The sequence below is a fragment of the Phyllobates terribilis genome, unplaced genomic scaffold, assembly GCF_046119375.1.
Source record: "Phyllobates terribilis strain yellow unplaced genomic scaffold, ASM4611937v1 Scaffold_8__6_contigs__length_399053987, whole genome shotgun sequence".
NCBI classification, from domain to species: Eukaryota; Metazoa; Chordata; class Amphibia; order Anura; family Dendrobatidae; genus Phyllobates; species Phyllobates terribilis.
In genome coordinates this window covers 364,167,870-364,312,048 of record NW_027362768.1, presented here as the reverse complement: position 1 = coordinate 364,312,048, position 144,179 = coordinate 364,167,870, and the positions used below count along the sequence as shown (strand labels likewise).

The 144,179-nt window shown below is 43.8% G+C and overlaps 4 protein-coding genes across 7 annotated transcripts; 2 read left to right on the top strand and 2 right to left on the bottom strand.

The window, feature by feature from the left end:
* The first annotated feature begins 3,733 nt into the window (after positions 1-3,733).
* Positions 3,734-55,167, top strand: PRRT3 (proline rich transmembrane protein 3). Of its 3 annotated transcripts, none has more exons than XM_073644824.1 (4): positions 3,734-4,001; positions 29,600-31,026; positions 33,911-34,057; positions 51,065-55,167. In XM_073644824.1, the coding sequence occupies exons 2-4, from the start codon at positions 29,682-29,684 to the stop codon at positions 53,089-53,091; spliced, it is 3,519 nt and encodes a 1,172-aa protein (XP_073500925.1). In that variant the 5' UTR covers positions 3,734-4,001; positions 29,600-29,681; the 3' UTR covers positions 53,092-55,167. The 3 variants fall into 3 exon arrangements, with proteins under 3 accessions (XP_073500925.1, XP_073500924.1, XP_073500926.1); XM_073644823.1 differs by lacking the exon at positions 3,734-4,001 and adding an exon at positions 20,988-21,168; XM_073644825.1 differs by lacking the exon at positions 3,734-4,001 and adding an exon at positions 20,992-21,087.
* Positions 55,168-61,993: 6,826 nt separating this feature from the next.
* On the top strand, positions 61,994-66,840 carry LOC141157481 (uncharacterized). The gene is made up of 7 exons (XM_073644826.1): positions 61,994-62,285; positions 63,049-63,088; positions 63,738-63,865; positions 64,732-64,859; positions 65,074-65,133; positions 65,453-65,642; positions 66,415-66,840. Exons 2-7 carry the CDS (start codon positions 63,079-63,081, stop codon positions 66,523-66,525), a joined length of 627 nt encoding a protein of 208 aa, XP_073500927.1. The 5' UTR covers positions 61,994-62,285; positions 63,049-63,078; the 3' UTR covers positions 66,526-66,840.
* Positions 66,841-67,969: 1,129 nt separating this feature from the next.
* CRELD1 (cysteine rich with EGF like domains 1) lies at positions 67,970-79,795 on the bottom strand. 2 transcript variants are annotated; one of them, XM_073644822.1, is made up of 11 exons: positions 79,637-79,795; positions 76,131-76,293; positions 75,321-75,391; positions 74,783-74,893; positions 71,588-71,679; positions 71,324-71,500; positions 70,879-70,974; positions 70,510-70,590; positions 69,739-69,834; positions 69,375-69,512; positions 67,970-68,887 (listed from the first exon to the last, which is right to left on the bottom strand). In XM_073644822.1, the coding sequence occupies exons 2-11, from the start codon at positions 76,260-76,262 to the stop codon at positions 68,667-68,669; spliced, it is 1,215 nt and encodes a 404-aa protein (XP_073500923.1). In that variant the 5' UTR covers positions 76,263-76,293; positions 79,637-79,795; the 3' UTR covers positions 67,970-68,666. The 2 variants fall into 2 exon arrangements, with proteins under 2 accessions (XP_073500923.1, XP_073500922.1); XM_073644821.1 differs by having other exon boundaries at positions 67,971-68,887; positions 75,309-75,391.
* Positions 79,796-88,089: 8,294 nt separating this feature from the next.
* IL17RC (interleukin 17 receptor C) lies at positions 88,090-141,658 on the bottom strand. The gene is made up of 19 exons (XM_073644820.1): positions 141,070-141,658; positions 113,656-113,677; positions 113,295-113,447; positions 113,084-113,209; positions 112,188-112,318; positions 111,963-112,074; positions 101,991-102,035; positions 101,701-101,834; positions 100,531-100,590; positions 100,226-100,283; positions 99,786-99,964; positions 97,779-97,829; positions 97,488-97,536; positions 96,078-96,190; positions 94,825-94,893; positions 94,270-94,321; positions 91,332-91,427; positions 91,131-91,166; positions 88,090-89,471 (listed from the first exon to the last, which is right to left on the bottom strand). Exons 1-19 carry the CDS (start codon positions 141,259-141,261, stop codon positions 88,837-88,839), a joined length of 2,313 nt encoding a protein of 770 aa, XP_073500921.1. The 5' UTR covers positions 141,262-141,658; the 3' UTR covers positions 88,090-88,836.
* Positions 141,659-144,179: the final 2,521 nt, after the last annotated feature.

Below are 144,179 nucleotides of genomic sequence, written 5' to 3'. Positions count from 1 at the left end.
GACATCACTGATTACATCTCCCTATACTGTGACATCACTATGTGCATGATTTATTAGCCTTAGCTATTACTCCTGTACTGTGACATCACTGAATACATTTCCCTATACTGTGACATCACTATGTGCATGATTTATGAGCCTTAGCAATTACTCCTGTACTGTGACATCACTGATTACATTTCCCTATACTGTGACATCACTATGTGCATGATTTATGAGCCTTAGCAATTACTCCTGTACTGTGACATCACTGAATACATTTCCCTATACTGTGACATCACTATGTGCATGATTTATTAGCCTTAGCTATTACTCCTGTACTGTGACATCACTGAATACATTTCCCTATACTGTGACATCACTTTGTACATGATTTATGAGCTTTAGCTATTACTCCTGTACTGTGACATCACTGAATACATTTCCCTATACTGTGACATCACTATGTGCATGATTTATGAGCCTTAGCAATTACTCCTGTACTGTGACATCACTGATTACATTTCCCTATACTGTGACATCACTATGTGCATGATTTATGAGCCTTAGCAATTACTCCTGTACTGTGACATCACTGATTACATTTCCCTATACTGTGACATCACTATGTGCATGATTTATGAGCCTTAGCAATTACTCCTGTACTGTGACATCACTGAATACATTTCCCTATACTGTGACATCACTATGTGCATGATTTATGAGCCTTAGCAATTACTCCTGTACTGTGACATCACTGAATACATTTCCCTATACTGTGACATCACTATGTGCATGATTTATGAGCCTTAGCAATTACTCCTGTACTGTGACATCACTGATTACATTTCCCTATACTGTGACATCACTATGTGCATGATTTATGAGCCTTAGCAATTACTCCTGTACTGTGACATCACTGAATACATTTCCCTATACTGTGACATCACTATGTGCATGATTTATTAGCCTTAGCTATTACTCCTGTACTGTGACATCACTGAATACATTTCCCTATACTGTGACATCACTTTGTACATGATTTATGAGCTTTAGCTATTACTCCTGTACTGTGACATCACTGAATACATTTCCCTATACTGTGACATCACTATGTGCATGATTTATGAGCCTTAGCAATTACTCCTGTACTGTGACATCACTGATTACATTTCCCTATACTGTGACATCACTATGTGCATGATTTATGAGCCTTAGCAATTACTCCTGTACTGTGACATCACTGATTACATTTCCCTATACTGTGACATCACTATGTGCATGATTTATGAGCCTTAGCAATTACTCCTGTACTGTGACATCACTGAATACATTTCCCTATACTGTGACATCACTATGTGCATGATTTATTAGCCTTAGCTATTACTCCTGTACTGTGACATCACTGATTACATTTCCTTGTACTGTGACATCACTATGTGCATGATTTGGGAGCTTTAGTTTTACTGAGCGAATTATCCCTGCACTGTGATGTCATTGTGTGCATTCTCCAAGCCCTGAAACATCGCTGTGTGCATGATTTGTGAGCTTTAGCTGCACTGGGTGCATTGATCCAGGACTGTGAAATCATTGTGTACATTTAGCTTTATTGAGTGAATATCCCCTGTACTATGACATCAGTGTTTGCATTCCCATTCTGTGACATCACTATGTGCATGATACTGTGATGTCATTTTGTGTTTTTTCACAGTACCATGATATTGTTATATGCTTTACGCTTATCCTATTATATCACAAATTGTCAAGCAATATAAAGTGGTCCTGGCAGAGCCTGATTTTCTCTTTTTGCTGCTGTAGTCGCAGCGGTTTCACATGACACGTGTTATCAGCTCGTGCGGCATTTATTGTAACAGGTTTTATGGAAAACCGCCGTGACCATTGGTTGATGAGTCAAAGCCCATGTAACAGCTGTAGCAGGAGGGTCACCCTGCTCCTCGCGTGACGTGTCCCACCCGTGTGGTTACTGAGAATGATGGATGGACGTATCGTCTTCTCTCCTGAATCGCTTACGTTAGATGAGACAGATGGATATTCTGCCTAAAATGGATGGAAAACGCATCTGTCCAGTTGTCATTGGAAGCAGCTGAGAACTCAGATAGGGGGCACTAAGAACTCCGATAGGGGGCACTTAGTATTTCCATCCCCAGATGACAACAATGTGTCCCCTGTCCATAGGAGAGGGAATAATTTACTGATCTCTGGTGGTCCTAAGACTGGGGGCTCTTGCTCCGGAGAACCGGGCTGGCTTAGCAGAATATTCCTCCTCTCCATTCATTGTCTATGGGACTGATGGCAATATTGCACACGATAGTCACATAGACAATGAATGAAGTGAAGGTCGAGCATGAGATCCTTGGGTCATTTTAGGTATCAAAAGCCCCATTCTTATGATCATTGGGGATCCCAACAGTTGGACCCTCTAGTGATCCTATTGATAGGACATGAAATGTTTTTTTGTTTTGCTTTTTTTTAGATTTCAGCTCTGAAGCCTGCAGAATTGTGAATGCTGCTCTGAAGTAAAATACAGTTATTCAAGGTTTTTCTATATTTTTGTTATTACTTGAGTAAAAATTGAAATGTGAAAAGTTATCTTTTTTGTTTCTTCTGATATTGATGAACCGATCAGGAGCTGATCTGCAGCACCCGGTAGTGGCTGCTACCCATTGAATGGAGCACAGATGCCACAGGAGCTAATAACAGCAGACCCCTGCCGATCTGATGACCTGAGGGATAATTTGTCAATATCATATGTGCGGACAACCCCTTTAAAGTAGTACTCTCCCCTCATAAAGTTGGGCCGTATTGCTGGGATAGGCCAATAGTTTATGATTGGTGGGGGTCCGACCTCTGGGGGACTGCATTGTGTTTTCCAGCACAGCGGCACCACCTGTTGGACAGGAGAACTGCTCCATTCAAGTGAATGGGGCTGACTGCACAACTAAGGGGCATCACTCTGCAGGAAAAAGCAGAGAAGGGGCCAGTCGGTGCTGCACCCCCTTTACTGTCAGGATGGGGGGGTTCTCCAAGAGGTCACATCCTCACTACTCATAAAGTGATGGCGTTTCCTAGCAATATACCTCTACTTTATAAGTCAGGAATGCCCCTTTAATCAAAAGTTTGACAACTTTCGATCCCAGTATGAGTTTTCTTTCTTGAACTTTTCATGATTCAGCAGGAATAGGAACCTTCCTGCTCGCACACAGAGGCTGAAATTAACCCCTACAAACCCAATATCTCACACAGCTGAGGATTTGTTACATTTGTATCCAGAGTAGGCATAAATCTGTTACAATGTATCACTGAGTATTGCTGTGAAAAGTATCAAGTAAGGTAGAAGGATAAAAGCCAGGCGGTTTCTATTCACTGACAGCACGCCGAGATCTTGTAAACCGCGAGGAATCGAAGCACAAAGTTTATTAGAAAACTGCAGAACTGGTGGGGGGGGGGGGGTTTCTACATTCTTTCCTTACGGTCACCTCCAAGTTTCCGTCTCTTTGTTAAATGACGTCTGAGCGGAAAGTCAGGGTAGTTGTCGTCCCTCTTTGATCTACGGATTTGGATTTTAGAACACAATAAATAAATCCGTAGAAGTCCCCGCGTCCGTCTCTCGCCCGCCACCATCTCTCGCCGCTCCCAGGCTTTTCCTTGTTCTTCCTGGCATGTAACTAAGAGAAGGTTAAAAAGTGGCTGAGCAGGAACGAGGCAGCTCTCCAGCTCCAGCAGAGGATTTTCTTCTTTCTTTTTTTTTTTTTTTTTTCCTGGCTCCGTCAGATTTGGAGGTGTAACCCTGAGCTTTATTATGCTCTGTGCAGATTATTGAAGCCACTTGGAGGGAGGAAGAGAAGCAGAGTCAGACTCAGGATCCGGGGACTGTACACCGGCAGCGCTCGGCCTCATTCATCCACCGTCATTTGGGATATTCAGCATTTTTTTCGCACACCAACATCTGGAATCCTATGTATTTCTCAGCGGCGGAGGGTTGCTTCGTGTCCTAGAAGAAGGTAAGACCCTAGGATGTAGCAGAGCTGAACATGTAAGGTGCATGATTTTCTCAATAATGTAACTGCAAGTGACAAACCCAGCTGATCTCTGGGATCATACAGGTGGCTCCGGGGATGGGATACGTCCATAGCCCTCCATCATCTGCACCGACAGGCAGCATATATACAAGTAATCCTCCTGCTCCGATATCTCCTGCTGCCGCCATAGACCCTGCGAACAGATTTTGGGGATCCAGAGTTAGCAGATGGATTTGTGATTCCCATATATTTCACATTTTTATGATATTTTTGGGACACTGTGAAATAATGATATAAAACCTGACAATTTGAGGTAGAAGGAAAAATGACGGTATAGGGTCCATGGTCGTAAGGGGCGACATTTTATCAGAAGCAGTATTTTGGGGTGGACGAAGATGTAAGGGGCCACCAACACCTCCAAAGCAGGTGGCATTGTGCATTATGAGGAGCTATTGGGCAGCAAAGGGCCCATATATTGTTCTTGCACAGGGGTCCTCTCCTGTCTGTGTCTGCCCCTGGTCCCACGTGAACGGCTCCTTGAAACTTCGGGCTCTAGAACGACGTCACATTGACAATCGTATTCATTGAAAATTGTTACAAAGAACAACACAAAGATATTCAGAGTTCTGGAAAAGAAGCACTTAGAAGTTTGAGTTTAGTAAAGAAGCATATAGGTGCGTGGGGTTCTAGAAAAACAGCACATTTGTGCTTTCTAGAAACTAAAAAAAAAGCACATTGACTTGTCGGGTTCTTTAAAAAAAAAAAAACACAAAAATTCTAATAATGATAAAAAAACTACATCACATAGAGAACTAGAAAAAGCAGCATGTTGATAACTGGGATTCTAGAAAACCAGCAGGCTGATCCTTGGGGTTCTAAAAAAAAACTGGGATTCTAGAAAACCAGCAGGCTGATCCTTGGGGTTCTAAAAAAAACTGGGATTCTAGAAAACCAGCAGGCTGATCCCTGGGGTTCTAAAAAAAACTGGGATTCTAGAAAACCAGCAGGCTGATCCTTGGGGTTCTTAAAAAAAAAAAAACATATAGTCATTTGGGTTCGAGAAAAGAAAACAGAACATTAAAATATTGTTTTCTTAAAAAAAAACCCACACCCGTCATGTCACAAGTAGAAGTGGAAAAGCAGCACGATGACCCTCAGGGTTCTAGAAAAACAACAGTTCCCCAGCACTTGGGGGCTCTAGAAAAACAGGACATTGACGTGAGGGACCCATTTGAGAATTAAGACCATTCAAGAAAGACATGGATATTTTTCTTTATTTTTGGAAAGAAAGCAACTTATTGCCAGATGTAGAACTAGAGCGATTACACCAGAATTCTAACATAATTGCTTTGGTGGATCAGGGTCCATGCTTCTAGAAAACCAACACACTGAAGATTGGCTTCTAGAAAACCAGCAGACTTACACTCGGGGTTCTAGAAAAAGGAGAACATTGGTAAAAGTTTCAAAGCAATAATATGTCAAGTTTAAAACTAGAAAAGCAGCAGACAGATGAGGTTCTTGAGAAAAGCAAAGCACCGACACGAGATGTTCTAGAGAATTGACACTTTTGGTTCTAGAACAGTTGAGCACTTTCCCAGAACGTCTAGAACGGCGACACTTTGTCACTTTCTCAAATTGTAAGGATCTGTGTCATCGACCCTGATGTTGAAAAAAAAGACTCCCCCCTCCCCAACACTAGATGATCTAGAACAGCAGCACTCCGAGGGGTTTTTCGCACGTGACATTTTTTTATGCAATTTTTGTAGCCAAAACTAGAAGTGGATTAAGCCAGAAAGAATCTTTTCTCTTTATTATTGACTCCTTCCTTTGACAAAGTCCTGAACAAACAGCTGGAGGTTCTAGAAATGCATAAAAGGATCTACTAAAACTACAAAAGCAGCACAGCGAATTAAAGTAACCCTTCGAGCCCTGGAATACTAGTTTGACAGCTCTCTCTGACACACGAGAGTCCAGAAAAGCACCTGGTAGCCCTCACATTGCCACTCAGGACACCCGGTTCTCACATGGCGGAGCACCACCGTCCTACCGTTTGCTGCCGGGGATTAGCTGGTTAGCAGGTATAAGCTATGACCTTTGATGTGCCGTCTCAGACACCACTCTCTCTCTCTCTCTTTCTGTGTCATTAGACCTGAAGATCAGGTATCTGGAGATAAGTAATGGCGCCCTGAAGAGGATGTGATGTGCCGTACATCCCGCTGGCTCATCTCTACAGGAGCCGAGATGGTTGCCCCATTTGACCATGTTTAATGTTGGCACTAAAAGCTTCTTATCTTCACAGCGCCGTGAACAGATCGTTGCTGTTCATGCGGGATGTACGGAGCACGAATACACCATCATCATACAACCTTTGACCAAGATTTTCATTTTACAACTGCTCCGTGCACCACAAACCCACGTTGCATGGCACTGACAAGAGCAAAAGTCATCATTCCTGTAGGTGTTGGGTGTCACAGACCCCTGGCATCACGCTCTATAAATTTCCCATGCAAAAGATGGAAATTTAAAGGGATTGTCTCATCACGATAACCCCAGCTAATCGGCACAGCATCCCTAGCACATAACAAACCATACATTGTAGTCAGAGGAATAGCTAATTGGGAGCAAATCACATCTAAGTGGGCCCCATGTATTCAGCTATGGACACTCCCTAATCAATAGAGGGCACCTCGCTAGAATAAAACGCTCCCCAAATACTAAGACCAATATTACCACCACATAGTGACCATACAGTGGCATCGTACCATCAAATACTGCACTAATTACCATAATCACCACCTCAAAAATGGGCTATTAAGAAAGCAAGAATTCCAGAAAAGCAGTGAGCGCCCCGAAAAAAAAAATATTAGTGCCCTATATTGTGCCCCAGACAGTAAAATAATAGAAAGCCCCACCTATGAAGTAATCATGCTGCAAGTGCCCCTTGTAAAGTAATGATACCCCCTAAAAATGTAATAATACACCTTGAATTTTCATATTGCCCATTTAATATTGTTCCCTAAGTGCACCCCGAAAAGTAATAATGCCCCTCAAGTCCTCCACAAATAATAATAATGCCCCGTGACTGCTCACCAAAAGGTTTTCATAACCCAAGTTCACCTAAAATATTGCATTACCCCGAGCGGCTGCTAAAAATAATTAAATGGGGTGTCGCATGCGCAGTAGCTCAGAAGGGCGTCTTACAGTTCAGGAGCGAGGACCATGTCGATGTGAGCAGGCACAAGATTTTTGACGAAGGCAGGCGCTTAGGATGTAAATGACCTGGGAGGCAGACTTTTGTTAGGTGCTGTGGGCGGGACAAAGCACGTAACACCTCATTTGCATATTGATAAAATTGTGGATTTCTTCGGAGTAACGCAATGGACGCCATTCAGATGCACGGCGCACTAACGCAACGGACACCAATCAGACGCACAGCGCACTAACTAACACAATGGACGCCAATCAGACGCACAGCGCACTTACGCAAAGGACACCAATCAGATGCACAGCGCACTAACGCAACGGACGCCAATCAGACGCACAGCACACTAACGTAACGGACGCCAATCAGATGCACAGCGCACTAACGCAACAGACGCCAATCAGATGCACAGCACACTGACGCAACGGCCGCCAATCAGATGCACAGCGCACTAACGCAACAGACGCCAATCAGATGCACAGCGCACTGACGCAACGGCCGCCAATCAGATGCACAGCGCACTGACGCAACAGACGCCAATCAGATGCACAGCGCACTAACGCAACGGCCGCCAATCAGATGCACAGCGCACTGACGCAACGGCCGCCAATCAGATGCACAGCGCACTGACGCAACGGCCGCCAATCAGATGCACAGCGCACTAACGCAACGGCCGCCAATCAGATGCACAGCGCACTAACGCAACGGACGCCAATCAGATGCACAGCGCACTAACGCAACAGACGCCAATCAGATGCACAGCACACTGACGCAACGGCCGCCAATCAGATGCACAGCGCACTGACGCAACGGCCGCCAATCAGATGCACAGCGCACTAACGCAACAGACGCCAATCAGATGCACAGCGCACTAACGCAACAGACGCCAATCAGATGCACAGCACACTGACGCAACGGCCGCCAATCAGATGCACAGCGCACTAACGCAACAGACGCCAATCAGATGCACAGCGCACTGACGCAACGGCCGCCAATCAGATGCACAGCGCACTGACGCAACAGACGCCAATCAGATGCACAGCGCACTAACGCAACGGACGCCAATCAGATGCACAGCGCACTGACGCAACGGCCGCCAATCAGATGCACAGCGCACTGACGCAACGGCCGCCAATCAGATGCACAGCGCACTGACGCAACGGCCGCCAATCAGATGCACAGCGCACTAACGCAACGGACGCCAATCAGATGCACAGCGCACTAATGCAACAGACGCCAATCAGATGCACAGCACACTGACGCAACGGCCGCCAATCAGATGCACAGCGCACTGACGCAACGGCCGCCAATCAGATGCACAGCGCACTGACGCAACGGCCGCCAATCAGATGCACAGCGCACTGACGCAACGGCCGCCAATCAGATGCACAGCGCACTGACGCAACGGCCGCCAATCAGATGCACAGCGCACTGACGCAACGGCCGCCAATCAGATGCACAGCGCACTGACGCAACAGACGCCAATCAGATGCACAGCGCACTGACGCAACAGACGCCAATCAGATGCACAGCGCACTAACTAACACAATGGACACCAATCAGATGCACAGCGCACTGACGCAACAGACGCCAATCAGATGCACAGCGCACTAACTAACACAATGGACACCAATCAGATGCACAGCGCACTATACCCTCCAAGTTGTAAATCATTTCAGATCTGTCAACAGAAGCTTGATGACCGTTTCCAGGTTGCAAATTTAAAATTTCTAAGAAAAGTAAAAAAAAAGAAAAAATGCACTTAAAAAAATGGGGAAAAAAAGCATAAATAGTAAAAAACGAGGTGTTGGATTACAGCGTGGACAGAGTTTAGCCTCTGCAGATCTGCTGGATCTCACCCCTCCTCTGATTAGAGGCAGATCCGCTGCGAGCCTCCGATCTGCTGTTTTTGGAGTAATGATATCACTCGTGGCTTTCGCCATCCAATCCAATTACTGTCATGTGTCGGGGGAAGAGGCTTTAGCTGAGCTCAGCAGGGTTGGCGGCAATGGTCGTGTGAGCAGAGTCGTGTCATCTCAGCCTCAGGAAAGGCGCAAAAAGCAGAAACGCGATCCCTTATCACCTGCAGCTCCTTCATTAGCTTCTTCATGAGCTCCTTCATGTCTTGACACCGGTTTCTTCATCTCTGTGACTGCGGAAAAAGAAAGCCCAAAACATGATTTGCAGTAAACTATAAATAGATTATAACTTCCCGGCAGGTTTCGCATTGTTGTCGTGTTGTAGGTGGATCATTTACTGCTCAGAATTGTGTTCTTCTCTTACATCTGCTCAGTATTGCACTTGACAAAGCTGCAGTTTGTTCTCCAGAGCTGCTCTTCCTAAGGAAGTTGCAAGTGTCGTCGGCCATTTTTGAATGCTAGGATCCTATCTCCTGGTCACCCGGTCACCTACCAGCTTATAAATACACTCTCAGACTTGTCTTCGTAGTCTTCTCTGCCTTAAAGGGATATTCCCATCTTCACAAGTCATCACCTATCTACAGCAGGGGGTGATGACTTTCGGGATCCACACTAAGTAGTGAAATGCCCCATTGGTATTCAGAGATGCCACCGTTAATAATCTGAGTCTGCTGGAGATTGGACGGCCTTGCATTAATACACATTACACCCATGTGCACTCAGGGAGGTAAGAATGCAAACTAATTCTCATATCAGATCTATTAAAGGGGTTTTCTGGGATTTCTAAGGATATTTGGAAGAGTAGGGAATGCTCTTCTCCTCTCCACCGCTTCTATAATTCATGTTGTTCCACAGTAATGACATCTCGTATGTCAGGGACGTTTGCATGTACAGCGAGTGACCGCCGAAGCCAGTGATTGATGGCAGTGGTCACGTGATAAATAGGATGTTGTCACCCTAGTTTGAGGGAAATCAATGCTTATTTCTTTATATTAGACAGGTCCCTATATTTCCACAATTTTTTTTTTTTTTTTTTAAATCTCATAAAACCCCTTTTTTTTTTTTTTTTTTAGTGGCGGTCATCTTTTTAATCAAAGAAATTAACAAACTATGCAATATTGCAATAGTCGGGAAATAAATATCTTAAAAGGGGTTTTTCCAAATTTGTAGAACTTTCTAAAAATTGCCTTAATCTCCAAGGTCCTATCCCAATATGTAATAGTAATAATATTAGAAAATACCTCCAATAAGAAATGTTCTTCTGATTAGCTATGTCGCTTACCCCATGTGCAGGGCATTACAATAGCTTAAGTATCCATGGTTTCGATCACTCATATAGTGACAGTTAGTTAGCTGCTAGTGGTCGTAACCTTGGATACCTAAGCTACTGTAATGCCCTGCACATGGGATAAGAGACCTCGCTAATCAGAAGAACCATACCACATTTCTTATTAGAGGTATTTGCTAATATTATTATTATTATTATTACAGCTGCTACATATGGGGATAGGAACTTGGAGATGGGAATTCCCCTTTAACCCTAAGTAATAAAAGCCTATTTTTAAAAACCCCGCCAACCCTGTACTGGTGCCACCATTCTCCGCCATGAACTGGGCGGTGACATCAGCTTGAATGGGATGTCAAATGTGAGTCCAGTGACTGGCCGCGTCGGTCACATGTCCAGGATGGGACGCGGTTGGGTGATGGCGCAGGGCAATGGAGCGGTTCTTATAATACCGCACTGCATTTCCGTCCTTTCTTACAGTATCGTAGGCGGAGGCAGAGGAATGTAAATTAGCGGTTTGTATCCTGAGTAAATGCACGGATCAGGTCTGATGACATCTCACAGCAAATACACACCAGCCCTATAATTACCAGCCACACTCCAGCAGGCAGGAAGTTCTAGAACAATTAAAGGGACTTACAGTTTAATTTCTATGTCCTGATGTTCCCTAAACTGCTTCCTGATGGCCCTACTAATAGTAAGCCATGATTGTGACCCCCTATAGTCATGGGGGGGCTGACTGACATGAACGCATGCTCATTCATTTGGATTGCTGCAATACCAGAAGCAGTCCACGGAGGGGCGCTGTTTCTAGAATTACCCACCTCTTCTGCACCAGGTTTAAGAATTCTTGTTCTCATTTCCAAACTATTTAGTGGCGCCCACTTCAAAGACACTTGAAGATCAAGCCCAGACAAGAATGGGCACCCGAGCGAATGGAATGTGTCACCGGGAGAGCGCGGTGCGGGGCCGGCTCAGACCCACATGCCGGCAGGTTCAGTAAACACCACAGCTATAATAACACCTCTCGTGTGTCAGGTGCAGGCACCAGGTGTTCTGAGAATAAAACTCCCATCATCCACAATTCACAGACATTAGGGTCTACTGCAGGAAGTAGTCCAGGGGCATAATTACGAGTCAGCCACCCCACCATCACCTCCAACCCAAAAAAACTCAGGCGCTTAGGAAAACGACGCTCAATGGGTCAATCTTCCTTAATCGGGGCGATCAGATGTCGCTGCTGCGTTTGGCTATACATTTTCCCTGCAGCGGCCACTACAGGTGAAACAGAGCATTACATGTTAGCTATTCAATCCTAGCGGAGCAGCGCTGCCCCAGGTTCCAGAATGGAGGATGTCCTCTATACAGGACCAGTGGCCACATTGGTAGTCCACACAACATTGCACTGCAAACTCCCTACTACCGATGATATCCCCAGATCTCTTCTGATTAGTAGACCACCATGACATTATTATTAATCCAAAATGGCGCCAGGGAGGTTGCAGATAGCAGGACTGTGGTCCAGCGGCCACAGACTACCAACATGACTGCTAGACCAGGGTCCTGCAAACCGTTTTGCTCAACTCTAACTCTAATATTGATATGGTGTAAAAAGGGCAAAACTAATAAATAAATGTTGTATACAGAATTGGAAAAACATGGACGCTCATGCTTGCCAACTTTCAGAAATGCTGTTTGAGGAGGAAATTCAGAGAGGAAGAGGACCAGAACTCTAGCGCCACCTATAGGAAGTAGCAATCCTAAAAGTCAATAGTGACCCTTTAACGAGCCTTGTCACATGACTTAGGACATAAGCCAGAACCAGAAACTCAATTTGCAGACACTGTGTTTCAGGGTACTGTCCCTCATCAGTGCAAAGTGTGAGTTCTGGTTTGGCTGGGTGAGAGGCGTGAGACCGGTACCCGAAACACAGTGTCTGCAAATTGAGTTTCTGGTTCTGGCTTATGTCCTAAGTCATGTGACAAGGCTTGTTAAAGGGTCACTATTGACTTTTAGGATTGCAACTTCCTATAGGTGGCACTAGAGTTCTGGTCCTCTTCCTCTCTGAAGAGACAATTTGCATATTTCCCAGAGGAGCATTGCGGCTTTAAAAGTCTCCTCACCGTGACATGCTTAACATGACGCTCTCCGCAAGGAGAAATGCTACCCCTTAGATAGGAGGAAATTTGTAATGGTACATAAAGTGCTGCCGAAAAAATGTTCCTCATGTTCACACCTCTTGTCAGAATCCGCAACCTTTCCATGCCCCTTGGATGTGTGTTTGGACACTAGGGCTTTGTTATCAGATGGAGCATTCTGGCATTGTGCACAATAAATCTTCTAGAAGTGCAGCTTCTGTTAGTTCTCAAGAGGTTTTGGTGGCACCTAGGGAATTTGGTACCTTTTTCAGGAACACCAGAGGTCTTCCCATTTTTCAAGCGTTTCCAAGATGTCTTTGAAGAGTATAAACTTGGCCTAACTTCCTATACCCTTGACTAAATTTTTATAAACTTGAGATATCTTTCTACAAACTTGAGCTAACTTCCTATAAACTTGGGCTAACTTCCTATAAACTTGGGCTAACTTCCTATAAACTTGAGCCAACGTCCTACAAACTTGGGCTAACTTCCTACAAACTTGGGCTAACTTCCTACAAACTTGGGCTAACTTCCTACAAACTTGGGCTAACTTGCTACAAACTTGGGCTAACTTGCTACAAACTTGGGCTAACTTGCTACAAACTTGGGCTAACTTGCTACAAACTTGGGCTAACTTGCTACAAACTTGGGCTAACTTGCTACAAACTTGGGCTAACTTGCTACAAACTTGGGCTAACTTGCTACAAACTTGGGCTAACTTGCTACAAACTTGGGCTAACTTGCTACAAACTTGGGCTAACTTGCTACAAACTTGGGCTAACTTGCTACAAACTTGGGTTAATTTCCCATAAATTTGGGCTAACTTGCTACAAACTTGGGCTAACTTCAATAAACTTGGACTAACTTCCTATAAACTATCCTCCTGTCTGCAGGTTCTCTCTGGTATTGCGGCTCATGTCTTAATAATCCGGTCGGATGATGAGATTTTCTCTATAGAAGTGATGAATGCACTCTAATCTCTTGTTGGTTGCTAAATATGAATCCATAGTGCGAGGTCTCGGCTCAGACAGCACGTGGTGCAGGCATTGACTAATGCTCACTTAGACAGGGTGGGGGCCCATTACACTCCCTATCTGGCCCGCACACCCATGGCATCTCCTTTTATCACGAGGTGTAATTGTTTTCGGCTGAGGTGTGAGCTTATTACTATTTATGTATTTGCAGTTGAAGCGTTTTCTTTTCGTGTTGTCGGAGGTCACATGGGATTACTGAATCTGCTGTGGATTTGGGGGCTCCTGATCCTGCAGTTATACCCTTGGTATGTTGTGATGTCAGGCGCCCTGTAGTTAGTGGTTCCCATGCACATGCATCGTAATCCCAGATTAACCACATAGCAGTCAGCTGGAACTTTCCAGGTTGCGGCACCAAGATGGCAGAAACTTTACCAACAGTTTTACCCAGAGGACTAATTTGATGCAAAACTGAACCCCGTACCCCCATGTCTTGTTTAGTACTGGTGTCTGAATATGGGGTAGAAGAAGGACCCTCGGCCTCCCCCTTTCCTCCACAGAAGAGGATGGATCTGAGATCTTGCTGAACAGAATTTTTGACACCAGATATAGAAGGACGACTCAAGGACTTTTTCAGACGCACATGACTGGGTGACTCCCGTGTATGGCGGCGGCGTTCCTTGTTTATTTTGTTCTGTCTGTAGAAAGGTAAAGTCCCAAGACAATGTGCTGCTGCCACATAGAAATCTACGTCTCGTGTTACACAGCGCGGTCTGACACGGGGAGGTGGACTAGAAGGTAAAACACCCTCTATAATATAAGCCACCGAGACGGGGCACTAACCCCAGCACGATACTCCAATTGCCGGGCAACAATGGTCGACCTGATCTGTAAATGTCCATAAATTATGGGGTGTAAAGATAGATATGAGATACAGTAGGGAAAATAAGTATTTGATACACTGCCGATTTTGCAAGTTTTCCAACCTACAAAGAATGGAGAGGTCTGTCATTTCTATCGTAGGTACACGTCACCTGTGAGAGACAGAATCTAAAAAGAAAAACCTGAAATCACATTGTATGATTTTTACATAATTAAATTGCATTTTATTGCATGAAATAAGTATTTGATCACCGACCAACCAGCAAGAATTCTGGTTCTCACAGACCTGTTAGTTTTTCTTTAAGAAGCCCTCCTACTTTGCACTCATTACCTGTATTAATTACACCTGTGTGAACTTGTTACCTGTATAAAAGACATCTGTCCACACACTCAATCACACTCCAACCTCTCCACTATGGCCAAGACCAAAGAGCTATAGACCTGCACAAGGCTGGGGTGGGTTACAGGACAATAGGCAAGCAGCTTGGTGAGAAGGCAACAACTGTTGGCACAATTATTAGAAAATAGAAGAAACACAAGATGACTGCCAATCTTCCTCGGTCTGGACCTGCATGCAAATGTGGCACCCCTGGGGTCCAGTTGCCACAGTGGCATTGCCTCCCTCCCAGGGGGTGATGCCATGCCTAGAAGCAAAGAGGGGTCCCCTGATCAGGTTTACCAGCATCCAACACTTTCCTGGCTCCAGACCAGAAAGGGGAGCTCCTCCCCTTCAAACTGGAATCTGGAGGCGGTGTTAGAAAAAGTGAGTTCAAGGAGTTGGAGACAGGAGAGCGACGAGGAAGGACCTGGGGAAGGGAGCTGTGAACAAGCTTGCCCCAGAGAGAAGCGCAAGGGAATCGGACACCGGAGTCCGTGGTTGTGGGGCACTGAAGGCCCAGCAGCTAAATCCGGAGGGCAGGAGACTGCAGGTCTCCTGGCCCCACCAGACGCCCGGCAGCTCGGCAGCATCCTAGGGCCCAGCGCCGCCACAAAGGAGCGACACTTGAAGAAGGCTCAAGCTGCCTGCCATACGGGTGAGGAATAGACGTTTTGCTCAGGAACGAGGGCCGGAGCATAGCTTTAAGCAGCAGGGCCAAAGAGAATAGCGCAGAGGGAAGGCCTACAACGCCACCTGGCAAGGTGGATTCCCAAACTGCTTCTAGGCCGCCCGGACCTCCACCACCAGCTAGTACCCGTGCCCTGGTCTGCTCTGACAAACCGCAAGTAAAGATAGAGGAAACCGCCATTAATTTGTTGTCTGGTCATTACCTGCGCCCTCAGCCCTGCATTACACCGCACCAACAACATCTACCTCCACAATTCATCATATATTGCCCTGGAGCTAAGCTCTGCCTGTGAAGAGCTGAACCAACTCTGCTGTGTCACCATCAGCTCCAGTGGATCTGCACCGCAGCTGCGGCCCCATATAGCCGTATACCACGGGTGGCATCACGAATATATTCCCCAAAACTGACTTTTACTTTTTCTTCATTTGACCACCCGGGGCCACGGACCGGGTCACTGCCGTCGTGTCTAACCCAGAAAAGGACCGGCCCGGCTACAGAGTACCCCACGGTCCCAGGGGGCGCGTCACAAGGTCTCGCCTTGTGGGGTAAGGATGATTCTCAGAAAGGTCAGGAATCAGCCAATAACTACACAGGAGGACCTGGTCAATGACCTGAAGAGAGCTGGGACCACAGTCTCAAACATTACCATTATAAAAACACTACACCATCATGGATTAAAATCCTGCAGGGCACGCAAGGTCCCCCTGCTCACACCAGCAGATGTCCAGACCCGTTTGAAGTTCACCAATGACCACCATCTGGATGATCCAGACGAGACATGGGAGAAGGTCATGTGGTCAGAAGAGACCAAAATAGAACTTTTTGGTATCAACTCCACTCGCCGTGTTTGGAGAAAGAAGGATGAGTACAACCCCAAGAACATCATCCCAACCGTAAACCATGGTGGGGTAAACTTCATACTTTGGGGGTGCTTTTCTGCAAAGGGGACAGGACGACTGCACCGTATTGAAGGGAGGTTGGATAGGGTCATGTATCACGAGATTTTGGCCAACAACCTCCTTCCCTCAGTAAGAGAATTGAAGATGAGTCTTCCAGCATGACAATGACCCAAAACACAGCCAGGGCAGCTAAGGAGTGGCTCCGTAAGAAGCATTTCAAGGTCCTGGAGTGGCCTAGCCAGTCTCCAGACCTGAACCCAATAGAAAATCTTGGGAGGGAGCTGAAACTCAATGTTGCCCAGCGACAGCCCCGAAACCTGAGAGATCTGGAGAAGATCTGTATGGAGGAGGGGGCCAAAATCCCTGCTGCAGTGTGTGCAAACCTGGTCAAGAACTACAGGAAACGTCTGACCTCTAACTGCAAACAAAGGTTTCTGGACCAAATATTAAGTTCTGATTTTCTATTGTATCAAATACTTATTTCATGCAATAAAATGCAAATTAATTATGTAAAAATCATACAATGTGATTTTCTGGATTTTTTTTAGGTTCTGTCTCTCACAGGTAAAGTGACCTACGATAGAAATGACAGACCTCTCCATTCTTTGTAGGGGGGAAAACTTGCAAAAATCGTCAGTGTATTAAATACTTATTTTCCCCATTGTAGATAGATAGATGAATAGAGAGAGAATCCATTTTTCATCATCAGAATAGATAGATAGATTTATGATAGACAGATATGGATGGATGATTATTATGAGTATCATACAGGACTGTTCAGTAGTATGAGATATTTTCGTGTTTCCTCGCAGTTTATTATACTCCTTATTGCCGTATAAACATTACCGGTGATTATTCGGCGCCGTCATTACTGCATTGTCCCAGTTCCTACATCTGTGTCATGAATCAGATGTGAGCAATCTCCGGCGTGTGAGGAGCCATTATGGGGCGACCGGGGATTAGGACGTATTCTCTGCAGGCAGCGATGTGTCCGGGGGACGAGGCCGCGCTCCTCCACGATTACATAATATTTTTTAGCAGTGACTGATCTGCCAAGTATTTTTTCCTGTTAACCTCGCCGAAACCTGTCTCTGTCATTAGTAATGAGTGAGGGTAATGCAGTTCTCTTCCCGGGCACGCAGCACCCTGGCAGAGCGCCCACAAATGGCACAAATTAATCCTGATGTGATTCAGCGCTCGTCCTTTCATTACCACGAAGCTGCAAATGTAAGAGGATAAGTGACCAGAAGCGACTAAGCGCTGAATGAGGCGAAATGAGCGTTAGGAGCGGCCTCGCCTCCGCTATTACTGGATTATTGTGCGGCATTACCATAGGATGTAATGTGAAGATTAATTCTTAAAGGGATCATAAATCAGCCTCATGTTGTCCACTGATTCGTGATCAACTGAAATCTGCAGGGTAAATCGTTAGAAAGTGTTCAATATCTCAGCAGCGCCACCCTAGGGGAGATAGGGTATTACACAATTATCATAGAAATCGATTATGCACGATCCTCCACACTAAAAGACACCACTTTGGCTCTTCACTCAATTTATAAACGGGCATCTGAAATTTTTTCAGAAGTGATCACCTCTTTTATCACATATGTATCTTAGGTAGCCCTTCTTATTTTTGGCCATATTAGTTAAGTCAGATGTGCAGGTGTAAATGAGTGGAAGTGCAATGGACACAGAAATATCCAATCACAGTTGTGGCACGGGGTACGGAACTTCTGTTTTGGAGATAGACCCCACCTCAAGGCCTTCTACAATTATTTACCCTTTTAAAAGATGCCTTAAAGAGGTCCTGTCATTTACCATAAATATGTATTATTTTTTTACCTGGTGTAAATGCCGCTGTTCTCCTGAATCCGGCGATGTTTTTCTTCTGCTCCTGTGCCTCTCCAATCCTGAGATATGGCTCCTTATTCCTTGTATATAAATCCAGTCTTGTTAGCTAAGAGGGCGTGGTCTTGAAGGCAACACCCACAGAGAAGAGTAGATGACCACGCCCACAGCACTAACAAGACTAGATTTACATACAAGGGAGAGGGGGCCATATTTCATGAATGGAGAGGCTCAGGAACATAAGAGAGACAGCACTAGATTCAGGAGAACAGCAGCATTTACACCAGTTAAAAAAAATTACATATTTATGTCAAGTGACACATCCCCTTTAAATGATTTGTCTTCTATTTTAAAACACTTTTTTTAATTTCCCACCAACCTTGGCCTAATTTATAATGTGTTATAAAGTAGTGGAAAACCCATTTAAAGAAACGTAGAGTGAGAAGAATAACGGGATGAAATGCATTTAAAAGTTCTAAGAGTCAAACAGAAGAACGTCGGCTCTATTTCTCCTACAAATCTGGGACGCTCATCTGTACTTAGACATTCGATATGAAATAATTCCTGGACAGAACAGCCCCCTGAATCCTCGTAATTCATTCCTTTAAATTTCTCCTAAATCCTACCGCGGAATAGTCGCTAAACCAAGCCCCGGTCCAAGTTGTTACCTAATATAGTATTATAAAAGATTTATAATAAAAAACAATATGACTTTTTTCCATCTGTGACATAATTTACTATGGTTTGTGGCAATTCCCTGTTAAAATTCCAGTCTTAAAGGAGAATTCCCCTATAATACTGCTTGTTAGAAGGTTCCTCCTAAAGTCTGAAGGGGGTGTGAAGATCCCTTACAGTGCCACCACAGGAGAGATGGTTGGTGTCCTTTAAAATCAATGAGGTTTTAAACAGTCCTGAATTTGTTGAGACTGTCCCAATTTTTCAGATATAGTCCTGGCAAATTTGGGACTGTCCTGAACTGAATCTCAATTCTGATGTGGCTTTTATCCTAAGTCATATTGCACGACTCATTAAAGGGTTGATTGTGACTTGTAGGATTGCTGCTTCCAATAGGTGGCGCTATAGAGTACAAGTCCTCTTTTTCTCTGAAGAGGCAATTTGCATCCTATTAACTCTAAATTCTAGCGCTGGTCGCAGTACCTAAAGTGGCCAGGGGGCGGTGATAATTTTTAAATTAAAATCAGAGGTGTCCCCACAATATCCAATCACATTGCACTTTTTATTTCCAGTGAACGTTTGCAGAAATAAAACTGATCTCTGATTGGTTGCTTTAAGTTACTCTCCCAAAGTGAAGGTGAGGGTACACACTTTAGAATAGGGGCCATAAAAGTCCTGAATGCATGAATGAAAAAATGCAAAGTAGACACTTTTTTTGGGGGGGGATCAATGTAAACACCGGCCACATGTTACTCCATTCATGTCAGTAAAATAAACAGCGCAGGGCGTGTATATTTTTCCTTCAAGTGAAAGTTATTCTTTGAGAGGACAGATATGTTTCCTTACCGGGATTTAGAGAAAAAGGGGAACCCGAATATTTAGGGTCAGGCCAATATCGTTAATCATCTCAGGACTGACACATCGTATAACTTTTTTTAAGTTGAGAGATGATTTAAGTCATTAATGCTTTGGCTTAAAGGGGACCAACAACCCAGGTTAGAAGTGGCCATTTTTCACTCTTATTTTATTCCCAGGCTCATCTGAGTATTCTGCTTTATTTTTTTTGAAATCCACCATAAGGCTGCAGAGTTATGGGCCTTTTTATTTAGTGCTGATTTTTATGGTCTTCACCAAGGGGGCGTGGCTGACATGGCTTTGTGGGTGTGTTTTTCAGCTGCTCTGTATAACCACGCCCCCATTAGCTGTAAATAAAAAGGCCCATATCTCTGGAACCGTATGGCGGATTTAAAAAAAACTAAAAGCGGAATACTCCGGGGAGCAAAGGGAATAAAGTGAGAGCAAAAACTGGACACTTTTGACCTGGTGATAGGTCCTCTTTAAATTAGGATCTGTTCGTAGTACCCTTGATGCATTAAAGGAGGACCCAGGATAGCGTCAGCTGGTATAACACGGGGGATCCTCAAGCAAAAAGTTTAGCGCCAGTGCAAAATTTTTAACTGTCCATAGCTGCCAACTAAACAAGGACGGAGTTCATGTAAACCCCACCCAAAAATAGTAATTCCAATTTGTGAGGGGGAGGAACACAGGTAGAGTGAAACTAAGCTGGTAACTATGTAATTCTGGTGCGGCAGAGGGACCTTTTGGGGTGTGATTACTACTTTTGCTACTACTGAGTGTCCATATAGTAGCAGATCTTTAGTAATCTAAGTTCAGTCAGACCGTAGGGGTGCAATATTTACGCACCAGGCCTCGACGCATCCTCATTCCTAGCGAGCAGACTCACATTTTAAGCACGCTACTCTGCACCGATTCCCATTTTGCAGCGTCTATTTTACCTGCACGTTTACAACAAGCTGTAAAGCGAGATGGCCTACTGTAGAGTGTCTCACACTGCAGTGACATCTAGTGTTGAAATGTAAAATTACATTTATTCTCTGTGAATGGATTTATTTTATTCATCATAATAATGCAAAAAAAAAAAATCTTTTAAGAGTGGGATTCTTAGTTAGTAATGAATTTTGACATGGATTCTCATTGCATCCCTGTATATTTTACGTAAAGTGCTCCATCCTATTAGGATGAGGAATAGGCACATCAGCTCCACATAGCGACTGCATCCGGATCCCTGCAGCTGGGCTCTGCTAGTTGGGTCTGAGCATCCAGTCAGCTGTCTGCAGGCAGAGGGAAGCTGTGCTGAATGAACTGCAGTGACACTGCCAAGGTGAGCCCCGCATCATCAGCATGGGGAAGGCCATGCAGCAGCGGACATGTGCAGCCCACCGCAGGGGATGACAGCAAACATGTGAGTGCACATATCATCATAAAGATATTCACCGGGCATCACATCCATGCAGAATGCAGGTCACTACAGTAGATGCAAATGTCAGATTGCTAGAACATTAACCCATGCAATGCCATTTTTTTCTGCAGTCGCCCAGCACAGGATCAAGTCTTCTGCGGCTAAGCAGGCAGAGTAATAGAGCATAATCTGACGGCACACATTGCAAGGGACGCAGCACGTGAAGGGACAGGAGATCATGCTGTCATTGCCGCAGATTCTGGGCTGGGTGATGTGCCATGTGTAAGGGGAGCTGACACTAAGCGCCCAGCTGCCAGTCTAATCCTATATGGCCCCGCTGGGAGCGCTGGCACGCTGCGTCGGATCAGGGTGTGAGGACACGGGGCTGCGGGAAATCTGTATCTCAGACATGTGCCTTGTCATCAGGACAGACACACGGCAGAGAAATGGGCATTTTCAGATACTTTTCTAATGAGGCAATTATCTTTTTTTTAGTTTTCGTTTATTTATAGGGGTACTCTGGAATTAGGAATAAGGGTCTTTTTTTATTTTTCAGAAACAGCACCAATCTTGACCAAAGTCAGTGACTTTTCAGCATTCACTTAATAAAATGGAGCCATGATAGCAGACACCTCCACCGGACCAGAGAGGCGCTGTTTCAGAAAATTAAAAAAACAATATTTTTTATAATCCCGGGCACACTTTTTATTAGTGTACAGTGCAAATTCTGGTACATTTCACATCTATATAAACTGTATTGTAGGGATCATAGAAGAGTCTCCATGAATACATCACAATTATCCCAGCCTGATCATCTTCCATGGAGATGCAAGTAAATACTAATCACATTCTCTACCCTAAAGATCAACTTAACAGAACTGAACTGACACAGGCAAAAGTCCCTGAGTTACATCCTGTATTATACTCCAGAGCTGCACTCACTATTCTGCTGGTGCAGTCACTGTGTACATACATTACATTACTGATCCTGTACTGATCCTGAGTTACATCCTGTATTATACTCCAGAGCTGCACTCACTATTCTGCTGGTGCAGTCACTGTGTACATACATTACATTACTGATCCTGAGGTACCTCCTGTATTATACTCCAGAGCTGCACTCACTATTCTGCTGGTGCAGTCACTGTGTACAGACATTGCATTACTGATCCTGTATTATCCTCCATGGTCCCATCTGCCAGTAATTTGCCCTCAGGTTGTCTATGTTATGCCCTTGTTTATTATTGTGCCAGTCCCTGTGATCACTATAGGCCTCTCAGCTTGTAATGCAGATATGTTTTGTACCCGCATGTCTGCAGTATTATATTCCAGGCTGATGACCTCTGGACTTTGCCCTTTTTGCTCAGAGACTCGACATGTATTGGAAAATGATTGCATTCATTCATAAGAAACATTACAAATGAGGTGTGCGGCGGGGATGTCGCGCTTCACACACGACACGTGTGAACGGCAGAGCGGCATTATCCTGTGCGTGCAGATCTCAGCAGAGAAGTAACAGGACTCTCTGGGGAGGGGGACGAGGCGATAAAACAAGAATGGCGGGAGCGATGTTGGTCATGATGATCAATATGCTGTAAATCTCCGCACACTCACCAGTAATTAGCTTCCCATAAATCCAACATGAAAGATTCATTTCAGAAATATTTAGTCCTTCAATTTATCAAAACTCCCCTAGAGTCCAGGATGTTGGAAGAATGGGGGGAGCGGGTAGTCCAAAAAGGCTACAATGTGACCGTAGAAAAGATGGAGTTAAGGGCGAGTGACAAAGAGTGTCTATGCCTCTGGAGGACCCGAGACATCCATAGTTACAATAGTAACTGTGTAATACTTCTTTTTTCCTGCAGAGGCGCTGCTGAAAAATTAAACAGTTGATTTTAGCATACCAAAGCCAACCTTTGATTGGTTGCCTTCTAGATCTTCTCCACTTTTTATGGTCCACTCTGTATCTTTGTATTTATTATTTTTGCTTTGCATACACCTTTCTGGTCATGTTTTTTGCACCTGACCTCCTACTCCATCATTATACAGCGCACACCACAAATAAACATCCCTCGCCTTAAAGGGCCCCTTACAGACATGGCGGGCAGATGGCTTCATATCTGCCATTAAATATTTCAATGTTGTTTTTTCCACAATTCCAGACCCGTCTGCAAAAACAACATATGGAGCTTACTACACAGCACGAAAACCAGCGCTGACTTACAGCTGCTGTGCCTGTACGTGCGGAGAGTATCAGAGGCGTAGTCTGAAGACCTGGGGTCCATACCTGGACCCAACACCTACTAGGCCGAAACTCAGCATTCCTCCATATTCATCCCACGGCTAAGCGTATACACCTCAGAGGTGCCGTGCCAGAGATCTGTACAGCATGATAGCCTACTCAGTAGGACAGGGGTTTGAAAAATGTTGACCCTTAAAGGTGCCCATTAGAGTTGAGTAGAAAGATTTGCATTGCCCTGGTGTGGCATCCATGACAGCTGGAGTAGGGAAGCCTTCACTTCTGCGTATGGCATCCTCGGCCTGGCATACTGAGCGTCTCTTGTGCTTACTAGGCCCCACAAAGTCATGATGTCCATGGAACCTAGTAAGTGGAAGAGATGCCCAGGTTGCTGGACTCAGAAGTGAAGACCACGCTACTCCGGCTACCAAGGAGGACCAGGCAGGACCCCGGACTACAACTATCTGGTGCCCATAGATCTTAGATAGCACTGGGCCCACCAGCTCTCTCGACTGTCAATTTGGAGATGGAGAATAAGCCACCACCAGGAACCTCTGGTGGTGGCTTCCATACTTGGCATCTTTCAAAAATTATCCGGAAACAGTCCCAGTAAATTTGAGGATGTCCCATGGCACAAAGATGCAGGGTTTACTCAAAACCCACCTATAAATGGGTGGTCCCAGCGAGATCAGCATGTTTCCTGGTGGGACCGAGTCCCTAGATTGTCACAGCTATTACACATCTACTGAGTAGGGGGTGTTTAGAACCAGAGCCCGGTTGGGCCCTCACTCCTTCTATCCCCAGGCCTGCGTATTGTGGGGTCCCGGCAGTGTATAGCAGCTTCTGTTCTCCATATTATATGATATTCCTATAACCTGCACCACTTTCTTGTTTCCATGGTTTCCAGATCCTCGGTGACAGACCCGAGCAGCCATATTTTTTGTTCAGTAGCAATTTACCTGCAGTGAATATAACTGGGAAATCCAAAAATTCTCATCTCATACAGGCAACAGCGGACATATTAATGAGGGGTGGGGACAAAACACAGACCCTTGAGAGCTGGATGGCCTTTCCAGAATAATATGGGGGGATCTTTGATCTTTTCGATTGTGTCTGGGGCCGATGAAGATTATTGTGGCTTCTGGGGTACTGCCGGACTATCCAAATTTTGGGACGGTCACAGACCAGAGTAAAGGCCCATTTGGACGGGCAGGTAATATGTGAACGAGTGCCCATAAGAACGATCATTACTGATCATCATCTTGGGTAATGTCGCCAATTATTACCCGATTAAGGAGCGAAATAATCAGTCAACGGATGAAGAGATCGTTCATAAAAGTCATAGTTTTTGACAGCACTTCGCCCTGTGTATACTCGTGGTGTGCTGTCGACAGGATTATTCTGTATGGGAATCTTATTAATCAGCATTCTTCCCCCTATAGTCTTTATCAGCGAGTGTGACTGGGCCAATTGATCAAATTTCACGTAGACAGCGTCCAGTCCAGGGTAGTTCAATAAAAAAGTGAAATTTATTCTGCCATTATCCAAAATCCAACGTTTCGACCTATAGTAGGTCTTTATAAACCCGTTATAGGACGAAACATTGTATTTTGGATAATGGAAGAATAAATTTCACTTTTTTATTGAACTACCCTGGACTGGACGCTGTCTACTTTAACTTTGACTGATGTTTTCCAAGTGGGTTCCTTGGAGCTTCTGGACGTTGAATGCTGTCAGCATTCTCTTTTTGGATTGGGCCAGATAATCGTCCATCATTGTTCGTTAATGGGACAAAATCTTTTTTGCCATATATATAAGTGACTACTGTATGTGCCATTAATTATATTCGTGCAGCAGAGATGCGAGTGATCATGTGCCAGTAGTAGACATGATTCATGAGTGTGACGGACCACACATGGGCACAATATGGCGGCATAAGGCAGAGGAGTCAGTACTGTTTGAGTCGCTGAGATGACTCGGTGCTCTGTAAAGACTTTATGACCCGGGATGGGGGTGACGAATGCACTTCCATAATGAGACGGTCTCGACTATAACCTGGTGCCAGCAGCGAACACGGCAGCCATTAACAAAAAGTTTTGCACAGTTTTCTCATGACTTAGCTGCTGTGATTGTGCAGCAAATCATCCCAAGCAGCCGACATATACCGTAATGACAGACTTCAATATGGCTTTTATCCTATGGCAATTCATAATAATATATCCACACTGAAAATGGATCCGTGACTGCTACCCCAAGATGGCAAAAGTTTCCCTGCAAATAGAGGTCAGCGTTGGGTGTCCTGTAAGATGGCGCTTATTGGTCAGCCACGTTAATTTCTGGCAGCGGACATAGATGCTGGAGCACAAACGTTGTGGGCACAGGTTTGTTTTTACAAATTATTGAGATTGGGTCAGACTCCCAGTGATTAGCAAGTTATCTCCTATTCAATAGATAAGGGATAACATGACTTTTTGGAATAACCCTTGTTATTCTCAAGTTCCTAAATGGTTAAAATTTAAAGGTACTTTCAAAAACAAAGAACTTTGCAATTCTGCGGTGGGATTTTAAATTCTGTAGTTTACTACGAGCTGTCTCTGCATTCAGAGCTGGTCTTCTAGGCAAGGAGCGCAGCGCTTCCAAGCTCTTTGCTATAGCATTTGTAAGCATCCCGGCTGGATTTCAGGATCCGGACAGCTCCAGTTCCTCTGCGCTCCTCCGATGCTGTGTAAGATGCCTGAACAAGGTAGTCGTGGACGAGCTGCTGCTTCTGTACGCTCTGGCACCTTACAGGAAAGTCGTGTCCCATTCCCGGTGTGCTGCTATGTGGGGGGTGCATCACACTTACTTGTGGGCCATAGACTTCCACTGGCTCCAGGCTTCCATCTTCTAGAACCGCAGCACACAATCCAGGGGACCCCAAATGCTTTATAACAGTCAAACGTTTACCGAGCAGTTTACGGTCATTATAGTAAAGCATGTAGGATAGGGCACAACAGGGTACAGTCTTTCCCTCTGGTACCGGACAGAACTTCAGCCTTAGAACTCGGTCTGGGTAGAACATCCTTTTTTCTGCTGTCTCCACTAGTACTGGGAATTCTGTTCCACCAAAGGCAGTGCAACCGGATTCCATTATCTTCCGCCTCAGAGAGACTGTGTCTGTCTTTCCCGCAGGCTTGACATGCCCAAAAGCTCTGATGCCCATCTTGAGGTTCCAGGACTGAGAGACGGGTCCACACGGAATGGTCATATGGCAATCCACTGCCCCGAGTAGTAGGCTCACGTTGGCCCTAGCAGCCCCCTGCACTTGACATCTGATATGACTTCACCACACTCTCCCTAACTGAACTTGAACTTCCTGTTCATGAGACTAACTCTCAGTTCCTCTCCCCAATCTGGGTCGGCTGTTACACTTAACCCTGTCTAGGCTAACCTGCAGCCCCATGAGTTTGCTTTCAGATAACATACATTACTATAAAATACATTTAACCACTTGGGGTATCAGAGAGTGGAACACCATCTTCACCACTCCCATCTTCACCACTTGTCCAAGCTGTCAATCAAACAGGAGCGCACCGCCCCCAGCAAGCAGGAAGCCAGGAGGCAGAGGAGAGGCACGCTCCTGTTCAACTACGATGAGACAAACCCTTTGAGGTCAAGGCTGGTTTAGTGGTTAATGCTTAATAATTTATATTTAACTCATACTTGGCAACTCTGGAAGGCTTCCAGGAAAAAGAAGAGATCTCCCAGGAGAGTTGGCAAATCTCTCGGGTTGGGGTGAGAGTCTTAAGACCCCCCTTTATGTTTGCCCTTGAATATAGAACCCATTGCAATCAGTGTCTTGAAATCTGTTCCAATAGAAGCTGATACATGATCCCGAGAGACGGCAGAATGCAGTAGTGTGTGGTGGCTCCATGTGGCGCTACTTGTCGTGCGCCCCTGTACTGTCAGCAGCTTTGCCGTGAGCCGTAGTAAGATATCACGTTCTGGGAAAGCCGAGTGATTGACAGCGGAGGATTATAATACGACTTGACTCCATTTTGGGTGGAGACGCTGTATTACTGACCTACAGCCGGTCGTCTGTTTATTCACCCGGCACTGAGAGGAGTGGGCGCACGAGAGGCCTACGGGTCGCCCCACTCGCTACTATTGGCTGTGGACTCGAATATCACACAATGAGACCTTTTATCTCCTCCGGCGTTTTCTCTCCAACAGCAGAAAAAAAAATCCAATGGTCGTGGTGTGAAGCTGCAGAGACACTTAACCGTAAGTTCAATAAAATCCATATTATTGCCGGCGGGTGGGGGTCATCTGCTGCGTCCGGCCACATATCGGAAGGGCTGACGGCCGCTCCACATCTCTAAAATGTGTAGAGTGCTGGGAACCTGCAGTGAAAAGAAGGACCATCCAAGGTCAAGGGTGTTCACCGGCTGCGATGAGGCCGGGCTGAGGCTGGGAAGTCGGTGTTGGCCTCTAGGGTCTACTATAAGGACTCGAGGACCTGCTATATCAGACTGCGGAGAGGCTGATAACAGGGAACAATTGCTCACATTAAGCCTCCCTGATGATGGAGACAAGATTTAGGTTCAGCGAGTCCCACTAAACTTGTGCAGGGTTTTCTTTCTCGGTTGAGGAATATCCTTTTCCTACAGATTATATGTTTGTCTAGAAGGACAATTCCCAGAAATGGGAAAGGACTTAACCAAAACATAGGATTAAAAGAGGAAATGTCAGAGAATTTCAAAGATGAACACGGGGTCCTGACTTTAGGGAGAAATTTAATCCTCTGAGAATTTCTCATCACAGGAAAAAAATCAGATTACAAAAATAGTTCAGAGGATGAATGTGAATAAGACGCCGAGCGTCAGTCATGCTGAAAGGATTCCCGGTATTGGAGAAAGGGGCTGCGCTCATTCAATAATATTTGTTTCTTAGAGAAGTCTTAGATAACATGTGTCCTGCTGCCCGGACCCCCGGAGATCAGCTGTGATCTGTGAAGGAACCTGGCCGTAAGTGTTCAGCTCCGCAGCAGTGCCTCCGAAGGAGAGGAGAGGCATTACATGGTATTTAATAATGCTAGAGAATCCTCAACCTTTATGCCCAGATATAGAATAATAATAGTAATAATAATTGTGGTTTTTTAATTGTTTAACTTTTTTATTGGGCTATATTCTCACATGTTTTTATTCAGGAGTTTTTTGACTGGAAACTCACCAAAAAATCCTCCTCAAAAACTGCTTCAAAATTTCTTAAGGCTATGTTCAAACTGTGTCTTTTAGCAGTGTTTTCAAGGCAGAAAGTGAACAGAATCTCCATGTTTTTGAGGAGGATTTGGAGAGTTTCCGCTTACTACTTATGCGCACAGGAATATTTCAAGGCGTTTTAAGAGCAGAAACTAAGAGGAAACTTCTAATCTTCTTCTTCAAAAAAGTAGGAGTTTCTGCTCCAAAATCTCCTTGAAAAATCCTGTGTGCACATACCCCAAAGCAGTCTTCTATTGCAAATCCACTTTGTTCATATGAGAAGTTTTTTTACATTTTTTGTTTTCCACCTGAAGAGGTTTTGAAAAGCTCCATGGTGGGGAAAAAAACTTGTTTAAAGCAGATCCCAAAGGTAATTGTTCCAAACTAGATACTGTCCAATCACAAGACTGCAAAAAACACCATGAAAAAAACTCTTCAAAAAAAGTTTCAAGAGACATTTCAGGAAACTAAAAACTCCTCAAAAAAACTTTCCAAAAAAAGGAGATTTCCTGAAACGATTTCTGGTTGAAAACTTGCGGCTCCAGTGTAAAAACTATACCAGGTCCCACCACCTAACTGTCCATAGATTGCCAGGGTATAAGGTGTCATGGGTCAATAGTATATAGGACCCATATACTGTATAATAGTGGTGAGAAAACCTGCAACATTTCACAGCAGACGTCGCAGTTTTCAAGGTAGAAAAACAAATGCAAAATGTGCATGTAACACATGCAGTCAAAAATCTGAACTGTTTTATCCAGTGCATGTGAACAGGGTTACAAAATTACCATCCACTCACATTGGTTGCCGAATGGAGTCCGCATTAAAATCCTCAATAAATCCTGAATGTGTGGAGCGTTTCCTCCTCACTTGCTTGCATGAACTTGACTCACTGTTCAGTGCCGGCATTAGCTTTGCTATAAATATTCACCTTTGCATTTCTTTTGTGTGACAGGTCTCCTGGGTGTATCAGTATACGTGGAGCCAGCCACAGTCAGATGGTAGACAAATGAGATAAAATCCACACCGAAAGGAACATGAAGATGGCTGCTTGTCTACAGCGTGCCGCGATTGTATTTCTGGCCACCTTGGCAGCCATCGAGTCTTCAACTTCCTTATTTAGTGTCGAAATCACTAATGAGCAACCCAAGTATGAACTGAAAAGGGACAATTCATTGAGGAACCACTCCGAGGAAACTTCAATGTGGAGTTTAGAATCACCGGAGGTTGAGATCTCAAATATTCCCTCTTGGACTCCAAAAAATAAGGAACATCTGGTCCTCACCAAACCTTCCGAGATGATATCTGAGCCAATGAGGTCAACAGAAAATGTAGAGATCTCAAATGAATTTCTGTATAATAATAATAAAAAAAACGAAGATTCGCAAACATACAATATAATGGGCCAGATGTCCCCATCGGGTTCTGTGGTGACCACTTCAGAAGAACTTGGACAGACACCATCCAAAATCTCAGAAGTTGAGAAGAAAAACAAGACTGGAAACAACGTTCCTAACAAGGGGGACATGAGACACCTGAGACCTTCTCAAATGGTCAGACATCTGGAGAACGATGTGGAAACAAATCATTTGCAAGAAAACGACATGGAAACGTTGACCACAATCCGCCCAACTGTTTCCACCATCATAACTCCAACTTCAAGAGTGGGAGATGATGGGCCTTTTACTCCAATACAAAAACTTCAAATAGAAAGCGGAGTTGAAGAGGTGGCTGAAGAGCTTCTGAAAAACATCACGAAACCTCACGATAACCCTACGACGCCTCAAGGCCTGAAGGTCATAATTGAGGACAACTTTCTTGATGACAATAAAATCCCGAAGGTCCATGGAGTGCAACCTACCGGGAGATACCAGGCGGCTTTCCGAACCACGGATGGATATTTCACTCTGCAAGACACCAGGCTGGAAAGCAATGAAGTCATGTCTGCTGACAATGAGTTTCCTCCTGAAGATGGTGTCCATTATCGGAAGGATGGTAACACGGTCTTTGAGGAGTCTATAACCCTTGGAAATGATTCAGACGACCAGTTTTTGTCTCCATTTGCACAATCCAAAGAAATGGTGGATGCGGTCATTCAAGTGGATGACATAGAACTTTCTACAGATTCTTCTAACGAGTCTGAACCTGCGACACCTCTGCCCACGTTACCTCCCTATATTATGGAGAGTGACCTTCTACAGGCGACTATGGATACGGGAGATCACGTAACAATGGAGGCAAAAGCAAGAACCGAAACCGAGAGGATATTAATCATTGGCGGAGGTTCAGTCTCTTCTCAGAAGAACCATCTACAAGACGCGATGATGACGTCTTCACAATCTAATGGAACACCGACGCCAGCAATGCAAGTGTTTGGAAAAAGTGAGTAGATATATGAACATTTATCATTGCGTTAATCAAAAGGGGGTGTCCAGAATTACAAAAACAGCGCCACACCTGTCTGCAGGTTGTGCGTAGTACTGCAACACCATTCACTTCCATGAGGCCAGGTTGCAATACCATGCGCAACATATGAACGGGTGTGGCGCTGTTTCTGGAATCATTGCCATTCTGGACAACTCCCTTTGATTACAAATGACCCATCTCAAGGAATGTGTCATCAGAAAATGACCTAGTGTTTAAATTAAATTTTTATGTTAAATATATATTTTTACAAATTTCTTATACTTTTGTTTTAATTTTTCATATTTCAGTTTCGTAAATTTAGCAATGTTCACACTGGCCACTACACCTAATATTAGACTCCGACTTCCTGCTGAACACATGGACATAAGCAGGGTGAGGAGGAGGTGAGCTGTGACATCGCTTATTGTGAATGGTGGATCCTATGTTATCTACTGTATATAGAGGTGTTATCAGTCATTGTACGGGAGGAGGTGGAGGTGAGCTGTGACATTGTCTATTGTTAATGGTGGATCCAGTGTTATCTACTGTATATAAAGGTGTTATCAGTCATTGTACAGGACGAAGAGGAGGTGAGCTGTGACATCACCCATTGTGAATGATGGCTCCTGTTATCTACTGTATATAGAGGTATTATCAGTCACTGTACAGGAGGAGGTGAGCTGTGACATCATCTATTGTGAATGATGGCTCCTGTTATCTACTGTATATAGAGGTGTTATCAGTCATTGTACAGGAGGAAGAGGTGAGCTGTGACATCATCTATTTTGAATGATGGCTCCTGTTATCTACTGTATATAGAGGTATTATCAGTCACTGTACAGGAGGAGGTGAGCTGTGACATCATCTATTGTGAATGATGGCTCCTGTTATCTACTGTATATAGAGGTGTTATCAGTCATTGTACAGGAGGAGGAGGTGAGCTGTGACATCACCCATTGTGCATGATGGATCCTGTTATCTACTGTATATAGAGGTGTTATCAGTCACTGTACAGGAGGAGGTGAGCTGTGACATCATCTATTGTGAATGATGGCTCCTGTTATCTACTGTATATAGAGGTATTATCAGTCATTGTACAGGAGGAGGAGGTGAGCTGTGACCTCACCTATTGTGAATGATGGCTCCTGTTATCTACTGTATATAGAGGTGTTATCAGTCACTGTACAGGAGGAGGTGAGCTGTGACATCATCTATTGTGAATGGTGGATCCTGTGTTATCTACTATATATAGAGGTATTATCAGTCACTGTACAGGAGGAGGAGGTGAGCTATGACATCTATTGTGAATGGTGGATCCTCTGTTATCTACTATATATAGAGGTATTATCAGTCATTGTACAGGAGGAGGTGAGCTGTGACATCTATTGTGAATGGTGGATCCTGCATTATCTACTGTATATAGAGGTGTTATCAGTCATTGAACAGGAGGGGGAGGGGGTGATCTGTGACATTACCTATTGTGAATGGTGGATCCTGTGTTATCTACTGTATATAGAGGTGTTATCAGTCATTGTGATTATGTCTGTGATGATCATGAAATTGCTGAAAAGTCTTCTGTATAGAACAGGATGCACAAGTCTAGTGGTCAGTATGAAAATTGCAAGCCTTGATTTAAAACAATAGCTGAATGATGACGCATTCCCTATTATACAGGATTTCATTGTCTGTTGAGCTTATAACAGATGTCAATATGATTTATGACAAGCTTTATCATTTCCTTATTTTATGTCTTATTTGCATGAATCTTTAAGAATGAGGTTATGTTTTCTCTCGTTTGTGCTGGAGGCACGACTCTCTCAGATTTGGAGCAGCAGAAGTCCTAGACGCCTCCAATCAGTGTTTTCATTCCAGTGGACAGGCAAAAGATGTGACCAAAAAATGTACCACTATATGTGGAGCGCACATCCAAAAGTAAAATTAAATTGCCAATAATACACCAGCAAACGTTAGTTTATTAAAAATCCCAAAGGTGTTTGGTGGCTCAGTCCCTTCATCAAACACGTAGAGATAATGACAAACAGGAATAGCAGCGCTGTTTAGAGAGGACTTGTCACACGGTTCAAAGCAGTCAGTTTCTGCTCTTATTTTATTCCCACTGCCCCCCTTTAGGCTCTACGTTGCACATTTAAAGGGAACCTGTCATCAGGTCAAAAGTGTTTAGTATTTTAGCTTATTTTATCCCCGTTGCTTCACTGAGTATTCTGGTTTTTATTTTTTGTAAATCCGCTATACGGTTCCAGAGATAAGGGTCTTTTTATTCAGGGCTAATTTTCAAGGTCTTTACTAAGGAGGTGTGGCTCACAGGATGGTTAGGGGGCGTGTATTTAGCCTGCTCTGCATAATTACCCTGTGAGCCACACCCCTTCCTATAAGGTAGCACTGAATAAAAAGCCCCATATTTCTGGAACCATATGTCCGATTTTTAAAAAACAAAGACCGGAATACTCAGGGGAGCAGGGGGAATAAAATAAGCTAAAAAAATTAAACACTTTTGACCTGATGACTGATCCCCTTTAAATGTGCAAAGTGGAGCCAAAACGTCAAATCTATAAAAATCTGAAATAATAAACCACAGCCAAGAGTGGGCAGCATGTCCTGGTCCAGGAGGTGGGCTTATTTGTTGGTAAGTACAGAGCCCCTGTTAGTTGTCTTATAGAGCATACATTGGAGGGTGCATTCGGGTGCTAATTTGAACTGTTGCTATGGGCAACTGCTCCATTCTCCCATTTTTTTAATTTATTTTCCAAATTGATAAGTCCATGATATTTTCCTTTTCTCTAAACTATCTCATTCCATCCATACATTAATAAATGATCGAAAACTTTCCGTCTACCCATAGATCCTGAAAAAGCTCAAGAAGCAGAAAAACCATCGACACAGCCTGGAAAAGCGACCCCACTAACTCAAAGAGACCCCATTATTGGCAGTGCGCCTCCTGGACTCGTCCTGTCCACAACATGGAGGACGCCGGTGACCAAGCAGCAAGGTAGGATGTTAACCCCTTGTGTAAAGCCGCACTCCGCCATCAGACCTGAGAGGCTGTAACATTCTGCTCCATTGTCTCCTTGGAAAACCTGCTTCCAATTAGGAATCCGTTGGTGAATAAATCAAAACGTAGAATAATCCAAAAATAAAGCGCGGCCCAAACAGGAAAATAAAGAACGAGCCAAATAATCTTCACTCCTCAACATTGAAATTGCAACACCAAGAAGGAAAAGTCATGGGATTCTGGAAATCACATGATGGAGACGTCACTGATCTGCAAATGACAGAGAAATGGGAACAACATTTTTAGAACATCTTGAATTATTCAGTCTTTAGTATAATAAATCCCGGCACTTACATCTGGCTGCTATCAGTGAGGTTATTAATGGTCGTCTGAGGAAGGTTCTGAATGCACTTGGTCAAATCATCAAGATCCGCTGCTGGCAGCTCCTGTGTAATGTCCCAGATGGGAGACAAGGCCAGAGACGCTGAAGCCATGGGAACACATATAGGCCACGCAGGCTACTAACAGTAGCACCCGCAACCATTAATAACCTCATTGATAGCAGCCGAGGTTGTACGTGGAGGGGTTTTTGCCTGTGGTACTCATTTTCTCATTATTTGCGGATTAACACGTCTCCATTCTGTGATTTCCAGAATTCCACAATTTTTCCTTCATATTGTTGCAATTTTAAAGCTGAGGAATATATACATATATATACATACATTGTAGGGATTCTCTCTCCGGTAGACATTAGGCTTTAGGTAGCGTTCGCACAGGCAATGCAGTTTTTGTCCAAACATGTGCAGTTTTTATTGCTTTCCACAGGTTGGACATCACCAAAACATACTCATAAAGCATAAATGCCGGCCTTGTCCAGGCACTAACTATACAGAACATACCCTGGCTACTCTCACACGGCTGAGCTAGTCGCAGCTCGGTCAAACAAAACAGCTATTGTCCGCAGCAATCAGTGATACTTGCTGTTCTCTGCACATGGCCTCTGCAGACTCTTCTCAGAGAGGGATGGTGGCCTGTCTCTCTCTATAGCTCCAAGACACATCCAGTCTGGTCAGCTTCCCCCAGCTGACTGACTAAGTGGAACAGCAAAACCAGTTATATGCAGAAGTTTGGACACACATTCTCATTTAAAGATTTTTCTGTATTTTCATGACTATGAAAATTGTACATTCACACTGAAGGCATCAAAACTATGAATTACCACATGTGGAATTATATACTTAACAAAAAAGTGTGAAACAACTGAAAATATGTCTTATATTCTAGCTTCTTCAAAGTAGCCACCTTTTGGTTTGATGACTGCTTTGCACACTCTTGGCATTCTCTTGATGAGCTTTAAGAGGTAGTCACCGGAAATGGTTTTCACTTCACAGGTGTGCCCTGTCAGGTTTAATAAGTGGGATTTCTTGCCTTATAAATGGGGTTGGGACCATCAGTTGTGTTGTGCAGAACTCTGTTGGATACATCTGATAGTCCTACTGAATAGACTGTTAGAATTTGTATTATGGCAAGAAAAAAGCAGCTAAGTAAAGAAAAACGAGTGGCCATCATTACTTTAAGAAATGAAGGTCAGTCAGTCCGAAAAATTGGGAAAACTTTGAAAGTGTCCCCAAGTGCAGTTGCAAAAACCATCAAGCGCTACAAAGAAACTGGCTCACATGAGGACCACCCCAGGAAAGGAAGACCAAGAGTCACCTCTGCTTCTGAGGATAAGTTTATCCGAGTCACCAGCCTCAGAAATAGCAGGTTAACAGCAGCTCAGATTTGAGACCAGGTCAATGCCACACAGAGTTCTAGCAGCAGACACATCTCTTCAACAACTGTTAAGAGGAGACTTTGTGCAGCAGGCCTTCATGGTAAAATAGCAGCTAGGAACCCACTGCTAAGGACAGGCAACAAGCAGAAGAGACTGGTTTGGGCTAAAGAACACAAGGAATGGACATTAGACCAGTGGAAATCTGTGCTTTGGTCTGATGAGTCCAAATTTGAGATCTTTGGTTCCAATCACCGTGTCTTATATACACCGTATATATACAGCGTATATATACAGTACAGACCAAAAGTTTGGACACACCTTCTCATTTATAGATTTTTCTGTATTTTCATGACTATGAAAATTGTACATTCACACTGAAAGCATCAAAACTATGAATTACCACATGTGGAATTATATACTTAACAAAAAAGTGTGAAACAACTGAAAATATGTCTTATAGTCTAGGTTCTTCAAAGTAGCCACCTTTTGCTTTGATGACTGCTTTGCACACTCTTGGCATTCTCTTGATGAGCTTCAAGAGGTAGTCACCGGAAATGGTCTTCCAACAATCTTGAAGGAGTTCCCAGAGATGCTTAGCACTTGTTGGCCCTTTTGCCTTCACTCTGCGGTCCAGCTCACCCCAAACCATCTCGATTGGGTTCAGGTCTGGTGACTGTGGAGGCCGGGTCATCTGGTGTAGCACCCCATCACTCTCCTTCTTGGTCAAATAGCCCTTACACAGTCTGGAGGTGTGTTTGGGGGGTCATTGTCCTGTTGAAAAATAAATGATGGTCCAACTAAACGCAAACCGGATGGAATAGCATGCCGCTGCAAGATGCTGTGGTAGCCATGCTGGTTCAGTATGCCTTCAATTTTGAATAAATCCCCAACAGTGTCACCAGCAAAGCAGCCCCACACCATCACACCTCCTCCTCCTCCATGCTTCACGGTGGGAACAAGGCATGTAGAGTCCATCCGTTCACCTTTTCTGCGTCGCACAAAGATCTCAAATTTGGACTCATTAGACCAAAGCACAGATTTCCACTGGTCTAATGTCCATTCCTTGTGTTCTTTAGCCCAAACAAGTCTCTTCTGCTTGTTGCCTGTCCTTAGCAGTGGTTTCCTAGCAGCTATTTTACCATGAAGGCCTGCTGCACAAAGTCTCCTCTTAACAGTTGTTGTAGAGATGTGTCTGCTGCTAGAACTCTGTGTAGCATTGACCTGGTCTCTAATCTGAGCTGCTGTTAACCTGCGATTTCTGAGGCTGGTGACTCGGATAAACTTATCCTCAGAAGCAGAGGTGACTCTTGGTCTTCCTTTCCTGGGGCAGTCCTCATGTGGGCCAGTTTCTTTGTAGCGCTTGATGGTTTTTGCAACTGCACTTGGGGACACTTTCAAAGTTTGTCCAATTTTTCAGACTGACTGACCTTCATTTCTTAAAGTACTGATGGCCACTCGTTTTTCTTTACTTAGCTGCTTTTTTCTTGCCATAATAAAAATGCTAACAGTCTATTCAGTAGGACTATCAGCTGTGTATCCACCTGACTTCTGCACAACACAACTGATGGTCCCAACCCCATTTATAAGGCAAGAAATCCCACTTATTAAACCTGACAGGGCACACCTGTGAAGTGAAAACCATTTCTGGTGACTACCTCTTAAAGCTCATCAAGAGAATGCCAAGAGTGTGCAAAGCAGTCATCAAACCAAAAGGTGGCTACTTTGAAGAACCTAGAATATAAGACATATTTTCAGTTGTTTCACACTTTTTTGTATATAATTCCACATGTGTTAATTCATAGTTTTGATGCCTTCAGTGTGAATGTACAATTTTCATAGTCATGAAAATACAGAAAAATCTTTAAATGAGAAGGTGTGTCCAAACTTTTGGTCTGTACTGTAATAAATATATATATATATGTATGTATGTATGTATAATATATGTATATGTGTGTATATATATATATATATATATATATATATATATATATATATATATATATATATGTGTGTATATATATATATATATATATATATATATATATATATATATATATATATATATATATATATATATATATATATATATATATATATATATGTATATGTGTGTGTGTGTATATATATGTATATATATGAAGTATAAAACATCTCTGCGGAGGAATACGCAGGCCAATCAGTGAGCTACACTACTTTTCGTTTTGCACAAAAGATTAACTTTGAGCTGTAATACCAGAAATAGCCTGTGGCCAAAGGTGGAGCTGTTTCTGGAAAAAAATGCAGAGTCTTTTTTATTCTAATTTTAGAGAACCCCTTTAAGCCTTTGTTCCTAAGTTCAGCATGTACGGTGGGGTAAACTGCTGTACATACCAAACGTATCTGCAGGGATCTAATTACTCGACCGAAGCCAGAAAGGGGGTTCTTTGGATTGTTTAAAGGGGATGGTATGGATAGATGGATCTATACATGCGGCCGGGTGTATATGGACCTGACATCCGCACCTCATGAATTCAGTCACTTATTGAGCGTGGACCTGACTGCCGCGGAGGCTCTGAGGACTGGTTTGCATTCTCTCCATGATGAGGGTTTTGTGAACACAAAGTGGACTGAAAGGAGTAACAAGAAGCAGATGGGAGGGGAGCGAGAATGGCGTTGTGGTGGGGGGCTGGGTTATCCCTTAATTTCTTCCTGCTGGGGGGATTGCCAGCTCTCCTTGTGTAGTACTAATACTCATACATGGTAAATAATTAGTAAGGAAAAGCCTAGATTGAAATATGGTACAGACATCACAGTGGGGGTCTTCATCTCCGGACCCCTCCTTGGCCCAGAGTGAAGAACAACGACTCTCACTATGGCAGACTCAGGTCATCCTTATACCACATTCAGTAGAATGACCACGTGTAATACTCCATTTCCCCTGTAGTGGCCGCTGCAGGGAAAGTAAGCAGCTAACTGCAGCTGGAGTTGGCGATCAGTTGATCACCCTTATAATAGAGGTTGTAGGCCATGAGACAACCCCTTTAATTCTTGTCTCCTTTTGGAGAGGGGTGTATAATGAGGTGAACTACAGCAAGGATCCTAATTTTGATATGGGGTGAGCCGCTCCGACAGCTGCCACATGAATCATTGAGGTCGACGACAATCGTAGCAATTCTGGGACGAGCAGATCCTTTAATAAGAATTACCCTCCACGTCCTGAGCTCCGGCCCAGATACGACGTCTCCAGGGTGGAAACCTGAAACAGACAATTGAAAGAACACAGAAGGTCTCAGTTACTGTAGAGCGGGCGCAGGTGTCAGACTGCTGTAATTCCAGAGTTTCTTCTATAGGAAATGAGTCAGAGTCTGGACGATGGATGGGGCAGGACCCCCGGGAGGGAGAACGGAGGCCCCAGCTGCAGCAAAAAAGGGGGTGAAGCAAAGCTTAGCTTCTCCAGACTTTCCACCATAAAGATTCATAGACTGAGTCCAAAACTTCATCAAGACCCCAGCACATGGCCGAGCCAGAATAGATAGTTCTGGGGTGCGACACCCGGCAGCGCCGCCGATCAGTTGTTCCCGTTGCCAACGGTTGAACGGCACATTTCGATCATCTGTATGGTTGCTGGTTGCCCACCTATCGGACACTTCTAAGGGTACGGCGGCTATGGACGCTCCGTGACTCTCTACACCTCGTGCCGGAGGGGGAGCGAGACGATCTACAGGGCACGGGAGGTGAATGAAGGATCTGAACCAGGAGAAGTGTCCATCCCATCTCCAGGCCTTGTTTTCAATAGGAAGTTGTGAGTTAGCGGCATTAATACATTGCACTGTTTGGCGGAGACCGCCTCGTATCTCGGCATGTGATCTGCGTTAACCTCTGCGGACAAATAAACCCACAACAAATATATGAATTCTGCGGGAGATTTCCTAAATCTGAACCAGATGTCGTAAGACGGCCGCAGGGCGCCCTTCATCAAATACATACGTGACTTCCTGACCTTCGTGTCATCGAAGAGCTGAGTGTAACTTATCGTACGGCAGGACGGATATTCCTTATTTCCGTACATCTGGAAAAAAAAAGGCATTTTCATAAAAAAAAAAAAAAAAAGACTTGTGCAAGGTCGGACTCCATCGCAACAAGGAGAGCACATAGGCTTACTGTCACCTAGAAGCGTACGCTCCTCTCCAGCACTGTGCTGGAGAGTCAGCCATAGAGTCACAGGGGTATTTCTATCTTCTGAAGTCACAGGATATCGCTTCATGATTAGTGCGGGGCCACAGCGCTGATTAGGACATGCACCCCCATTACTGGTTGTACTTGCTCGGCAGCACTTATGGCCACCTGCTGTACGAGACTGGCATTAAGACTGGCGTGAATCGTTCATTTTGAGAAGCTTGACTGCGATCTTTTGGGTTTGAGACCAAGGCTAGAGATCGGATGGTAAGCGGGGACGTAGCTACAGGGGGTGCAGGGATAGCAGCTGCGGCTCCGGGGGGCCACAAAAGCAACTCTGCCACGTAAAAAGATAACAGTGGTACATGATCATCGGAGGCCCAGGATCTCTGATAAATCGGGGAGGGGGGTGGAGGGTTAGTATAGACGTGATGCCCCCACTACTCCTACTGGAAAAATGGATCCAGCACCAGAGATAATTATTTCCTTTTGCCCCTCTACTACCCCAGGAAATTAAAGGGATTAGAAAAGATGTCTGCTGTCTTTCAGAAACAGCGCCACCCCTGTCCATAGGCTGGGTCAGGTATTGCAGGTTACCTACGAGTAATTGAAGCACAATCTGGACAATATATATATGTATATGGGCGTCTGTCACTGTTCTGCACAATGGTAAATCGGCCATATGCATGAACCGTTAGGTTGAGTCGATAGTAAAGCGCAGCGCAGAAAGGACTGAGCGGCCAAAGTGCACATAGTTTTCCATGAATTGCTGAGCTTTCATTTCAAGAGCAGATAAAAAATATAGAACCCGTACGAACAGCAGATCCGCGGCGAATCCAGGTAACCCGTGAGCGGTTCTGCTGTCCACCGCTCTGTACATTGCCTCCCCGTGCGTGGTTTTGCTGTCCGCTGCTCTGCACATCGCCGCCCCGTGCGCGGTTCTGCTATCCGCCGCTCTGGACATCGCCACCCCGTGCGCGGTTCTGCTATCCGCCGCTCTGGACATCGCCACCCCGTGCCCGGTACTGCTGTCTGCCGCTCTGTACATTGCCGCCCCGTGCGCGGTTCTGCTGTCCGCCGCTCTGTACTTCACCGCCCCGTGCTCGGTTCTGCTGTCCGCCGCTCTGTACATCGCCGCCCCTTGCGCGGTTCTGCTGTCCGCCGCTCTGTACATCACCGCCCCGTGCGTGGTTCTGCTGTCTGCTGCTCTGTACATCGCCGCCCTATGTGCGGTTCTGCTGTCCGCCGCTCTGTACATCGCCGCCCCGTGCGTGGTTCTGCTGTCTGCTGCTCTGTACATCGCCGCCCTATGTGTGGTTCTGCTGTCCGCCGCTCTGTACATCGCCGCCCCGTGCGCGGTTCTGCTGTCCGCCACTCTGTACATCGCCGCCCCGTGCGTGGTTCTGCTGTCTGCTGCTCTGTACATCGCCGCCCTATGTGTGGTTCTGCTGTCCGCCGCTCTGTACATCGCCGCCCCGTGCGCGGTTCTGCTGTCCGCCACTCTGTACATCGCCGCCCCTTGCGTGGTTCTGCTGTCCGCCGCTCTGTATATCGCCGCCCTATGTGCGGTTCTGCTGTCCGCCGCTCTGTACATCGCCGCCCAGTGCGCATTTCTGCTGTCCACTGCTCTGTACATCACCGCCCCGTGCGCGGTTCTGCTGTCCGCTGCTCTGTACATCGCCGCCCCTTGCGCGGTTCTGCTGTCCACCGCTCTGTACATCGCCGCCCCGTGCGCGGTTCTGCTGTCCCCCGCTCTGAACATCGCCGCCCCGTGCGCGGTTCTGCTGTCCGCCGCTCTGTACATCGCCGCCCCTTGCGCAGTTCTGCTGTCCACCGCTCTGTACATCGCCGCCCCGTGCGCTTTTCTAATGTCCGCCGCTCTGTACAACGCCGCCCCGTGCGCGGTTCTGCTGTCCGCTGCTATGTACATCGCCGCCCCGTGCGCGTCCGATATCACGTTCACTTCGACAAGCCGCAGATTTACCTCGAGTTTCCCGCTCTTGTAAACAACGTCTGCTTTCTTTATAAATGGCTCCCGGCGGCCGCCTCCGTCTCCTCATGTTTACAGGAATCATTTCTTGAGCAGTCGCCATCACTGGATCCTGATTATGTCACATCCAAATAGAAAACAGCTTCATGAGCCGGAATCACGCGGCGGCCACATTTGTGTAACGTATTATGGGACCCAGCAATCCCAATCACGTAGCGCCAGGCTCCGCTGGATGAATTACCGATATAAAGGGCCCGGTCCCTGCGTATTAGGACATTGATTACACAGCACCGCGCCGGACGGGTCAGCGCAGATGTCAGGAAATATAAACCGAAAACATATGGTGAGCGTGTAATCACATTATTCAACGGGCTCGAGGCCAGGAATTATAGTAATACCTGCAGACAATCAGCAATCATTGCTTTTAAAGGGATGGATCTCTCAGGACTCGTCTTTTAACTCTGTATTGTTTTTTCGGTAACTTTTATTGGAGATGGAGTTAAAATAAATGCCAATATTATGGCTGCCTGCAGTCACCACCAGGGGGAGCTGAGGAGCTTACTGTGTATTGTATTTGGTGGAGCTGAAGAAGACTATGATATGGATAAGATAGGTTTGTAAGATGAGATTGGTGGTGATCCGACACCTGGCCGGCACCTTCAGCGATCAGCTCTTTGTAGGTGCCATGGCCGCCAGAAGTGCACAGTGTAAGGAACCAGAATAGCACAGCGCCGTTCACAGCGGGGTGGCCGTTCTCTGGTACTGCAAATCAGCTCCCATACACTTTAATAGGGGCTGATCTGTAAAGGCCATGACATGGTGTACGGATCTGTGCTGTTCTGGCTCCTCACATTCCGTCACAGCTGATTGGAGGGGCTGTCTGACACTGGGTGCCCCCCAATCTGAAGTTGATGAGCTATCCTAAGGATAAAGGGGGTCTTTCCCAAGTGCTACAGCCAAACCTGCATCAGGTCTTTCTTCCATAAGAACTAGTCCTGCAACCAAGACCGGAGGGGAATCAGTGAAGGATGCTCCAGAGATGGCCGACAGGGGGCGCTCTGGAGCAGAGAGGGGGGCAACCTTTTGTTACCACTGTCTCTGCCAATAAACTCCTCTTATCCCGCAGCGTAGACTTTCATAGGCAGCGGGTGCTGTCTTGTGGGAGTTTTTTTCTGCACACAGGAAAATTGCCAACAATTCCTCGAGTCCTGGAGTTCTCCCCTTTTTCCAGTAGTCTCCATGATGACCAGAAGTGGATGATGATGATGAGAATGTACAGGGGTCCATGTGTTTGTAGGGTCCGTGGTTCAACCTTTACATCGTTGATCTTTTTTATTTTCGCCCCTTTCGATGGTGACATTACGCCGGTCTCTGCCTGCAGCCGAGTGTCTTCTAATTGATGGGACTTTTATTTCCAGTAAGTGCAATCATCTGTTTTCCCTGACGCTCTGCAGGTGTTCTCTGCGGAGAATTGCGCGGCAGCATTTAGCATCCAGCGATACCTGTGCTCAGGCCTCAATTCATTCATCTCTTGTTGTTGCATAGTGTTTGTTCCAACCTGCCCGAGGCCTCGGCTGCGTACACACTGTGCAGTCACAACAAGCAGGCATGAAGCCTGGAATGTAGCAGCCGTGGGCCGCCATGTGGGAAGGAAGCTGGAATATGGAAATGCATTGTCAACAGGCGACACCACACCGGCCCTACCCTGACTGCGCCGTCTGCAAACCAAAGAGATTATATACTGATAGCCATGAGCATATCCTGCCCCAACAGAGCAGCGGCATCTATATGAAAAAGAATAGGTTTCCCGTACTGTAGAGATAACTTATCACTAGTCTCATTATCATCACAGACAGGATTATAGTGATAGGAGTACCTCTGTGTAGATCACACAGGATCCATCATTCACAATAGGTGATGTCACAGCTCTCCTCCTCCTCCTCCTGTTCAATGACTGATAACACCTCTATATACAGTAGATAAAACTGGATCCACCATTCACAATATATAATGTCACAGCTCACCGCTTCCTCCTCCTGTACAATGACTGATAACACCTCTATATACAGCAGATAAGACTGGATCCATCATTCACAACAGGGGATGTCACAGCTCTCCTCCTCCTCCTGTACAATGACTGATAACACCTCTATATACAGTAGATAACACAGGATCCACCATTCACAATTGGTGATGTCACAGCTCTCCTCCTCCTCCTCCTGTACAATGACTGATAACACCTCTATATACAGTAGATAACACAGGATCCACCATTCACAATAGGTGATGCCACAGCTCACCTCCTCCTCCTGTACAATGACTGATAACACCTCTATATACAGTAGATTACACAGAATCCACCATTCACTATAGGGGATGTCGCAGCTCACCACCTCCTCCTGTACAATGACTGATAGCACCTCTATATACAGTAGATAGCACAGGATCCACCATTCACAATTTGTGATGGCACAGCTCACCTCCTCACGATGGCATAGGTCACAGAGCATGCTCGGTACACTCTATTGTAGAAGTCAATGAACCTCTCCCGGGTCATCTCGCAGCAGCTGGGCGTCTGCCGGCGTCAGATGGCTGCTGCAGAGCCTCGGTGATTTCAGTGTTTCTCTTCTAAGTCCTTTAATAACAACAGTTGCATAACTGCTGGCAGAGCCGGAGGGAACTTCCAGCCAAGCTCTTCTGTAGCCAGTCCAGCTCAGCCGAGGCTCTCAGCATGCCGATGAGAAAATCAGCAGCTGCAAATGTGTTCAACCCCCGCGGCTGCCTGGAATATTGATCAGTGTCACATTTTGTTATGATTTTCCTATTACAAAACAGACTGATTGGAAACAGCGGCCTCGGAAAGTCGAGATTCTAAGTCTGGATTTATAATTTTCCTGGTCAAAATATTTTTACGATGTAATCTGCCGTCATTCAGAGTTTCTTAATTCTAAGGATAGATAATTAGTTTTATCCAAAGTATTAAAATGTATCCTGTCCAGTTTGGAAAATATATTTTTAAATCCGTTCCTAAAGGGGGTCCTTAATAATTTCAGCGCAATGCTTTCTTTTCCCTGCGGAGGTGCTATAGGGAAACTGAACACTTACTGGTGGTTTCCCTCACAAATTGCACCTGATCACTTCGTGTTCTTACCTGTATTCAGACTAATTTTAGGGGGTGCAAAGAGTGGAAAATGCCTTTAAATGTAAAGTCTTACAATCATTTAAGATAATTTTGGATGCCTTATTCCCCTTTTAAACATGCCGCAGATTAGTGGCGAAACTTGTTCCACCAATTGCTTAAAAGACTGCTCTGAAGCGCGCAGCTCCGGATGCAGAAAGCTCACCTCCTTTATAAATGTATGCACAGAGTGGTGTACAGGCTTAAAGGGTTTGTGCCAAGTTTTGATGTTCTTTAAGATAGGGTATAACTTCCCAATTACTGGGACCCTCACCGATCCTGATAAGATAGGGTATAACTTCCCAATTACTGGGACTCTCACCGATCCCGATAAGATAGGGTATAACTTCCCAATTACTGGGACTCTCACCGATCCCGATAAGATAGGGTATAACTTCCCAATTACTGGGACCCTCACCGATCCCGATAAGATAGGGTATAACTTCCCAATTACTGGGACCCTCACCGATCCCGATAAGATAGGGTATAACTTCCCAATTACTGGGACCCTCACCGATCCCGATAAGATAGGGTATAACTTCCCAATTACTGGGACCCTCACCGATCCCGATAAGATAGGGTATAACTTCCCAATTACTGGGACCCTCACCGATCCCGATAAGATAGGGTATAACTTCCCAATTACTGGGACCCTCACCGATCCCGATAAGATAGGGTATAACTTCCCAATTACTGGGACCCTCACCGATCCCGATAAGATAGGGTATAACTTCCCAATTACTGGGACCCTCACCGATCCCGATAAGATAGGGTATAACTTCCCAATTACTGGGACCCTCACCGATCCCGATAAGATAGGGTATAACTTCCCAATTACTGGGACCCTCACCGATCCCGATAAGATAGGGTATAACTTCCCAATTACTGGGACCCTCACCGATCCCGATAAGATAGGGTATAACTTCCCAATTACTGGGACCCTCACCGATCCCGATAAGATAGGGTATAACTTCCCAATTACTGGGACCCTCACCGATCCCGATAAGATAGGGTATAACTTCCCAATTACTGGGACCCTCACCGATCCCGATAAGATAGGGTATAACTTCCCAATTACTGGGACCCTCACCGATCCCGATAAGATAGGGTATAACTTCCCAATTACTGGGACCCTCACCGATCCCGATAAGATAGGGTATAACTTCCCAATTACTGGGACCCTCACCGATCCCAATAAGATAGGGTATAACTTCCCAATTACTGGGACCCTCACCGATCCCAATAAGATAGGAGGAGATGGGAGGATAAGATGCAGGAGATGAACACTTAAGGGTGCTTACGTGAGCACTTGGAGCAGTCTTTCAGCAATCGACGGGGGTCTCAGGACCCAGACCTCCACCAACCTGCAGCACGTTAAAGGATTTCTGAACCTTCAAGTACCTAGAACATCCCTAAAATAATGTTATTTCAAAATGAGAGTTTCAGCATTTTTCTCATGGGGAGGGGGGCTAATTTTTGGAACTTCTTATGCCAGTCCAAAAATGCACATGCCTCTTAATAAATTTGCCACATTTTGTACTGTTCAAAACGTAAAGCTTTGGAGCTAAGAACCTTATTGTAATGCTTCCTTTTCTCTACGGAGGTGCTGTAGGGAAAGTGAACACTTGGTGGTTTCAGCCACCGATACCAGCGTGATCGCAATAGATGTAGAACCTGTGATGAAGCCAAATTTCCTAAGGACACCTATATCTAAAACACCATTAATTTGGAAGGATTTAAGATGCTTTATGATTATAATCATATAGATTGCCTCTAAAATAATGTTCCTAATGGGTTGGACTAGGATTTTTTTACATTTTCCTAGGTGGGGTGGAGAGGTATCATATTCTGTCCGATACATACTGTAGCCCACATTTATTAAGCAGCTCGTTACAATTTTGGGTGTAAACTGACCTTTTATGGTCTCTTGTTGGGAGCAAAAAACTCCGTCTTCTCCTGCCGTGTGCCATCCTATTAGAGATACCAGTGTTCTTCATTATGGATTAGATCTACAGTCTACACACATAGTAGATGTGTCCACCACGCTTTATGTTTGGATAAGACATCTTTCCACCTGTCACCGACAGCCTTCGATTTCTGTCCCACTTCTATATTTGCTTATCTTAGAAGAGGTGACAAGAGGATTGTTTTAAGGACATTAAAGACCCCGTGACGGCAGTAACGTTTTGGCACGTTCTCCACTTTCCTGACTTGACGTGCAGTTGGTGGAAGCCGGGGATCAAGGAGCATCGAGTGACTTGTCCCCGGACCGTGATCCGCAACATTCACTTATTCCATAACACAAAACTCATTAGCCTCTGGCTGGAATCGTCACACGTTGCCCCTGTAGAGACCCCCCGAGTCATTGTCAGCCCGAGCCGGGAATAGATCGACTGGAAGCATCTGCAAGAACGTTTCCATCACCTCATCAAGAACCTCCATTCCTCTGCAGCATAACTTTGGTCTTTCCTCGCTGCGCACTATGGAAAGGTTTAGTCTACTGGAGCCCACCCAAGTCAAAAAGGAGGTAGAGAACAATCAAAAGCTGCCGCAAGCCCTGATGTCAAGGGGCCCGAAGGAAATGTGTCGGATCAGAAGGAATTTTTATAATGTTACCGAACAGTTTATTTGAGCTGGGCAAACAGAAGACACAAGCCAAGAAGGCTGCAACCAAATACTAGAGATTAGAAACCTCATTGTGCTGACAGTCTTGTCCTCCAACCACCCAATAGACATGCACGCTCGTGTCATCCATGCATGCATGTTCCCAAGTAATTCTCTGCCAGACATCACTGGTAGCCACGTATCACCCCTGAGAACAAAAGGATCGGGCTTTGGAATTCAACCAGCTTGGTGCTTCTTTCCTCCAACATAATCTCTCAGAGGAGAGTCAAGAGACCTCCATTCATGGATGGTCGGTCAGTCCCACCAAATTCAGCGGCTTCGTACCACTATTCTCAATCGTACCAAAGGCAAAAGTGTCAAGGGTCTTATGCAAAATCCATAACATGGTCCCCACCTACTATGCACCAGTTATACTATCGGTGCGCTCTTATTTGTCATAGTGGCTTTTGGGCCATCAGAGCCTGGACATAGGAAGACTTTTGGTTGGTGGAGGACAATCAGAAGCGGTTTGGAGTCTCCAGACACAACTGGTACTATGTTCTCCCAAGTGCAGGGCTGAAGCTGTAAACACCTAATTTTTACACCTATTTCTTATCCGGCTTCAAAACTCACTAGTTACTCCATTTTTGATGCAATTTGTTTAGTGCAGACCATCAATATCAGATAAGCAGAGCCGACCAACCAGATCGCAGTGCTCCAAAACGCCGCACATTGTGTTATGGTCACGAATGGTACTGCCAGCTGTCTCAACAAGTCAATGAGATAACTTATGAATAAGCATAGGACTACGCTGCTTCAATCAGATGATCGGAGGGGGTGATCTGACATTGATGACCTATCAGTCAGTAATATTAAAGTTCTCGACAACACCCCCTTTAAGGGTCACCTCAATAGTTATTACAAATGTCCTCCAGAGATCTGTTAATATAAAGCGTCTTCAGATGCAGCAGAAATAGAAGCTGTCGCTGCACATTGAGCGCTCCGCAGTAACGTCACTGATCTTATTGTATATCCCCCCTCCCCCGGTCCGACCTAATCCCCATCAAATCCTGTTTTCTTTCACTGTGACCTGGAGATTGGATTTGACTGCCCCTGAATACACCGATGAGCTCATCCCTCTTATGTAACTTGCCGTGTGATTTCTATTGTAATGGCCGGCGCTGCCTGTGATCTGCCGTCACCACGCTGGGTCCAGGATAGACCATATCTGACATGACGTCCATTGATTGTGAAGGTGTATAGCTTTATACAGGGGGAGAGTAGCCAGACAGACGTTGCTTGGACAGGGAGGCAGTCATTTTTTTTTGGGATAAATCGAATGCTCCTTTACTTCTATATGGGGGCAGTTACTTTTTGGCCCCTTTGTTTCTTTCTTGGATGAAGCTCATTTAATGGGTTCTTGTCCCATACTTTTTTGGAATCGTATTGATTGCAGTACTTCTTTCACGATGCCTGAATGTACTTTTTTGGTACCACCGAACCCTCTCGAAAGTAGTTTCTGGGAGAATTTGAGAGAATTTGCACCCAGGAGATTTGCCAACTCTTCCCGGAGGTCCTTCTTCTACAGGGCCCCATTGCAAAATCTGTCGAAGACTCCCAACACCTTATGGCAGTTGCAAGAAATTGTCGTAAGAGCGCAAGAAACGGGGAATGGAGGAGTGTAATCTGTAAAAAAAAAAAAAGTGGCATGGCTATGGATGAAAATTTTCAAAGGTAGTATTTGCACCTGGGCCACCAGTATTATAAATGGCACATGGTAGGCGGAGGGGGTACGGCTACACAGTTTGCACTTGGGCCCAGGTGTCTGGTATGTCAGGTTCAGGTGTATGGAGGTGACATAATCATTACGATGAATCCCTCGGGCGATAGAAATGATCTCATTACTCACACGTCTCTGTCCATCAAGCTGTCAGGAGCCATTTCTGATACTTGCTTGTTTATACATTTTCGGATTAGCAAACCGTATGTTGTGAGCGGCCCCATGGTAACTGCCCGTCCGTAAAGCGGGACACAATTCCGGCCCGTGCAGGAATCAGCTCCATACCATGACATAGGGTAAAGTAACATCTCACGTAAGAGCCCAGGACTGATGCCATGAATGTGGCTCATTGTACTCAGCGCACGACTATGACTATAGGGCCGAGGAATGCAGACGTTGCACTCATACATTAGGACCGTCCCGTCTCAGCATTAAGGCCTTGATTGATTATAACTCGCAGGAATATACAACTTCTCTACATTTATCACAAACGTTTCTTCCAAGAGGAGTTCAACAAGGCGGTAAGTAATAAATCCGCACGATAATGCGCAAATAGAGGAACATACCGCATCTGTGTACCTAAGCCGAGCACACACTACATTCTTCATCTTGAAATTGACTCCAGGAGTCCTAAACCGGTGTATCTGAGCCTGCCGTATGATACCGCGATGCTGAGCTGGGCAGGGGCATAGTTATGGGGAAGATTGGGCAAGAGGGACATGTACCCAACTGCCGGGAGCCAATAATCCCTTCGGCAATGGCCGAGGTATTTAGATGCAGAATTAGGGAATAGCACTGAATCTTGTCGGAGAAGCACACAACTCTGCCGAAACATCCATGGCCTCTCATGATGGGGAGTGCAATTGGTATCTACCGAGAAATCACCATTAAAATACCATATACATTACACTAAAGTCAGGTGAACCCGCCAATATCAGCCCACAAACTGTGCATGGGGACCTCTCGAAAAGGTTCCAGCTTGCTGAATTTCAGAAGCATGTTCTCACCAGAAATAAGCCGCTGTCGAGTTGTCTACCAGCAACTCTCTCATACAGAATGCGGGAGCAGCTGGCCGAGCCGAGATTTAGAGCTCCCATACAGATTAGACTAATGTCGATCGGACCTGCTGATATCGACGGTCTAATGTGTATGGGGGCGCCGGGCGACTGGTGGTCTAGAGAAAAGTCAATCGCACATGTCCGATTTCAGACTGTCGATCATATTGTTCTCCTGGAGCTAAGCCGATGGCCAACATGTCGGTCGGGGGCTTTCTCATAGAGAACACGAGTAATCAGAGGCGCGAGCACTATGTGTATGGGAGAATCGGCTTAGATGGCTGTCAGCCAAATGATCAGCCGAAGCATCAACCTGTCGACAGTCATCTTATATGTATGGCCAGCTATACTGTACATGGTGTTGTCAGGAGAGATAGTTTGTCTAATGTGTATGAGGGCCCTTAGAACAAGTGGTTTCCTTTTCTTATCTGTGTTTTTAATTAACCTTCATGTCTTTTTTTTCTTCAGGCCCAGCGCCAGACACTTTAGAAGAAACTAAAGTGTCTCCAAATGGAACCAGGAAGAATGGACGCAGAGGAGAGATAAGAGTCACAACTCAGAGAGCCTTTCATCGTCCGAAGCTCATCGATGTCCCAACCAACTATCCTTCCAAGAAACCAACCATGGACTCTCAAATGTGCTCTAAGAACGGCGGCACATGTGAATTTGTGGGAACCAATTACACTCTACTAAAGTGGGATGACCTACAACGTACCCTCAGCTTTGCCTGGGATATGCACGTTTACGGGACAGGCGCCCTGTTCTTGTTGTTATCAGTTATTGCTCTCATCAACCTTATTGGATCTCCCATTCTTCGGGTGCCCTATCTTCCATACATCATTCTGGCAAATTCCCTCTTGTTTGTAATTGGGGTCCTACGAGGGGTCTTTTTTCTTCTTGATCCCTATGGGACAAGGATGAAGATTACGCAGCCAGTTGCCCTGGTACTGTACAATGTGACCTTTCCACTTATGCTAACGGCATTTGCCACTTTGCTGCTGTTGGTCCTGAAGATTGCCCGTCTTCAAGTGCTACCCCCAAAGTTCCAGAGCCTTGCCTTGCTTGCCGTCATAGCGGTCATTCATTTCATCGTTCTTCTAAGTGCCGATCTCTTAACCCATCTTCTAAATCCTTCTGTAAACATGGTCTTACAGATCCTCTCCATCTCGTGGGGTATTTTTTTAATGGTCAGCAATTTTGTGGCATATTACCAGCTAATGAAGAGTAGCAAAGAAATCGTAAATGAGACACAACGAGCATCGCCAACCGGTGAAGATATTGTGGTGGTTCAGACCCAAGAAAGGAGTATTAAATGCATGTTTACATCATCCAGAGTATTAATAGTGGGCAGTATTTTTGGACTTCTATGTTGTGCTTTACAGGTCTACGCCATATTGTGGCTGTACGGATTACTGGGCAAGAAGAATACATTTTCCTGGTCCTGGTGGTTCCTGCAGTTTTGGTTTCGAATATTCGAATTGGCTCTTTGCTTCTCCATGATCTTCGTAGCATCCCACAGCTTCTGCCTCCAGTGCAGCAGTAACGATCATACCTGCTGGTCCAAAATAATCAGCTACTTCTGCACCTACAAGAAAAGTGACGTTCCCGAATATCCAAACAACTGCTATGACTGGACAAACAACATCCAAGATAGGATGGTCAACAACAACATCAGCAAAAGCCTCATCCGCAACCAAGCCGAGAACGTTCCTCTTAGGATCATCAAAGAAAACAATGAGACTAAGAGTGGTGTCGCCATCGGGAACAATAGTCAGTCATCATCCCCCCTCTTCCGACCTAAACCCGATTCTGTATTTGGCCCCAAATCTCAAAATGTGACCATGGGACGTTCTTACACAAGTATTTGTTTCGAGAAAGAGTCAATGCTCTCGCTGACAGATCTGGAGTTTCGTCCGCCATCTCCTATCAATCTGAGTAGAAGCATCGACGAGGCATTGTTCCGGGAACATCTGGTAAGAGACAGCATATTCCTAGACTCCAGTCTTCAGTATCCTAGCTACTTGACCCGACAGGACTCTTGTTCCTCCTTGAAAGAATGTTCTGCTCTGAACCAGACTGTAGACCCACTCATTTCCTCTGACTTGAAAATGAGAAGATGCAGCAATCCCGACTACATGTACAGTACGGCCAAGTGTAACTCAACCACCGAGGCCGAATCTCCAAGCGAAAGCCTCCAACAAAGCAAAGAACTTCCTCGAGATCTTACCACCGATGCCGTCGTGTCGGTCAGCTCCATGGACAGCGTTTCGAAAGGGTCAATCAAAATCAGCTGGAATCCTTGGCGCCACGGACTATCTTCCGTTGAAAGCCTTCCTCTTGAAGACGCTCCAACCACCCAACTTCTAAAGCTAGGGTCCCAACCTAGCATCATGTCCAAGTGCAGTGAGCCCGAGAAAAGTTTCGGGAGGAGACTGATCGAAAGAAGTCAAACCACAGATTCGCACAGTATTGCCAGCGAGACCATCGAACTGTGAGTTGGTGCTTCCACCATGGACTTGTCATAAAAGAAAGGGAAAGATGCCTGGTTTTTTAACGAAAGAACATTTCTATAATATCATAGAGGAGACGCCCTGACCTCTAGTCGGATATTATGTCATAAGCACACTGTGCGTCTTGTGTTTTAGGAATCGCCATATATCTCCGTTTTGTTACAGAACTGTTTTCTATGTATTTATTTTGGGTTGCCACGTGTGACTTCCTCCACTGGACTCGTATTTTTTTTTTATTACAAGATGGACGCCTGTCTATTGTATTGTCTTATAAAAGCACTTAAAGGCAGAACTTGTGAATTTCTGTCGGACTTTAACCCTATAAAATAGTATTGTTTTAAAACAAGAGCCTAAAGGACTTGGTACGTTAACCCACAACGGTACGATGTGTCCATGACAAACATTTTGAGGCCTCTACTGTCATCCTGAAAGGCAGAAACCTTACCAAAAAAACAAGCAAAGTTTTTCATGACAATCAGATTAAAAGAAATCTAAAACTTAGAAAAAATGGGTAAAAAAAACACTATGAAAAACCGAATGTTGTCACTACTGTGTGTACACACAGACGTGGTAAGATGCCAGTAATTCCGGTACCTGCGTTGGCGAGAAATAATAAGTTCTCAACCCAACTGTGGAAAGTTCTGGTTACATAATACGTAGATCGGTGGTAAGGTTTTGCGACATTTTGAGAGGAGATTTTGAGGCCCCCAGACACCTTGTTGGCTGATTCTGCTGATATTGTTGACTTCAGCCAACTTTTGTCTAATGTGTATGGGGTTCATTAAATAGAAAACCCACCAAACCAACAACGTATATTCTACGACGTAGCTGTATACCCCATTATAGAGAGGAAATCCAAAACCAAAAGGGAAATCAGGTCGAATGATTAAAGATATATGTGGGGAGATGACATTGGTAATGTCTGAGATCCTTCAGCCACCACTGATTTCCAATTACAGCTCTCTGTCGAGAAATCAGACCCCCTTTAGCACTGCTAGGAGATTTCTTCAAGGGTCAATGAACACTATTTCTAAGCAATCATTGATTTCCAATAGGAGAAGTCTCTGCGCCATGCCAAAGCGTTCTGCCCTCTCCTTCTTCAGTTTGGATCTAGGATCCCAGATGTCAGTGAGGTCGCGTACGACCATTTGTTAATCAGATCATTTGGACCGTAATTCCCTTCACTGTGGGTGCTGTTCACAGGCACAAAGTGGCAGCATCTTATGTTACCAGTATGACGCCGACCGCCACATAGTATTAGACAAATTTAGCATGGAAATAAACTGCAATTTATTTACATCCAAGCAGTCTCTTCGTCCTCCAGGTCAGTTTCTTCCCTACAAGCATTCCACTACTTTCCTAAAAATTACATTGTGCCCACATTGGTGGCTGCTGCTTTAATCAACACAGGCCACACCCCCTGAGTCTAAACTCCACCCAGACACTCTCTAACGCCTCCCACCCTGGCAGGAAGAAAGCGGATCTAGCAAATGGCCTGTGACATTGGCACTGTACTGACAGCCGAGAAGGCAAAAAGCAGCAGCCACACCATCTTAGTCAGCATTATTAATGAGATTTTTCATAATATACACTTTGGTGGAACCCCCCTTTAACATTCAGAACACTTCCCACCACTGTGAGCGAGCGATGGACCCTGTTAACCGTTAGTAATGCCCCCTAGGCCTATACTGAATCCAGCACTTAGCGTAACCTTGTAGTGTGAGGCCGCCGTACCTGTATATAGGTCTGTATATACGTCCACTCCTCGTGGCTTCTGTCGCACCAGCAATCTCCAATGTCGTAGTCATTGCTGAATATATACGGCCTCCCCGAGTCGGAGAGGAATTTTCAAGGCAGCTGAGGCACAATCCCGGGACGTCGGGAACGTGACAATGGTGTAGACTGTGAAAGCTGTGACAATCCAAGCGAGAGCGCCACCTACGTACATGGGGGGCCGCGTCTCTCTGTACCGCTGCACAGGAGCCATATTTCTATATACCCTAGTGTCAAGGCTTGGTAGGCCAGCCATGCCGTGTGCCAAATTACACTTGTACATACAATAAAAAACGTCTTTAAAAACCGAAACGCATCCTTATTTATGTGCCGCTCACACAGCTTAAAGGAATTGTCCTGGTCTGAGATACTGATGACCTAAACTTGTCTGACACCCGTCCCCGTCAACTGCTACCAGGTCCTGCGCCCGGGGGAAGTTCAGTGTACGGCGCTCTCCTGCTGCGCCAGTGCTGCCATTTCTGTGATCCCCAACAGTCTCTGCTTACTTCCCATCACATGTTGTATATCATTCACATGACCTCTGCAGCCAATCACTGGCCTCCAGGGCATTGTCCGAATGTATGGCATGTGACCTCCAAAACCAACGATTGGCTGCAGTGGTCATATGAATGATTTTTTTTTTTTTGCATGTGATAGCTGTAGGAAGTAAGAAACTGCACTGGAGTGTCAGGTGAGTGAAGAGGTGTGTGTAGGTTTCCTTTTATTTAACCCATTCCCTGCTCTAAGCAGAAGTTTTACAAACTTTAGAAAACCCCTATGAAGATGAAATGCAAACTGCCATGACCTGCAGTGCCACCAAGTGGCTTAATAGTGTATAGCACTGATTTAACCTAATATCATCCCAAATAGGATTATTGCTGACGCATTTCACTGGGGCCATGGTATGCGGAGATTACTCCATGGGATGTCATATATTAGGCTGAGTTAACCCCTACTTCACTGCTTCTAAAGAATAACCTGGTCTGCAATACAGTACGCCTACTGTAAACTATGGAGGAAGCAATACAGTGTGAATGGGATATTAAAGGGGTATTCCATATATCATTCTGGATAGGTGATAACTTTTAGATAGGTGGGGCCCAGCTGCGACAGCTAGGACCTCCACTAGTCACCAGAACAGGAGTCCTGTGTCCCTCATTCTCCCAGTCATAACACTGCGGCCAATGGGAATTGAATGGAGATGATCACATGCATGCTGGGTAGTTTGGGGCACTGATGAATGGAAAGGCAGGCGCAACCAGGAGACTATTAAACCCCTCCTGGTAGCAGTATTGCGGCTGGGGATTACAGGGGAGATGGGGCCCCCATTTTGGTGAGCCAAAATGCCCCTTTAAATAGTCTGCTCTAAACCTCTAAGCTCCCCCTAGTGGTGGCTAAAGGCATCCAGAAGTGTAACACTGGATGTGTGATGGGAAGTGAAAGATTTGGAGGAACTCTGTGTCTATGTGAAATGTTGGATTTAGAAATAAAATGTTCAAATTGGGATTTCTTCCCAAAAAATCTGGAAGAGTGCGGGGATTGGCAGCCGCCGTAGTCCTTATCTCTTCTCAGTCCTGCGCTGGGACCTCACACGGCGACATCTCGTTCTGCTGAGTCTACAGACGTAAATCAAAGAGGCCCAAAAAACACCAAAAGCAGCGGATCTGTTTCATATTTCCTCTATTTATTTAGCTAGGGTGAAAGCGGTGCATGGAGGGTCCGGTGTCTGGGGTGGTCCTGGCAAGATATCAACAGCGTCTTATACAAACACCGCGCACTATTCATCAGGAGCACGGTGATGTCAGACAAACGCAGTGCTTTGCCGAGAAGCGAGCGACATATGAGAGCGGACCGCTGCCTCCGCTGGTCCTGCTACTATATAGATGCTCTTAGATAATCCTATTATCAGATTTGTGGGGGTCCGACCCCCACAGATCCGCTGCTACCACGTCCCGCGTCCACCGGATGGACATAGCTCCCTACACCATGTAGTGGCCATTCTCAGGTACTGCAGCTCAGCACCTATTGACATGAATGGGAGATGCCCAGTGAGTACCGCTAGCAGCTGTGAGACTTGGTAGAAGCTGATCTGGTGGTGTCAGACCCCCCTAATCTAACACTGATTACCTAATTCTACGTCATCAATATCTTAGCCCTTTAAAATGTTTCTCCATTCTGAGCCTATTATTTTATTATAATGGTCCCCCAATTATAAGCTTATATCCTGCTGCAAACTGAGGGGGAACCCTGGAGCAAGTGTTTCTAGTTTTCTGCAGCCCTACCACTGGGGAAACAATTAAGGGCTATTTTCACAGAATTTTTTTTTATTATTATTCGTTTGCTTCCTACATACAAAAACTTTTTAGTCTTTGTTACTGATTCTCTACAATTTTCTACTATTTTGTTGCTGCAGAGTGTCTATAAGTCCTTGTAGCTAAGTGCTCTGCAGAAATGGTACAAATATGTCAGAGGAGCTCCCGTTTGGTTTTTGGAGAGGGGAGAAAGCATGTACGGTCTCGGGAAGGGCAGAGAAAACCATCTATAGACAAGGAGGAAAGCATGTGAAGACTAAATAAGTGCAGGATAGAAGCTGTGCTAATATATGAGCTAATGAAGACAGCAGCACTCTGGATACACACTGAGCTCACATCCAGCCTATATTACTGGGAGAGACACTCTTACAAAACAAAAATCTGAAACTAGGATCAGATAGGGTGAGAATGAAGTCATGAAGACTGCAGACTAAAACTTTGTGCAATATTATAAACTAAAGGTAACCACTTAGATATGGAAAAGTTACTTTTTCCAGGTTAACGTGTCCATTCGGGGGTTCTTGCCCCTCATCAGCACAGAGCAAGGCACCAGCGGCTGGATGAGAAGCCAGGAACACAACTCTGGGGGGATAATGGTTCTCAGGGAAGAGATCCGGCGGGTGTATGGAGACTTATCTAGGCAGTACCACTGCTTGCTTAGTATTCAGCTAAGAAACTTGAAGATCATGTTCTCCAGACAGGAGGCGGCCGTCGCTCACACACGTGAGGTTGTGCTGTTAAAGGCGGCTTCTTGTTTACAGTGGCAATGAGTCAGATCCGTGAGGTCGCCCTAACATGAATGAGAAGTGAATAGAGCGGTACAGGAGGTAGAAGTAACCCATGACTCTGCAACTAACACAACTGCTTAAATACTCTGTGCTGCTGGAGAATAGGTTTCTTCTACTGTTTACTCCATTCCCCTCCGTTTGGCATGACACTGTCCCTGATGACGGCAGTCCTATCACACTAATATTCACTGGATGAGTGGACAGGTCACTGCCTCCTATGACTTTCCTGAATCACTCTGTGCTGCTGGTTACTGCATCCTACTATATCAGCAGAGTTGTCTCCTGGAATCCTCTGTGCTGCTGAGGATTAGAATGTCTTTGGAAACAGACTAAGATGCTTGGCAGATCTGTATTGGGGAAAGGATATGATACTAATGTAAAGTCCCTGGATACAGCTGCAGCGAGATCCCCCTTAGTGTGACCCCATGAACCAGTACAACGTGTTAGTCCAGTAAGTTCTGTATACTGGTTACAGGCGGGGTCTCTGGGCAATACCGACCTGTCACACCCCCATTACCAGAATCCTGCAGCCACATTGTGTCCAGATCTACAGTCACCGCTGATCACAAGTGTTACATATAGAAGGGTGGACCCGTCATTCATTACCAAGAGGGGAACACAGGTCCAAAAACTCAGAGGAGTATTAGAACGCTGCGACTTATGTTTTAGGAGGGAAGGAGAAAAGGAAGGAAAGAAGGGAGAGAGAGAGAGGAAGGATGAGAGAGAAAGGAGGGGAAAGAGAGGAAGGAAGGAAGGGAGAGAGAGAGGAAGGAAGGAAGGGGGAGAGAGAGAGGAGGAAAGAAGGGAGAGAGAGAGAGAGAGGAGGAAGGAAGGAGGATTTAGAGAGGAAGGAAAGAAGGGAGAGAGAGGAGGAAGGAAGGAAGGGGGAGAGAGAGGAAGGAAAGAAGAGAGAGAGAAAGGAAGGGAGAGAGAGAGGAAGGAAAGAAGGGAGAGAGAGGAAGGAAGAGAGAGGAGGGAAAAGAGAGGAAGGAAGGGAGAGAGAGGAAGTAAGGGAAGGAGAGAGAGAAAGGAAGGGAGGGACAGAGAAAGGAAGGGAGAGAGAGAGGAAGTAAGGGAAGGAGAGAGAGAAAGGAAGGGAAGGAGAGAAAGGAAGGGAGGGAGAGAGAGAGAAAGGGAGGGAGAGAGAGGAAGGGAGGGAGAGAGAAAGGAAGGGAGACAGAAAGGAAGGGAGACAGAAAGGAAGGGAGAGAGAAAGGAAGGTAGAGAGAGGAAGGAAGGGAGAGAGAGAGAGGAAAGGAGAGAGAGAGAATGGAAGGAAGGGAGAAAGAGAGGAAGGAAGGGAGAAAGAGAGGAAGGAAGGGAGAGAGGAAGGAAGGGAGAGAGGAAGGGAGAGAGAGAAAGGAAGGGAGAGAGGAAGGAAGGGAGAGAGAGAAAGGAAGGGAGAGAGAGAGGAAGGGAGAGAGAGAGGAGGAAGGAAGGAAGGGGGAGAGAGAGGAAGGAAAGAAGAGAGAGAGAAAGGAAGGGAGAGAGAGAGGAAGGAAAGAAGGGAGAGAGAGGAAGGAAGAGAGAGGAGGGAAGAGAGGGAGGGAGAGAGAAGAAGTAAGGGAAGGAGAGAAAGGAAAGGAGAGAGAGAGAAAGGAAAGGAGAGAGAGAGAAAGGAAGGGAGGGAGAGAGAAAGGAAGGAAGGGAGGGAGAGAGAAAGGAAGGGAGGGACAGAGAAAGGAAGGGAGAGAGAGAGGAAGGAAGGGAAGGAGAGAAAGGAAGGGAGGGAGGGAGAGAGAAAGGAAGGGAGGGAGGGAGAGAGGAAGGGAGGGAGGGAGAGGAAGGGAGGGAGGGAGAGAGAAAGGAAGGGAGGGAGAGAAAGGAAGGGAGGGAGAGAGAAAGGAATGGAGAGAGAAAGGAAGGTAGAGAGAGGAAGGAAGGGAGAGAGAGAGGAAAGGAGAGAGAGAGAAGGGAAGGAAGGGAGAAAGAGAGGAAGGAAGGGAGAAAGAGAGGAAGGAAGGGAGAGAGAGGAAGGGAGGGAGAGAGAGGAAGGAAGAAGGGAGAGGAAGGGAGAGAGAGTGAGGAAGGAAGCGAGAGAGGAGGAAGGAAGCGAGAGAGAGGAAGTAAGGGAGGGAGAGAGAGAGGAAGGAAGGGAGGGAGAGAGAAAAAAAGGGAGGGAGAGAGAAAGGCAGGGAGAGAGAGGAAGGAAGGGAGAGAAAGGAAGGGAGGGAGAGAGAAAGGAAGGAAGGGAGAGAGAGAACGGGAGGGAGAGAGAGCAAGGAAGAGAGAGAGGAGGAAGGAAGCGAGAGAGAGGAGGAAGGAAGGAAGTGAGAGAAAGGAAGGGAGGGAGAGAGACAGAGGAAGGAAGGAAGGGAGAGAGAGGAAGGAAGGGAGAGAGAGAGGAAGGGAGAGAGAGAGGAAGGAAGGGGAGAGAGAGAGGGAGGAAGGGAGAGAGGGAGGAAGGGAGAGAGGAAGGAAGGGAGAGAGGAAGGAAGGGAGAGAGATGAAGGGAGAGAGAGAGAGAAAGGAAGGGAGAGAGAGGGAGAGAGAGGGAGAGAGGAGGGAAGGGAGGGAGGGAGCGGGAGGAAGGAAGATGAAAAAGGATTGGATTATATAGAGAGATATAATAGATAAATGTTAATATTTACTGTAGATAGATGAGTGATATAAATATTTATTACATACTGCATATAAGATGGATAGACAGATAGATACCGATAGATAGATAACATTTCATATTGTGACAATGGTGGGTGTGGACTCACTGTGCCACGGGTCGGGCTTACCCTGGAGGATCATGACTAAGTGACTACCTGGTCTACACTAGAGCCTCTGATGGTGAGGATAGGCTTCGGCTGTTAGGGTAGCCATCAGGTGCCATTCCAGGGCAGTCCCCTGACCTGCAGCAGCTGACCGAAGGGTGAGAGACACAATAATGAAGCACAGAGGGCAAAGACAGAGACATAATCAGACAGTCCGAGGTCGGGGCAGGCAGTACAAGTTCAAAATACAAAGCCGGGTTCAGAAGCGGAGATTTCAGACAAAACGAGGAAACAAGCCAGGTCGGTAACAGAAGAGACAACACTATAATACACCTTGACTGGATTCTAGAGACGGTCTGCACTAGGAACCTAAGTTCAGGCAAGGTGTGGAGGGAGGAGCTGCCTAATATATCCCCTGGATAGGCCAGGGAAGCAAAACTCTGCAGGACAAAGCAGATTAAATCCCTGCAGAGTCTGGCTGGGCCTCCCTATAGCCTGGTGGAGACTCTCCAGCAACAGGGGAATGCAGCAGAGCTGGGAGTGCTGCAAGAGGCAGTTCAACGCGATGGCCTGATACTGGGAGCAGCAGAGCGGTGAACACAATGAGGACGACACTGAAGACGTGCGAATTACCGGCGTGATACATCTGCACATGTATATGATTTCTGGGAATTTTGGGGGTCCTTACCTACATGAAAACATTATCCCTGAGGTCTGACCTCGGCTTTTCTGACACCTTTGCCCCCTTTTGAGATAGAAAATAATTCTGTACAAAGTGTGAGATTATCGCTCTGTTACCATGGAAACGATGTATTGGGGGTGGCTCTCTGCAGTTTCCCGGGACTTCTACACCTCAGGGATTACAGAAATAGAACATACTATATAAACTTTCACTGTCCTGAACTACAAAAGATCGAGCATATTAAAATTCATCCTACCTGATCCTCATTTTTTTTACAATCTGCCACCTGGGACAGTTTGGAGACCTCCATACACATGAGATCCCACCATGGATGGGCAGCTTAATACCGTCCCTCTGCCCTCTCTTCATAATACCCAGCAGATGGGAAGAGAGTATGACATGACTGCAGGGTCAGACTACACAGAGATGTTTGTAGTCTGTTACCATGGCGTCCAAAAACATTTTAATAAATAAAATAAATTAAAATAGTTGCAAATGTATACACACCCTACTTCTAGAGCAAAGGTAATTCTCTACCTCCGGAGTGACTTTCACAGTGACGGGGACACTAAGTGGCTAATTTTGTTCCTCTTTTCGCTGCTAGCAGATTTAACCCTTCACTACAAGACTATATAAATCCGCTGAGGTTGCAGCAGTGCCCGGCCGACCGTACAGCCCCGGGGTCGGTCATCTGCATTCCTTGGCATTAGAGTCCCCTCTGTGGGAGTCCTCGGAGCGGCTCTCACGTTGGAGACTGTCACTTGGCGAGGCCCCATTGTCACTCGGTCGCCAGGAGAAGCAGATCACATGATGCAAACAGTCCGACAATGAGACACAAAGGAGCGAGCAGAGAAAGTAACACTATAATCCCAGGTATAAGGATCCGCCAGCAAAGGCTTATGAGCAATCAGCGTTACAGGTGAGCACTAGCTGGGTGGAAACTGTAATACGGGTCTGGAAATTCACCGTTTAAGAGGTTCTGCAGCAGCTGAGGACTGAAATATGTCCAGTTGGGGATGATTTATTAAGAGGGTCATAGCAGTGCAATACAGCAGGGGGTGTCACTAATATTGTGCAGGTCATTAATATAAATGGCGCATTTCATCCTTTTAACCTCTTTTAAAGGGACTTTTCAAAACTTTCTAAGGAGGTAAAAAAAAGGGTCTAAAACACAAAAAGGAGGAATTCATCATGACGGGACTTTTTAAAGACACTTTTACTTGTGGCTGCGATATCATTATTTGAGCCAAAATGTAAATTTTGCTCATCTTTACATGTAACACTTCTGTCTAGAGCTGTTACTCCAATTCTGCAAATTTTTTGGAACTTTTTTTTTTTTTTTTTTTTTTAAAAGGAACAGCTCAGTTCCATTAAAGTGAATCAGGCTGAGCTGTAATACCTCACACAACCTGTGGACAAGGAGTGGCGCCATTTTTTTGAAGAAAGCGGCTTCTTTTACCGATTCTGAACAATCCCTTTAATTTTAAGTGCTGAGATCTAATGTTCCCCCATTGAGTTCCAGCAATGACAGGGTTAAGTGGGTGCTTATACATTAGACCTAAATTTTAGTAAAGGACTTTATTAATGATTTTTCTTGCTTGCAGCCCCTTGTACCGATTTTCCAGGTCCCCTTACAAGTCCCTACTTGTCAGTAATATTTACTAAACTTGTGCATTGTACAGGAACCGAGACGTCCCCGGTCCGGCCGCACAATGAGCCTGAGTGAGTACAGGGTGAGAGGGGGTCATCCTGCAGACAATCAGATCCAGGGTATAACCCCCAGAGATCGTAGGAATTGTAACAGCAGCACAGAGTATTTCAGGAGAGGAGTGTGTTTGGAGGCAGTGGCCTGTTATGATGGCAGTGGCCTGTTATGATGGCAGTGGAGCATAGTTTTGCATGGCAGGGGCACTGACATAATGTAAGGAGAGAAATGCAAAGTCATAGACAGATGGGGCAGCGAGCACAGTCCTCAGCAGCACAGAGCATTTTAGGAATCAGTTGTTGGAGGCAGTGTCATATCATTAGTGAGGACCAGACTATAAGTTACAGTGTTAAGATATGTGAAAGGCAAGAGAGACAAGGGAAAGGTCAGTGTAGAGCACAATTCTGCAGCAGCACAGAGTATTTCAGGAAATGATTGTCATGATCTTGTGGGAACCAGTGACCTGTCCCACTCATGGCTTGATGTTAGTGGGACAGGAGCAATGCCATAATGTAAGGAGAGAAAGAAGAGGGGAGCAGAATCCCCAGGAGCACAGAGTATTTTAGGAATTGGGCAGTGTTATTAGTGAAAATCCTATGGATGGAGTTATAGCGCCACCTATGGGTGTAGTCATGGTAATTAGCACTTTTTTTTTTCTTTTTAAAGGAGGGGTGTCCTTGCCTAGTACTCCTGTGGTCACATTGGGCAACTTCAGTGCTCCAAAAAGAAGATGTCCGATCACCCCCCTGTGCCTTCCCGCCGTGCCCACCACAGTCGTGTCACAATCATGTACGGTATGTGTTCTTACAATCCTCTACTTGCAAAAATGTATTTATAGTCTGCTAATGGCGCCCCCAATTATCAGGGCTACAAAACTGTGACGTGTAAGCTCTCTAGTGAGTGGCATAAGGGCTCTTGTAGTGGGGGAAAACACGTACACTCGTGCCGGACCACCGTCACCTATAGCAGGTGGTCTGGGCCCACAGTGCCGGGAGGGTCAAGAATTCCATTGATGACATTTGCGGCACATGTATAGCGGATGTGTGTAGTATTGAAGAAGAGTATTGTAGGAATATGATCAAGCGGTCACAGGTTCAAGTCCCCAGGGAAGCTAATAAAAATATATTTTTTTTTATTAGTATTATTAAAAAGTTTTACAAGTTCAAAAACAAACATTTAGTATCACCATGTGCATAACATTAATAAATATTCTGATATTCTGAGAAAAAAAAAAAAAAAAGATCGAAATGGCAGAATCTGTTTTGTGATTTTAACAAAAAATAAAAAAAAATTAACAAAAAGGATCAAAACGTCACATGGACCGCAAAATGGATCAAAACAAGTAATAGTGAAAAAAAAATAAAAAAAAGTTATGGCTCTTGGAAGGTGAAGAGGAAAAATCGAAAGCAAAGAGGGGCCAACTGGGACTCTGCATAAACCTCAGCATGCCAGCTATCCCACTTGTGCCCACCTACTACCCTATATGGCTGATCCGATGTTGCAGTGCCCCCATAGCAGAATCAGCCACCAAGAGCAATGCTGCCCCCTGCTGGCTGTACACCAAACTGTGTAATGGCCGCTGGGATACTCTCTAAAACCCATATTGGGACCCCTATGGCATTGCACCTAATCCAGGACACTTTCTTTTTTTGCGTCGCAGTTCCCCCAACGTCTGAATCCCCTGCATCCCCCCGGAGTGAGGAGGAGAATGGTGAGTCTGGAGACCGTGGCCGCCCATCATCACAACCAGCAGAGGGTGATTAACATGCAACAAAAGGAATACAGCAGGTGAGAAGCGACTGCTAGATGGCGGCTAGGCAGCAAGTACCTCAGCGTCATCTGGCGCATGCTTATTATCCTAGACAGCACCATGTTAGGTCATCCAACCCGTGACTGATAACGTCAGCAGTCTATGGGGCCATTATAAAAGGTTCTTTGGAGCCGACATCGGGACACATAACAAAATGTAGTAACTTTATAATAACATCCTGTGTTTTACCAGATTTCACCAGGGCTGGAGGCGACCATTTTACGGCAACGCGATAGAAAAAGAGGAATACAGGTAACGGAAATGGTGAATCTATTGCTAGAAACTCAGCATCTCTGGCCGAGGAGGACCTGGCTTATAGTCCTCCATATTGGCCATTTCTTGTGTCAGAATATAAGGCTCAGCCTGACATATACACACAGCGGACGTACCTACAGATGTATTTAGAGATTGGGAAATCATACAAGGTTTCCATGACAACACCTGAGAAACTATAGGAGACATAGCGGAAACTCAGTAGTGCAGCCCGAGGCTTTGGGCCTACACAACACGAGGCAGGATACAGATTTGTCACTTACACGTTATGTAATAAATACTACCTAAAATATCTCAGGAGAGAAATTAGACAACTTCTCAAGAAGCAGATCACTGACAAGTGGAGCACGGCCAGAGAGACGCTGATCAGTCAGAGCAAAGAGCTGGAAGCCCTGAAAGAAGCCGACCGATCGGCCATACTGCAGGACCTGGAGCAAGAAAGAGCAAAAGCTTTATTCCTGAGGAGATACCGGGATGAGAACAAGCGGGTGAGTCCGGATCAACAAGGTCTGTAATATAGAAGAATACTTCATCAAGACTTGGCGTTATCCTGTATTACACTCCAGAGCTGCACTCACTATTCTGCTGGAGCAGTCACTGTGTACATACATTACATTACTGATCCTCAGTTACATCCTGTATTATACTCCAGAGCTGCACTCACTATTCTGCTGGAGCAGTCACTGTGTACATACATTACATTACTGATCCTCAGTTACATCCTGTATTATCCTCCAGAGCTGCACTCACCATTCTGCTGGTGCAGTCACTGTGTACATACATTACATTACTGATCCTCAGTTACATCCTGTATTATACTCCAGAGCTGCACTCACTATTCTGCTGGTGCAGTCACTGTGTACATACATTACATTACTGATCCTGAGTTACATCCTGTATTATACTCCAGAGCTGCACTCACTATTCTGCTGGTGCAGTCACTGTGTACATACATTACATTACTGATCCTGTACTGATCCTGAGTTACATCCTGTATTATACTCCAGAGCTGCACTCACTATTCTGCTGGTGCAGTCACTGTGTACATACATTACATTACTGATCCTGAGTTACATCCTGTATTATACTCCAGAGCTGCACTCACTATTCTGCTGGTGCAGTCACTGTGTACATACATTACATTACTGATCCTGTACTGATCCTGAGTTACATCCTGTATTATACTCCAGAGCTGCACTCACTATTCTGCAGTCACTGTGTACATACATTACATCTTATATAAAAATTTTATTTCTATAGTTGATGGAAAACAAATGGCAAGAAAACCGTCTGACCCGATCTATGGAGACGCTAAAGGAGCGAGAACTGCTACAGTATAACCCAATAAACTGGAGTGGAACGCTGAAATAAGGAAATCCTGAGGGGCAGGAGAGGGGGCGCGGTGCCAGCGAGACCACTGGCTGCCAGAATAACCCTCCAGCAGATGCATCATCAAACCCAGCGCCAGCCTGAATCGCCCAAGTTCTGGGAGCGCGGGGAATGTAGCACAATCCACTCTGCTGAATTTTGGGGAAAAAAGTAATTAAAAGGGTTTTTTCCAGGAACAGAATGATTGTTCTTCTATGTAAATGATCTGACAGGGCATGCTGGGAGATGTAGTTTTATAACTGCTAGAGAGGAATAGGCTGAAGACCACTGTCCTGGAAGCCATTAGATGAAACAGTGATGACCCCATGTACTGTAATGGTGCTTTGTTAAAAAAAAAAAAAAAAAAAAAAAAGCAGCAATTCTGCAATTTTCTTTTTTGCTTTAATGCGTTTACCTTTATGGGTTAATCAACACAGTTTTATGGAGATTTGTATTTGAAAGCAATGCATTGTTCCCAGTTATCAGCCATTTCAGGCTGAGGGGAGGATGAGCACACTACTGTTACTTATCTTCAGACCCGAGACATCCAGAATATAAAGAAGGGAAGACGGAAAGTTTAAATAAGTTTATTATCCTGAGATGAATAAATAAAGACAAACAAACAGCCGATCCAAACCGACATACAGGAAATAATAATAAAAAAAAATAATGCAACACAGGGGTCTCCAACCAGAGCTGGGCATGCTGGGAGTTGTAGTTCTGCAGCAGCAGGAAGGCCACAGGTTGGAGACCACTGACGTAACATGCAAATTCATCACTCCATGACAGCCAATATGTGTTCACGCCCTCCCTGGTATATTAACATTTCACAAATAACTAGTAAAAAAAAAAAAAAAAAAAAAAAAAAAAAATCCCAAAAAGAGTACTCATACCCCCTCCTATATTGTGTAAATTGATTGCCGACACACCTTTATGAGTGGAAGGGGGGGGGGGGCGGTTGAGGTCTCGTAATGGCCGCCGTTGTAAGACGTTCGTATATTTTATGGATCGATCCAATATTTAGAGGGTATGTACACTTTTTTGCAACTGCTTCTACACACCTAAATAGGCAATTGTGCAAATAAGACATGATTAAAATGCAGAGCCATGTGTCTCCATGGCGACAGACTACAAAGAAACCCTTGTAGTCAGGCTTTTAGTCTACTCCCATCTCTCTTTTTTTTTTTTCCTTTTAACTTTCTGTAGATTCGAGAAGACAAAAAGGAACGATTGCAGGAAAAGGCTACATAAGATTTGTTTTGCAGTCATGGAGACGCATTGGGGCTGTATACACAACACAATACATATACATACACACATATATATATATATATATATATATATATATATATATATATATATATATATATATATATATATATATATATATATATATATATATATATATATATATTTTTTTTTTTTTTTTTTTTTTTTTTTTTCTTCTTAAATTAAAACAGAGGATCTGATTTATTTTTAGAGGCACCGAAGCAATACAAAAAACATTTGCAAAAGTGTTCCTACCCTGCAAGGGCAGGTCGTGGTCACTCCTACAAGGTGCGGTGACCCCTGAGAAAAACAAAAAAAAGTCACAAAACCAGCCAGTCCGCGCAGAACCGCCAGTATTTAAAGGAGCAGCTCCCTTCTTAATAAATACACATTAACCCAGTCCGATTCCAGGAGTCTCTGTTCTTCCAAGAGGGTCCATACCCCCAAAAGCGCTGGCGTCACCTCTGATCTCCAATATGAATGCCGGGGAAAATGTGTAGCGGGCAAATAGGCGAAGTATTCAGCGAGAGTAAAAAGATTCTCGATATGTCCAAGATCGCCTCCTTCATGGTGAAAGAAAAGAAAATCTAAAGATTTGTGGATTCCTTTAAAAAAAAAAAAAAAACGTTTTGGAACCTTCTTCATAGACGATTCTATAACCTTATATAGGATATTTTCAGTGGTTTCTGTGCTTATGTGTCTTCTACAATATTAGGGGGTAAGGATAATTTCTTGGAGGATTTTTCCAGGGTCTCCAAGTCGCTATTGTCCATCTCTCCTCCCCGGCAGGGCTGTATCATCAGCTCTTTGGGGCCCCATGGGTGAAGCAGAAGAGGAGCCCCATAAACATTCTGGTCCGGCACCCCGTCAGGAAGCTATCTCCCCTTCATAAAGCCTTCAAGCACTCTGTCGCTTTTCTCCGAGAACCAGTATCCGGCCATGGCCGCCACGGCTCCAATGAAGATTGCGGTAAAGACCATGTCCCCTTTAGCCGCTAGAGTGGCCAGAGCGCAGATGACCACCCCGAAGAACATCTGCTGGAGGACCACCACCTCGTCGTCCGTGATGTCATCAAACAAGCCTTTCTCAGAGTCATCTGGCCACAAAAGAAAAAGTTAAATACAATGCAGAATATACAAGGAGCAACTCCTAAATAAGGCAGTAAAGCAAAACATCTCTTCCCAATAAGGTGGACATAGTGGCCAGACACGTCGCCAGCAACCTGCAAATTATTACCACTTGGTGGCTGAACTTTTCCTGATGTAATCGGAGAGATGTGTTATTTGTTCTGCGCCATTTAGAAGTCTCTTTCTCCCCTCTCGCAGCACAAAGGCTGACACTAAAGGGAGAAAAACTGCAGCTTCATCCCCCTCCTCTCCCCTCTTCCATCTCTAGGTGAATTCTTTAGGATAGAGACGGTTTTACAGAGAATCTATATGCAGGGGGAAGATGTTACTTTAAGGAAGGATTTTTTGCACTGAGAAATAAACTTTAAACTTTGTTTCGGAGCCACTTTATAACTCCAGCTTGTGGAATTGTATTTTAAGCAATTCTCCACACTTCAAACCGCCTCCACGACTCACCTTTATGATCCGCCTTACAGGACCCGGCCATCTTGGAATAACCCTTCTCGCACACGCAGCTGTAGCTTCCCTCCGTGTTCACACACTCCTCCCGTAAGCCTTTACACTTGGGGATCTCGCTGTCGCACTCGTCCACATCTGTGATACAGAAAGTGAGATTACAGCACGGCAGTAATGCTGCAAAACTGCAGTCGCTCGACGTGGCGTGCGCGGCAGTGACACCTTGTGGCGGCGACGAGTACAGAGCGCAAAAACAGCTTCCTATAAGGAGCGGTCCATACATATTTTAGCTGATAAAAGCCATCATTTATAATCCGGTCCCTGCAGTACTGCAGAAATTGCAGCATCCTTCAGCCATACTCACCCAGGCACTTGGCACCGTCCCGATAGAACCCGGCATTGCATTTCTTGCATCGTGCCGGCCCTGCGCCCATGCATCCAATACAGGATTTATCACAGTCTGGATATCAGAGGGACACAAAAAGGGAAAAAATGCAATGAGTATTTCTCATTAAATCAGAATAAAGTCTATTTCTGGTTCAGAAAACCCCAAATTTGCAAATGTAGCAGTGGAGCACGGACCCTCAGATTATCCAGAGATGCTAGAAAATGTTCTCGCTCGCTTTGGAAGTCCCAAGTAAATCCACCTGTCACACAAAGCCCATAGATTGTAATGGGAACACTGTAATGCTTCCTTTCCCTGCTGTGGGGCTGCAGGGTTTCCGCACATATTACATCTGGGGGTCCCAAGAGCGGGACCACCATTCGGTCAGCCTACTGTACGCCTTACAATTGTGGCCAAAAGTTTCTTAGGCAAAAATGTGAGTGCGCCCCCTCCATGGATGAGAAGCCCCCATATGTGAACGGTCTCCGGAAGCTTTACTGCTGCACAGGAATCATGGCAACGTCACCTTTTCTTCTCCGGACAATAATTCTACCAGATGGACCAAACAGTGTGTCGGGGGCTCCAGACTTAACCAAAGTTATATTCTCTAATAGAGCTGCCTTCAGATTGTCAAAAATTGGAGAGTTCAGATAACCTTTTTTTCCTAACTTGTATAGGGACCTGAAGAAGGAGGAAACACTCAAAGTGAACATCCCTTTTAAGCAATGACTGGCATGAGTGACGGCTCACCTCGGCATTCATAGGATCCCTCTGTATTCAGGCAGTACTGGTTGGATCTGCAGCGATCGATGGTGCCACATTCATCAATGTCTGCAGAGGAGGAAGAGAAATCCTGAATATGAAGTTGGGTGTCTCATCAGTGCCCACCTAGATCAGCAGGTGCTGTATACGGAGGCGGCAGCCATAGTGTCCAGGACCATTAGTCAGACGGACGTATTTCACGCTTCGTATTTGGCCTGGACTGACTGCGGATCTCCCTACCGGAACCTTACAGCGTCAGACACATTTGGGTCCGGCCCATGAAATACGCCGGTCAGACCCCGGTCTAATAGAAAAGAACGTCGGCCTCCATTGCAAAATCCCCTAGTGATCACTCACCGATACATTTCATGTCGTGCAGCATCCAGCCCTTCTTGCACAGCACGCACTGATCGTCCCCCGGTCCCAGGCACTTGCTGCAGGAGCGGTGACACTCTGAAAATAAAGAAAATGCACAAAAGTCATCAGTAAAACTGGAAAGGATATGTGCAAATCCCAAAATGACAATTGCCCCTCAGCGATCCCTGCGTGCTTTCTGTTTCTAGAAAACCTGCTCGGCAAAATATTATGATTCTTTGCTGCGTTGAGTTCCTCCGGAGCAGCAGTCTGCAAAACCGCGGATTACAAGCCGATGGAGACTACAGCTCTCAGCATTGTGGGAGTTGTAGTTTCACTAGAGCTGGTGACATGCTGGGTGTTGTAGGTTCACAGAATAATGCGCTAACATATCTATTTAAATATACAACTTCTGTATGGGAGCATGCACTATCGTCCCCTTACATACCAGAACATACCAGGTGGCTCTCATTTTTGGCTTCCTCATAATAACCGACTGCACAGTCCGTACACAAGGGGCCACCATAGCTGGGGTGACAGTCGCATGTCCCCGTGCCGGCTCGGGTGCCAGTTCCGTTGCATTCTCCCCTCCCGTTGCAGGGCTCGTCAGTGCCGCCCGGGCAGGCTGTAATACAGGTGGTGAGAACATCGTACTGCGACTTTAATTTTTTGGGTTAAATCAAGACTATATAATACGGGGCTGAAAACTCACGTGCACAATCCGGACCCCAGGTGCCTTCCGGGCAGCAGAGTTTCAAGGTGTCCATACACAGCCAGTCAGAGAGGTCGCTGGGCTCTTTGGGTCTAGGGAGCAAACAAAAAGCATTGGGATCAAGCAATATATCTTGGGAGTTCGCTTTCTATGGAATTTATGCATTTGCAAAAGAAAAACGCAATAAATGCAGATTAATCTCGATGCAAATCACTTATTGGAGGACCACTCCAATCTATGGGACAAAGCAGAGTACAGCGCTCATCTATCAATCCTACAGAGTATTAATGGAGCAGCAGCGCACTCAGCAGGAGACCACTGCTCCTCTATCATTGGGACCTCTGGCGATCAGATACTTACCACCTATCATCCTGGGAATGGGCTCATAACTCAACATTATCAGAGAAATCTACTTGTTTCTCCACTTATGAGCCACTTCTTTCCCATGCCTCTACCCCCAGAACTAGTCATTCACGCCGAAAAAAAATTCTAAAACGCATCTTGGTCAAAACAAGTCTATAAGGTTGGTAGGAGGAAGGAGAAGAAAGAGACACAGGACCTAGTATTCTAGTAAGTGTTTATTTCACATCAGAGCTGGATTCACAGCTACACTGCTCAGCACTGCTGTATAATGCCCTCCATGTGCTATCAAAAGTCAATGGAGTAGTAATCCTGTGTGTCTGTGTATGGGAGACATCATAGGAGCCCTTATACCCCCACTAGCTCAGAGACAATGAAAACTATACCTGCAGTCACATGACACTGGAAAATCCTGACAGTGTGCAGTGAACACAATGTCAATATTATTATTATAGCGCCATTTATTCCATGGCACTTTACATGTGAAAAAGGAGTATACATCGCAAAAACAATTACAATAATCTTGAACACAATGTGACGGCGACTGGTACAGGAGGAGCGAGGACCCTGCCCGCGAGGGCTCACAATCTACAAGGGGTGGGTGAGGATACAGTAGGTGAGGGTAGAGCTGGTCGTGCAGCATTATTTGTGGAGTGGTGGTTACTGCAGGTTGTAGGCTTGTGGGAAGAGGTGGGTCTTCAGGCTCCTTTTGAAGGTTTCCACGGTCGACGAGAGTCTGATGTGTTGGGTTAGAGAGTTCCAGAGTAGGGCGGAAGCACGGGAGAAATCTTGTATGCGATTGTGGGAGGAGGAGATAAGAGGGGAGTAGAGAAGGAGATCTTGTGAGGATCGGAGGTTGCGTGCAGGTAAGTACCGGGAGACTAGGTCACAGATGTATGGGGGAGACATGTTCTGAATAGCTTTGTATGTCATGGTTAGGGTTTTGAACTGGAGTCTCTGGGCAATGGGGAGCCAGTGAAGAGATTGACAGAGAGGAGAGGCCGGGGAATAGCAGGGGGACAGGTGGATTAGTCGGGCAGCAGAGTTTAGAATAGATTGGAGGGGTGCGAGAGTGTTGGAAGGGAGGCCACAGAGCAGGAGATGATGAGGGCATGCACTAGTGTTTTTGCAGATTCATGGTTTAGGAATGTGCGGATCCAGGAGATATATTTGAGTTGGAGTCGGCAGAAGGTGGAAAGGGCTTGGATATGTGGTTTGAGAGTTCAGAGTCCAGGGTTACCCCAAGGCAGCGAGCCTGAGGGACTGGGGAGATTGGGCAGCCATTGACTATGATAGATAGATCAGTTGGGGGGGTTGAATGAGATGGCGGAACGATGATGAATTCTGTTTTATCCATGTTAAGTTTTAGAAATCTAGCAGAGAAGAAGGATGAGATAGCGGACAGACATTGTGGGATTCTGGTTAGTAGGGAGGTGATATCGGGTCCAGAGAGGTAGATCTGTGTGTCATCAGCATAGAGGTGATAATGAAAGACATGAGACTATGAGCTGTCCCAGGCCTAAGGTATAGATGGAGAAGAGCAGGGGTCCTAGAACTGAACCTTGGGGGACACCGACAGATAGGGGGCGAGATGAGGAGGTGGTCTGTGAGTGGGAGACACTGAATGTCCTGTCTGTTAGGTATGAGGAGATCCAGGATAGGGCCAAGTCTGTGATGCCGAGAGATGAGAGAGTCTGTAGTAAGAGGGAATGGTCCACTGTGTCGAAGGCAGATGACAGGTCTAGGAGGAGGAGGACGGAGTAGTGTTGCTTAGATTTGGCGGTTAGTAGGTCGTTGGTGACTTTAGTCAGGGCAGTTTCAGTAGAATGGTGCGGTCGAAGAGGGAGCAGGAGTAGAGGTGGGAGGACAGCTCAGAATGGACGTGTTCCAGTAGTTTTGAGGCATAGGGGAGAAGTGATATCGGGCGATAGCTAGACAGAGGATGGGTCAAGGGAGGGCTTTTTGAGGATTGGTCTGATTGAGGCATGTTTGAAGCATGAGGGGAAGACACCAGTTGTTAGTGACAGGTTGAAGAGGTGGGCTAGGGCTGGGATGAAGATAGTGGTAAGGTTTGGGGTGAGGTGGGACGGGATTGGGTCGTGAGGTGTGATTTGGAGACTAAAGAGGAAAGTTGATCTTCCGTAATGGTGGAGAATGTGGTTTTGGAGGAGGAGGGTTGAGTAGGTGTGAGGAGGGGCTGTGGGGGCTTTAGGCAAAAGCTTTGTCTGATGGTGTCAATCTTCTGCTTGAAGAATGAGGCAAAGTCTTCGGCTGAAATAAGAGGAGAGGGAGGAGGCACTGGGGGACAGAGGAGAGAATTGAAGGTGTTGAATAGTTGTTTGGGGTTGTGAGACAGGGAGGATATGAGAGATGAGAAGCATGTTTGTTTTGCTGCAGTGAGTGTGGACTTGAAGGTAGTGAGGGACTGTTTGAATGCAATGAAATGCTCATTGGAGTGAGACCTTTTCCATCTACGCTCAGCAACCCTGGAGGCCCGTCACAGTTCTTTAGTCAGGCTGGTGTGCCAGGGTTGTCTGTTGGTTGTGCGAGCTTTGGTATGTGTGAGGGGGGCGACTGAATAGAGAGCTGCAGCTGTTGTAGTGTTGTATAAAGTGGCAGCAATATCTGCATCATGTAAGGAACTAATGTCTGTAAGAGGGAGAAGGGATTCAGAGAGTGAGTGTAGGTCAAGGTGTTTGAGATTTCTGCGAGGGTATGCAAGTTTATGGACTGCAGACTTGAACGCCAAGCCTGGGCAGCCCCTTTAAGAATAACTACAATTCCTGGATTTGCACTTTAACTCTTCACGCTTTGGCATTTATTAGTCGTCCTCACCTCTTAAACCACCAGGTTTCCAGATGTTCTTCGTTCTGCTCCAACATCTTATTACATTCATAGTCGGACTTGTCACAGGCATTTTCTATCACCTCCAGAAGACGCGTCTCACTGCGGAAACAGACAATTATAACAAAATGTCCTTCCCTTCAAATATGACATAACCTCTCACCTTAAAGGGGCTTTCCAGTATTTCGGAAAAAAAATTGTCTAGAGCATGAAAGAGGTAATCTAAACTCACCCCTTAATTCCTCATCAATTCCTTCGCTCCGGTCTCTGCTTACTTCCATGCCACTTCTACCATTCAGCAGTGATTGTCAGCAGCGTTGCTCAAGTGCTTGTGTCTGCATGAAGCAAGCAGAGACTGGTGCAGACCAAAGGGGTGAGGAAAGGTCACTTCTTCATTTTATACCATTTCTTATTTGGAAGCAATTTCCTTAAAATAGCGGAAACATTTTATTTTTTGTTTGTTTGTTTTTTGGGAGGAATCCAGAGACATCATAAAATTTGTGCACAACCCCGATACCTGCTCTCATACTTTGCCAGCTTCTCCTCTTCCCACGCCGTGTTGCCTCCACCAAAATTTTGCCCGGCCGTCTTCTCTATGCCCTAAAACAGAATGAAACATGACTCTTAAAAGGGGCCACTAAACCAAAAGTCTACGGCCAGTTGGGAAGGATGGGGAGGTGTAATGGCAGCTCACAATCATCCTGTAAGCAAGTGTAGTCGTAACAAGACACCTGGCCAGCTTCAGACAAAGGATTTACACCCCCACCAGCTAGCTAGTAAGCTCCTGCAGGAAGACCCCCTGTGGATCCAAACCATGTGGTCTCCTTTGTTCAGACAGCTATGATTTCATAAGCAGTTATGGATATACTATACGTCCTAGTGTATAGTTCCACGATCCCCAGGACATGGAGAATGTCCACCTGGGTCTCGACCCATTCTAGCACATAGGAATAGGGAGATAAAGAGAACAGCTAACAGGAAACAGATAGTACAGTTGTGTTTAGTCTCCACGTGTAGCAGAGGTCCGGCTGGATCGGATTACACAAGAACCGCCTCCCTAGGACCGTCCATTAAGGAGTTATGACCCATGTGAAGTTTTGGAATTATTATCTGCCAGGGGCACGGGGAGGGGACTCAGGTTTGAGGGGGGAGGGGAATTTAGGTTTGGCAGCTCTTTAGATCAGTATGGGAGCGCTCCGCCCGTACCCGACCTCTCTCACGGCTCCTCAGATACCTAGAGAGGTGATGGCGCACGTGGGTGCACAATTTTATGGTCCGGCTTGGCACGGTGCCCGCTCACTTTAAAGGGATCTGATTTTCCTTGATCTTGTAGTCTCACCTTGATGAAATTGTTGACCAGGCTGCGGCAGGTCAGGCACGGCTCTTGCTTGGCAGCACCAAGTCTGGAGAGGAGAAGAAAAAGGAGCAGAGTGCCCAGCAAGGAACCCATGAATCTGTGCCAGGCATCCATGATGGAGAACCCTGGAAAATCAGAGCCAACCCTAAAGAAAGAAGAAATAACATAAGTGATCACATCCCTGTGTTATATACTTGCACTCGGAGCCTAAGTGGAAGCTGTGCCGCCATCACCCAGCTCTCCCAGAACACAAGGAAAGCCGCATGACCACCCATGTGCCCATAATGATACCCATTGGGTTGTCACACGGCTCTCGCACCCCCCTGACTGCTCTGCAGGGATGGAGATGTGCTGCAGCCCGATAATAACCGGAGACAGAGCCAAGATATCCACAGATAGTCACCTTATTATTAACCCTGCGCATTACGCCTCCCGCTGTGTCGGTGATTATAGGGTGATGGAGGTATGAGGTCTCCGGAGAAAAGGGCTGCAATAAATAAGAACCAATTCTCTGCAAGAGATGAACAGATGCGTCCAATACTAGAACATGGTGGAGCGCGGACCGGACATAAGAAGCTTACGGGGCTACGGCGTGCAAAGCGCCCAATGCAATAACATCTGCAAAGATTTATATTACTCCAAGGCCTCAAAAATAAAAAGCCGCCCTACAAAATATCCAAACTAGTAATATTCTACCGTTATGTGTACACAGCTCCCGTATGTAATATTAGGGGCAGAACTGGGACAACCATCAACTCTTGTCTCATTAATCACTGACAGAAAGGAATAAAAGGATGAATGGACGAGTCAAGGATAAAGTAAGGGAGCACTGAGCGAGATATGGGGCGCAAGAGGGGTTAAAAAGCGTGCAAGAAGGAGAGAACACAGAGAGGAATAAAATATAGGGAGAAACAGAGATTTAGGGTAAGAGCACAAAAAGAGCCAGAGGAAGAGCACCCACAAGAGCGGGGCCTGAGAGAACGTGTAATAGTGAGTAAAGTGCAGGAAGAAAGTGCAAATAAAAAATAAAAAAAAAAGAGGGTGCAAAAGGGGGCGAGGGCCGCACGCAACAGGGGGCAGGAGAGAGAGGGTGAACTATAGATGGCGAAGGCGCAAAAGTGTGCAAGGAAGGGGGACACTCACTAGAGAGCGAGGGTGAGGAGCGTGCAATAGAGCAAGACAAAGAAAAGAGAACAAGGTAAAATGCACCACAGAGAGCGAGCTAGAAAGAAGGAGAGCGCACGTGAGAAGAAAAAAATTGGAGTTGTGACGTGTGCTTGCTGGGTGGAGTCTTTAGATTTCCTGCAATAAGCCATTTGCTGTCCAGGATTTTTAATAATTAATAATCGATAAATAATTAATACCTCCCCATCATCCACTAAATATTTCATCGTGTCATCTGAACGCTCTGATGCGACATTCACATTATGTGATGAGCAGACGTCTCGGGTAAGGACCAGGTGTTGGGGTCCGCTAGTGTGGTCCCAAAGACTGGCCCCCTCCCCACAACTCTATGACATCCATAAGAAGAATTCAGCATTTTATGGGGTCCATGCATGGTCCAGCAGAGGAGGTGACATCTTGTATGGGCCTCTCCACTCTACGGAGTCCCGATCAATGTACCTCCCCTTCCCATATTATGTCCATATGTTTTTAACAGAGCACATGGTGGGGGATCATCTTCACAATTCAGTCCTTGAGAGGAAAATGGATGCAATGGTGCCGCTCTTCCCATGTATGCGTGTAATGTGCAGAGTCGCCCATCTGCCCACATCTAGCACCAGGTGCAGTGATCCCTGCTGTGTGATTTATTGCCAGTCTATAGCACCAACAAATTGCAACCAGCTGAGAAGTACAACATCCATATTTCCCCCAGAGGTCATCATGCCACGCTATCGCTCACAGCCTGGCACACCACGCCTCCAGCTGGCATCACGTGTGCTGTATTAGTATTCTGCACTATGTGAACCTTATGGATGCCCAGCATTACATACCCCTGCATCCATGTACAAACCCTGGATATTCAGCTCTTAGATGGCATCTCTGAGTTATCAAAAAGCAAAACATACCGGGCTGGGACAAGGGCATAGAAGAAAAACAGGGTATGCATGAAGCCCAAGTTATGTATGCCCACTACATAGACCCTTATGCCCATGTCTGAGCCTGGTACATGCCAATCTTTATAGAAATTTCTGCATTAATCTCAGCAATATCTTGCACCATACACAGTGAACCATGACATATGGTGCAGAACAGAATATGTCAGGTTGGGGTATGCAGCACTGGGCATGTAAGAAGCACATATAGTATGGAATATAGATGCATAGAAGGCCATGCCAACATGGGGCAGAATACACCAGGCTCGGACATGGGCATAGGGGATGCATGAATCACACAAGAGTATGGTATATGCATGCCAAGTACTACATTCCCCAGCCCTGTCTGGTATATTTAGCCCCACGTATGTCCAGTGCTGTATGCTCACTATGCCAACGTCTAAAATACGCTGCTCTTGGTTGGCATTTCTGCATTAATCCAGTGCTCATGTCATATGGTGCAGAAGATACATGCATCAAAGGCAATGGCATCAAGCAGCTGAATATACCAGGCTGGGACATGGGCATGTAACACTGAGCATCCATGAAGCACGTCATGTATGCCCAGTGTTACATATATACTTACGTCCATATCTGAGCCTGGCATATGCTGCTTTTAGTTGGCATTTCTGCATTATCCTGCACCATGCCCAGGGAATATGGTGCAGAAGAAACCCATGAAAGGCCATGCCAGCAAGGGGCGAAGGATACCAAGCTGGGATATGGGACAAGCAGCCTGGTGTTTTCTGCCACACGCTGGCACGGCCGTTCATGCATCTTCAGCACCACATGTTCACGTATACCCAGTGCTATATACCCGATGGCACTGCTCATACATATACATTCTGCACCAGATGACATGGGCACTGAGCAAGAGATAAGAGCTGGGACATGGGTATCGGGGTATGCAGCACTTAGCATGCATGTGGTGCAGAAAATACATTAATCATGCCAACCAAGGGCAGAGTTTACCCCATAGTCCAAGCTGGTATATTCTGCCCCAGGTTGGCATGATTTCTGCAATATGTTCTGCATATATAGGGGGCATGCAATAAGCATAGGGGGGCACGCAATAAGCATTGGCTGGACTATGGGGTACGCAGCCTGGTAGCCTGTGCCCCAAGTTGGCATGATCCATGTATGTTGTGCACCCTGTGCCATATAATGCCCCTGTCCCAGCCATGGGAAAGGTCATGAACACTACCAGGCTGGCACCTGGGCATGCACAAAGCCCATCCTACGCCATGCCCCATCCCCAGGTTGGCCTGGCTCCCTGCATGTCCTGCACCATATGCCCCAGCCTGCCACACTGGTTACACAGCCCCTCTAGGTTATAAATGGCCGCCACTCCAGAGCTGTGGTCTCCCCTCCTTGCCCCGTGTCCATACCCACCTCCAGCACCCGTGCCCCTCACACTGGCGCCGCCGCAGCTCCCGGCATGCACCGCTCCTCCCGCACCGCAATCCTCAGCTGCGGCAGCCGGACACGTCTCTACCACTGGAGCGGCCTCTCAGCCAATCACAGCGAGCCATGTGCGCTGACGTCACTGATCGAACCCGAACCCGGGGGCCGGCGGCTGTCAGCGAGGGTTAACCCTGTGCGCGCTGCAGCACTCTGCGGAGAGGGAGGAGAGGAGGATAACGAGGCTGCCGGGGAGGCGGACACTGAGACAGGTGGCTATTAATAACCTGCCGAGTGCAGCAGCTGGGAAGAGGCGTTCTAGAAAGTTCTGGATGGAGCACATGTTCTGCACCAAGTGCATCACCCTACATTATAATGAGGGGGAGCAATCAGGGGCCACAACCAAATGGGGGCCACAGGCCAAGTGTATAATGACAAGTGATCCAGTGCTGGCCGAAATAGGGGGCTAATAGCCCAGTCATCTATGTGCCCCATATATGACACAGGCCGGTTGATGTAATGCTCCATGTCTCCTGTGGGGGCGCTGCAGGGAAACTTACTGCCAGGTTCCTCTGCAAATTCTGCAGCAGTGGTCAAATGAATTTTTTGAGGGGACATAGACACAGTTACACCTGCTGGAATTTTTATGGGAAAAAAAATCCGTTTTGGATGCAGATTTTTCGGGGTAAAATCTGGAGGAACAATCAACATGTAGTGGATTAATAGCTGCACCGTGCACCAATAAATGCGCGGATATTTCTTCGCAGCCAGCAAATCAGAGTTGAGAAAACTTCCGATAGCTGCTGTAATGCACGGCTGATTCTCTGTGCACAACTAAAGGGGATTTTCCCATCTTGTAAAGTAGCGCTGTAAGGCCACGGCCCCACTATCAGTATTTGGTCAGTATTTTTTCTCAGGAGTTGGAGCCAAAACCAGGTGACGAACAATCAGAGAAAAGGTATAATAGAAGCAAGTCACCAATTCTGCATTTATCACCCATTCTTGAGAAAAAATACTGACCGAATACTGATAGTGGGGCCGTGGTCTAAGGCTATGTGCCCACGATGCAGAAATGCTCCGGATTTTTCCTGAGCGTTTTTGCATCTCCCTGGCAGAAAAAACGCATGCGGATTGTACATGCGGATTGTACATGCGTTTTTCCTGACAGGGACATGTGGATGTGAAGCGTTCTTCACATGCAATTCCCCATGCGGGTTGTCAAGCGATTTCCAAGAATTTTTTTCATCACTTGGAAAGTGCTTGACAAACTTGGTCACTATATAAATCCATGCAAAAGTATTTTATATAGTGTGACCAAGTTAGTTAAAAAAAAGAATAAAAATGGTAAAAAATAAAAAAAAACATTATACTCACCTTCCGATGTCCCCCGGTCTCCTTCTCCAATGCGTCTGGTCTCCCCTGTGTCTCGCGGTTGTGTAAAAGGACCTTCCATGACGTCATTTAGTCACGTGACAGATCACGCGACCGCCGATGTCAGCAGTTGCGTGACCTGTCACATGACTAAATGACATCATGGAAGGTCCTTTTAGACAATCGCGAGCTGCCGGGGAGCCAGGACGCATCGCTATGGAGACCGGGGGCCATCGGAAGGTGAGTATAATGTATATTTTTATTTGAATTCTTTTTTTTTTTACAGGTACCATGGTACCCGGGTCTTCTCCAGACCCGGGTACCATCCGCACATTGAATCGCTTAATATCCGCATGTGCACATGTAGTGATGCGGATATTAAGAGATTCAATGCAAGTCAATGGCGGCGAAAACGCCGCGATTCCGCAAAATAATTTGTAGTGCTGCGGATTTTTCCGCAATGGTAATCCGCAGCGGAAATTTCCGCAGCATGTGCACAGCACATGCGGATTATCATTGGGGAACATGGCAGGCCTTCTACCAAGCGTTTTTTAAGCGTTTCTGCAGTGGAATTGCCACTGCGGAAACGCTTAAAGAACACATAGTGGGCACACAGCCTGATGCTAGGATTTGCACCAATCATTGGGATCCTCACTGATCCTGAGAAAGAGGGGGCTGCAGAGCCGGTTTAGGACTGCATCCCCCTTCTAATTCTATCTTGCACTGCACCTCTCCAGCCCCAGGTGCAACCAAAATTGCATCCCTTTCTTTTACAGGATCTGTCAAAGGACCCTCACCCATGATAATGGTGGCACAACCTAAAAACAGTGGCATATTTTGCTGCCTGTGGGCCCCAATGCAAAATCTCCAACAGGACCCCCAACTTTCATAGGTCTTTAATAATAATTGTCTTTTCCTATGGGGCAAATGGATCTATTCGGTCCCTCTAATCTCCAGGGCCCAGATGCAATTGCAAATCCTGCACCTGTTATAGTTATGTCCCTGCCTAGAAATAAGCAATTTTTTTGTCACCAAGGATGAAACCAGGCTGTAATTGAACCAACCCAACCCATGCCAACAGAGGTGAGCAGCTTCATGGTTTTGCTGGTAAGCGACCATTCACCTTTGCATGCAGACAAGCTTTGCTGTAGCTGCACTATCCAGCCTCACCCTAATGCCAATATTTATCACTTTACCTGCTATTCACATATTGGCCACCAGAGGCCGCCAGTAAGAAGGAGATGACCCTCAGACATTGCTGCAGCTTCAGTTATTGGCAAAGATTGAAAGCAACTTTTTACTAATGAAGGCTTTGTTCACATGTTGCGATTATTGCTGCTTTTTTTTATGCAAATTAAAAGCCCGAGAGAATCTGCGCCAGTTTGAACGAGACCTTATTGCGAAGATCAGGATCTATTTTACTTGTTTTCCAACTTTTTTTTCTTTCTTATTATTAGTCCGAATCAATGAGGGCCCAAAAACTCAATCCCCCCTGCCCCCAACTGCTCGAAAATAAAAATAACCTTTACACTTTCAAGCGCAGACATGATAATTCATTACCATAGTTAGGTAGCCTGCTTCACCCCCAATGATCCGAGAACAGGTTTTTCGTTTGCCCCCTATCCCTGGGCTTTACATACTCAACCTCCACTCATTTTCTGTGGGACCCCCCTGAGAGCGCTGCACTTGGCTTTCTATAGAAGTTATAACTTTTTCTTTTTGGAATAACCCTTTAAGCGAAGTTTCCCAGGAATGTCCTTAGTGCAAGGTGCACAAAGTGACTGCAGACGTATGGACCATTGCAATAAATGGGAGCTATGGAAAAGCTGCAGACCAGTACTGGAAGCTGCCACTCATCTATTCAGGCTCCTGCCTAGTATTGCAGCTAGCAGTGAATGAGGCTGAGCTGTAATACCACACACCACCTGTGGTCAAAGGTGGCGCTGCATTTGGAAGAAAACAAAAACAAACTCAATAGCTCCCTCCCAAGGACACAACATCAAAACTTTCTACTTTTGGCTTTCCACCCAGCTTCTGGGGGTCATGTGAATGGGATGGGACCATCCAAACCACTGAAACTCCCTCCTGAAAATGATGATTCACATTTCTGGATGAAGGATGAGTGCAGAACATAAGGAAACAATCATAAAAGTCTGTGGTTGGGGAAATCCCTTTCCTGGGGCACCAACATCCGGGGTCCAGAATGTAGTTTTTTATGGCATCTTTACATAAGAGTAATGTGTGAACTGTGCTGTAATCCACGTGTGATGGCTAATAAGGCTCCCACCCGTCATCATGTTATCAGTGTCCATCTTGTAGCAACTAGAAAGTGCAAGTAGCCCCATTGTTCTTCGGGGGGACATGCAAGAGCCATCTGGAGGGGCCACAAGAAGAGAGCGACCCATATAACAAGAAGAAAAGTCAACCCCTATGGAAACGGGAGAATCTGGGGCTTTGTCTTCCTACAAGAGCAAAAGGGGGTTGTAGGCAGGCGGGAAAGTGCCAGGGTCCATGGTGCCTGGGGGCACTCTGCCCAGATTTCCATTGGCGGCATTCAGCGACATGTGCGGTGCACACTGCATGTATAAAGCGGGCTCAGGGGCTGTGTTATACAGCCGGCACCAGAGTCTAGGGCTATGGGCACACACAATTTTTTTGGAGTTGATCTGCTCTGAAAAACATCTGAAAATGGCATAAAAAATCCTTGAAAGACTCTCCCTTCTTATTCCTTTTCTTCCCTTTTTATTCCATTCTTTTATGGAGCCTTATGTTTCCAAAGACACCCAAGCGGTTAAAACAAGTGACCCCGACCCGTTCTTCTGGTGTTTTCCCCTCTGAAGTATCTCCATACTTTACAATAGAGGTCAATCGGAAGGCTTAAAAAAAAATGCCATAAAGACGACCGAGCATCTTCTCAAGAGTTTTTTTACGCTTTTTTTGCCTTATAAAATGCTAAAGTTTTATTTACTGCTTGGAAAGTTGGAAAATCGTCCCCAAAAAATATTAAAAAGAAATATTAATCGAAATGTTAACAAGAACCTCACGACAAAAAAAACACCTAAAAGAAGGAGCGATTCATGAAGCAGTTACCGCCTGAAAAACTCATCATTTTTTACCTCCTCCAAATAAATCTGTGTACATGGTGCTAAAACTATGGGGTGGTGACCAAAAACTATGCATTTTCTAGAGGAAACCTCTGTAGAAATCGCTCCTTTTTTTAAAAAAAAAAAGTTTTTGTTTTCCTGGAACAGTATTGAAGACTTTTTTTTTTCCTGCAGCCTTTTGATTGGACAGCGCTTAGTTTGGAGAGTTTTCCATCATGAGTGTTTTCCTGGAAGTGACCTGCACCTTCTTTTCTCCTGCCAGGCGTTTTTCAAAACCCTGAAATGGGAAAAAAAAATGGCTCAAATCACTGAACACATGACCCGAAAAATGATTTTACAATAAAAATGAATAGGAAAAGTCTTTCAAGTGTTTGAAGTGATTATTCAGGTGATTTTTGAAGCGGAGCTGCACCAAAAAAACTCAGTGTGCATATGGCCATAGAGGGGAATAAAAGTGCTATTCCCCCCGTGATGAAGCGAGGCGAAACGTAAAGTCAGATGTTTCACCACCACAGGGTCTGTATGGGAATTCTGACTAATTGCTTCCATTACCCTGACTGTCTTCAGAGCTAGGTGCTCAGTATCTGATCAAGGATCTTGTTACTTACCATATGGAGCATTAGACTGGTTATTTGTAAGTTTTTCAAGTTTTACCCCATTCCTTGTCATAGTCGCTGATGTATGCCCATGACGTATGACCCGGGTGATCAGGAGTATTTTGCAATGTCATGTATTCTTCTGTACATTATCATGTGCAAGCCCTTTAGTTAATGGTTTTATTATTTTATAAAGATAAGATCAATCTGTGTGTATATATATATATATATATATATATATATATATGTACAGTACAGACCAAAAGTTTGGACACACCTTCTCATTTAAAGATTTTTCTGTATTTTCATGACTATGAAAATTGTACATTCACACTGAAGGCATCAAAACTATGAATTAACACATGTGGAATTATATACTTAACAAAAAAGCGTGAAACAACTGAAAATATGTCTTATATTCTAGGTTCTTCAAAGTAGCCGCCTTTTGCTTTGATGACTGCTTTGCACACTCTTGGCATTCTCTTGATGAGCTTCAAGAGGTAGTCACCGGAAATGGTCTTCTCTTCACAGGTGTGCCCTGTCAGGTTTAATAAGTGGGATTTCTTTCCTTATAAATGGGGTTGGGACCATCAGTTGTGTTGTGCAGAAGTCAGGTGGATACACAGCTGATAGTCCTACTGAATAGACTGTTAGAATTTGTATTATGGCAAGAAAAAAGCAGCTAAGTAAAGAAAAACGAGTGGCCATCATTACTTTAAGAAATGAAGGTCAGTCAGTCCGAAAAATTGGGCAAACTTTGAAAGTGTCCCCAAGTGCAGTTGCAAAAACCATCAAGCGCTACAAAGAAACTGGCTCACATGAGGACCGCCCCAGGAAAGGAAGACCAAGAGTCACCTCTGCTTCTGAGGATAAGTTTATCCGAGTCACCAGCCTCAGAAATCGCAGGTTAACAGCAGCTCAGATTAGAGACCGGGTCAATGCCACACAGAGTTCTAGCAGCAGACACATCTCTACAACAACTGTTAAGAGGAGACTTTGTGCAGCAGGCCTTCATGGTAAAATAGCTGCTAGGAAACCACTGCTAAGGACAGGCAACAAGCAGAAGAGACTTGTTTGGGCTAAAGAACACAAGGAATGGACATTAGACCAGTGGAAATCTGTGCTTTGGTCTGATAAGTCCAAATTTGAGATCTTTGGTTCCAACCACCGTGTCTTTGTGCGACGCAGAAAAGGTGAACGGATGGACTCTACATGCCTGGTTCCCACCGTGAAGCATGGAGGAGGAGGTGTGATGGTGTGGGGGTGCTTTGCTGGTGACACTGTTGGGGATTTATTCAAAATGGAAGGCATACTGAACCAGCATGGCTACCACAGCATCTTGCAGCGGCATGCTATTCCATCCGGTTTGCGTTTAGTTGGACCATCATTTATTTTTCAACAGGACAATGACCCCAAACACCTCCAGGCTGTGTAAGGGCTATTTGACCAAGAAGGAGAGTGATGGGGTGCTACGCCAGATGACCTGGCCTCCACAGTCACCAGACCTGAACCCAATCGAGATGGTTTGGGGTGAGCTGGACCGCAGAGTGAAGGCAAAAGGGCCAACAAGTGCTAAGCATCTCTGGGAACTCCTTCAAGATTGTTGGAAGACCATTTCCGGTGACTACCTCTTGAAGCTCATCAAGAGAATGCCAAGAGTGTGGAAAGCAGTCATCAAAGCAAAAGGTGGCTACTTTGAAGAACCTAGAATATAAGACATATTTTCAGTTGTTTCACACTTTTTTGTTAAGTATATAATTCCACATGTGTTAATTCATAGTTTTGATGCCTTCAGTGTGAAAGAAAAGAAAATACAGAAAAATCTTTAAATGAGAAGGTGTGTCCAAACTTTTGGTCTGTACTGTGTGTATATATATATTTTTTTTTTTTTTTGGTATGGTGTGCTAGTCCTGAGCGGGACACTGCAACCTTTAGCTATCAGTGACCATTGTGGGGTTTTCTTACTTTACCAGAAGGTACCAATAATTCAGTATATTCAGGGCTTCTGTGGGAAGCCCCTGATGAAACTTTCAATTGGGTCAAGTTCTAAAACTTAAAAAAAAAAATATTTAACATTTTTTTTATTTCCTCTGCACAGGCAGAAAGGGTAAATCTTATTTCAGAAGAATGATTTTGGGCATCATGTTAGATCCCGGTCACGTCCTCGTCCCTGTTATCAGTGACTTATAATTACGCTTGGGCTCAAAGTTTACAAGAAAATGCTGATCCTCGCGGGATCATTACTTGGTGATAAACCGTAGAGAACAAAAAGGAGTGGCGCCCTCATTATGGCACTGGGGATTTGTCCTCGGGACTATAAGGCCATTTACCCACCCAAATTTGGGTCCCTTCTTTTAAAGACCCCATACCTTAACAGGATACAATTGCATAAGTAGCAATTCCTCAATGTCAACCTCTAGACTTTACCCCCATTATATGGAAATGACACACTCCAATAAAAATTAGGTACAAATCGGCCAAAATAGAAGTCGGCCCCTCGTCCCATTCAGGAGTTTTTCCTTCCGTATAAATGCCCTTTGGGAAATTTGGTGCAGGAATGAAACCCTGCGTCAGTCGGTGACGTCCTGATAACGGAGCCTTCACATCTTATCTGGGGACAATCGGGTTTATTCATTTACATTGGCGCTGATGGTTTCCATTTAATATTGACATTGCAGACATGACGGATACGTCACCTGTGGGTCTGGCGCCCTTCCATTTGCTCACATGGATGCTACGCAAGGCAAGTCCTCATTCACGGCTGGAAGTGTTTGCAGTGAATTATACAGTAAAAACATCTTTCCTTTCAGCTATGGATGCAACTGTCATGACCCTCATCACACCCAAAAACCAGACAGTCATTCCCCCCATGGACTAGGCTGTCTCTTAGGGGAGAACCCTTCTCTGCCATGTAATACTCCATTTCCCCTGTAGTGGCCGCTGTAGCTTTCCGCGATAACTGCTAGTGTTTGGGAGGGTACTAGTTGTCATTGAAGAGACCCTGTTCAGGGGGGACATATCATTGGTGCAACCTGTGTAGCCACATACAGGGGCCCGAAGGATAAGGGGGCCACTACCATCTCCAAAGCAGGTGGAAGTTAGACTGTGACAAAGAAGGGAACTGGCTTTGCTACTAGAAGTGAGCCAGCCCCCTTCACACAAACCGAAATAGGACCTGCACCCAAAGCTTTTAATTTGAAGATCTATATTAGTAAGTTGCATTACTTTTTTTTTTTTTGGGGGGGGGGGGGGGGGGCGACATCCCCTTTAACTTAGAAAATGATTGGTCTACTAAGAAGATCATTGTTATTATGTGGTTCCCGGACTCTTTCTCTAATTCCACAGTAATCCATGAAATTAAATCACTCAATAGTAAAATAAATACGTTTTTATTTCCTTCATGTCTTTCAAGATGTCACAATTTTTTTTACAGATGAGATTCTCCATGTCACAAATTAAGAAACAATTACAAAAAAAAAAGGACACATATACAGACAGCGGTGAAAATTCAAGTCGCGTTTCATAGAAACTATTTGATAAAACAGCACCAGAATTGGAAAATGCTCTGAACGTCAGAGAATGAAAAACTTCAACTTTCTACCAATTCAATAAAGCTGGAAGCAAGAAATCCAATCTTCATATTCTATAAGTATAGTAGTTTCATCTCTTACTTCTTATACACAGCTCCAAATCCTCTGCTTAGACAATAACTAGAGTGATACAATTCTGTTGGCCAGCAGCCACCACTAGGGGGAGCTCACTGTATACTACTGACTCCTCTATGCTCCCCCTAGTGGTCAAAAAGTTGAGGATTTATAGAAACCTCTACTATAATCCCAGTGTTCAGTTCTTTGTTTGGGGAGGAAACTAGACTTGAACCTCATTGCATTTTCTGTAACAATCTGATGGTTCAGACCTTGTAGTATACGTTGGCGTTTTAGTGGCGTCACCCTTATACCCGCTTTTATTTTGTCATTCTTTACCCTTCAAAAGGATATGTCCATTTCAGGAATCTTCTCTTGATTCCTTTTCCAATTTATGTAAACTCTGATGTCCGCCTGGTTCCCTTTCAAGCTTTTCCTTCGGCTTATAAAGTGTGCCCGCATCCTCCACCAAATGTTTAAGGAACTTTACTTGTGATTTGCACTAAAGGCTGTAATTCCACATTCCCTACAGAATTCACAGATTCCATCGTGTCCCTGCCGGAGAGTTTTTCCCGGATTTTGTCAGACTCCTTCTTCAGTTGCCTTTGGCCAAGTTTCTTGGCATTGACCCCTGCAATTTCCTTTAAAAACTTGTCAAGACACAACGGTAACTCATAGGCAAGGACTGAATTGAATGGTTCGGGGACAGAGTTCTGACGAGAAGGGCTGAAAGTGGCAACAATATATTTCTCCAAGTTCTTCTTTTCACGAAAATCGGGCTCCACACAGTTCAGCACAGCTCCAAATGACTGGTATGGATCCAGGTCACTGCGCTGTGTCGCCTCCTGGGCCTTCCACGCAATGTACTTCTCTTTGGCACCTTCGGAGAAGAGGAGGACGATCAAGCCGTTCTTCTTAAAAACAGTGTCTTTCTCTTCGTGGTACCAAACCAGGGGGCCAATTTTACTCATCTGTATACGATGCCACTGGTCCAAGACCACGTCCAACTGGAGACCCTTCAAAGAAGAAGCAAATACCCGAACCAGGTTTTCATATTCTTGGTTGTCAGGAGAATAAAGAATCAAGACTCTACGGTTATTGAAGATTTCACCTGAGAAGACAAAAAAAAAGTTGGTTTAATTTATATAGATGGGACTTTAATACAGCTTGGGAGGGAGTGTTTTTTGGTTTTAAAGGAGTGAGGAAGATGGTGTCACTTATCCTTGAAGGAAACCATTGAGATATTTCTCACCAAAATACTCCTGGATCTGGTCTACTGAAAGCCCCTAACGTTCCCCCACCCACTGGGCCAAAAGGATCCTCTCGTCAAAGTCATTTCTTACTACCACCATCTCACCAAGGCTTAAAAAATGATGGTTTTGCCCAGAAGGAAAAGCCACCGAGTCGTAAACTACTTAATCGTGTAGAGTAGACCTAAAATATGGATGTGGCCAGAACTAGAGGTGACAACCAGTGTGAATTGCATTTTGTGGTACTCGGAGTAGTCAGAGCTTTTGTTCCTCCACGTGGGGTGGCATCTCTTCTAACATGGACTGAAGCCCCAACCAAGCTGGAAGCCAATAAACAAAGCCAAGACACCATGGGATTGTTCTTTAAAGGGGCTGTCCAGACAAAGAAAGTTTTCAGCTATCCGCAGGATCGGTGGTATCTCATAGATCGGCGGTATCTCATAGATCGGCGGGCGTCCGACTGCAGTGACCTGCACCAATCGGCAGAACGGGGCGGCAGTTCGCAAGCTTGACCGCCACTCAATTCATAGAAAATGCATGGAGCGGCATACCGCTTTTATCGGCAGTCCCGTAGAGAATGAATGGAGCGGCATTCGGTTTTTATCACCAGTACCATAGAGAATGAATGGAGCGGCGTTCAGCTTTTATTGGCAGTCCCATAGAGAATGAATGAATGACTGCTGTTCTCGGCAGTCCCGTAGAGAATGAATGGCGCTGCGTTCGGCTTTTATCAGCAGTCCCGTAGAGAATGAATGGCGCTGCGTTCTGCTTTTATCGGCAGTCCTGTAGAGAATGAATGGCGCTGCGTTCTGCTTTTATCGGCAGTCCCATAGAGAATGAATGGAGCGGCGTTCGGCTTTTATCAGCAGTCCCATAGAGAATGAATGGAGCGGCGTTCGGCTTTTATCAGCAGTCCCATAGAGAATGAATGGAGCGGCGTTCGGCTTTTATCAGCAGTCCCATAGAGAATGAATGGAGCGTCGTTCGGCTTTTATCGGCAGTCCCATAGAGAATGAATGGAGCGGCGTTCAGCTTTTATCGGCAGTCCCATAGAGAATGAATGGAGCGGCGTTCAGCTTTTATCGGCAGTCCCATAGAGAATGAATGGAGCGGCGTTCAGCTTTTATCACCAGTCCCATAGAGAATGAATGGAGCGGCGTTCAGCTTTTATCACCAGTCCCATAGAGAATGAATGGAGCGGCGTTCAGCTTTTATCACCAGTCCCATAGAGAATGAATGGAGCGGCGTTCTGCTTTACATCGGGAATTAAAGTGCCTGTTCTGGCGATTTGTGCAGCTGTTGGACCCCCGCCGATCTATGAGCACTTATCCTTTGATATCTGTTTCACCCGGCAAACACTTAAAGGGTAAGCACACTGATCGACTTCCGAGACTTCGAGGCATCTACAATAACCAGATGAGACCTGCACGCTCGCTCTGTACCAGGAAACTAATTATTGATGTCAAGAAATCGTAATTATTACTGAGAATGAAAGTGACAGCTTTATAATTAGCACTTACCGAGAGGTTTTTCTGTGGTCACCGACTTTATCCACTCTGCAAAAACAAGAAAGTAAATTAAAAAAAATTTCCATTTGCTCCTGCGATCAAGTGATTTCACCTGGGATGTTGTAGCCAGCAACTCTTTTTCCCTACAGCGGCCACTAGAGGTGAAGTGTAGTATTACACAGTGAAGGCACAATATCAAAACAGGATACTTACTTTTGAGATTTTCATTTTTTAGGAGCAAAATCAGCACAAAGCAGGCGATGGCCAAGAGACTCAACGCCCGGGACCAGTTCCATCTGGATCTTTCATCTGAAGAAATAGAAATTATTAAATAGGCGTAAAGCAGTCAAATATTTTTCTAATCCTTTGTAACACACTGATAAAGGAATACTCCAGTATAGCCAATGGACTGGTCGGTGTAAAAAAAACTATCATTTCATTATTTAAAAAAAAACAGCACCTCACGTGGCTGGGAGTGGTATTGCAGCTCAGCTTTATTACGTCAATGATGCTAAGCTGCAAAACCAGATGCTCGTTCTAATTTCTATTCCTGGAAAACCCCTTCAATTATGATATATAATATACTAAAAGGGTAATTTGGTAAATAATTATTGTTTTTATTGCCTTTGTATATATACACTGATTTTCTTTTAGTGATTTGTGTGCTGTAAACTCATTAAAACCGATCGTAGGCGGCATCTTTCCATGACATTGTACGAGAAGAAGAAGGGAAAAGTGAAAGAGAAAGATGATACAATTCCAAGAAATGATTTACTACCAGGAAACGGAGGCAGGCGGCCTCGGGCGAGAAGGTTTCCCCTGTTTATTGACTTTTCTTTGCATTGTTGATAGTGAATAAGCATCAGAGTCAAATCCACAGCCGGGTTCATATCGGCCGATTATAGGGAACATATCTGGGCCGAATGGCTTATGCCACTCAGGATGAAAAGGCTCAGGCTAGTTTTTTCCCAAATGCCCTTTCTTCACCCTCATACTTGCTGACAATATGCTTCATCTGCAGAGAGGAGAACTGCACAGCAATGGGCCCCTTCTCTCCGGGGTCTCCTTACTAGATGCAGGGTCCGGGCCACCAATCTGGCATGTGCCCACCGTTGCGTACGTGGCAATAATGTGGCAACGCACAGCATCTATAGCGCCCATTGGCCAAAATTTATAAAAATGGTAAATTTGAAACAGACAAATTTGGAATTTTTTTATTTATTCTTTTTACTTTTTTGGGGGCAAAATGGTGCAAAAAGTGATTAAAACACTTATTATTAATAATAATAATAATAATAATAATATAAATCCATCAATAATAATAATAAAAAAATGCCTAATAATATAATAAAAAAATAGATATAAAAAGTGCCTCTGTCTCCAGATTTCACAATACAAGTTGCACACGAAATAGATCGTAAACCTGATGTGGCTGATGTACTTACTTACTGGTGTACAAACCCATGACAGCATGACTGTATAATTCTTTCTGGAAGTTTAAACTTAATCTCTGCCCACGTAGCCTGATTGACAGCTCCTCAGGGTCCCTCCACCTCTGCTGCATCTCCACCCACCTAACCTGATTGACAGCTCCTCAGGGTCCCTCCACCTCTGCTGCATCTCCACCCACCTAACCTGATTGACAGCTCCTCAGGGTCTCTCCACCTCTGCTGCATCTCCACCCACCTAACCTGATTGACAGCTCCTCAGGGTCCCTCCACCTCTGCTGCATCTCCACCCACCTAACCTGATTGACAGCTCCTCAGGGTCTCTCCACCTCTGCTGCATCTCCACCCACCTAACCTGATTGACAGCTCCTCAGGGCCCCTCCTCCTCTGCTGCACTGTGCTCCTAACAAGCTGCAGCAGACTGCATGAGTTATCCAAGATTGAACAGCTGTCAGTCAGGCCGGTGCGTGGAGACTGGATACACTTGGACTCATGAGCTCTCATTCTGATATGGATTTTCTCAGTGAGCACCACACCAGCCTCATCAGGTCTAAAAGATCTTGTTATTATGTTAATGCAGTTTGTATTGTGAAATCTGGTGACAGATCCACTTTAATAAAATGAATAACATTATAAGTCACATATTAACTTAGTAAATGCCCCACTGTCCCGGGGTGATCCCAGCTATTTTGCTTCCTCTAGTTCTCTTGGCTGCTCGTCTGTGTAAGGTTCTGGGTCACTAACGGTTCAGAATGTGAGATAATCGGAGGCAAATACCTGCACATAGTTCCCTCCAACCACAAAAATATGCGCTAATGTATGTCATTCTACAGGAGGAGGAGGTGAGCTGTGACATCAACTATAGTGAATGGTGGATCCTGTGTCATCTACTGTATATAGAGGTGTTGTCAGTCATTGTACAGGAGGAGGAGGTGAGCTGTGACATCACCTATTGTGAATGGTGGATCCTGTGTTATCTACTGTATATAGAGGTGTTATCAGTCATTCTACAGGAGGAGGTGAGCTGTGACATCCACTATTGTGAATAGTGGATCCTGTATTATCTACTTTATACAGAGATGTTATCAGTCATTGTACAGGAGGAGGAGAGCTGTGACATCACCTATTGTGAATGGTGGATCCTGTGTTATCTGCTGTATATAGAGGTGTTATCAGTCATTGTACAGGAGGAGGAGGTGAGCTGTGACATCACCTATTGTGAATGGTCGATCCTGTGTTATCTACTGTATATAGAGGTGTTATCAATCATTGTACAGGAGGAGGAGAGCTGTGACATCACCTATTGTGAATGGTGGATCCTGTGTTATCTACTGTATATAGAGGCGTTGTCAGTCATTGTACAGGAGGAGGAAGTGAGCTGTGATATCACCTATTGTGAATAGTGGATCCTGTGTTATCTACTGTATATAGAGATGTTGTCAGTCATTGTACAGGGGGAGGAGGTGAGCTGTGACATCACCTATTGTGAATGGTGGATCCTGTGTTATCAGCTGTGTATAGAGGTGTTATCAGTCATTGTACAGGAGGAGGAGGTGAGCTGTGACATCACCTATTGTGAATGGTGGATCCTGTGTTATCTACTGTATATAGAGGTGTTGTCAGTCATTGTACAGGAGGAGGAGGAGGTGAACTGTGTCTTGATAATTTGCCGCATGTATATAAGTCCACTGCTTTATACTTACACTTTTCCACATTGCAGGCGTAGAACTCACGGTGTTTATCTGGTTTGAAGATCTATAAAGAAAGATAAGTTTTACATGAACTCTTGCTGGACACAGGCGGTCTCCACTCCATAGATGCATCATCACTATAACACTATTAGCTTCATCTTCAAGGGGGTTTCATGTTTCCGGCAATAACGTTTTACAGCTTTCTATTCTGTCTTGTGTTTCAATTCCTCATTATTTCCAAGATCTCTGTTTGCTGTCAGTGACTGGGAACAATACTCATTATATCTGAAGTCTAAAAAAGGAAAACCCCTTCAGAAACTTGTATCTAGACTTGTAGCAAACAATCGGGGGGATATTTTTGCAGTAAAATTGTAAGTATACAGACTTTTCAGCTGTGAGAAGTATTAGGGCCTTGCAGGTTTTATCCCTCAGGATGTCAACAACAAGAAGGTTATTGTTCACTGACAGCAAGCGGAGATCAAAATATATGATTAAGTTTGTAGAATTTTTCAATAATTGAACTTTTTTGACGGAATAACAAGAATTGATGGTTCGGTCCATTCTTACCTTCATACAGTCACCGGCCATGATGTCCTCCACTATCTTCCACTCTAGGAATCCGGCTCCTCTTCTCGCCTGGATGGAGGATGGGGGTTATAATGACCGCAATTAATCAATAATCAACAACTAGGCAATGGACGTCAAAAGTACAAAGAAAAAACTCTTATGCTCATCTCTCCTAGACCCTTGCCTGTCCGGTCCCTCGTTCACTCTTTTTCAGCCCTTTTCTTATTTCGGACCTCCGCCCCTAGTTGTATGCCGTCACTTTGGGGAGCAATGTGATGCATCGCACCCCACATTATGGTGTGGGAACTAGGGAAGAACACCAGAGACCCGAAATGATAAGAAGATGGACGAGAGAAGACAGAGGAGCCGATCGGAGATGTACGAGGAGACGCGAGTCTAAGTCATTTTTCTTTTACCTCTTTCTTGCAGATTCGTTTCGCACCATATCTATTAATTTTTTTCTGATTCTCTTTGGCTCCCACTATCATTGGGATCATACCGAGCCTAAGAACCAAGTTCATCATGATTTAATTCTTAACTTTTGGAATTAATATTTTTTATAGGGAACCTTTCAGTAGAAGTCTGCTCCGCCATTGCTGAAACACAAAGTATTGAAGGTACAAGCAAACTAAACGGGAACTCGTTGGAGCACGTCTAGTTTGCAAGTCGTTCCTTTTTTTCCCCTCCTGCCTGTGATGATGGACATTTCTGGTGGGATTTCTCGCCTCCCCAGCTGAAAAATTGCGCAAGAGCCTTTACTTCCTCGGACAGAGCACATACACAGACCTTTCTGCACATGCGCCGTCCCAGGCAGTAATGACACCAGAGGGCAGGCCGCCCCAGGCGGTAAAGACACCAGAGGGCAGGCCGCCCCAGGCGATAACGACACCAGAGGGCAGGCCGCCCCAGGCGGTAACGACACCAGAAGGCAGGCCGCCCCAGGCGGTAAAGACACCAGAGGGCAGGCCGCCCCAGGCGATAACGACACCAGAGGGCAGGCCGCCCCAGGCGGCAACGACACCAGAGGGCAGGCCGCCCCAGGCGGTAACGACACCAGAGGGCAGGCCGCCCCAAGCGGTAACGACACCAGAGGGCAGGCCGCCCCAAGCGGTAACGACACCAGAGGGCAGGCCGCCCCAAGCAGTAACGACACCAGAGGGCAGGCCAATAGTTTAATGTAGAAATTACTTCCTTCTCAAAATACTTATTTGAAGAAGTATCAAGGCTGCAATGAACACTGGGGGTTTTAGTACCTGGTTGGTTGCATTTTCCAATGTCACGCACTCGTTTTCTCCCATAAAGCAGAAAGAAGTGTTTTCGCGATTGTGCCTCAAGATCAGGACTTCATTCTTCCTCTGTTTTGTCCCTGGTGAGGAAAACGGGGGATAGATAACATTCTGGAGCGGCCGCGAACGTGAACTGACCTTGGAGTAATAATAAGTTAGTGGTGTATTGTAAACCGTGCGCTGGTGTGAAATGCGTGAGTGTGGGGTGAAGGGTTCCCTTTACTAGCACTAAGAAACACCTCCTTGTTACCCATTTATTACCAGGTGTCCCCCTCTGTGGCATCACGCATCCCCTCCTCCCGCGCCAGGGTTTTTTTTATTACTCAAGACGATTAAAGGGGTGTTTTAGGCTGCAATGTCTAGATCTGTGGAGGTCCATCCGCTGAGACCCCACTTAAAAAGATGAGTGAATTGATTTTAATTTAATTAAATTGGTTTCAAATTTCCCCAAATTTGTTGTATGTTTGGAAATTAGAATCAGGCAAATCCAACAAAATAGAAGCCAGTCCACTGCCATTATTTTGGGTTCATATCAGCCAAGCAAGTCTTGAAAAACTAAATATTATTATCTCCTGGACCCTCGCCCGTCCTGCTGCCCGTTGGACGGATTCCTAAGGCACCCGCTATGGCTCTGGTCTCTTCTTCAGTCTTTGCAAGCACATCCGGCCCCGTCCAGGCCCTGGTTCACTCTTTACCATCAGGACGTCCTTCGCCTGACGCAGTATCATGGGGCAGCATATACCATGTCGTCAGCATGTGTATCGAGGCCGGAGCCGGAAGAGCTGGGAAAGAGGAGACCGGAGCAAGGAACAGGGACAGGAAACCAGCCAAGGATCGGCGTGGAGCTGCGGCGTCAGGGACAGATGCGGTGAGTATGGGATGTATATTTTTTAACCACTTCCTTGCCCCTAGGGTTCACAATCTACATTCCCTATCAGTATGCCTCTGGAGTGTGGGAGGAAACCAGAGAACCCGGAGGAAACCCACACAAACACGGGGAGAACATACAAACTCCTTGCAGATGTTGTCCTTGGCGGGATTTAAGCTCAGGACTCCAAAGCTGTAGAGCAACAGTGCTAACCACCGAGCCACAGGCTTTTTTTTACCCTGGCAAACAGGGTACATTCAATTGGCATTAAATATATTCAATTTGCATTAAATATATTCAATGTAAATTTAATTATCTGACCAAATTAGATTTTTTTTTTTGGGGGGGGGGGGGGATTCACTCTTTTGCTCGGCTTTCTCCGCCATAGAGAATGAATGGAGCCGCGGTTATAGCGGCTCCATTATATATCGATATATCGGCATTATATATATCGATATATCGGCAGCACGATACTTTAATCGACGGCCGTCTCATGTCCATGTACTTACCTGTGATGGGTAAGCAGTGGGTGTGTAAAACTTCCCCTTTAATGGACACCTATAAAAAAAAGTAAAGGTTACTATAAAATCTATATTTAATCACATTTTTCCTATTATTTCCCCAATGCCCTTCCCTGCCCCCCTCTTGGTCCGGGCTATAACACAAGTAACTCATCGATTTTGATCTGAACAGTGTAATGCCTAATTGTCCCCTGAGATGGCACTGCATCCCTGATCTGATTGGTTAAAAGATGTTTTAACCCCACCTTCTTTGCAGCAGTTTACTTTATGGTTTTGTACCTGAAGGCACAGCGACGGGTGCAGATTCTCCAACTTCACGGATCCAATTTGCTGTTGAAAGACAAAGTAAAATCAGATTATTTCTCACTGTGTCCCGCACCGCTGGAGTCCGTCCTACGGTGGCCCCGTGTATATCCACGTGTAATGGCCACCTATTATTGTCACTGAATCATTATAAAATCCTTCTGTCTGATGTCTCATCTAATTGGTTCTTGGCAGATATACAACCAAACCGAGCTGTAACCCTACGGCACCATGGGTACGGGTGTGCGGGATTAATATTCATCTGTGATGGAGGATGACATGACAGTGCATGACCTAAATTAGGGTATGCAAACAATGAGACAGACACACGCTCACACATGTACACACACGTGTTCCCATAGATTCCTAAACGTCAGCTTTACAAAAAGTAGATGGGGGCCAGGGGCTTCTAGTCAGGGGCGGACACCCTGTGCAGCTGTGCAAGGGCCCGAGAGGAAATGGGGCCACTACCATCTCAAAAGCATTATTGGACTGTACAGGGTCCATATACGTTTTTTTGCACAGGGGCCCTTTTTTGTCAGTGTCCACCACCACTACTAGTTACACTCCATTATTTAGGCACACAGATATAAGAATAACACTCTATGGGCATCATACTATCCATGCAACACAGATCTGTGATATGGAAGTGTGAATGGGGCCTTATAGTGCCCCAATATCAGTGCCAGTATCCGGCCGTGCTGCACTGCTAGAGAGACAATGGATAAACATGAGCTAGATATATAGAGAGATAAATCGATATTAGACAGGTGCTCGGCTCAGTAGATATCAGAGCTCTTTTTTTTTTTTTTTTGCACCGTGCAACAAATGGAAACACGAAGTACAATAATAAAACGGCCGAACATTCCGTCACATTCCGCAACATTCCGAATGCTCCATTAACCTTAATCTCATTCCCCGGGGGGGTGAGGAGGAGGATAATGTGTGCGCCGGATGACGTGAACTTTGCACAAGTCATAAAATCCACCCAGTAATATAAAGTGTCTTATCAAAAATTAGGCAATGAAAGGGAATTTAATAGAAGGCGGCAAAGATGGCCAACAGGAGCGTTCATCTAGTGCCTTCAAGTAAAGAAAAAATTCGAGTCAATCTTTTTTTTTTTTTCAGATGGTGAAGAGGAGGCTGTGGGGGGATGGGGTAAGGGATTTTAGGTTGATTTATAGATTTATCTTGTAAAATGATTATTTTTCTGTGTGATATTTAGTAAAATTAAAAACATTATAAAAAGTAATTGGGCAATTTGTAAATCATCAGTCTGGACTCTCTCACCCCCCGTTCTCAACCTCACAGCTCCCTGAATCTGCGTCGTTAACATAATAATAAAATACTGAATTATAGGGTATTTGAAGTCCCTTTTTGTTAAGAAACACTAGTTGTAATAGCATGGTGTTGGGGGAGAGCAAAATGGGTTGTTGCCCCAGGCACTTAATTCTAGGGGGCACAAAAACTGACGACCACCCTCCGTCAAATGATCCAATGCCCCAAGTGACGCCGGCAACCGTTGCTGACTTTGGAGTGGGGCACACTGGCACAGTAAGTGCCCACCTTATGGCTAGCATGTTGAATGGATAAAGTTTTGTCAATTTGGTAGCTTTGGATAGTTGATATGCAGAGCGCAGCAGACAAGATGCGTTTGTCATTGGCTGCTGCACTCTGCATAGACAGCAAACTATTATTACATCACTGTTTTCTTAAAATACTATATATGTGCTTGGTGGGATAAGGGGTTTAATACCAAACTGGTGGGATTCTGGGAGAGTTAATAGTCCAAGGGTTGGAGAGGCACAAACTACTTGCCCGGTCCCAGACACTGGAAAGTCCCCAAAAAAACAAAAACAGGACTGTTGGAACATATGGAGAAATAATATTTTTCCCATGATAGCTCCCAATAACAACAAAGGATCTCAGCTATCATTTTCCTTTGAGCAGTTTAAGAAATAAAAGCCGGACTCGAGCCTTCACCTCGCTCAAAATCTCCTTCCTGGTGTTCGGGATTTCTCGGCATTCTGAATGGTTATTGGGTTTCCAACAAAGGGAAAATTCGGCGGAGAGATTACAAGGCGCTGACAGATTGTAGAGCGGAGTGTTGTCCTTTATTTTCACATTAAACGCGCTCGACCTCATAATCTTCTTTTCTGACACTGAAATAAAACAGAAACAGGATTTTATTTCAAGGTCACGTTCACACGTTCAGTATTTTACATCAGTATTTGGAAGCCAAAATCATGAGTGGAACAATCAGAGGAAAAGTATAATAGAAACTCGTCACCACTTCTGTATTTATCACCCACTCCTGGTTTTGGCTTAGAAATTAAAAATTGTAATCATGTAAGAATTTGGTTAGTTTTACTGGGATTGCAACATGATCAAAACCGGCCAAATGAATGTATTTCTATACTTACCTGATGAAAACGGGCAATGTAGCGTCCTGACGGCGTCCACCCGATCACTGTACCAAGCCTGCGGGGAACAGCGCCACAATTATCATGTAAAAGGAAAAACTATAGATAGGAATTACACAATGTCTCCAGGATTAAGAATAAGGGTTCATCCTCATCGCCCCCCTATATCTACAATTCTACCAGGGAGATAAGTGGAGTCGGACGTACCAGGCAGCTGCTTATCGCCTCTACCTATGGCAAGAACAAGTACGGTCGATCATCACTGCTCAATCCCCAATGTGAACGCAGAATAATAGAAAACTTACTTCAAAACACAAACATGGGACGATATCTGATGTGGGGAAAATGTAACGCTGATCTCCATACTGAAAGAAAGAAAATGTACTGAGTAATTATAAGAAATGGTTACAATATCTATCTATCCATCCATCTAATCATCCATCCATCCCTCCATCTAATCATCCCTCCATTTAATCATCCATCCATCCAATCATCCATCCATCCAATCATCCATCCATCTAATCATCTGTCCATCCATCTAATCATCCAATCATCCATCTAATCATCCAATCATCCATCCCTCCAATCATCCATCCCTCCAATCATCCATCCATCTAATCATCCATCCCTCCATCTAATCATCCATCCATCTAATCATCCATCCAGTCATCTAATCATCCATCCCTCCATCTAATTATCCATCCAGTTATCTAATCATCTATCCATCTAATCATCCATCCCTCCATCTAATCATCCATCCATCTAATCATCCATCCATCTAATCATCTATCCATCTAATCATCCATCCCTCCATCTAATCATCTATCCAGCCATCTAACCATCCATCCATCTAACCATCCATCCATCTAACCATCCATCCATCTAATCATCCATCCATCTAACCATCCATCCATCTAATCATCCATCCATCTAATCATCCATCCATCTAACCATCCATCCATCTAATCATCCATCCATCTAATCATCCATCCATCTAATCATCCATCCATCTAACCATCCATCCATCTAATCATCCATCCATCTAATCATCCATCCATCTAATCATCCATCCATCTAATCATCCATCCATCTAACCATCCATCCATCTAATCATCCATCCATCTAACCATCCATCCATCTAATCATCCATCCATCTAATCATCCATCCATCTAATCATCCATCCATCTAATCATCTTTTCATCCCTCCATCTAATCATCCATCCATCCATCTAATCATCCATCCATCTAATCATCTATCCATCTAATCATCTATCCATCTAATCATCCATCCATCTAATCATCCATCCATCTAATCATCCATCCATCTAATCATCTCTCCATCCATCTAATCATCTATCCATCCATCTAATAATCTATCCATCAATTGAGTCATCTATCCATCTATCTATTCCTCCATCTACTGTATACTTTATAAATATTATTAAATAATACCGTACATTGTGCCAATACTCACTAAATTGTATCTTGTGTCATTCCGTTGGTGTCTGGATTTATGATAGACCCGTAACGTTGTGTTCCTCTTGGAGGTCCCATTATCTACACCGACAGACATGTTATGGCTGTCACCGGTTATATTTATCCTGGGAGCTGCATGGGAAAGAAGCAGGTTTGTAATAATTTAGTTATAGAAATGAATATCCTGCAGCTGCCAGGACGAGCGAGGTGGATCCACAACAGCTGGAAAGCCACAGAGTGAGGATCACTGCTCTAAACCAAGACTGAGAACATCTAAGATTGAATTACCTTCACATTCCAGAATATTCTCTTTTGGATCCAGTTCTCTGCAACCTTCAAAACAGCAAAATATTTATTAGAATTTCTAAGAAAATTATTTTACAATCTACTACACTGCTAACATTAATAAAGTTCACTTGTTTCCGAACTACAATAGTACTGCTCCTATGTACAAGAATATAACTACTATAATACTGCTCCTAGGTACAAGAATATAACTACTATAATACTGCTCCTAGGTACAAGAATATAACTACTATAATACTGCCCCTATGTACAAGAATATAACTACTATAATACTGCTCCTAGGTACAAGAATATAACTACTATAATACTGCCCCTATGTACAAGAATATAACTACTATAATACTGCTCCTAGGTACAAGAATATAACTACTATAATACTGCTCCTATGTACAGGAATATCACTACTATAATACTGCTCCCTATGTACAAGAATATAACTACTATAATACTGCTCCTAGGTACAAGAATATAACTACTATAATACTGCTCCTAGGTACAAGAATATAACTACTATAATACTGCTCCTAGGTACAAGAATATAACTACTATAATACTGCCCCTATGTACAAGAATATAACTACTATAATACTGCTCCTAGGTACAAGAATATAACTACTATAATACTGCCCTTATGTACAAGAATATAACTACTATAATACTGCTCCTATGTACAAGAATATAACTACTATAATACTGCCCCCTATGTACAAGAATATAACTACTATAATACTGCCCCCTATGTACAAGAATATAACTACTATAATACTGCCCCTATGTACAAGAATATAACTACTATAATACTGCTCCTATGTACAAGAATATAACTACTATAATACTGCCCCCTATATACAAGAATATAACTACTATAATACTGCCCCCTATGTACAAGAATATAACTACTATAATACTGCTCTTATGTACAATAATATAACTACTATAATACTACCCCCTATGTACAAGAATATAACTACTATAATACTGCCCCCTATGTACAAGAATATAACTACTATAATACTGCCCCCTATGTACAAGAATATAACTACTATAATACTGACCCCTATATACAAGAATATAACTACTATAATACTGACCCCTATATACAAGAATATAACTACTATAATACTGCTCCTATATACAAGAATATAACTACTATAATACTGCTCCTATGTACAAGAATATAACTACTATAATACTGCCCCCTGTGTATAAGAATATAACTACTATAATACTGCTCCTATGTACAAGAATATAACTACTATAATACTGCTCCTATGTATAAGGATATAACTACTATAATACTGCTCCTATGTACAAGAATATAACTATAATACTGCCCCCTATGTACAAGAATATAACTACTATAATACTGCTCCTATGTACAAGAATATAACTACTATAATACTGCTCCTATGTACAAGAATATAACTACTATGATACTGCTCCTATGTACAAGAATATAACTACTATAATACGGCTCCTATGTACAAGAATATAACTACTATAATACTGACCCCTATATACAAGAATATAACTACTATAATACTGCTCCTATGTACAAGAATATGACTACTATAATACTGACCCCTATATACAAGAATATAACTACTATAATACTGTCCCCTATATACAAGAATATAACTACTATAATACTGCCCCCTATGTACAAGAATATAACTACTATAATACTGCCCCTTTGTACAAGAATATAACTACTATAATACTGCCCCTATATACAAGAATATAACTACTATAATACTGCCCCTATATACAAGAATATAACTACTATAATACTGCCCCTATATACAAAAATATAACTACTATAATACTGCCCCTATGCACAAGAATATAACTACTATAATACTGTCCCCTATATACAAGAATATAACTACTATAATACTGCCCCCTATGTACAAGAATGTAACTACTATAATACTGCCCCTATGTACAAGAATATAACTACTATAATACTGCCCCTATATACAAGAATATAACTACTATAATACTGCCCTTATATACAAGAATATAACTACTATAATACTGCCCCTATATACAAAAATATAACTACTATAATACTGCCCCTATGTACAAGAATATAACTACTATAATACTGCCCGTATATACAAGAATATAACTACTATAATACTGCCCCTATGTACAAGAATATAACTACTATAATACTGACCCTATGTACAAGAATATAACTACTATAATACTGCTCCTATGTACAAGAATATAACTACTATAATACTGCCCCCTATGTACAAGAATATAACTACTAGAATACTGTCCCTATGTACAAGAATATAACTACTATAATACTGCTCCTATGTACAAAAATATAACTACTATAATACTGCTTCTATGTACAAGAATATAACTACTATAATACTGCCCCCTATGTACAAGAATATAACTACTATAATACTGCCCCTATGTACAAGAATATAACTACTATAATACTGCCCCCTATGTACAAGAATATAATTACTATAATACTGCCCCCTATGTACAAGAATATAACTACTATAATACTGTTCCTATATACAAGAATATAACTACTATAATACTGCTCCTATATACAAGAATATAACTACTATAATACTACCCCCTATGTACAAGAATATAATTACTATAATACTGCCCCCTATGTACAAGAATATAACTACTATAATACTGCTCCTATATACAAGAATATAACTACTATAATACTGCTCCTATGTACAAGAATATAACTACTATAATACTGCCCCCTATGTACAAGAATATAACTGCTATAATACTACCTCCTATGTACAAGAATATAACTACTATAATACTGCTCCAATGTACAAGAATATAACTACTATAATACTGCTCCTATGTACAAGAATATAACTACTATAATACTGCCCCTTGTGAACAAGAATATAACTACTATAATACTTCCCCTATGTACTAGAATATAACTACTATAATACTGCCCCTATGTACAAGAATATAACTACTATAATACTGCCCCTATGTACTAGAATACAACTCCTATAATACTGCTCATATGTACAAGAATATAACTACTATAATACTGCTCCCTATGTACACGAATATAACTCCTATAATACTGCCCCTGTGTACAAGATTATAACTACTAGAATACTGCCCCCTATGTACAAGAATATAATTACTATAATACTGTCCCCTATGTACAAGAATATAACTACTATAATACTGCTCCTATATACAAGAATATAACTACTATAATACTGCTCCTATATACAAGAATATAACTACTATAATACTGCCCCCTATGTACAATAATATAATTACTATAATACTGCCCCCTATGTACAAGAATATAACTACTATAATACTGCTCCTATATACAAGAAAATAACTACTATAATACTGCTCCAATATACAAGAATATAACTACTATAATACTGCCCCCTATGTACAAGAATATAATTACTATAATACTGCCCCCTATGTACAAGAATATAACTACTATAATACTGCTCCTATATACAAGAATATAACTACTATAATACTGCTCCTATGTACAAGAATATAACTACTATAATACTGCCCCCTATGTACAAGAATATAACTGCTATAATGCTACCTCCTATGTACAAGAATATAACTACTATAATACTGCTCCAATGTACAAGAATATAACTACTATAATACTGCTCCTATGTACAAGAATATAACTACTATAATACTGGCGCCTATGAACAAGAATATAACTACTATAATACTTCCCCTATGTACTAGAATATAACTCCTATAATACTGCTTCTATTAACAGGAATATAACTACTATAATACTGCCCTATGTTCTAGAATACAACTCCTATAATACTGCTCATATGTACAAGAATATAACTACTATAATACTGCTCCCTATGTATACGAATATAACTCCTATAATACTGCCCCTGTGTACAAGATTATAACTACTAGAATACTGCCCCTACGGACAAGATTATAACTACTATAATACTGCTCCCTATGTACAAGAATATAACTACTATAATACTGCCCATATGTACAAGAATACAACTCCTATAATACTGCTATGTACAAGAATATAGCTACTATAATACTGCCCCTATGTACAAGAATATAACTACTATAATACTGCCCCTATGTACAAGAATATAACTACTATAATACTGCCCCTATGTACAAGAATATAACTACTATAATACTGCCCCTATGTACTAGAATACAACTCCTATAATACTGCTTCTATGTACAAGAATATAACTACTACAATACTATCCCTATGTACAAGAATATAACTACTATAATACTGCTCCTATGTACAAAAATATAACTACTATAATACTGCTTCTATGTACAAGAATATAACTACTATAATACTGCCCCCTATGTACAAGAATATAACTACTATAATACTGCCCCTATGTAGAATATAACTACTATAATACTGCTCCCTATGTACAAGAATATAACTACTATAATACTGCTCCTATGTACAAGACTATAACTACTATAATACTGCCCCCTATGTACAAGAACATAACTACTATAATACTGCTCCCTATGTACAAGAATATAACTACTATAATACCGCTCCTATGTACAAGAATATAACTACTATTATACTGTCCCTATGTACAAGAATATAACTACTATAATACTGCCCCTATGTACAAAAATATAACTACTATAATACTGCCCCCTATGTACAAGAATATAACTACTAAAATACTGCCCCTATGTACAAGAATATAACTACTATAATACTGCCCCCTATGTACAAGAATATAACTACTATAATACCGCCCTTATGTACAAGAATATAACAACTATAATACTGCCCCCTATGTACAAGAATATAACTACTATAATACTGCTCCTATGTACAAGAATATAACTACTATAATACTGCTCCCTATGTACAAGAATATAACTACTATAATACCGCTCCTATGTACAAGAATATAACTACTATTATACTGTCCCTATGTACAAGAATATAACTACTATAATACTGCCCCTATGTACAAGAATATAACTACTATAATACTGCCCCTATGTACAAGAATATAACTACTATAATACTGCCCCTATGTACAAGAATATAACTACTATAATACTGCCCCTATGTACAAGAATATAACTACTATAATACTGCCCCTATGTACAAGAATATAACTACTATAATACTGCTCCTATGTACAAGAATATAACTACTATAATACTGCCCCTATGTACAAGATTATAACTACTAGAATACTGCCCCTATGTACAAGATTATAACTACTATAATACTGCTCCCTGTGTACAAGAATATAACTACTATAATGCTGTCCCTGTGTACAAGAATATAACTACTATAATACTGCCCCTATGTACAAGAATATAACTACTATAATACTGCCCCTATGTACAAGAATATAACTACTAGAATACTGTCCCTATGTACAAGAATATAACTACTATAATACTTCCCCTATGTACAAGAATATAACTACTATAATACTGCCCCTATGTACAAGAATATAACTACTATAATACTGCCCCCTATGTACAAGAATATAACTACTATAATACCGCCCTTATGTACAAGAATATAACTACTATAATACTGCCCCCTATGTACAAGAATATAACTACTATAATACTGCTCCTATGTACAAGAATATAACTACTATAATACTGCTCCCTATGTACAATGTAGCGTCGGCGTCCCTGCCTCCTGCTAGGCAGGGACGCTGTTCCCCTCACCTCTCTGCTCCGTGCCCGGCGGCTTCCTCCCGCTCTGCTTGCAGCGCGCGCTCTCCCCCGGTTACTAAGGAGTCCCCAATGGCCGGAGGATCCCTCCATATATAAGGCACCTCCTCCAAAATGGAGGTGCCCGAGCAATGTTGTTGCACTGTTCACTACTCTGCTTCAGCCCTCAGGTCCCTTTTCCAGTTACCTGCCAGTTACCTGCCAGTTTCCTGCCAGTTTGCTGTCTGATTCCTGCCTGTTATCCGCTTACCTGCTTGCTAGCCTGAGGTCCGACGGTCTGCCTTCCGACACCAGTCAGTCTGTCTATGGACCAGCTTGCCCGCTCACCTGGGAGCGCTCATCTGCTACCTGCCTGTTAGCCTACCTGGAGGCTCCGTCGTCACGTGCTGTGACCACCTGCCTGTCCAGAGACTCTCTCCTGCTCACCTGGGAGCACACATCTGCTACTCACCTGCTAGCCTACCTGGAGGCTCCGCCGTCACGTGCTGTGACCACCTGCCTGTCCAGAGACTCTCGCCTGCTCACCTGGGAGCACACATCTGCTACTCGCCTGCTATCCTACCTGGAGGCTCCGCCGTCACGTGCTGTGACCACCTGCCTGTCCAGAGACTCTCGCCTGCTCACCTGGGAGTACACATCTGCTACTCGCCTGCTAGCCTACCTGGAGGCTCCGCCGTCACGTGCTGTGACCACCTGCCTGTCCAGAGACTCTCGCCTGCTCACCTGGGAGCACACATCTGCTACTCGCCTGCTAGCCTACCTGGAGGCTCAGCCGTCACAGGTCGTACCTGCCCTTTACCCAGAGACTGCCCCGGTCACTTGCCGTGACCACCTGCCCGTTACCCAGAGACTGTCCCGGTCACTTGCCGTGACCACCTGCCCGTTATCCAGAGACTGTCCCGGTCACTTGCCGTGACCTCCTGCCCGTTTACCCAGAGACTGTCCCGGTCACTTGCCGTGACCACCTGCCCGTTACCCAGAGACTGTCCCGGTCACTTGCCGTGACCTCCCGCCCGTTTACCCAGAGACTGCCCCGGTCACTTGCTGTGACTACCTGCCCATCTTCCCTGGGCGCCACCCGCTTCCTTACAAGGACCGCCCCCTTGTATAGTTGCTCAGAGGTTCCGCCTCCCAGACCCGTTACATACAAGAATATAACTACTATAATACCGCTCCTATGTACAAGAATAAAACTACTATTATACTGTCCCTATATACAAGAATATAACTACTATAATACTGCCCCTATGGACAAGAATATAACTACTATAATACTGCCCCTATGTACAAGAATATAACTACTATAATACTGCCCCTATGTACAAGAATATAACTACTATAATACTGCCCCTATGTACAAGAATATAACTACTATAATACTGCCCCTATGTACAAGAATATAACTACTATAATACTGCTCCTATGTACAAGAATATAACTACTATAATACTGCCCCCTAAGTACAAGAATATAACTACTATAATACTGTCCCTTATGTATAGGAATATAACTACTATAATACTGACCCCTAAGTTCAAGAATATAACTACTATAATACTGTCCCCTATGTATAAGAATATAACTACTATAATACTGCCCCCTATGTACAAGAATATAACTACTATAATACTGCCCCCTATGTACAAGAATATAACTACTACAATACTGCATTATGTACAGGAATATAACTACTATAATACTGCCCCTTATGTAGAAGAAGATAACTACTATAATACTGCATTATGTACAGGAATATAACTACTATAATACTGTCCCTTATGTATAGGAATATAACTACTATAATACTGACCCCTAAGTTCAAGAATATAACTACTATAATACTGTCCCCTATGTATAAGAATATAACTACTATAATACTGCCCCCTATGTACAAGAATATAACTACTACAATACTGCATTATGTACAGGAATATAACTACTATAATACTGCCCCTTATGTAGAAGAAGATAACTACTATAATACTGCATTATGCACAGGAATATAACTACTATAATACTGCCCCTTATGTAGAAGAATATAACTACTATAATACTGCCCCCTTTGTACAAGAATATAACTACTATAATACTGCTCCTGTGTACAAGAATATAACTGCTATAATACCGCCCCCTATGTACAAGAATATAACTACTATAATACTGCTCCTATGTACAAGAATATAACTACTATAATACTGCTCCTATGTACAAGAATATAACTACTATAATACTGCTCATATGTACAGGAATATAACTACTATAATACTGTCTCTATGTACAAGAATATAACTACTATAATACTGCCCCTATGTACTAGAATATAACTCCTATAATACTGCCCCTATGTACAAGAATATAACTACTATAATACTGCTCCTATGTACAAGAATATAACTACCATAATACTGCTCCTGTGTACAAGAATATAACTACTATAATACTGCTCCTATGTACAAGAATATAACTACTATAATACTGCCTATGTACAGGAATATAAGTACTATAATACTGCCCCTATGTACAAGAATATAACTACTATAATACTGCCCCTATGTACTAGAATATAACTCCTATAATACTGCCCCTATGTCCAAGAATATAACTACTATAATACTGCCCCCTATGTACAAGAATATAACTACTATAATACTGCTCCTATGTACAAGAATATAACTACTATAATACTGCCTCTATGTACAGGAATATAACTACTATAATACTGCTCCTATGTACAAGAATATAACTACTATAATACTGCCCCTATGTGCAAGAATATAACTACTATAATACTGCTCCTATGTACAAGAATATAACTACTATAATACTGCCCACTATGTACAAGAATATAACTACTATAATACTGCTCCTATGTACAAGAATATAACTATTATAATACTGTCCACTATGTACAAGAATATAACTACTATAATACTGCCCCCTATGTACAGGAATATAACTACTGTAATACTGCCCCTATGTACAAGAATATAACTACTATAATACTGCCTCCTATGTACAAGAATATAACTACTATAATACTGCATTATGTACAGGAATATAACTATTATAATACCGCCCCTATGTACAAGAATATAACTACTATAATACTGCATTTTGTACAAGAATATAACTACTATTATACCGCCCCCTATGTACAAGAATATAACTACTATAATACTGCCCCCTATGTACAAGAATATAACTACTATAATACTGCCCTCTATGTATAGGAATATAGCTACTATAATACTGCCCCCTAAGTACAAGAATATAACTACTATAATACTGTCCCCTATGTATAAGAACATAACTACTATAATACTGCCCCCTATGTACAAGAATATAACTACTACAATACTGCATTATGTACAGGAATATAACTACTATAATACTGCCCCTTATGTAGAAGAAGATAACTACTATAATACTGCATTATGCACAGGAATATAACTACTATAATACTGCCCCTTATGTAGAAGAATATAACTACTATAATACTGCCCCCTATGTACAAGAATATAACTACTATAATACTGCTCCTGTGTACAAGAATATAACTACTATAATACCGCCCCCTATGTACAAGAATATAGCTACTATAATACTGCCCCCTATGTACAAGAATATAACTACTGTAATACTGCCCCCTATGTACAAGAATATAACTACTATAATACTGCTCCTATGTACAAGAATATAACTACTATAATACTGTCCACTATGTACAAGAATATAACTACTATAATACTGCCCCTATGTACAAGAATATAACTACTATAATACTGCCTCCTATGTACAAGAATATAACTACTATAATACTGCATTATGTACAGGAATATAACTATTATAATACCGCCCCTATGTACAAGAATATAACTACTATAATACTGCCCCTATGTACAAGAATATAACTACTATTATACCACCCCCTATGTACAAGAATATAACTACTATAATACTGCTCCTATGTACAAGAATATAGCTACTATAATACTGCCCGCTATGTACAAGAATATAACTACTATAATACTGTCCCTATGTACAAGAATATAACTACTATAATACTGCATTATGTATAGGAATATAACTATTATAATATTGCTCCCTATGTACAGGAATATAATTACTATAATACTGCATTATGTACAGGAATATAACTATTATAATACTGCCCCTATGTACAGGAATATAACTGCTATCATTGTGTCTTACCAGGTAAGTTGTGGTGCACGTGTAGTTCCTCCATGTACCGTGGATCTGTGTACGAGGTTATATTCAGCTCATTACCAGGTCTCGCATTAATACTGTTATATATTACAGATCCCTGTAGAATACATAAAAATAACTGTTATACTATGACAATTCTATTACTGATACTGGCTGCAGGACGTGGTCGGGGGATGACATCCACACAGGACAGGCCTGATAGATCCTTACCACCTTGATGCGGTTGTTGGTGTCGGGTCTCCGAGGAATTGACGTCTGGGGCAATGAGACTCTCACCCAGGAACATAGATAGCTGGTGGGTACAACCCGCAGTATGTACAGGTTGGCGCAGAGCAAGGAATCTGCAAATACAAGGTGATAGTTTGACATTGTTGACTTCGGAGAAGCAGGAACAGAGACAGCTGGAGGGTTCACTTACTATTTACCAAGCAATATCCAAAAGGAAATAGAAGACGTAAATTATACCAATGTCTAATAAACCTATAATTAATTGGTATTTGACCAACACAGGTAGGTATGAAAAGCTCCAGGAGTGGAGGCAGCAGACCTTCGCGAAAAGGCCCAGGAGGTGAGGATGGCCCCTCCCCAGAATGGCCCCATCTCCAACAATGGACTCCTGCAGTTATGGTTAATAGATGGGGTCCTGAACAGGGTATATTAATGCCCTTGACTCCCCCTACACAAATTGCAGTATTTGGTTGTCAAATTGGGAGGTCTTACGAAAATAGACCCCAAATTGGTATTTTTGTGAGCCTTCATGGGTGGAATGAGGAAGGGGCTAAAAAATGTCCCTTGTGTGCGGAAAAAAAAATAGCGTCTTTCTTCCAATAACAGCACCACACATGTCCACGTTCTATTGCAGCTCCATTGAAATGAACTGGGCTAAGCTGCAATACCAAACACAACCTGAGGACAGTGGTGGCGCTTTTTTTTTTTTTTTAAGACCCCAACTTTTTCCAATTCTCTTCGAAATAGCGGGTGGTCCTGAACAAGGCAGATGCAGAGCTGGAACGGAGAGCGGAAGGGAAGATGTAATGGATGCCTCGTACAGGACACAAGGAGGAACAGTAGCCCCCAAAACAAATAGTTGAAAAAGCGCCCCTTACCTTTGCTGGGTTTATTGACCGTTATATACAGGCTGACATCTGTCAAGTCATCGTCTTCTGTGTAATAGTCCAGATCCTCATCATAGTAGTCACTGCAGTCGCCTGAGCCAAATTCTTCCGAAAATTCTGGAAAGTGACACCCCTCGTTAATGCCATTTTCCAATTTACGTGTCGTCCCATGACAAAACCGGCTCCGGTCAGTGACCGATACCTGATATGAAAGCCACGGATATGTCCATGGTGACCTGGACGCAGAGCCGGCAGCCCTTCCCGTCGCACCTTTTCACCGTTTTCGCTCTGATGTCCGTTGGTATCAAAACAGGAAATTTCGCAGTTTCCAGGTCTCCATCGGCACAGAAGGAGTCTGCATTACCAAGGAGAAAGATGGCGTCTTAAAGGGGAAACTGCTACATCATTAATTATACCCATCATAACTTGGGGTGGAAGTTTTTTTTTTTCCTTGTATTACATGATGGTCGGCCGACTGAAGGAAATCATTGAATTTCTAATCCCATTAAATAAAAGTTCATTGCTGAAAAATGTAAGAAGAAGATATTTAACTCTATACATACCCGAGGAATTGCACTGAAGATCCTGAAATGTAAAAAGAAAAAAAGTATGAGTAAAGACAATCGACCAAGGTAAATTTCATCACAGAGTTAGATAATACACTTCTGGCTGCACGCAGCCGCCACTAGAGGGAGCTAACGGCAAGTCAGTTATACAGCTAAAATTGTGTTCAGTGAGCTCCCTCTAGTGGTAGGTACAGGCAAATGCTATCATTGTGTAAGTGGAAGCAGGGGAAGACACTGGATCTCAACAAGGGTATAAGATACATGTCTAGAGAAGAGAATTGTATATTGAAGGAAAGGCTAGCTACAGCGTAAGTAATTTGATTTTGTATATTTCCTTTATTTCCTTAGGGAGGGGATTCTGTAAAGTGGTATGCAAAAGGGCTCTTTGAATCACAAATAATGCATAGGACCCAAAAATTATTACAGACACCATAAATAAATACAGACCAGATATCCCCCCACATACAGATTTAACACCAGACCCCCAAATACAGATTCCAAACGACATACCAGCAATGAGAAATGACTCCAATATGCCTACTTATGGGTGTGGCTTTATTGGCTCCACCGTGGTGCTGTTCAGGCAAAATTGGCAGTGTACAGAGAAGACCCCCTAAATTTACACAGACCCCAGAACTAATTTCCTAAATACAGAGCCTCTAAATATTTACAGACCCTGTGTTAAACAAATACAGATCTCCGAAAGTAGTACAAACTCCAAGCCAGACCCCCTGAATTAATGCAGACACCCTTAACAAATACAGACCTCAGTCCAGAACCTTCAAATACAAACTGCAGACCAGACTCCCTAAATACAGACCACAGACCCCCAGACTGGATCCCCTAAATAAAGACCTCAGACCAGACCCTCTAAATGCAGACCACAGCTCAGATTCCCTAAACACATACCCCAGGACCAGATCCACTAAATACAGAACACAGACCAGATCCCCTAAATACAGACCACAGACCAGACCTTTAAATACAGACTGCAGACCAGACCCCCTAAATACAGACCACGGACCAGATCCACTAAACACATACCCCTAGACCAGATCCCCTAAATACAGACCAGATCGCCTAAACACAGACCCCCCAGACCAGATTCCCTAAATACAGACCTCAGACCAGACCTTTAAATACAGTCATGGCCAAAAGTTTTGAGAATGACACCAAAATTATATTTTCACATGACCTGCTGGCCTCTGGTTTTTATTAGTGTTTGTCTGATGTTTATATCACATACAGAAATATAATTGCAATCATATTATGAGTACCAATAGGTTATATTGACAGTTAGAAAGAGTTAATGCAGCAAGTCAATATTTGCAGTGTTGCCCCTTCTTCTTCAATACCTCTGTAATTCTCCCTGGCATGCTCTCAATCAACTTTTGGACCAAATCCTGACTGATAGCAGTCCATTCTTGCATAATCAATGCTTGCATTTTGCCAGAATTTGTTGGTTTTTGTTTGTCCACCCGTCTCTTGATGATTGACCACAAGTTCTCAATGGGATTAAGATCTGGGGAGTTTCCAGGCCATGGACCCAAAATCTCTATGTTTTGTTCCATGAGCCATTTAGTTATCACCTTTGCTTTATGGCAAGGTGCTCCATCATGCTGGAAAAGGCATTATTGGGCGCCAAACTGCTCTTGGACGGTTGGGAGAAGTTGCTCTTGGAGGACATTCTGGTACCATTCTTTATTCATGGCTGTGTTTTTAGGCAAGACTGTGAGTGAGCCGATTCGCTTGGCTGAGAAGCAACCCCACACATGAATGGTTTCAGGATGCTTTACAGTTGGCATGAGACAAGACTGGTGGTAGCGCTCACCTCTTCTTCTCCGAATAAGCTGTTTTCCAGATGTCCCAAACAATCGAAAAGGGGATTCATCAGAGAAAATGACTTTGCCCCAGTCCTCAGCAGTCCACTCCCTGTACCTTTTGCAGAATATCAGTCGGTCCCTGATGTTTTTTCTGGTGAGAAGTGGCTTCTTTGCTGCCCTCCTTGAAACCTGCCCTTGCTCAAAGAGTCTCCGCCTCACAGTGAGTGCAGAAGCACTCACACCAGCCTGCTGCCATTCCTGAGCAAGCTCGGCACTGCTGGTAGTCCGATCCCGCAGCTGAAACAGTTTTAAGATACGGTCCTGGCGCTTGCTGGTCTTTCTTGGGCACCCTGGAGCCTTTTTGACAACAATGGAAGCTCTCTCCTTGAAGTTCTTGATGATGCGATAGATTGTTGACTGAGGTGCAATCTTTGTAGCTGCGTTACTCTTCCCTGTTAGACCATTTTTGTGCAGTGCAATGATGGCTGCACGTGTTTCTTTAGAGATAACCATGGTTAACTGAAGAGAAACAATGATACCAAGAACCAGCCTCCTTTTAAAGTGTCCAGTGATGTCATTCTTACTTAATCATGACTGATTGATCGCCAGCCCTGTCCTCATCAACACCCACACCTGTGTTAATGGATCAATCACTAAAACGATGTTAGCTGCTCCTTTTAAGGCAGGACTGCAATGATGTTGAAATGTGTTTTGGGGGTTAAAGTTCATTTTCTGGGCAAATATTGACTTTGCAAGTACAGTAATTGCTGTTAAGCTGATCACTCTTTGACATTCAGGAGTATATGCAAATTGCCATTACAAAAAATGAAGCAGTAAACTTTGGAAAAATTACTATTTGTCTCATTCTCAATACTTTTGGCCATGACTGTACAGACTGTAGACCAGACCCCTAAATACAGACCACGGACCAGATCCACTAAACACATACCCCTAGACCAGATCCCCTAAATACAGACCAGATTGCCTAAACACAGACCTCCCAGACTGGATCCCGTAAATACAGACCTCAGACCAGACCCCCTAAAAATAGACCAGACTCCGTAATATAAACCTCAGCCCAGACCCTTTAAATAGAGACCTCAGACCAGACCCCTAAATACAGACCCAATCCCCTAAATACAGATCCCAGACCTGTCCTCCTAGACACCTAAATAAATATTGAATTCCTACACAAATATAAATGCCAAACCAGACCCCCTAAACAAATGCTGACCCGCGAACAAATACAGACCCCCTAAACAAATACAGACCCCAGACCAGACCTCCTAAATATAGATTGCCAGAAACCTAAATAAATACAGGACCCCTTATGCAGACCCCCACACACATATCCCTGCACTCCGCTACTACAAGTCCCAGTAGGATCTAAATACATAAACTACAAAACCTGGGACTTGTAGTTATACGGCAGATGATTGCCGTCAGTAGAAGTGTTTTTGTGCCACCCTGGCAGACAGCAAATGTGAGATTTCATCAAGTGCTTGCCCAATCAATAACTTCCTAATACTGAGGACACAAGGAACAAGAATAACGAGAAAAATTTCAGACTGTGGTCAAATATTTCTAAACTTGTAATTACTGATTTACCCAGAGCAGTTCCTCAATTAGTAACAATCTATTTATAAAAGAATTGCATAGGATGACCTAACACCTGCTGAACTCGCTGAGCAGGGTCCAGTACACTCATTAAATATGACATATAATTCTGAATTATCTACCCTGCAATGTGCTGTTCCTCTTTTATTACTCCTGGAAATGTATAAATAAATTGACCACTTCGATGTTACTATTCCTCTTGTTAGTAGAGTCTGTCCCTGTATTGTCTGACAGTTTATAGGGCCACTCACTTCAATTTATTCGTACATTTCCAGGAGGACTAACAGAAGAACATATAATCCAGGATATCTCATGTGAAATACAAGTATTTACTAAAACAGACAGGTCGTGAGAAATGACAGATCCTCTTTAATGTACCACACAGAAATGCAGACAGGTTACCACATTTTTGATACAGGACCCATCACTTGCCATAAATGTCTTCATTTTTTTTTTACCTGGTGTAAATGCCACTGTTCTCCTGAATTCTGCGTTGTTTTTCTTTTGTTCCTGCGCCTCTTCGTTCCTGAGATATGGACCATTCTTTTAGAGACCACACCCACTTGGATAAAAAGACAACATTTACATGCAAGGAAAAGAAGGCCATATCTCAGGAATGGAGAGGCGCAGGAACAAATGAAAAACAACACCAGATTCAGGCAAACAGCGGCATTTTCGTCAAGTTAAAAAAGTTAGATATTTATACAGTGACAGGTCGTCTTTAAGCTCCTAGATCACTATCTTACCTTTATACCTCATGGAAATAGGGGTGCAGCAAGGAGGCAGTCAGGGGACTTGATCTTGGCGCAATTATGTAGAGATGTAAAAGTGGTGCAAAATGTCTTCTCTGGAAATCCTGACTTCCTCCTCACTTTACAGGAAGTTACACCAACCGGAGTTTTTTAACGGCTGTTATAACTGCAGGTAGCTGACCATATGTGCAGTAGTTTTTATGTGCATTGCTCATGTACAGAATATCATTGTAGCAGGCTAATAAAAAGGCCGTATTTACAGACCAGGCTGCAAGACTCCTCAAGAGGCCAACTGGCAAGCAATGCTCCATGGGAAAACATATGCAAATTAGCCCTTCTCCAGAAGAAAAAAAAACTGCCTCTTTAGTGCCAGCTAATATGTAGATAGCTAGAACGAGGTGCATCTAGAGAAAGAGAGACCTATGAATATTCACACCACCTATTAATATGGATTAGTTACCGTGCCCATGGCAGTTCCCCACAGAGTGATACTTTTAGTAGAGGTGGAGCCGTGACAACTTTTTTCTACAATTATGATATTTTTATACTTCAGATTACAGAATGAATACATATGAGAGTGTAAAATAAAGAACAAGAATGAGAATAAACTGTTACAAATGGGTTGTTTCTTTCAGATGTAGTTCCTCTTTATGTATTATCTCCTGACCTGTGATATGATTAGCCTGACAATCTTTATGACTGGCCATACCATAGACTTTTCTGTAGAACATTAATGACTCCAAAATGAATGGCTGCTCTCAGAATGGCGATTATTAATATCGTTTATCAGGGCAGTAAACAAGTTATCTGCATGTGTCCTATGCGAAGATTCATGGTACATCTCCATAATTCAAAAGATAGTGACAACCAGCGTTAACATCAGGTCAACACCCTGTGACGTTCCAGCGTCAGGCACAAGGGATGGTCGAATCAAAGATCAAATGCCTGTTTATCTTGGCCGAGAAGACTATTGCGACACTCACCTGTATTACAGGATCTAATTACAGTGCGGGTTTCAGTGAATTCCTCTGCTGCACACTCTTACAATTAAAGCTACCAACGTATAAAATGGAGCAGCGTGGCCCATTCTGCTTCATATATACAACCACAACTATGTCTTTGGTGTGAGCCAATATTGGGCGCTGTACAGATATGAGGGACATATGGAATAATTTTCACCAGATCCGACCTCACTGACCACTCTCTATAGAGAGATCAGGACCCTTTGGCACTGCTCAGGGACTTCTCTTATGGGAAAGATTTCAAGTAACAGAAGTCTCTGAGCAGTACCAAAGGGGTTTGCTCTCTCTATACAGCCCTTTTGACTTCACTTCAAATTTCATACTCTAATACTAATACATAAATATAGTACATATACTGTAGTTACTATGACTAAGCTATGACTGGCCATTCCTTCATCCAAATGTGGGTGACACACCTCCGAGCTCCGAATGTGGGTGACACACCTCCGAGCTCCGAATGTGGGTGACACACCTCCGAGCTCCGAATGTGGGTGACACACCTCCGAGCTCCGAATGTGGGTGACACACCTCCGAGCTCCGAATGTGGGTGACACACCTCCGAGCTCCGAATGTGGGTGACACACCTCCGAGCTCCGAATGTGAGTGACACACCTTCGAGCTCCGAATGTGGGTGACAATTCCAAGCTCTGAAAGTGGGTGACAACTCCAGGTTCTGAATGTGGTCGAGACCTTTGAGCTCCGATTGTGGATGACACCTCAGAGCTGCAAATGTGAGTTACACCTCCAAATGTGGGTGACACCTCTGAGCTCCGAATGTGGGTCACACCTCTGAGCTCCAAATGTGGGGGAACCTCCAAGCTCCAAATGTGGGTGGAACCTCCAAGCTCCAAATGTGGGTGGAACCTCCAAGCTCCGAATGTGGGTGACACCTCCGAGCTCCGAAGGTGGGTGACACCTCCGAGTTCCGAATGTGGGTGACACCTCCGAGCTCCGAATGTGGGTGACACATCTCCGAGCTCCGAATGTGGGTGACACACCTCCGAGCTCCGAATTCCGAATGTGGGTGACACACCTCCGAGCTCCGAATGTGGGTGACACCTCCAAGCTCCAAATGTGGATGACACCTCCGAGCTCCGAATGTGGGGGGCAGCTCTGAAATTGTGTGACACCTCCGATCTCCGAATGTGGGTGACACCTCCGAGGTCCGAATGTGGGTGACACCTCCAAGATCCGAATGTGGGTGACACCTCCGAGGTCCGAATGTGGGTGACACCTCCGAGCTCCGAATGTGGGTGATACCTCCGAGATCTGAAAATGTGTGACACCTCCAAGCTCCAAATGTGGGTGACACCTCCAAGCTCCAAATGTGGGTGACATCTCCAAGCTCTGAATGTGGGTAACACCTTTGGGCTCCAATTGTGAGTGACACCTCCGAGCTCCGAATATGGGTGATACCTCAGGGCTCGGAATGTGGATGACTCTTCCGGGCTTTACCCAATGCCAAATTCTAGCAGGGACCCCATTACTGTGTGCCATTTATAATACTGATGTTAAAGCATGCTTTTTCTTCTGCCATTTTACAATCCTATAGAAAAACCTACAAGAAAAACACCAGAAAAAAACACCGTACCTCTAACGTTTTGCAACAAAAACAAATGCTACACCCCAAAATGCATTGTAGATATAAATTTTATATTTCATGATAAATTTTCCCGACGTGACCAATTTTGCGCTTTCAATTTTTTCCTTTCTCTTTCTCTAAGGCTATGTTCACACATCATGGTTTTTTCAGCGTTCATTCTCTGCAGCAAAGCCTGGTTGTTCGGTTGTTCAGGATTTTTGTTGCTGTTTTCTTGGTGCGTCTTTTCAGCGTTTTTTTCACTGTTCTTTTGTCTCTGTCATGCATGAACATAAAGTTCAGTGAAAAAAAATCTCATTCTGGTTTAGGCACAAAAAACGCTGAAAACTTGACACCTGCGTTTTTGGGGCGTTTTTTCAATGGGTGAAAAAAAGCTGAAAAAACGCTGAAAGAAGTGACATGCTCTATTTTGCAAAAAAAACATGCAAAGCACAAAATCCTGAACTAAAAAAAAAAAAACATGATTTGTACGTGAGATTACTGGAATCTGGATTTCTGGACTTTGCTGGTACTGCAAAACGTAGCTGAAAATTTGCATAAAAAAACACATAAAAAAAAGTCTGAAAAAAACATGATGTGTGAACATAGCCTTATAGTCAGAACTTTTTTATTATTTGAGGGCTTGTTTTTTTTGTAGGGCGAGTTGTAGTTTTATATGACACCATTTACTTTACCAAAATAAGATAAAACTATCCTTGTTGGCCATAGCAGCGAATCATAGCTCAGCTTTCATTTAGTCAGAGCTGATTGAGAAATTAAAGCTGAGCTTTCATTGGTTGCAATGGGCAGCAAGAATAGTTTTACTGGTAAACAGCTCTGATAAATGAGGCCTACAGTAAAACTCTTTGTTGTCCATAGCAACCAATCAGAACTCAGCTTTCATTTCGTCAGAGCTGTTTGAGAAATGAAAGCTGAGCTCTGATTGGTTACTACGGACAACAAAGCATTTTACTATTAGGCCTCATTTATCAGAGCTGTTTACTAGTAAAACTGTCTTTGTCGCCTATAGCAACCAATCAGAGCTCAACTTTAATTTTGTCAGGGCTGCTTTAGAAATGAAAGCTGAGCTTTGATTGGTTGCTATAGGCAACAAAGACAGTTTTACTAGTACACAGCTCTGATAAATGAGGCCTAACAGTAAAAAGCTTTGTTGTCCAAAGCAACCAATCAGAGCTCAGCTTTCATTTCGCCAGAGCTGCTTGAGAAATGAAACCTGAGCTTTGATTGGTTGCTATGGGCAACAAAGAAATGTTTACTAGTAAACAGCTCTGATAATTGAGGCCTAACCATAAAACTGTCTTTGTTGTCCATAGCAACCAATCGGAGCTCAGCTTTCATTTTTTAAATGGCTCTGGTAAATTCAAAGCTGCTTTGTGATTGGTTGCAACAGTCAATATATATATATATATATATATATATATATATATATATATATATATATATATATATATATATTTATTCATTTTTATTTTTTTCATAGTTAGTTTTTATAAAACTGCCCCAATGTGTGAATACAGCATAAAAATAAGAAGTCCTGGAAAACATCCGGTGGCGGTTAGGGGACATATTTGTTTACAATGGCCGCCGTTCAGCCTTCTGCGCCACTAGGCTCTAGATATTAAGTAGATGGTATTATGTTTGATAAGCCATATCCAGTCGTCCAATCCTAAAATAAGCAGAGAAGGCCGAGCGGCATCTGAGGGCCCATTGTTACCATCTGATGGCAGTTAGGAGTTTCCCTGGTGACAATGAGTTAGCGGCATGGCGCTCGCTCGCATGTGTGTACTTTGTATTAGGATTCAGACCGGTTTGTGCCATGTATTCAGGCGTGAATATTTGCTCATTACACAGCGCGACACGGGTTATTATTCACATGCCAGAGAATTTACGGAACAACATGGAGCAATTACATGAAAAGAGGAAGATCCGCCGCTGGTCATAGACTGAAAACATCTAGATCTGACAAGAGATTTAGGGTTTCGTTTTACCGCTCCATACAAACTCCGTAATATAGCACCTATAGACTTCTATAGGTCCCAAATGTATCCCTGTATCATGCCATGTTCCAGCAGATACGGTATTATAGAGACATCATATGGCGGCACACAAAGTGGCTGTGATTCCCTAGCACAAAGCTAAAGCCAGTTTCATACAACTGTAATATGGTGCCTAGATGTTACAGTCCATATTATAACCCGCAAAACACTACAGTGACTTAAACACTGAAGGAAACTTCCTAAGTCTCTCCTGTATGAATCAAGGATCGGGCATATTGAAAGTCAACATGACTGATCCTTCCCTGCCTCCCTGATCTTCTGCCATCGGAGGACACGTCCATACACATTAGATAATTGGCCAGTCATCCCAACTTTTGTCTGACGTGCCTCAGTGTATCCACTGCAGAACTGTATGCAGAAAATTCATTGTGATGAGCATCATGGATGAGATTTTACAAAAATTCTTAGCCTGGCAACTTTTGCTGTGATTGCGAAAAATTCTACATGATTTCCTCAATTAAATTTATAGCTTTTTTGCCGCTGTGGGTTTTCCGTTACAGAAAGTCCATAGTGATCCAGTCTTCATAAACGTAAAGTCAGAAGGGTTGAATATCTGCTGCCCCCAAGAAGCCACGATGTAAATGCTAATTTTCCCTAATTTTTAGGAGCAATAGGCATCCATTGGGTGCGATGGACCAGGCAGGGGATGTTTATCCTTCGAGATCTGTGTACAATATAATGATTAATAATTTAGCCATATATTATGTTAACCTCCCTTGTTATTACCTCGTGGTGGAGGACATTTTGTGTTTGGATAACTAACCAGGGACGTCCCAGGGTATTTACCTTCCTATCACCTTTATGACCATTTATAACCACATATTTTATCCTGAATAAACAGTTCTGGGCAAAGAAGACTTAATTAAAAATGTCAAACCAGGGTTAGTAAGGCCAGACACCGCAACCGAGCTCAACTCGCAGGAAATCAAGGAAATGTGTAATGGAAGAGTCAAAGAAGCTCACTGTGACCCATTGTCGTCCTATGATTACCACCAATTCTGGTTAGATAGATAAATAGACAGAAAGACAAACAGACAGACAGCTAGATAGATAGAACCTCCGTTTTAGTTCATCCTAGGCGTTGGATGAGCCAGAGGGGCTTTTGTACAGCGAGCCGGACACGTTTTTCCACCAAACTCACCCAATCATGTCTTTATGGACCTTGCGCACTGGGCATATTCATGGGGGTTATAAAAGGTGTGATATGCAGAAGTAGTGCTGTTGCTTTAAAAGAATCCAGCAACAAGAGGGGTTAATACAGTCACAGGAGAAAGGGAGTGTTTTAGCAGATCCCCAGGGGGATTGTGGGGAAGTTGTTTACTGTCTGGCTGGAGCCGAAGAGAAAGGTGGTGTGTGTGTTCTGTATCTCATAGAAGTGCCCCTGCAAGTGAAAAGGATTCAAGTCAGGAGTGAAGCTAAGCATAGGTCAGGTAGAGTTCCTGAACTAGTGTGACGCTCACAGCCCTCACCCTGGGAAGTGGGGTTACTCGGAGGTCAGATGTTTGGTGGGTTACAGCCGTGGCCTGGACCCGTTCCATGCCCAGGGCCGTCACATTAAAAGGGTGTAATGGGCTTTCAGGGTTGGTGTTAATCAAGTGGTTGTATTGACTATGCCACCTGTGGTGTCTGGTGATTCCCCCACCAGTGCTGCGTTCAGTCCTCTGAGGCGGGATGTAGTGGCAGCAGCAGATGGTACTACTCCCCACAGGCGGAGCAGGGCCTCAGGGCAGAGAGAACAGGAGGATGGGAATTGTAGTGGGAGATGCGGTGCGGTGTCGTGCGGTGCTGCGCAGTGCCGCGTTGCAATAAGAAACCGGAGGCCATAGGGGTAGTCTTTCAAGCTTTACTCACGGTAGAATGCATAGCTGCAAGGCTTCTCCCTGCTCCTCACGGCGCGCTGCGGCCACCAGGACAGGGGGTCCGACAACCTCCGGGTAGTTCAGGTGCTTTGGTCAGGACCCCGCACCAGAATGTTCCTAGACTTTCCCACTAGGTCCTCTCCTGTCCGTATGTGGTGCGTGTACTAAGGCCGGGTCTCCCCCTGGACTATGCACAGAACAAGGGGTACGGGTGGCAACTCCACTCCGCTACCCGGTGGGATCCACTGAGCCTCCGGGCTTCTCCGACTAAGACTTAAAGTGACAGAGTCAGATATCAGGGGCCGGTACCCCTTTTGCAACAGGAATCCCTCTGACTAGGCCAGAATAGCGAGGACAGGTGGCGTATACCGCTCCGTCTGCATCCCCCTGGGATCCTTTTGCCTGCGGAGCTTGTCTCCTCTGCTCCCCTCCAGGCCTTCTTGGGTAGGGACCTTGACCGGGTAGAGACAGCCGTTAACTCTTGCCCGCTCCTTGACTCAAGGCCAGAGTACGAGGACCGTGTCCCCATCAACTGCAGGTTCACACAGAAAGCCACGTTCAGTGATGAAGATCACAATCAAAGACCATAAGCCTAAGATGGCTATCTATTAAATATGAATTTTGTACGTGTAACCTCTAAGTGTGTCCTCCACCCTCACCCACTACTAGGTTCCCCCTTACTTTGGTTCCCCCATCTCCACTTATCCCGGTTGGGGCAGCACCCTGGTGCATATAAGCCCCCCCTCAGGTGGGAGAGGTGTAGTGTTGGATGTAGAGGTGGGGTCCTGACAGATACACCATCCTTACCTCGAAGGAGAGATACCACACCTCATTAAAGAGATGCAGTACCCCTGTGGCGACCGAACCCTCAGGGGCGCCACACTAGCAGTGCAGAGTATTGTCAGGCAGAAAGATAAGGACTGGAAGAAATGGTGTCACAGGGATCATCTCCCTCAGCAAACCCTCCCCCCTCCTCCATCTCACTGTACTGTAAAGAATGCTGTGTTCATTAATGTGCCTTTGCATTAGAACTGTGCTGTCCTGTACTACTGAGAAGACTGTGAACTGCTGTGCTGCTAAGGAAACTGTACTGTTTGTCACTGGAGCCTGTTAATGATTAGACTTAACTTGCACTGGCTGTGTGGCTTCTTTTTAAATGCCACTGTTCTACCGTTTATGAGGACTCTTGTCAAGTGTGTCTGGTCAGCAAGTGAAACAACCTACGTGTCTGTTCCTCAGGGTCAATACCCCTGTGTGCCTGAGAGAAGCTGCAGCACATGGTCTATGGTCGCCCTGAGTAATGTTTCCCCTAGGATTCCAAAGAATTCATGTAACCTGTCTCGCCCCTATTTGAACCTAGCGGCGTGCGTGTAACAAAGGGCCTTCCCAAACATTTCCCACAAAGCTGGAAGCTACAATTGTCCACAATGTTTTGTGCTAAAGCATTAAGATTTCCCTTCAATAGAACGAAGCGGCCAATCCCATAGCATTATCCCCCCGCCACCAAACTGTACAGGGGGCACAATGCAGTCAGGCGGGTAACGTTCTCCTGGAATCACCAAACTCTGACTCATCCATCATAGAATCATAGAATGTTAGAGTTGGAGGGGACCTCCAGGGTCTTCGTGTCCAACCCCCTGCTTAATGCAAGATCCACTAAACCATCTCAGACAGATGTCTGTCCAGCCTTTGAAGACCTCCATTGAAGGAGAACTCACCACCTCTCGTGGCCGCCTGTTCCACTCATTGATCACCCTCACTGTCAAAAAGTGTCTAATATCTAATATGTATCTTTTCCCTTTCAGTTTCATCCATTGCTTCTTGTGCTTCCATGTGCAAATGAGAATAAGGCTGATCCCTCTACACCACACATGTCAAAATCTGGCCCGTGGGCCAAATCTGGCCCACAGGGTGAGTATGTTTGGCCTGCAATGCCAGATGGGGCCATTATTCTATATGGAGGAGTATGTGGGGCCATTATTCCGTATGGAGGAGTGTGTGGGGCCATTATTCCGTATGGAGGAGTATGTGGGGCCATTATTCCGTATGGAGGAGTGTGTGGGGCCATTATTCCGTATGGAGGAGTATGTGGGGTCATTATACTGTATGGAGGACTATGTGGGGCCATTATTCTGTATGGAGGAGTGTGTGGGGCCATTATTCCGTATGGAGGAGTATGTGGGGTCATTATACTGTATGGAGGACTATGTGGGGCCATTATTCTGAATGGAGGACTATGTGGGGCCATTATACTGTATGAAGCACTATGTGGGGCCATTATATTATATGGAGCACTATGGGGGGCCCATTATACTGCATGGAGCACAATGTGGGGCCATTATACTACTATATGGAGCACTATGTGGGGCCATTATACTGTATGGAGTTTGGCTCTCGACTTTCTCCAAGCTTTTAATTTTGGCCCTCTGTGTATTTGAGTTTGACATCCCTGCTCTACACTGTGACATCCCTTCAGATATTTGTAGACGGCTATTAAGTCTCCTCTTAGTTTTCTTTTTTTGCAAGCTAAACATTCCCAGATCCTTTAACCGTTCCTCGTAGGACATAGTTTGCAGACCGGTCACCATCCTGGTTGCTCTTCTCTGAACTTGCTCTCGTTTTTGGATGTCTTTTGATGCCCAGAACTGGACACAGTATTCCAGATGAGGTCTGACCAAGGAGGAATAGAGGGGGATAATTATTTCACGTGATCTAGACTAATGCTTCTCTTAATATATCCCAGAACTGTGTTTGCCTTTTTTGCTGCTGCATCACACTGTTGACTCATGTGCAGTCTGTGCAGACTCATGTTCATCTATCAGATGCCGGATAGAGAAGTGTGATCCATCACTGCACAGAACACGTCTCCTCCAAAGTCCATTGCAAGTGGCTTTACATCACTCCATCCGACGCTCAGCATTGTGCTTGGTGATGTACGGCTGCATGCAGCTGCTCGTCCATGAAGCTCCCGGTGGGGGCGCAGTGTTTGTGCTGATGTTATATCAGAGGAGGTGTGGACTCTGCAGTTATGGAGTCAGCAGAGCATTAGTGACTTTTAGATATATAGATAGATGGGCATTAAAATGTCAGCGTTGGGTCTAATGTTTATGGACGGATTTAGATTTGAAATATGGACTTGGACAGAGCACGGCCCTTTACCTCAATGTACAGCATGTATTTATGATCCTGATATCGGGTTATTCACAGCCGTCGCTTGTCTGCGTGGTGCTCTCATATACTGTAGATAAGTATTTGCTGGCCAATAGATGCGTCCTTGATCTATTATCTATTTATGATGGTACTGCGTGGTATATATGGGCGGTACTTCCCAGCCGTATATGTTGTCAGGAGATAATGACATGAGAACATGTGAACTTGTCCCCACATATATCACAGATTGATTTGTTTTATTTACTGAACCCATCCTGTGCTGTACGTGACTTTCGGGGACCTATAAAGATATATGGGGCAATTTTGATCATTGAGTTGGATCAAAACGGATATATGCCTCCGTATTTTCTTCTGTGGACTCTCAGTCTGCAAAAAAAAAAAAACCCGCAGATACAATGGGTACGTGTTCTGACTGTAAACAAGACCTATGTCTGAATAGGGACATATAATGAGACAATGCTGGCACATCAATCATTACTTTATGTTTGGGGCTGTTATATGGTCACTGCATGTCGGTATTAATTTTTCAATGTACGTTTTTTTTTTTACTTATGCATCGGGTGTAGCTGCTATTAAAGCACTGGCCGGTATATTATTATTACAGTTTATGACGTTGTTGACAGTACAATATGGCAATATTATTTAGGAAACTGTATTAATGTTTTATTTGGCCGCTGTATGGCGCTACTATATGGCACTTATAACTAGGCACCATGTGGTATGGTTTTTGTACTACATAGGGCACGATCCAACACAACGCCACCCGACAAATAACTACTGGGACCGTGTACAGCACTACTATTGTAGCAGAAAAGTCTTTGGACCCCTTTACTCGCCGGTGGTGACTGCAGCCTCTGCCCCAGTTTTGCCTACTCCACCGCAGGGAATGATACACACACACCTTATACACCCACTGCAGATTATTTGGGGACATTAGACCCTATTAAATTATTTAAAAAAAAACAACTAAAGATGCAAAAAGGGCGATTACTAAGCCTGACAATGAATGGTTACATCGAGATAGCCGTCATCGGTTAATAATGTGCAAACAAGCGCCTCCTATTATACCAGCGGTTAATCCTGTTCACGAACTGCAATCCTACGCCAAAAACAATTACATGTCAAAGGTCGCCATATACTCAAGGTGAAAGCTATAAACCTACTAAGGAACTCTTTGGCCCCCATGGTAAAACTTTTCATGCACTAACAGCTGCCTGTTGTGGAGGTGGAGGTCTAGAGGGGGCAGCCAGAGCCAGGTACAGGGCCTTTAGCCCTCACTGAGCCTCTTCCACCAGTCCAGTATTGAACGCTTTATCCCCCAAGTACTGATTTCATTATAGTTTGCCTTTCGACCCTCTAGTTTGAGCACTATGGAGCACTGGTATATTTTCGGCACTACATACAGTATTTTTAAAGGGGTTGTCTCATCTTGTTAAATGGGTAAATTTGCAAAATGCTTGTAAAAACGAGCAACTTTGCTATTGCAAAACCTTAACAGTTTGTCGGCGCTGGCCGGTATCCCAGGCAAAACGCGCAGTGCTTACAGGCTCTTTGTTTTAGCGTTTGTAAGCGCTGCTCTGAGGATGTCCAGATCACTGGATCTGGCCAGCCTCGGCGCCCCTGCACTCCTCCAATGCTGCAAAAGCAAAACTGTTTCTGCTAACAGCATAGGAGACCCAAAATTCGGACCAGAAGTGCAGCCATGCTGCCAGTCTGAACTGTCCATTGTTGGGGGGAAGCGGAGCCGTGCGCTCCTGAAGAAAGAAGACAAGAACGACTCTGTAGTATTGATGCACTGTGAGATATCGTAACTAGGGAGTATGCTACTGATAATTGGGCACTATATGGCACTGCTTATTGGGCATTGTATAGTACTGTTTATTGGGTGCAATGTAGGTTGAATATTTTGGCACAGTATGGTAGTACTATTACATTGCGCTTATATTACTCTTTATAGGGTGCACTGTATGATATCGGGGTACAGTATGGTCTTTATAGGATGCACTATATGATAACGGGGTACAGTATGGCCTTTATTGGGTGCACTGTAGGATATCAGGGTACAGTATGGTATTTATAGGGTGCACTGTAGGATATCGGGGTGCAGTATGGTCTTTATAGGGTGCACTGTAGGATATCGGGGTACAGTATGGTCTTTATAGGATGCACTTTAGGATATTGGAGTACAGTATGGTCTTTATAGGGTGCACTGTAGGATATTGGGGTACAGTATGGTCTTTATAGGGAGCACTGTAGGATATTGGGGTACAGTATGGTCTTTATATGGTGCACTGTAGGATATCGGGGTACAGTATGGTCTCTATATGGTGCACTGTAGGATATCGGGGTACAGTATGGTCTCTATAGGGTGCACTGTAAGATATCGGGGTACAGTATGGTCTTTATAGGGTGCACTGTAGGATATCTGGGTACAGTATGGTCTTTATAGGGTGCACTGTAGGATATCGGGGTACAGTATGGTCTCTAGGGTGCACTGTAGGATATCGGGGTACAGTATGGTCTTTATACGGTGCACTGTAGGATATCGGGGTACAGTATGGTCTTTATAGGGAGCACTTTAGGATATCGGGGTACAGTATGGTCTTTATAGGGTGCACTGTAGGATATCGGGGTACAGTATGGTCTCTATAGGGTGCACTGTAGGATATCGGGGTACAGTATGGTCTTTATAGGGTGCACTTTAGGATATTGGGGTACAGTATGGTCTTTATAGGGTGCACTGTAGGATATTTGGGTACAGTATGGTCTTTATATGGTGCACTGTAGGATATCGGAGTACAGTATGGTCTTTATAGGGTGCACTGTAGGATATTGGTGTACAGTACGGTCCTTATATGGTGCAATGTAGGATATTGGGGTACAGTATGGTCTTTATATGGTGCACTGTAGGATATCGGGGTACAGTATGGTCTCTATAGGGTGCACTGTAGGATATCGGGGTACAGTATGGTCTTTATAGGGTGCACTGTAGGATATCGGGGTACAGTATGGTCTTTATAGGGTGCACTTTAGGATATCGGAGTACAGTATGGTCTTTATAGGGTGCACTGTAGGATATTGGGGTACAGTACGGTCTTTATATGGTGCAATGTAGGATATTGGGGTACAGTATGGTCTTTATATGGTGCACTGTAGGATATCGGGGTACAGTATGGTCTCTATAGGGTGCACTGTAGGATATCGGGGTACAGTATGGTCTTTATAGGGTGCACTGTAGGATATCGGGGTACAGTATGGTCTTTATAGGGTGCACTTTAGGATATCGGGGTACAGTATGGTCTTTATAGGGTGCACTGTAGGATATCGGGGTGCAGTATGGTCTTTATAGGGTGCACTGTAGGATATCGGGGTACAGTATGGTCTCTATAGGGTGCACTGTAGGATATCGGGGTACAGTATGGTCTTTATAGGGTGCACTGTAGGATATCGGGGTACAGTATGGTCTTTATAGGGTGCACTGTAGGATATCTGGGTACAATATGGTCTTTATAGGGTGCACTGTAGAATATCGGGGTACAGTATGGTCTTTATAGGGTGCACTGTAGGATATTGGTGTACAGTATGGTCTTTATAGGGTGCACTGTAGGATATCTGGGTACAGTATGGTCTTTATAGGTTGTACTGTAGGATATCGGGGTACAGTATGGTCTTTATAGGGTGCACTGTAGGATATCGGGGTACAGTACGGTCTTTATAAGGTGCACTGTAGGATATCGGGGTACAGTATGGTCTTTATAGGGTGCGCTGTAGGATATTGAGGTACAGTATGGTCTTTATATGGTGCGCTGTAGGATATCGGGGTACAGTATGGTCTTTATAGGGTGCACTGTAGGATATCGGGGTACAGTATGGTCTTTATAGGGTGCACTGTAGGATATCGGGGTACAGTATGGTCTTTATAGGGTGCACTGTAGGATATAGGGGTACAGTATGGTCTTTATAGGGTGCACTGTAGGATATCTGGGTACAGTATGGTCTTTATAGGGTGTACTGTAGGATATCGGGGTACAGTATGGTCTTTATAGGGTGCACTGTAGGATATCGGGGTACAGTATGGTCTTTATAGGGTGCACTATAGGATATCGGGGTACAGTATGGTCTTTAAAGGTGCACTATAGGATATCGGGGTACAGTATGGTCTTTATAAGGTGCACTGTAGGATATCGGGGTACAGTATGGTCTTTATAGGGTGCGCTGTAGGATATTGGGGTACAGTATGGTCTTTATGTGGTGCACTGTAGGATATCGAGGTACAGTATGGTCTTTATAGGGTGCACTGTAGGATATCGGGGTACAGTATGGTCTTTATAGGGTGCACTGTAGGATATCGGGGTACAGTATGGTCTTTATAGGGTGCACTGTAGGATATCGGGGTACAGTATGGTCTTTATAGGGTGCACTGTAGGATATCGGGGTACAGTATGGTCTTTATAGGGTGCACTGTAGGATATCTGGGTACAGTATGGTCTTTATAGGGTGCACTGTAGGATATCTGGGCACAGTATGGTCTTTATAGGGTGCACTGTAGGATATCTGGGTACTGTTTGGCACAGTTATTTGGTCGCACTCTACGTCAATATTTTAGGCAACAGTACTGAATCACACTGTCCCATAATAGAAAGCGCTGTTAAAAAAAATCCTACAATAAAGCAGATAAGCGGATCACATCTGACGCTGACAAAGTAATCAGGTCCAATAAGGTTATATAACCAAAACATACCGTATGTGGTAACAGTGACAACCGGCTCGTGAGTCACCTAAAACCCACACAACATATGGTCTAAAGACTGCGGGATGGACGCTCAGTCTGATATTCATAATACCAAGTGCGCCCATTAGTTATCCTAATATCGGGGCATCAGCTGCATGTTATGTGCAGACTTGGGGCTATTAGGGGGTCTCCAACCAGTGAGGCTACAACCTCCCAGTGTGACTCCTGAAAATATGCCTTCCTGCGTCACAGGACCCCCATACTGATAACTGGTGCCCCAATTATAATAGCCACAGGGCCACCCATAAAATAGTCACAGTCATAGCAATAGTTATAGTAATAATAATAGTAATAGTGCCCCCATAATAATAGTAATACTACTCCATAATAATAGTAATAGTGCCCCCATAATAATAGTCATAGTGCCCCCATAATAATAGTTATACTACTCCATAATAATAGTAATAGTGCCCCCATAATAATAGTAATACTACTCCATAATATTAGTAATAGTGCCCCCATAATAATAGTAATACTACTCCATAATAATAGTAATACTACTCCATAATATTAGTAATAGTGCCCCCATAATAATAGTAATACTACTCCATAATAATAGTAATAGTGCCCCCATAATAATAGTAATACTACTCCATAATAATAGTAATACTACTCCATAATAATAGTAATAGTGCCCCCATAATAATAGTAATACTACTCCATAATATTAGTAATAGTGCCCCCATAATAATAGTAATACTACTCCATAATAATAGTAATAGTGCCCCCATAATAACAGTAATACTACTCCATAATAATAGTAATAGTGCCCCCATAATAATAGTAATACTACTCCATAATAATAGTAATAGTGCCCCCATAATAATAGTAATACTACTCCATAATAATAGTAATAGTGCCCCCATAATAACAGTAATACTACTCCATAATAATAGTAATAGTGCCCCCATAATAATAGTAATACTACTCCATAATAATAGTAATAGTGCCCCCTTAATAATAATCATAGTACCCCCATAATAATAGTAATACTACTCCATAATAATAGTAATAGTGCCCCCATAATAATAGTAATAGTGCCCCCATAATAATAGTTATACTACTCCATAATAATAGTCATAGTGCCCCCATAATAATAGTAATACTACTCCATAATAATAGTAATAGTGCCCCCATAATAATAGTTATACTACTCCATAATAATAGTCATAGTGCCCCCATAATAATAGTAATACTACTCCATAATAATAGTAATAGTGCCCCCATAATAACAGTAATACTACTCCATAATAATAGTAATAGTGCCCCCATAATAATAGTAATACTACTCCATAATAATAGTAATAATGCCCCCATAATAATAGTAATACTACTCCATAATAATAGTAATAGTGCCCCCATAATAACAGTAATACTACTCCATAATAATAGTAATAGTGCCCCCATAATAATAGTGATACTACTCCATAATAATAGTAATAGTGCCCCCATAATAATAGTAATACTACTCCATAATATTAGTAATAGTGCCCCCATAATAATAGTAATACTACTCCATAATAATAGTAATAGTGCCCCCATAATAATAGTAATACTACTCCATAATAATAGTAATAGTGCCCCCTTAATAATAATCATAGTACCCCCATAATAATAGTAATACTACTCCATAATAATAGTAATAGTGCCCCCATAATAATAGTAATACTACTCCATAATAATAGTAATAGTGCCCCCTTAATAATAATCATAGTACCCCCATAATAATAGTAATACTAATCCATAATAATAGTCGTAGTTCCCTCATAATAATAGTAATACTACTCTATAATAATAGTAATAGTGCCCCCATAATAATAGTAATACTACTCCATAATAATAGTAATAGTGCCCCCATAATAATAGTAATACTACTCCATAATAATAGTAATAGTACCCCCATAATAATAGTAATACTACTCCATAATAATTGTAATAGTGCCCCCATAATAATAGTAATACTACTCCATAATAATAGTAATAGTACCCCCATAATAATAGTAATACTACTCCATAATAATAGTAATAGTGCCCCCATAATAATAGTAATACTACTCCATAATAATTGTAATAGTGCCCCCATAATAATAGTAATACTACTCCATAATAATAGTAATAGTGCCCCCTTAATAATAATCATAGTACCCCCATAATAATAGTAATACTAATCCATAATAATAGTCGTAGTTCCCTCATAATAATAGTAATACTACTCTATAATAATAGTAATAGTGCCCCCATAATAATAGTAATACTACTCCATAATATTAGTAATAGTGCCCCCATAATAATAGTAATACTACTCCATAATAATAGTAATAGTGCCCCCATAATAATAGTAATACTACTCCATAATAATAGTAATAGTGCCCCCTTAATAATAATCATAGTACCCCCATAATAATAGTAATACTACTCCATAATAATAGTAATAGTGCCCCCATAATAATAGTAATACTACTCCATAATAATAGTAATAGTGCCCGCTTAATAATAATCATAGTACCCCCATAATAATAGTAATACTACTCCATAATAATAGTAATAGTGCCCCCATAATAATAGTAATACTACTCCATAATAATAGTAATAGTGCCCCCATAATAATAGTAATACTACTCCATAATAATAGTAATAGTGCCCCCTTAATAATAATCATAGTACCCCCATAATAATAGTAATACTAATCCATAATAATAGTCGTAGTTCCCTCATAATAATAATAATACTATTCCATAATAATAGTAATAGAGTCCCCATAATAATAGTCATAGTACCCCCATAATAATAGATTGCTCTTAGTGGGAAAAACAAGAAAATCTTGTAGTTATGATACCTTTTAATGGCTAACAAAAATAAAATGAATGATGCTACAAGGCAAGCTTTCGAGACAACTTAGGTCTCTTCCTCAGGCATATTATGGCAAAGTATATGAAGAAACACAAATATATGCACACAAAGAAAGAAAAAAAAAGAGAGAAAGCAGATCCATGGCATAATAAATTGTTGACATTTACATAAACAAACGAACTGAGCTCAGAGAGGGAATCCTTAATTGGATTAGATTAGTGGTGTGAAAGTTTTATGGTCCCAATATCCATGTAAGATCAGAGCCCTGGTGCCCTCACTGTCTCTGGAGCAGATTCCTCATATTTTGTAGTGAGACATAAATCCTCCTGACAGATTTATTCTTGTGTGGAGGGTGTCAAAGACCCTAATCAATTTGCATTCCCAAACTCGTCTGTGTTTTTGTGATTTAAAGTTGCCTTTTAATATGACAACTTTCATATTGTTGATGTTGTGTCCTGGACCACAGAAATGTTTGGCCACCGGTACAAGGGTTTTTTTTTATCTGTAATCGTGTGGCAAAGACCCTCCCTTGCTGTGCTACAGGCAACCTCCAAATCTAAGAAACATCATGATCCGAAGTTCAATGCCCTCAGATACACCAAGAGGAACTTTTCCTTGCAAACTGAAGAGCTGCAAAACTTGCACCCATGTAGAGACCAAAGACAGGATACAGATTCCCAACACACAGCAGGATTATAAGATTCCCGGGACATTCACATGTTCCTCTTCCAATATAATTCTGTGCACTATATGTCCTATTGGGGGTCTCTATGTGGGAGAAACAGGACAGAAATTGAGAGCAAGGATGAGGTCTCATCGCCACACGATTACAGATAAAAAAAAATCCCATGTACTGGTGGCCAAATATTGTGGTCCAGGACAGAACATCAACAATATGAAAGTTGTCATTTTAAAAGGCAACTTTAAATCACAAAAACACAGATGAGTTTGGGAATGCAAACTAATTAGGGTCTTTGACACCCTCCCCACAGAAATAAATATTTCAGAAGGATTTATGTCTCACTACAAAATCTGAGGAATCTGCTCCAGGGACAGTGAAGGCACCAGGGATCTGATTTTACATGGATATTGGGACCATAAAACTTTCACACCACTAATCTACTCCAATTAAGGATTCCCTCTCTGAGCTCAGTTTGTTTATTTAAATGTCAACAATTTATTATGCCATGGATCTGATTTCTCTCTTTTCTTTTCTTTCTTTGTGTGCATATATTTGTGTTTCTTCATATACCTTGCCATAATATGCCTGAGGAAGAGACCTAAGTTGTCTCGAAAGCTTGCCTTGTAACATCATTTATTTTATTTTTGTTAGCCATTAATAGATATCATAACTACAGGATTGTCTTGTTTTTTCCCACTGAGAGCAATCTTTTTTCAACTGGATAAGTTGATACCAAACCCCTTTTCTTTCTATCCCATAAAAATAGTTATAGTACCCCCATAATAATAATCATAGTGCCCTCGTAGTAATAGTAATACTACTCCATAATAATAGTCATAGTGCCCCCATAATAATAGTCATAGTGCCCTCATAGTAATAGTAATACTACTCCACAATAATAGTCATAGTGCCCTCATAGTAATAGTAATACTACTCCACAATAATAGTCATAGTGCCCCCATAAAAATAGTCATAGTGCCCCCATAATAATAGTCATAGTGCCCCCATAATAATAGTAATACTACTCTGTAATATTAGTCATAGTGCCCCCATAATAACAGTAATACTACTCCATAATAATAGTCATAGTGCCCCCATAATAATAGCAATACTACTCCGTAATAATAGTCATAGTGCCCCCATAATAATAGTAATACTACTCCATAATAATAGTCATAGTGCCCCCATAATAATAGTAATACTATTCCATAATAGTCATAGTGCCCCCATAATAATAGTAATACCACTCCATAATAGTCATAGTGCCCCCATAATAATAGTAATACTACTCCGTAATAATAGTCATAGTGTCGCCATAATAATAGTAATACTACTCCATAATAATAGTCATAGTGCCCTCATAATAGTAATACTACTCCATAATAATAGTCATAGTGCTCCCATAATAATAGTAATACTACTCCATAATAATAGTTATAGTGCCCCAATTAATAATAGTAATACTACTCCATAATAGTCATAGTGCCCCCATAATAATAGTTATACTACTCCATAATAATAGTCATAGTACCCCCATAATAATAGTAATACCACTCCATAATAATAGTCATAGTGCCCCCATAATAATAGTTATACTACTCCATAATAATCATAATAATAGTCATAGAGCCCCCATAATAATAGTAATACTACTCCATAATAGTCATAGTGCCCCCATAATAATAGTTATACTACTCCATAATAATAGTCATAGTACCCCCATAATAATAGTAATACTACTCCATAATAATCATAATAATAGTCATAGTGCCCCCATAATAATAGTAATACTACTCCATAATAATAGTCATAGTGCCCCCATAATAATAGTAATACTATTCCATAATAGTCATAGTGCCCCCATAATAATAGTAATACCACTCCATAATAGTCATAGTGCCCCCATAATAATAGTAATACTACTCCGTAATAATAGTCATAGTGTCGCCATAATAATAGTAATACTACTCCATAATAATAGTCATAGTGCCCTCATAATAGTAATACTACTCCATAATAATAGTCATAGCGCTCCCATAATAATAGTAATACTACTCCATAATAATAGTTATAGTGCCCCAATTAATAATAGTAATACTACTCCATAATAGTCATAGTGCCCCCATAATAATAGTTATACTACTCCATAATAATAGTCATAGTACCCCCATAATAATAGTAATACCACTCCATAATAATAGTCATAGTGCCCCCATAATAATAGTTATACTACTCCATAATAATCATAATAATAGTCATAGAGCCCCCATAATAATAGTAATACTACTCCATAATAGTCATAGTGCCCCCATAATAATAGTTATACTACTCCATAATAATAGTCATAGTACCCCCATAATAATAGTAATACTACTCCATAATAATCATAATAATAGTCATAGAGCCCCCATAATAATAGTAATACTACTCCATAATAGTCATAGTGCCCCCATAATAATAGTTATACTACTCCATAATAATAGTCATAGTACCCCCATAATAATAGTAATACTACTCCATAATAATAGTACCCTATAGTAATAGTCATAGGGCCCCCATAACAATAGTAATAATGCTCCAATAACAGTAGCTATTGATAATAATCAAGAATGTCCCATAACAGTAACATTAGTTCCTCCATAGTGACAGTGCCCTTATCACATCAGCTCGGATGCCTCATGGCAGTGCCAGTATTTCCATAATGACGGCCCTGATTCACCTTTCACTTTTCTTACAAGGGAGATGTCTGGAGCTGCCGGGCGCGGTGGAGCGAGGTGTCACTTTTTGGTGTCACACTGTCACTTTTTCCGTGTGATGAAAAATGCAAAATTTTTCCTGTTGTGATTATAGAGAGTGTTAATTACCGGGTGCGATTCGCTATTATCAGACTCCATCTCTTTACATATAGGATAATAGGCGCTGGGCCTCAGTGCAGAACCCCAAACCTACAAGGGGATCCTAAATAAAGATACAATCGCAGCCTTCTTTTCAATAGGTTACACATATTTTTGAATCATCACATGTAACCCTAGTAGACCATTCAATATATATCAGGGAATGCTGAAAATCCCCATTAACAAATGATGTCAGGGTAAAAAAAGATCAGGCATGTTGAATTTCAATCTGCCTAATCCTTTGTCTCTGCAGTATAGGGGTCTGCCCATGTAAAGTCATGCACACTTGCAGTGCATGAGCGTCGGGGGAATAGCAGTCACCTGGACAAGCATTTGACTGACAGTTCTCTGAAGTGTATTGTCCCCTTTACTGTTCAGGGATGATGGGAGTTACAGTTCACAACAATCGGAGAATGAGAAGTTGTCCACCGCGGCCCTGTTTTACATATTACACAGGATACAGAACTCAGACTGACATTTTCTCCCGAAAAAATATATGCAAATAACCAGTCCCACATGAACTTAGAGAATGTCTTACTAATTCCTTCGGAATGCAGACGTGCCGCACCATTGTGTCTTTTTTATCAGAATCTCCAAAACTGAGATTTAACCCCGATAATTCCAGTATTTCCAGATCCTTATCACACCCAGATGTTCTACGTGTAATGGTTACAATGCAGAAATTCTGTCACACTGCATCCGATTCCGGGAAAGCTGGGTGATGACCAATAATATTATAGCTGTCACCCAGCTTTCCCAGACTCCTGGAGCGTAGGTCATGTCTCTCTCGATGTGGCGGTCATATTGGCTGTCACCCAGCTTTCCCAGACTCCTGGAGCGTAGGTCATGTCTCTCTCGATGTGGCGGTCATATTGGCTGTCACCCAGCTTTCCCAGACTCCTAAAGTGTAGGTCATGTCTCTCTCGATGTCGTGGTCATATTGGCTGTCACCCAGCTTTCCCAGACTCCTAAAGTGTAGGTCATGTCTCTCTCGATGTGGCGGTCATATTGGCTGTCACCCAGCTTTCCCAGACTCCTAAAGTGTAGGTCATGTCTCTCTCGATGTGGCGGTCATATTGGCTGTCACCCAGCTTTCCCAGACTCCTGGAGCGTAGGTCATGTCTCTCTCGATGTGGCGGTCATATTGGCTGTCACCCAGCTTTCCCAGACTCCTAGAGTGTAGGTCATGTCTCTCTCGATGTCGCGGTCATATTGGCTGTCACCCAGCTTTCCCAGACTCCTAAAGTGTAGGTCATGTCTCTCTCGATGTGGCGGTCATATTGACTGTCACCCAGCTTTCCCAGACTCCTGGAGCGTAGGTCATGTCTCTCTCGATGTGGCGGTCATATTGGCTGTCACCCAGCTTTCCCAGACTCCTAGAGTGTAGGTCATGTCTCTCTCGATGTCGCGGTCATATTGGCTGTCACCCAGCTTTCCCAGACTCCTAGAGTGTAGGTCATGTCTCTCTCGATGTCGCGGTCATATTGGCTGTCACCCAGCTTTCCCAGACTCCTAAAGTGTAGGTCATGTCTCTCTCGATGTGGCGGTCATATTGACTGTCACCCAGCTTTCCCAGACTCCTGGAGCGTAGGTCATGTCTCTCTCGATGTGGCGGTCATATTGGCTGTCACCCAGCTTTCCCAGACTCCTAGAGTGTAGGTCATGTCTCTCTCGATGTGGCGGTCATATTGGCTGTCACCCAGCTTTCCCAGACTCCTAAAGTGTAGGTCATGTCTCTCTCGATGTGGCGGTCATATTGACTGTCACCCAGCTTTCCCAGACTCCTAGAGCATAGGTCGTATCTCTCCATAACTATCTAGATGTGGTGGTTTTATTGGCTGTCACCCAGCTTTCCCAGACTCCTAGAGCATAGGTCGTATCTCTCCATACATATCTCGTTATGGCGGTCATATTGGCTGTCACCCAGCTTTCCCAGATACAGATATTAAACCAATAAAAGTCATTATTGATTACTGATTTGATTTGCAATTGCCCTTTAATTATGTGCCTTATTGGCAAATTTACTGGAACGTGTGCAGCAAATCTTTATGGTCATGTTCACACGATGCAATTGCGCTGCATTTGTGCCACCGTTTTCCAAAACCGCTGTCAATATGTGATGATTTTATTGCATCGTGTGATCATGGTCTTAGGCTGCGTTCACACATTGTGCAGCGTTTTGGTAGAACAGCAACATTTTTGGAAAAACGCAGCAAGACTAGGTGTTTTTTGCATCGTGTGAACACAGTCTCACATATTCTAATGATCATACCATAGCACGGCATCACTTACCCCCGTACAGGTAATATCGTCTGCGTTACTTGGAAGGGTTTCCAGCGTAACCTCCTGCCGACCTCCGAACCCATAATGTAGGCTCAATGCCAGTAGGAGGGAGCAGAAAGCAAAGCGTTTCATTGTTAATGTTCCAAAAGATACAAAGTATCGAAAAGCATCCAAAGCCTTTGATTCTAGGATTAGTTCCATGAATATTCCCGAATCCCGGAGAAGTTTCTGATAACTGGTCCAAATAATGCTAAAAAAAGGTACACGATAATAAATGGAGGAATAAGGAACAGTCCAAGACAGTGCGGCGGCGGAGTCTTGATGTCGCCCTTGGGTGTCTGTCCCTCTCTGTGGAGCTGATTCCACCCCAGTATTGGCTCCTAGGGTCCCTGGTTTATTAGATCTTTATATATTATCCAGCCTCCAGCAGCCCCTGATCACTCATGGCAAGAAGCAGATATCAAATGCAATCCAAAAATTACAATGCACCCAATGTGTGGCCCCTGTGTTCTCCAGGGCCCCTGCTGCCAGTTCTGTACTTTCCAGAGTCACTCCAGTTCCCAAGTGCAATATCTGTGTGTCCGCCTCTGCTACACCCTGCTGTTATGGTAACACCTCCATGTGTCCACCCCTGGGCTGTCATCACAGCCATGTCATATCCCTGACTCAGAGCCCTGAGATACATGATATCAGGCGCTGGTACCTGCACAGTCCTAGCGCTGCCGTCTGCTGCAAATAATAGGAATAAAGAAGCAACATGAAAGTAAACAACAGAAGCAACAATGTAACAAAGTATCACTCGGCATCCTGATACTATTGTAGTGATCAGAACTAATATTTATTCATATAAAGTTCTCTAAAACGTTGGAAAAATCATATAATTTATAGCAGGGATGCGAAAGTCCTTATATTACACACACAGCTGCTGCAGAACCTCTATTGGCTCCGCAATAAGACTTTATTCACACATCTGAGTGAATAACTTTTTCATCCGTATTGTGATTTGTGTTCCGTGTATCATCTCACGCAGAAAAGAAATCGAACAAAGGTTTCCCAAGCAACTCCTAGAATCCAGTTAGTATGTATTATGATGTTCTGCAGCAGCTGAGGTGTGTATTATGCTGTTCTGCAGCAGCTGAGGTGTGTATTATGCTGTTCTGCAGCAGCTGACATGTGCACTATGATGTTCTGCAAAAGCTGAGGTGTGTACTATGAGGTTCTGCAGCAGCTGAGGTGTATATAATGAGGCTCTGCAGCAGCTGAGGTGTATATAATGAGGTTCTGCAGTAGCTGAGGTGTATAATTAGGTTCTGCAGCAGCTGAGGTGTATTATGAGGTTCTGCTGCAGCTGAGGTTTATATAATGAGGTTCTGCAGCAGCTGAGGTGTGTATTATGAGGTTCTGCTGCAGCTGAGGTGTATATAATGAGGTTCTGCAGCAGCTGAGGTGTATATAATCAGGTTCTGCAGCAGGTGAGGGCAGTATAATCAGGTTCTGCAGTGGCTGTGGTGTGTATTATGAGGTTCTGCAGCAGCAGGGTCACAGTCCTGTAAAATCAGTGGTCACTGGTCAGCATGAGACGGAACATGTGAACTGCGCTTATGCAGTTTCTCTCATCTCTGAATCATCAGAATGTGGTTTTATGTCAGTGGTATAAGATGTGATGTCAACTTCATCTTCTGTATTCAAATCTTATTCGTTTCATAAATGTAATAATTAATTAGCATGATCAGTAACTGTCATAGAGAAAAATGTAAATCCATAAAGACATCTCTAGAGAGGGGACATATCACCCTCACATTGATCATATGGGATTAATTATAACTGTGGAAGTAAGAAAGAGCTGACACTTCAACCTCCATGGAAGTGGGGACCTCCTGCAGTGATAATGTAGTTACAATAGGAGATCTGCTCTGAGAACCAGCCACCAAGACTGGGATTCGCTTATTCTGAGGTGGAGAATACACTTCAGAGGCAAGAGCTTCCTCTGTTCAAAGCACTGGTCCCCAGACCTTTTAGAGCCAGTGGTTAGTTATGAATATTGGGGTTTGCATAGATCCTATATTTATAGGGGTTATATTTTCGGCGTTGTAGGAAAGGGACGAACATAACGCATTCACTCAAATCACCGTAAGGCTATTTTAACCTCTCCAACTTAATATCTGGTCCGATGGATGATGCCATTCATACCATGTTTCATCCCTATAGAAAGGTAAAATCGTGACAGGAAACATGGCAATGATATCTCCTGCCTGGGACTTCCAGGGGCAACAATATCCTGAAAGTTGGGGGTGTCATAATCTGCTAAAAGACCTTGCACATCCCACAATCAGCCCCCAAATGAGATCACCAAGGGGAGGTATGTGGGTGTAACCTTAATCTAATAAAAATGAGAGCTTGGGGTTGTGTCATTGTTCATTCCTCAAAGAAATAACAATGGGGGCGCAATAGTGCTGTTACCCAGGCAAACAATATTATTAAATGAGAATGTGCTTACCTTGCGGGGTTGTGACATTCACAACTTATGTATTAAGCGAGAGAGAGAGGGCTGCTAGAGACACCAAACCTTGGTGGTTAGCAATGTAGAAGAATGATGAAAGGTGTCAGTAATTCCGCGCTCCTCTGTTGAATTAGATTATGCAGGATCCAGTCCTTTTGTGATAGATTTATTCCTTTGACAAGCTAAAAACAGACGCGTTTCGTGGATGCCCCGTCCACTTCTTCAAGTGTATAGCTTAAGAGAGGTTAGCAGCAGGGAACATATATACCATGGTAAGTGCAAAAAAACTTTACATATTCCCTAAAACAGTGTGTCTGATAGTGTCATTAGAAGGACACTCAGAAAAAAGTAATGAGAGTTGTATAAAATTGAAATAGACTTAAAACATCTTCCACATAAGTTATAAAGAGTAATATATATATATATATATATATATATATATATATATATATATATATATATACATATATATATATATATATATATGACGCGCCCCTGGGCCTGTGTCGCGCTGCGTTGCGCATGCGGGAGCTTACCCGGAGCCGGATCTCTTGAGGGTTGTAGTCTCGTGGCGGTGATCCGGTCCGTGCCCAGGGAGTCAGACTAAGTGGCGCTGTAT

Excerpts from the sequence above, each read along its gene's own strand:
- LOC141157481 (XM_073644826.1), top strand. Across the intron at positions 63,866-64,731 it reads TCGTGTCACAATCATGTACG|TTCCCCCAACGTCTGAATCC; the intron begins GTATGTGTTCTT and ends TTTGCGTCGCAG. Across the intron at positions 64,860-65,073 it reads CAACAAAAGGAATACAGCAG|ATTTCACCAGGGCTGGAGGC; the intron begins GTGAGAAGCGAC and ends GTGTTTTACCAG.
- PRRT3 (XM_073644824.1), top strand. The coding sequence starts at position 29,682 with ATGAAGATGGCTGCTTGTCTACAGCGTGCCGCGATTGTATTTCTGGCC. Across the intron at positions 31,027-33,910 it reads AATGCAAGTGTTTGGAAAAA|ATCCTGAAAAAGCTCAAGAA; the intron begins GTGAGTAGATAT and ends GTCTACCCATAG. Across the intron at positions 34,058-51,064 it reads GCCGGTGACCAAGCAGCAAG|GCCCAGCGCCAGACACTTTA; the intron begins GTAGGATGTTAA and ends TTTTTTCTTCAG.
- CRELD1 (XM_073644821.1), bottom strand. The coding sequence starts at position 76,262 with ATGGATGCCTGGCACAGATTCATGGGTTCCTTGCTGGGCACTCTGCTC. Across the intron at positions 75,392-76,130 it reads TGGTCAACAATTTCATCAAG|GGCATAGAGAAGACGGCCGG; the intron begins GTGAGACTACAA and ends ATTCTGTTTTAG. Across the intron at positions 70,591-70,878 it reads GCACGACATGAAATGTATCG|ACATTGATGAATGTGGCACC; the intron begins GTGAGTGATCAC and ends CCTCCTCTGCAG.
- IL17RC (XM_073644820.1), bottom strand. The coding sequence starts at position 141,261 with ATGGAACTAATCCTAGAATCAAAGGCTTTGGATGCTTTTCGATACTTT. Across the intron at positions 97,830-99,785 it reads GGAAGGAGATTTTGAGCGAG|CAAATTGGATCCGTGAAGTT; the intron begins GTGAAGGCTCGA and ends GTCTTTCAACAG. Across the intron at positions 94,894-96,077 it reads TGGAAAATGCAACCAACCAG|GCGAGAAGAGGAGCCGGATT; the intron begins GTACTAAAACCC and ends TCCTCCATCCAG.